The sequence below is a fragment of the Ciconia boyciana genome, chromosome 4, assembly GCF_034638445.1.
Source record: "Ciconia boyciana chromosome 4, ASM3463844v1, whole genome shotgun sequence".
NCBI lineage: Eukaryota > Metazoa > Chordata > Aves > Ciconiiformes > Ciconiidae > Ciconia > Ciconia boyciana.
The window spans coordinates 43935587-44079765 of NC_132937.1; the positions used below are offsets into that span (position 1 = coordinate 43935587).

Consider the following 144179-nt stretch of genomic DNA (forward strand, 5'->3'; position numbering starts at 1 on the left):
TTTCTTTTTCCTTCTAAACTATTGGTTTTAATCTATGTTTACAAATTTCCAAATAGAAGGTAATATTATCTACTGCTACTTTGAATCTGAATGACAATTTTCACTTTAAAATGTCTATTCATGATCACAATTAGAAGCTGTATGCTACAGTCTCACTCAGTGAGTATGTTTTCCTTTTGGAAAGACCACTACTTTCCAAAAGTACTATTACGTGAGCAGTGCTACCCTTTTATAGTCTCCTCCTCCCAAAGGTTTGACATAGACTAGTATTCAATTTATCAAGTCATAGAACACATGGGAAAACAATGAATTGCAGGCTGCTTGGCCTTGTTTGTTTGTTTGCTTGTTTGTTTTAAGCTTAGTTTAAGGTTGGCTTTCCTATAGCAAATATACATTATTAAGTCCTGTGGAAGGAATACGCCCTTTCTTCTGCTGTTTTCTTAGTTCTGTAGCATGTGTGCACATCCTCACCAGAGGAAGCACACTGGAAAGAGTGGGCATCCTGCAAAGAGGGAAGGTGAAACGTAGCAGATGCCAGAGCTTTTGGAGGAGCTCATTCCACCCTCCCCACTCTGTGTGCATGTGCTGCTATTTTCACCCTGGATTTGCTCAAATTATAGCTACAATTACTTTATACAGCACTAATTACTGTAGAAGATCTTTGTGGATGTTAATCATTAATTAAAAGACACCCTGGCAATGGCTCTGTTTCAGGCTGGTCAAAGATTGCTGATAAGAACAGCAGCAAACAATTGTTTAGCCGCATTACTAGAACAACAGCCACTATGTGTGCAGAAACAATGAAACCCATACAACACAGGAAGACACAGACATTTTCTCACACATTACACAGAAGTTAACATGTTGAGATCCACATGGAACATTCTGAAGGAATTCTAGTTGAATAAGACAAAATTTATAGCTTTTATGATTTTATGTATCTGAGAGTGCTGTGCCTCCTAGTCCCTGGAACATGACCAATGCCTTTGCACGATGTGCTGTTTTACTGTTTGGCACAGTGCAGCGGCGGGGGGGAAGGCTACAGCTAAGTCAGAGCTCATTTTTCAGACCATTTCAGGAGTTCCCTTCCAATGATTGAAAGCTAATGGTCAGCTAAGATGAATCTTGGCATCCGAACAATTTTGTGCATGAATAAGTAAAGCGTTCTGCACAAGGAACAGAGAAGGATGTTATATGTGTTCAAAGCATAACGTCTAATGCAGAAAGTAACACTTAGTGTCATCGCGAATGAGATGGGAATATGGTTTGTAAGTCTTACATCCACCTGTGTTATAGTGAGGTGTCTGTGTATATATGTGTGTATACTCACCCACAATTGTGTCTGTATATGTATTCACCTCTAACTGTGTAATACATCTTCTTTACAATATATAGTATTATATAGCTGCAGGCTAGGATTTAAGGAAAACAGCTGACAAAAATAAAAGTAATTGAACCCTAGGCCTTGAAATCTTACTCTTCATGGTTTGCATTTAATTTGATTCCATTTTATTTTTTTTTTCTCACCCTCTTCTTTTGAAGGATCACCTTTTAACTGGGTAAGACAGGCCTACATGAGATTCACAAATGACTTTTATCACATAGCCAGTGGGGGACAGGCACATATTTACAAGGCAGACATTAAGAGGACAGAAGACATGTATTATAGGTTAGAAAACATGCAGTATTATCAGAGAGAAATGCTAGGTGACAACTCTAGCTCTAGACAACAGATGAAACTGGAACAACACGTAAGACATTCGACTCTTGCAGAGCACTCTGCTTGTGATGAGTTATGAGTGCTGTCCATTAGCAGCAAGTAGCTTCAACTTGCTTGGTCAGGACTACTGGTGAAAGCTGAGTGGCAGGTGGTAGATGTCTGAAAGTAGAAAGTAGGAGGCTGAGCAAAAAAGCAGATCCTTAGGATCCAAGAGAAATGAGCTTAGGTGGCTAGCTGTGGAGAGAGTGATGAAAGCCAGCCTGCCAGCAATTTCTCTCTCTCACTTGCAGACTGATGGGTCTGGCTACAGCTCAGAAGTGTTGATGGCCAGAGCAGGGGCAAGATCTCTACAAACCTTCTCAGTTATGTGACATTAAAATATATATTCATGAATACCCTGGGTGGAAAGGACAATACTTTTGTGACCTGACATAAAATACTTTTGTTGTTAAGTAATCTCCTATCTTTGGTTATTGGACTGTGTACTGGTCAGAAGCGAGCAATATATTCTAGACCTTTGTCAAGCAGGGAAGATCGTTTACCCCAGAAAGCAATTACACCTGTATTTTTCCCCATTTTGGTCCTAGTAAATGCAGCTTGTGTGTATGTTGTGGGAGGAGACTGCCAATAATTACTGCTTTATTCATTTTTAGTTGGACAGGATGTACTCCAAGGGCTAGAAAGTATGGCTACATATTACAGGCCAGCATCTCTGGAGATAATTCAACCTACTATCAAATATGAAAAGCAAATAAATCAGGCCCATTTTGTCTTTTTCCAGTTTCTGGCATGCTAAGTCACTACATCAAAGAAAGGTCCTGAATGTGGATGAAGTTCTATATAATAATCTTACACATGTAGAGTAGGACTAAATCCTGAAAGATCCTTCCTTTGCAGGAAGAAGTAGAGTATTCACCACTGCAACAAAAATGAAGAATGCAGATAACGATAATGGATCAAAAAATATTTTGCATCACTTGGTTAAAATTATCAACATTAGAAGAAAGCAAATGAGGCCGATTTCAGCTTATGGACTGGTTGTAGACTGGATGAGGGTAAGTGAAAGTAAGGGACATCTGCAAGTAGCATTATAAATTGGTGCTTTCTATTTAATTCAGGTTCTGAACTGAGTTCCATATTTTCTGGCTAACTTGTCTCTGCTAATTCCACATCACTGCCTGATCCCTGTCTTGCCTCCAAACTGCAGGCAAAAGTCTGTCTTTTCATGCTGCGTTTCCTGAACTACCAGCATTGGAAAGTACTAATTCAGACAAATACCTAATATTTTACAGTGAGTTTAATGAACAAGAAGGCAGGAAATGCAGAGGAAAAGCAGTCTCTTAGATGTGTTTTCTTCTGGAATATGATTGCCAAACATGTGTTTTCTTTCAAGACTCCAGAGGAAGTGGAGCATTTCTGTTTTCACTTCTTGTGTCTTTGACCCCCTGAGTAGAAGGATTCATTTTTCAACATTGTGATTGAAATTTCAATTGCATTTCCAGGTTATTAAACAGGAAACATGGCTTGTAGGTTGTATTAGCATGATATCATCTTGTTTAGGTAAAGAGGCGTGGCTGGATGTAAACATCTTTCTCTGACTAATGAAGATCGTTTTAAAACTGACGATGGGGAAGAGAGCTAAAGCCCAGCACACAGAAGCTGTCCATATGAGGGCTGAGGACTACATTATATTGCTAAGTATTGAAATCAGCAGTTGTGCCTCAAGAGTAGTTACATGAAGATAAGGATCCATAGTGGTAGAAAAAGAAAACAAGAACAGAGAATATGGAGCTGAGCTAGATGCACAGACAAGAAAATTCCCCCATATCTGCACCCACAGCAGAAGGAGCCCAACAAGGGCCATTCTGAGAGGAGACCCTTCCTTGTATTAGTTCAGCCTTCTGGATATGTAGGGAAATGTGGAGTCTGGCTGCCTTAAAAGGGTGAGATGTCTGAAGGACTTTTGAGTTCACTTTCCATCTTGGTTTAAAAAGGGATGACCAAATTGCAAAAGATATGTGGCCAACTTTCTTACTGAATGTTACTATGAAGTCAGAAGCAAGTGAGCTTAACTTTCTTTAAGATTGGTTCTCTGGTAAGAAAAGCAATTTGGGATGGAATGAATGGAATGGCATGAAGAGAGCAGAGCTTCAGTTAGTAGTCTTACTTTGCTCCACTTTTCTAAGATGATGAACAAAGAGTATACTATTGGAGCCATCAGGAAAGGAGAGCTAACACTTTTTCACCTCTGTCGAAGTTTTGTAGTATACATCTCTGGAAGGGCATTGGCTACAATCAAGCATAGAAGAAGGCGGCTTCCCAATATATCATTCATCAGCAATCCCCTTCAGCACTCCAGAAACTATGAACACCTAGTCCTGGACCCCTTGCTATGAGTCCGTACTCATCAGTCAATGCAATGCATACCAGACGTTGTAGTGCATGCTTCCAACCAACATGGTGCTAACATTAATACAGCCAATCTGTTTAAAATGTACAAACACAATAAATAAGATGCTTTCAAGAAATAAGAGTCTGCTAAGTCAAGCTCTATTATCAGACAACCTATAAGGAGTAAAACTAATTAAAATAAAATTTCTTTGCCAAAAATGAAAACGTGGTCTTTTTGTGGACAGTTTTCAAATTTTAAAGTAGTTGACCATGATGGTTAATACTATTCTAAATGCTGTCAGTCTTCTCTGTCTTCAGGGGCCATTGTACTTTTTGTCATTGCTGCCATTGGGATGAGCCTTTCAGCTTTACAGGAGAAGAGCACTACTTCAATTTAGACTGAAAGGCGTTTCCAAGCAGCTGTCAGTCAGTTCAGTAACCAAAACAGACAAATAAGCAGTTTTGATTATATGTGTTTGATAACTCTGATACACAAATGTTATCAAGTTTGGTTCTCTGTGGTGTATCAGGGATCTAAACAGGCCGCTAAGTGATTCTTTGTGTGAGATATAAGTGAATAGACACAGAAAGGAAGTGCAATGCCTACTCTCCAATATTTATTACCTGAGATTGCTTTGGAAGCTGAAAAAAAGACAGATTCACTAAAGACTAGCCAAATCACTTTTGTTTATAACGTAAGTAAAGTTTGTGTCCAGATCTCCATAGATTAAGTATTTCTGTTCCAGCCTGTGGATTGTACCTATCTGACCAAGTATTTATACCTTGATATTGCATTCACTTCTTTTGTCTTTATGAGATAAATCTTTATTGCACTCAAGCCCCAGAAATTGATTGTTCAAACAGCTTTGATGCTGGCTTTTGCACTAGTCCAAATCTGTTGAGCAAACTGGCTCACCAGCCAGGGAGATCCTAGCCACTTAATATGTTGGAAATGTTCATGGGTTTCTTTCTTTGTTTGTCTCTTCCATTTACTTTTTCTCCCCTTTCCTACCCACTATTCTTCTTTTTTCATTTTTCTACCTTAGAACTTTCACTCTAATCTTGGACCATGCAAGGTCCATGTAGCTGGGAATTCTGTTTGTCTTTACTAATTCCTGTTGTTGCTATATTCCACTTCATCCAGACTTAATCACATACTTATGATATAGTGAGGATTTAGGATAAGAATCAGCATTGAAATCAGCATAATTTTACACGTAATGAGATTTTAGTGTGTTAGCCTTGAACTGTACCCCTCAAAAGTTGAACCTTATTTTTGTGTAGCCCATTTCCTCCACACTGGTCAGGTGGCATGAAGTGTTGGATCTGGATGTTCTTCGGAATTATGTACAGAGATGGACAGAATATACTACTTTTAAGTGGACAGTGCATAGCAAGGCAATGTAATATTTTACCATGGCTATTGATGTTTACTCCAAACATGTACAGAGGCTTCAGATTTCAAAATAAGGTGTGCAGTAAGTACAGGAGGTGAACACATGCTACTAATGAATGGCACAGAGAAATAGGGATCAAATATAATTCTCATCGGAGAAAACAGCCTTAAAATAATATTAAGACTATGACTAGTGGACAAAAGCCACAGATGCAAAACTAAGGCCAGCATTTTGTTCTTAACCTGGAACTTGGTGAAAAACAATTCTTCCTCCCTTTTTTTTAAACATAGTTTAGAAATTTAAAAGGCATATTTAAGTCAGATTTAATATAAAATATTTCATCTCAAATATCTTGACTGTTTATATGGCAAAATAAGCACACTTCCTAAACTTTGTTTCTTACTGTATCATACTTAAATTATCAACATCAAAAAAATGCCCACTAGTTTTCCATACTCATGCTTTTTTTAATTCAACCACTTTTCTCATTTGTTAATAGCAGAAAACTACATCTTGGGCTAACATTTTGGTGCTACAATGTGTAGCACCGGCATTTGTTAATAACGGAAAAAATGTAACTTCTAGAATCAGTAAATTAAACAGTGAACTTTCAATGTAATGAATTATCTTCTTGTGTGGACTTTTACTGATTCTTTCAATACAACTAAGACGATGACTGACACTGAATGAAGTGATAGATATTATTACCCAAGCTAAGTTCACATACATGAGCAAGAGAAAAATTAACGAAAACAAATCTATCCTACTACATGATGACCTTATCTGAAAGCCTAATTTCTTCAGCAATGATTCAACCACCTAATAAATGTTGTCAGACATAATTAGAAAAAATACTGATAAATTTTCCTTTATGTTTTATACCAAATTTGTTCTTCAGAACTTGAAACTGCAGATAGTTCATCAGCTGATACAAGTTATCTTAGCTCCGCTGAAAGCCATGCCAGTTTCTGTCATCAAAGGATCTGCCTTTTTGTCTGCTAACTTTATAGATGTATTTCTATTTAATTTTTAATGCTAACATTTTAAAGAGGTCCCATAGAGTTTTGCAGAGCAGTAGGACTGCTGAGGAACTCTTTACTGTAATCCAGAACAGTCCACAGCGTATGGCTTAGATGGAATATATTTACTACCATTTGCTCTCCATCATTGCATTTGGTCTAATAAAGACATTACCACTCCCTGTAGCCTTGCCATGGCTTCTTTCTTAATGGCCTTTCAGAGAGATATTTGAAAGTGTTAAATGGTGAGATATGTCTAGAACTATTAAAAATCAGCTGAGAAAATGGTTATATAAAGAAGTGTATAAACTGAAAATAATGAAGGTGGGTATTATTATTGCTTTTCTTTGTTTTGATTTTATTTTAAAAAAATATTTTGAGATGTTTTAATTACTTTATACTCTATATTGAAGTTATGACCTGACTAAATTTATTGAAGTTATAACCTGACTAAATTTACTAGGTGGCATTCTACAGCCACGTATTTTTATAACCATTCTGTGACAAAGAAAAATATATTAGAAATGTAAATACCAAACAAACTTTTCTGAAAGCGTCTTACTTTTCATATAGTTCACTGGCCTGGTTCTTCCTTTATTCATACTTACAACAACATAAATATTTGCATTGATTCACTCCTGGATTAAGACAAATTCACTGTTTTAAAATGGCAAAAATATTCCAGATGTCACAAGTGAGAAGAAAACAAAATTTTTCTGGAGGATCAGCAGCAAAGAGAGAAAGTGCTTATTTTGTTATTCTCTTTGCTGCTTACCCATATGGGCTTTTCATCTCCCTGCAGTAGCTGTTGCCTTCTCCTCAGCAAATATGGGGTGTAGTTGGTAATCTTTACTTTAGATTGAATCTGCCTAAAAAGGTTTCCCAAGAAAGAGGTATTGGCACAAGTTTTTGCCATCTAAGCACAGCCACAGAAGGTCAGCATTCTCAGTACTGATGCGGTCTGTAGAGTTTCCCGATTAATGCTGCATGCATTGATACATGTAATATTAACATTCTCTGCACCAATACTGCTAAGTAATTAACTTGCATGTCTGTACTGTTACAAAAGCTCACAATGCCATGGCCAAATTTAGCACGTATTTTTAAATAATATGACTACTTGCATTTTAAATATCTAATTATCAGTATGGTCTTTTACCTTCCTGGACATGTCACTGAAAGTGCTTTAAGAGGTAGCTTTGCAGTTTGAAGTTAAGTGGCTTTGAATAGCAATGTATGCAAGCAAACAAAAGTGAAATTTAAAACTTTCATACAGAGGTTTCTAAATCTCTGCCACTCCAAAGTATCTTTTGAGTTTGATTTCTGACATCTGAGCACTCTACTAAACGCTGAGAATCTGAAGCCTTTGCACCATCAGTCAGGAGAGTTGACATTTGTACGAAGAAGGAAATAAATAGTAAATGGCTTTTTCCAGTTACATCAACACCTGGGTTCTTGTATCAGGAAGCCGAAGTCCTACCAGACCTCCACATACTAGAACGGTAGAAGCAAGGAGAATAGGGATTGCTTTGGTGATACCAACAAGGGAACCGAATATTAAGTTTCCAAGTACAGCTGCTGCTTTGCATAGTGCATTCAAAAAGCCAAAGCCTGTTGCCCTAGAAGAGAAAACAGAAGAAAGTTAAAAATGGGTGAAGGAGTAAAGCTTTTGAGACAAATCCTCAGTGGGAAAAAATCAGTATAGCCCCGATATCTTAAAAATAATTTATGCCAACAAGGATTCTGTGCTTGTCTTTATAATACAAAATCAAAGCTCAGCTGCTACAGCATTTTATTGAGGCAAATTCATTCTGCTGCCTCAGGGACCTAAATGAATGACTGAATAGGTAACTTTACACCTCTACAGTAGAACAAAGGACTTGCAAATGGAAATTCAGTAACACTTAAAATGCTGGATTGGGAGACAGGAGGTGAGAAATCTTTTGAGAGCTACTTGGTGATTTAGGAAAGAAGTCACCAGAATAAAAGGATTATCATCTTGGGATACTGAATAGAAATGGATTTCTTACAGGTGGTATACATGTTCAACCAATGCTTTTTCAAAAGGCTAATGAGACCTCCAATAATAATGAATGTTTGTCTCTTAGAGCTAAAGAGAATAGGGAATAAAAAACCCCTGCTTGGTGCAGAAAAGATAACTGAGAAACTTAGAAAAAAAGGGAGAGGAAATAGAGTGTCAACAGAAAATATGACCTGGGCAACTCAGAAGGGCTTTTGCATTGCAGTGGTGTGATTTTAGTAGTCTGGATAAGTATTTTAGATGTTTGGTAACCCATGAATAGATGTATTGTGCAAACTGCCATCATTTTAATAAACTGTGTTTTGACATGATTGTATGATTCATAGTTGCAGGAATAACCTTGTCCTACCAAAAGTTTCCTAACAAAAATATCTGACTGTAGTGGAATCCCTAACATTTCTCAAATCTCTTAGAAGCGAAAGAGAGAAGGACTATGGGGAGCTCACACTGTGCTTACTGGGATAAAATAATAAGAATCAGGAGGATAGAATCTTCTTTTCAGAACAAAATGTTTCTTTTTTGTTAATATGAAATACTTCCATTAGAAGGAAAAAGCCCTCAGCCTAAACAGCAGCGATTAACAAAAATGCTAATGGTCTGAGTGACTAATAGGAACCCTAGTTATTGTACTGAGGTGCATGTGAAGGAAAGGAAGAAGTCTTGTGCTCAGATGTAGCCTGAATTCCTAGGAAGTAGGTTTGAGAAACTTGTACTGGAGCTCCTGAAGAGCAGCCCAGAGAATCAACTTGAAGTAAGCAGGCTTGATCCCAACTGAGAGCAAGGATATAAACTCTCAATGTTCTTCACAGAACTATTTTTTGATTTTGGTAACAGCATACCATGGTATCAAGGGAGAAGAGATCCTCTCCCTCAATCAACCAATGGACACGGCCACAGCCCAGAGTGTCACTAGTTCATCTTTTCTGCTCTTCTGCAAATCTGGCCCCTGGATCTCAATAGTGTTGATCAGTCAGGCCCTTTGGTGTCCTACATTCAATTCTTATACTGGGGGAGAGGTAAAAGTTTCTGTCTAGTATAGTTCACCAGGATATAGTGGGTTTCAGCACTGTCCATGCCCTAACTATCTGACATGCTGTGCTTCAGAATTATACTAGTCCTGGTAAATTTGAGGACCTGCACCAAAAGAATTATGAAGGTAGGTCTAGATCTTTCTGGGACATTTCTAAGTTGCTCTAGTTTTCTCTAAGAAGCAGAACTCTAGTTAGTGTTAGTGACCCACAGAGTCAACTCCAGAGTCTGAACAAGATTCAGAAATGTGCTAATCTGAAGTAAAAGTACTTTGACTGTCAAATTCTTAAATCAGTTAAAAGGATGTTTGCAGAACAGAATTAAGACATGGAAAAGACTCGTTAATATACCCTCAAAAAGGTTTTTCCAATTAATGTTAAATATTCATTTGTCCATGGTTGCAGACCAAAGTCAAACTTCTTTGCCTAAAACATTATGGAAGTAAAATCAGAAGAGTTGATACTTACTGTTCCAGTGTCAGCTCTGTGTATTGTATGCCTTTTCTGACCCCAGGACAAGACACAAATTAGTCTCTTTTGCTGGGTGATTATAATAACAATACTAAATTTATTATTAGTTTGGCTATATGTCCCTTGCAATTGACAGTAGAGTTTTGATCTCTTTAAAATACCTGAGATTGAGCAAAGTAATTATTATTTTGTCTGAAGTAACCATAATTCCTCTTTGTGCAAAACCTGGCACCCATCCAGATATTGCATGACAATAAGTATCAGCGATATCTAAGGGCGGAGAGACAGGTCATTCTGATGGCAGAGCAGAAACTACCCAGAAACACTGTGAAAAAACAAGCAGAAGAGACTCACACATGCCTCCTGAATGTTCAAAGCTCTTATGTGCTTTTTTTTCTAAATTTGATTAAACCTTCAGAACTTTTACATACTACTTAATGCCAAAAAAAGCTGAACATGCATATCGTGGAGATAACTGTCTCCAAAGTGACATACTCTGCTGTCCAACACTGCAGACCAGTGAGGGCTGCCTGAGAGCACAATGATGAGAGCAGATAAGGAAACTTTGGAAGTGTTGCTTGTGAAGCTTTCTGACAGAGAAACATTTGCAGAAGCTCCTTGAAAATGCCTTCCTCAGAGGAGAAATGAGAAAGTTAAAACTTGCCCATTTTAAGGGAGACTTTTGGAGGAATCAGTCCAAAGGAGGAATAGGAGATGATACACTGAAGGAAGCAGCAAAGACCCACCCTACTGGAGTAATCTTTGAAAGCCTATGAGAAGAAGATCAAATCTCTACCACAGAAACATCTGTACTACAAGGGCAGATAAAGTGGAGCATCAGAATAATATCTGGAGGAAGCTGACCAGAATAGGTAGAAGCTCCTGAGAGGGAAGGAGCTCCAGACTGATGCATCTTCTAAGGTGAAAAAGAGTGCAGATAGAAAGGAGGAGCATGAAGAGGAAAGACTATGGTAAAATAGACTTCATTGTGAACAGGTAGGAAGAGGTTAAAGACAACACAGCCAGCCTGGAAAACAGAGTTTATGTGATAGGATAATAACAGGCTGCAGCTATTTTGAACAAGTCAGGGGAAGACAGAGAGGAAAAGAGTCAGAACTATTCTAATTTCAGCCTCGTTTACGCACAGAAAGTATTTCTAAAGTTATGGTGGTGACTGGTTGTGATCATTGTCTGCACATGTAAATACAATTTCTTTGGCTGCCAGTACTGATGTAAAACCAAACTTGCCCCCAAATAACAGTAATAGGAAAAAAGCAGTGTTCACATAGAGAAAACAGACAGTTAGTCATCAACAGCCTCAGTATATTCAGAGAGATACCAGAACTCCCCAAAGAATACATAGATCTAACTAAAGCAAATTTTGATAGATACAGGCAGGAAATCTTTGGAAAGGCAATAGCACAAAACATATGGGGATGCTTTACTTAAATTCATTGCTGTTTTATACTGCTTTATAAAGATTAGGTGTTTCACAGATGCTATTTACTTACATTAACTAGTTATAACAGGGGTCTGAACATAATTTTCTGAGCAATTTGGACCATTTATTTCATGTGCTGGGCTCTACAGATAGTACCTTCAGGGCTGTCACTGTGATCTAGATCTGTTATAGATTATGTACCCAAGATTGCCTTATTAAGGTTTAAAGTAATTTTATAATACAATATCTCTCATAGCTGAGCAAAATTAAGGTAATTTGTTGGCATTGAAAAACCAGTTCTGCTTTGTAAAATGGACTTATTCAATTTTTCCAATTGTAAGGGGTTGTTATTAGACTAATCCCATTAATGTTATCAAATTATAAACAAAAAAGAGTAAGACAAAGTAAGCCCATTTTTATAGCCTTTGGCTGTCCTGATGATACAAAATTAACAACTCAGCAGAAGTTCAATCTTTTGATCTTTAACAGTTTTCAGGCATGTCCTTTTGCCTAAAATATGCACATCATTGGCAGGAACAGTAAGATTTTTACAAGCTTAAGTAAAGTGTTGTTGTGACCTGTACCTGAAAAGCATTGTCACTGTTCAACCTTCTGCCTTCATATCCTTCAATTTTAATACTATGTTTGAATGTGATTTTGTTGTGTACTAATAGTCAAAATAAAGTAATTGAGCAAACTGTTGAGCTCTAGAGATCACAAATTCAGACTTGTTGGTTTTTAAACATATTTCTTAGAGCAGAGTTTGTCATTCAAATTAGCTAAAATCTGTATTAATTCATCCCTTTATAATTAATTCTACTGAATCCAGGGGAGTAAAAATAGCAGGCAATAAATATGTTGCAATTCACATACATATACAAACATAGATTTCTCTTGCAGCACTAGGACAGTCTTTGCTACAGTGTTTCAGGAAAGTGCTAGAGAGTATGGAAAGTCTGCAAATGATCAAAGATATGTGATGTGTCATCTCAGCATCATGAATGAATTAAGTGAAAAATTCCAAAGGCATAAGGCCATTACTATATACACCAATTTCCGTTATGTTGATCAGTTACTGGGCAAAGCACTGGCACAAAAATATATTTTTGACTCCATAAGCAATCCTCATTACTGGTCAAGGGAGTTCAGTAGCAAGAATCTCTTGTCCAGCTAGAGAATGTCAAAAATCTTTCAGGCACATCAGTAAGATAATGCTGGTGAATCAATTTGGATTGCCTTAAAAAAAAGTTACAGATTTTAGTACTGATACAAGAAAAATGCGGAAGTCCTAAAAGTGTCAGGTCTGAAGAAAGCTGGATGTTAGAGAAAAGGAGTTTTCCCCAATGTATTTTACTTCTGTTGCCGGGAAAGCTGTGACAAAGAAAAACATTTAGCTTCCTTTCACCCAAGCCCCACATATAAATGGCAAGAGTCCAGACAGTTAAAAATAGAGGGATTATCCAAAAGTTTAGATTAAAAGAGCTTGTTTTCTGGTTGCCACATATACTCCTTCTTAGATCAGGGAAGGATTTTATATTCCTACATAAAACATTTCAGGCCTGCTTTTCCATTGCTGATAGTCAGAGCACCTAAAAACTTCATTGTCCTGCAGTGGAGTGCTACTAAATGCGTAACAGATATTTGATAACCTTCTTGCCAGAGCTAGTGCTGAGCCTGTCCAGCACTTTACAAAAAACTCTGAATATCACTTTTGTGGGTGTTGATAATAGGCAAAGGCCATGAAAACAGAGTTTTTGAATATCCTATGGACAATTTTCTAATGTCCAGACCTTTTAGGATCTTCTAAAAATGAGTACAAAGATGCATATCATAGCCTGGCCAATTACGGCACTTGGTGTGCAAGTAAAACTGTGGAACTTGCCTTCCTGCCTTGGACTACTGCCTAAGGCATTGCATAAGTTCAGCATGTAATTCCTTAAAAACATTAACATGAAATTTCGGCAAAATGCTGTTGAACCACATCCACAGGATGGCAGTAGAAAATAGCTGTCAGGAAGTCTACTGTAAGTTGATGACTGCTGTTATGACTCAAAAGAATAGAAAAGTTGTCTTCTGACAACAACAATAAAAAGTTGGACTTAAGATACCCTGTGAATAATGTTTATTACTCTGGGATAGATTCTTAGGGCTCAAGAAGAAGAGAAAAAGATAAATACAATGAACTGAAGATAGGTGACTTTCTTCTTAATTATGACCAAACCCTTATGAACTTATTTCTGAGGTATTAAAAAAAGGCAAAACAGGATGACTTCATTTTATAGCACACCTTGAATTCTAAATATTCCTGGCCAAGATTCAAACCCAGATGTCTGGCAGCTGTAGTAAAACTGATGAATTGTTGGTTATCTGATGCAATCTGACCTTGATTTATTCTGCGGGACATGACTTATTTCTATTCCACTTTCTGTATAGGTTTGGCTTATTTGTTGTGTCCTCTCCTTATTTGTGTCTTGGCTTATAAAGTTGGTGCATCCCAAGTTAGTTCACAAGAAGATATTTATCATTTATGTGAAGGTAATGATTGGATTTTAAAGTCATAAAAATCTCCTAAATGTTATTTCTTCAGAGAACTTTAACTCTCTTCCATTCATATTTATATTACAGGCAGAGCTAGGAAACTGTGCAATGTTATTGCAAGCCCCTTGGGCACACACATTACAACACAAGCCATAATTACCTCATCGCACAATATTTTTTTTCCACATCACTCTGCCAATGTACAGAACAAAGAGAGCTTGAGGGGTAAAACATAAATGTAGTGAAGAAAACTTGGTTTCCCTCATCTGCAGCAGAATTTGGAAGGTGTACTGTGAATAAGGCTGGGGGCTGCAAGATGAGAAAGAAAGCAATCTCATGGTTAAGGTAGTTGAGTGCTGTCAGGAGAAAGGGCACAATCCATGCCCCTCTTGCAGAACTCGTATAAGATGCAAGCAAGTCACTTCAAGCTAACTAAACAGTCATTAAGTATGCATTTCCACTTTCTGGATGCTCGGCTTAGCACCTTCAGGATTGTTTTGCTGAAGTGCTGAGCACTTGCAGCTGCAGTGGAAGTTGTAAGCCCATTCCTTCAGCCCATTCCTTCTTCTAAAAGGCTCAATGACTGGAATTGTTGGTACCGCACATGTCAAATTGGGCACCTAACGTCAGTTTTAACAATACCTTTTTCCTCTGTGCCTCAATTTCTACATCACCTGTTTTCAAAGCAGTGTTTGGAAAATATGGACAGTTTATGAAAGAGTAGGAAAGCACTCTAGGAGCACCCAAAAATGTTCACAAGACTTCTAATATCTCTCCTTCAGAGCAGAGCTTCCATGGCTATGGAATAGTTTGGTTTGGCCCTCAAGAGGGTCACAACCAACCAAAGACTTTTCAGAACCTGCTGACTGCTGAGCATTCCAGAATAGCACAGGCCATTAAGAAGATACGGCAAAAGACAAGAGAAAAGGTGAGACAAAAGATGAGTTAATACAAGTTCTTTACATTGTGGAGCTGGATTAATTAACTGGCTTATTGGAAATCAGCCAGTTAATAGCTAGTAATCATGAGTGTCCTTTAAAATTTGTGTATTGAAAAGTAAAATAAAAATAAATAATATTATCAAATGATTATTTGTTACCACCATGTCTGTCATCTGGAAGACAGAAAACTACCTATGACTAGCAGTAGTAACGTATCTTCACCTTTTAAGGCAACTTCGTCATCTGCCTGAGAACCATTTGAAATCTATACAGTCTCTAACATCTCTTATTTTGGCAGTTGTGCAAATCAACTGAGATTTTATAAAGAATATGCAGGCAAAAGCTATGCTACAATGGCATAAAATTCAAAAGTAGTCATCAAGAATTTAGGAAAAACTACTTAATTACCTCAAATCTAGGCATTATTAAATTAAAATGTAAATAGGTAGATGAATGTGAATGCATACTGAGTCCAAATCTGTTAAGATTTTAAAGCAACCTTAACTTTGTGCTGCGGGCAGCTGACAAAGAGGAAACTGAGATGTGTGCCATGTATCATGTACACTACACATTTTCAAATTGCTCACCACACCCCTACCTGGCAAAAAGCTAGTATGATCCCTAAATAACCTGGGGTATGATTTATGAAACACCTTTTGTACTACCCTGCATGACACTGCCAAAACCCCAGCAGTTTGGCAACTGGCTGGTCTCCAAGAGGAGTTGTGCAGGAGGAAAAGGAGGGGCTGCCCAGCTCGGTCTTTTGTGCATGGTAGCATGAACTGACCTCCTTCCACACACTTTTCTTCCAGCCCAACCTCCAGCTGCACTTTGCTGCTGATTTGTGGTCATTTCACTGGTTGGGAGTAGGAAAAAAGTACATATTGGAATAGTAAAACAGTGACAGAGTAAGCAAAGTCGTTGTGCCTAGATTGCCTTTTGAGGGGAAACTGGAAGCCAGTTCCAGGACCAGATTCACTCTGGATGCAGCTTTAAAGTGAAAGATGACATCATCTTAAGCATGTACTACCTCGTATGCAAAAACAGATCAAGCAGCTTTGTGTACCATATATGCCTGGAAAGGCAGTTCAGCCCTACAGCTACTTGCAGAACCTGTATACTCCTGGCAAACTGTGGCAAGTCATGCCAGGCTATGGAGATCAGAGAAGCCTTAGAAGGAAAGACAGGATCGTCAGAGGTCAGCAATGGTGTCTGTTAAACTGTAGCTGGTCTAGATAAAAGAATGTCGGGAAAAAGTGTGGGGAACAAGTTATTTGAGTACCTGCAGGTATTAGTTTTCAAATAGTTCTATGAAACATGAAGAAGCTTTGCCCCAGTCTAAAAAAAACATGTCTAGGAAGTGACTTCTAGAATTGCTCGCTTTCCTTATAACCCAGCTGGCAATAACTGCCAGTGATTGTTCCATTGGTTTTGGAAGTTTGGGGAAAAAATCTCATCTACAGTATGTATCAGCAATGTCTTTCCTGGCATAGGCAGATTCGGCCTATCAGCCTTTTTATATTGATAATATAAAGTGATAAGTTTTCTATCTGAGTTGTTGCAAAAAACCCCCAACAACCCAGTTGAAAGTAAATTTCTGAGGTGGAATTCCAGATAGCTATTATTGCACACATAAGCTCTTTAAAAAAGAAAAATGGAGAAGAATTTGCTACAATCCCAAAGCTAGAAGAAACTATTAAAAACATCTATTAGCTACAAATACAGATGCTCTAGAATAGATATCAGTTACATTCCTTTTATCATTCCTAGCAATGATGATTATTTTTGCTTCTGTTAACATCAATGGCTTTTCCAATTATTTTTCTTTACTTCATTTTAAGAAAATATTTGTGGCTGCTACATTCAGGAATACCAAAAGACAGTTATTTCTAAAGGATATTTATTAGAATTATATTATAGAGTTTGGATGATGGAATAATTCTTGCCAGAAGAGCAATTTCCTGAGGTGTAATAAAAACACTAGTGCTTAATATTAAAGCTTGGTTCTTTGGATTCATAAGTAGCCTAGTATGGTTATTAGATATAACCACAACAATGGACATCAATTTCTTGTGTGAAGAAGCATGTATTTTTAAAATGCCAATGAAAAGAAAACCGAGAAGCCAGTCTACAGTATTCCTCTTCTGATGGACAATACTAAAGCCAGTTGCACCTCTGCTCAAAAACTTAGACTTCTGAGCCAGGCATCACGCATTTATGAACTGGAAATATTTTTCACCATATTTTAAACTTTTAGTGAATGACATAATGAATAGTACTGTGGCAGGAGAAAGGACACACTATCCTTTGTCAGGAATCTGGGCAATTTTACATAAAATTTATTTAGGAAGGGGATGGGGGAGAAATATCCCAGTCTATTCAAGAAAATGCAGCTTTTGCATTTTTACACTCAACATACAACAGTGTATGACTCGACTGTTCTTCCTGCAGTCCATTAAGTGACATAAGATCAACATTAAAAAGTACCCTGTATCTGAAAAAACCCCCATGTCATCTAGCAGCAATGCTCACAGGACATGAAAATTGTCCTGAGCTTTCCTGCAAGAGCCATGAAGAGTCAGGAGCAGTGCCCGAGCCATTTTTGTATCCCCTTAATGATGAGTATGTACACTCCTAGCAACCCTGCATACAAATTTGTAGCAGACTGATTAACAGCTTAGCATGGTTCAAGCCCACAGTGTCTTCCAGAAGGTGCTGTTCAGCTCCAGACAGTGATTTTTGTTATCATTCTCACCTTTTCACAGCCAACAGATAAATGCACCTATATTGCTATTTTGGACCAACTACTGTCTTCATAGCCAGTGGCACTAGGGGAAACCCAGAAATATTCCATTACTGTTTTCAGAAATACTACTCATTAGCTCTGTTTTAAATGAGAGTAGCAGCTAGACCTTCTTTTTTCATATGAAACTACCCTTGTGGTATTTTCCTGATTAGGTGATATTTGATGCAAGATACATAACAAATAGCTCAAAAAATCTCTTTTCCCCTTGCTATTCATAAGACAAATTATTTGTTCAGTCCACTGGAAATGCCAGTACTGCTGTAAAGCTCATATGTAACCATTTCTATTTACCTTTTCTGCTGGTACATAGACATAGTGTCAGTGAGGTTAGGCGAGGTGTATCTGCACATACCTTCTGTCTGTAGGATACAGCTCCACAGTAATGACATCTAGAGAGTTCCATGCTGAGATGGTGAGGCCATTGTAGAGGCACAGCATACCTATCATCATGGATCCACTGGTCCCAGACCATAAGAAAAAACAGCTGATGCCAGAGAGAACCATGGAACCACCTATGTACGAGACAGGCAAAACAAACACGAAGTGGAGCTATATTTAAAGAATTATCTTTGTTGGTTTTGTCTAAAGTTTCTATTCACACAGTGTAGCTAAATAACTGACCCATATATTTCAGTTAAAAACTAAAGAGACCTCCTCTGCTGGTAAGATCAGTCAGGCAGACAAATGTTGTAAGGGGCTCATAGAAAAAAAAAAAACCAAACAATTCCTCAAATTCTAGAGTATATCATAAAGTATTAAGCTGGAACCATCTCTGAACTCCCAAGCAAGCTGCCTGGGGAAAACTAGCCCCATTCTTCCTTGTTCATCATATTCTGCAATTACATGAAACTCGTTCATATATTGTAGTGATAAAAACACTGAGTGAGAATTGCATTAATATAGAGATACTCTCCTAGAAAATTAACACAATGAACTACCACATAGTTATTTAAGTAAATTGAAAACAGATTTGTCATTGCACATAATCCTCAGGAGGTATCTTTCAACTGTGTTACTTTGCAAAATCGATAACAGGCAATGGACTGCTGACTCTTCCGAGGAGCTGCTCCACTAGCTGGGGGGCACCTGTGCACATCCTGCTTTCCTTTCAGCTGGAGCAAGGACAAGCCAATGGTCAGCACTCTCCACAATCTCATCCCAAATGCCTAAGTAACAGTCTTGTAATATCAGTGTGGAAGAGCAATGACTGATAACGTGGCCTAGCAGAACTGGTTACAGAACCCTTTGTTCCTAGAGTTTCTAAATTGGGGGCTTTTTAAAATGGCACTTATGATGCCACATAGAAGAAATGTCTGCAGAAGGAATGTTTTGCATCTCTCTGAACCATATCCTGAAAAAGAGAACATGTTACTTTATCGGGAGAGCTTTAGGTTTTGGTGTTGTTCCCCATTTTAAAGTGAAGCCCCTACCTAGCATTGTTAACCGTCCAATTCTATCCATCAGAAGAGCGGACACAATATTCCCTGGTAACACTGCCAAAGTTCCCAGGAAATTAACAAAGTAAATCCAGTAGGCACTGTAGTCGTCATCAAAAGAAATCTGGCATCCTGTCCTGATGTGGAAAAATGTGCAATTTATCAATTCACTGTTAACAAATTTATATTGCTCGAGATCTGTGGAAAGAAGAAAAAGAAACATTTCAGGTAACAGCCAACTCCACATGCAGCTTTTGATTAAAAACATTTCAAGTTTAGGCAACTTTAATGACAACTCAGGGCTTTCACTGCTTCGTATAGTGGGACTAGTTATTGCTGTTAATTTTGATACCTTTTTATCTTAATAGAAAAATATGCAAAGCTCATGAAAAAGAGCAACTAAGGCCTGGAATTAGGCAAGTTATATTAATGTATTTCAGCTCTGCTTGGACTGTATTTGGTTAAGGCCTTTCAGCACCAGCTGGTCTTGCATAAAAAGCACTGAGTATCTGCAAACTTCTATTGCTTGGTCTTGCTCAGTATCAGACCTTCTATTTCCACACCAGACAGCCTTTCAGACGAGATTGCCAATCATGCTCAGTTTGGTTCGGCTTTCTTTAAAACAAAACATTCCTACAGAATTCAGATTAAACTAATTTTCATTTCTGAGAAGACCTTGTGGTCTTCAGTTTGAACACAGATGGGTTACTACATGCAACCGTTCAGGCCATTCTTCTTCCAATACCATTTCGGAGATCTCTCCCTATACTTCCACTTTCTTTCTGTTCCTCCTGTCAGCCTTATAACCCGGAATCAAGAATACCTTCCTTCCATGCAAAGCAAGCTGGGTGTTGCTTGCTCTGAAATCTGACTCTATTACTATTATGATTGTTGGAGTTACAGGAAAGCAGTAAGAAATGCCCGATCTTTCCAACAAGCTTAGTTGGCCATGTTCTACTTTCAGTTATGTTTTATTAAACTGAAAAAAAAGAGTCCTTTGTTTAAACATATGAAAATATGCATTCCTATTTTTGTTAGAATACTTAGGAGAGTTAATTATTATAGATTAGATAGTTTGAATCCTGAACTCAGATTCCCATGCCACAGCAAACACGATGAACAAAGTATTTCATCAGTCCCATTTAGTCTAAATAAAAATACACTAGTTAAAGCTACCAGTAAAGCAGTAAACATATTTTCTCCTCTACAGACTGACTCTCTTTAGAGATGATTAAAATTGAAGCGATGTTTATTATCTGAGTCAATATTAGGCCTGCAGTGTCTCCAGTGTGGGAGTGATCCTTTCACTTTTCTGTTATAACATTACGGAGGCCTGTTGCTTTTTATGTTTTTTTATTCCCTACAAGAGGGCTTCTTGTATGCCTTATTAGAAATCCAGAAATTATAAACATAAGATAAGAACATGCAGCTGAACAATGGATGTTCAGGGATTTTTCTCGTAATACCTGTGTTGTAGAAGGTGGTATTCACGAAAGTACAGTTCCTGAAGTATGTGTTCAGTGAAGTAATGTCTTCAAACACACAGTTCTTAAAAAGTGAGTCTTCAAAGGTTACTGATTTAAACTTCATCATAATAAACCTGCCCAATACAAATAATTTCTGTCGGTCTACTTCATAGTTTAGAAAGAGCAACAGATGAAGCTGATGTAGCTATACAGGTCTAAAAACAGAACCCCAGAAACAGTGATTCCTTAAAGGCATGCTGGAGACGTAATTAATGACTAGCTGATTCTAGAACACTATTGTTCAGAAAAAGCATTAATAAGACAAATAGCTCTACATAGCTACCGGCCACACCTGGTAATACCATTTCTGTGATAATATTTCTGTTATTACTTGTCCTTAATCATCAACCAAAACTGATGTCATGACATTCATGGAATAGCCTTGTAAAATCCCTATTACTTGTAATTTGACATTACAGTCAGAAATTGGGAGGTCATGCTCCAGAAAGTCAGTCTCTTGGAATAAACAAGCATCTATTGGTACCAACAAAGTGGAAAGCATGAATTTTTTAAAGAATCTTTATTTCACCAGATGAGCATACTGGGCACTGTGTCAGGCTCAAATGCAAAACATACTGGTCCAAGTGTTAAAAAATGGTTTTGCAAAATGGTTTAACAGGAACATAACAATTACATTGCCAGTTACACAGCTAGATATCTAACTGGACATATGTGTTTGTTACTCCTGTGTCTGTGGATGCAATTGCAATTACTGTGTACATAAAACAAGTATGAACAAATTGTCAGTAGCTTTTCTTATTTCTGCAACGTCCTCCTTCCTACTGACCCTCATTTAACTCCTAGGTCTTTGATCATGACTGTCAATCAAGTCATTCATTGAAAAAGTCAATGATGAAGTGTATTACTAGCAGTAACTTTCTACCTCAATGTTACTAGACCAAAACAATGCTGTAAGCTTTTTTTAGTATAATTCTACAAAATAACATCATTATGCTAACAAAAAAAGACAGATGTAGCAATACATCATTATTTTTGTGATGTCTTTTATTTCACATGAAGGTGTGGAAAAAGCTACAACTAAAAAGGGCAGTTTTGCTGGCAGACTTCACCCAAAGTGGCAACAGTTTGAAAAGCAGTGCTTTAATTGTTATATGGCAGTAAGAACTGTTAAAATGGCAAAGTCTTCCAGACACAGACCTGGCTCTGCTCTAATTAAAGCTGGTGTGACCAGCTAAGTATTTTTCTTATTACAAGACTAATAGTAGCCATAGAAACACACAAAATAAGCTACCTACGAAACAGTAGGAATTACACTCTGTCGCCAACGAAGTCGTTTGAATCACATCTTTATGAGAAAGGAGAGAAAAAGCTAATTGTGGTTACACAGGAAAAGACTTACTAGCTAATGAATTCTTTTTGTGTATTGGCCAGAAGAATGGTGTTTTCAGCCCATTAGTTTTAGTTACTATATCATTTATCATTTGTGACAGACTCTGATTAAAATCAGGCTGGTGTTCACTGTCAACTCATTATCATTTTTCGTATAGCACTTTCCATTTTAAAATGTAGCCTAATTCCAGAGGAGAACAAAGAAAGTTTAGCAATTAGATTAGTCAGTTGGAACAGAAATGACAGACTACGTGTCCTACATTCTTCTGATGCACTTTTTACCTTTGGACAGGAAACATGTTGTGACTATATTAAAATTGGTGTTGTGATGATTTGAATTAAAACCCAACAGAAATGTGATGAAGTAAAAAATTAAGTATTGATGGATCTTCTAGTTAAGAAAGAACATGAAGGAAACACTGAGATTGAGAGTGAGTGCAGTATTGAAACGTTTCTGGAGGAAGAATATAAAATTAGTTCATACTTCTGTGGAAAATGTTTTGTGAATCTCAAATAACTGTCAGAGGCCTATTAGATTTGTTTTAGAGTAGATTAATGTTAGATTTCGTGTTTTATGAGAATTTTCAGTTCAAATTGATAAGACCTCAGTTAACAGAGTACTGTCAGTTACTAACAGGAAATGTTTTTTTGCGTTTAGGAAAACATCTACCTCCTGGAAAGGAGTGGAACTGGAAAGCTATGGCTAGTTTAAAAATGAGATAACTGCTATTTTTTGTCTGCAATGCATAAACCTTTAACAACTGTGTCAAAAATCGAGTTCTTACAACAATAATTTTAAAAGCCCTGTATTACCAAGATCATTAATTTTATTAACTTAGATATAGATTTTCCTATGGAAATAGTAATTACTTAGCACCATGATATCCAGGAGACCATTCACATGGTTCTGTACATTTCTTAAGAGAAACCAGATACCTAAACCAGCTGTGTTTAATTTTCCCCTACGTTATCTAGTTATCTGTAAAGTCCAGATAGAGCCTTAATATATTTATATTCTGTTAAAAAACACGAAAGGCATTGCCAATGTGTTGTTTCCCATTTCAGAGCTGTTCGTACTTTTTATTGATTTACAGTAACATTTAGCTTTTATTTTTCTGTGATAAGATTCTAACCTCTCAAAGTTCAGCATTTTCACAGAAACATTTTTCATAGATATAAGAAAAGAACTGGCAACAGAGATGAAAGTACGTCCTTCCCCAGCCCCCTACAATATGCTGCATGTGTTGGGTCTGAAAACCTTTGAATCCCACTGTGAACGGAAGTATCGTTAACTTAGGCTTTTTGGTCTGTTTTTCAGGATAACAAGGAAGCTGGGTTTGCATGGGGGATCCTTATACAGGAACCACCAGGGCATGTACAGGTCCACTTTTTCACATGCTCCATGAGTCATAAGAAATCAAGAACAGAAATAAACTCCCATTAAAAAGTAACAAAACCATCTATCATTAGCTAATGAAGAAAAATATTAGATTGTTAGGACATGCTTTAAAAGATGCATTTGTTTATTCCAGCCAAGTCAGGATACTAGGAAATATCTAAACCTGTCATTGATGTATTCTCCATTGCTGTGAATCTGATTTTCCAGTGTGAAGTTGAAGACGAAATGTGAAACCTCCTCATTGCGGAAATGTTTCACTCGCGACGCGTACTCATCTGACTGCAGATGTTTAATGACATCGGGAAACCAGACAGATAAGCCGTAGTAGCTGTGAAAAACAGAAAAAGGTCAGTTGCCAATCTCACTTGTGCAGAAATCCATGTGAGGTGAGGATGAGCAGCTCCCTCAGCCGCTTACATGATGGAGCAGTTGCTCCATCATAATAAAATTCTCCATAAAATAAAAATATTGAAAGATGCTGACCCCAGAAGATGCCAGTTTTCTGAAGTAGATATTCTTGATGAGTCAGGCTTGCAACAAAGAACAGACTAACCAATAAATATAATATTTTGTGGAAAGATACTGAGTAAAACCTTTCCGAATAAAAAGGATAATCATAGTGACAGAGATTTGCATGCAGATGATTCTTCTGTCTGTCAAGTCTATAAAAAATGGTTTAAGATCTCAACCACTCTTACCCAAAAGACAGGGTGAACCATACAGCTGTAAGTTTGATGGTATTATCCTTCACTGGGTAGTTGAAGCATCTCATAAACGTCAACCAAATCTGTAAATCATTAGGAAATACATTTATTTTAAATCATATTTTGAACAATTTTGTTAAATGATAGAAGCTTTTTGATTCTGATTTTTTTGCTTCTTCAGGACATCAGCTGAGAGAGCAGATCAGCTCTTTGATACTGGTCACAGCTGTACTTCTGATACAAGTATGTTAATCTCCAGTTATAGCCAGTGTGTGTTCTGTGACTTTCCAGCTTCTTTTCATAGAATCATAGAATGGTTTGGGTTGGAAAAAACCTTTACAGATTGTCTAGTCCAATCCCCTTGTGATGGGTAGGGACATCTTCCACTAGATCAGGTTGGTCAAAGCCCCATCCAACCTGACCTTGAACACTTCCAGGGATAGGGCATCCAGAACCTCTCTGGGCAACCTGTTCCAGTGTCTCACCACCCTCATTGTAAAATATTTCTTCCTAATGTTCAATCTAAATCTATCTTCTTTCAGTTTAAAATTGTTATCCCTTCTTCCTGTCACTACAGGCCTTGGTAAAAAGTCTGTCCCCATCTTTCTCACAAGCCCCCTTTATATATTGAAAGACCACAATAAGGTCTTCCTGGAGCCTTCTCTTCTCCAGGCTGAACAACCCCAACTCGCTCAGCCTATCCTTATAGGAGAGGTGTTCCATCCCCCTGATCATTTTCGTGGCCCTCCTCTGGACCCGCTCCAACAGCTCCATGTCTTTCCTGTAGTGAGGACCCCAGAGCTGGACACAGGACTCCAGGTGGGCTCTCACCAGAGCACAGTAGAGGGGCAGAGTCACCTCCTTGCTGGCCACGCTTCTTTTTATGGAGCCCAGGATATGATTGGCTTTCTGGGCTGCAAACACATGTTGCCAGCTCATATCAAATTTTTTATCCAGCAGTGTGGATTGTGTCCATTAATTTCCCCCTGCTCTGATCACTTAAAACTTTCCTCATCTCTGGGCAGCTTCATGTCACTATCTCAAATAAACCAGACATCTTGTCAGAAATGTTTTCTTCTCACTTCCCAGTATTACACTGCTTTAAGTTTAGACAAACTATATTCCATAATTCAACAGGGACACAGTCAGAGTTTGATCTATCATAACCTATCACAGATAGAAATTGATACTTTAACTATATCAGGAAGAGCTGGGACTACACCCAGGTCAGAGGTGCTACAGCAGAGCTGACCGAGAACAGGGTTTTCCTCTGTCTCTCTCTCTCATCTTAAGATGATCTCCTCCTTTTGAAGAGAAGAGGCAGTTTGTCCTAGGAGGTTTCAGCACACATCAACAACAAGGAAGGTGCTCTGATGCAGGGGCTAGTCCAGTGAGAAAACAAGGGTGTGAGAAAACCAAGTTACAACTCCTTTAAAGCTAGTTTAGTAACAAGGTCAAACCACAACATTTCAATATTCAACTACTCTATTTTTGGACAAATAACTGTAAAAGTAGACTTTCTGGATTTTTTTTTTTTTAATAGGAAAAGTGCCATTTTTCTAAGCAAAGCAATTTTTTGACAAACCTTGGTTTACGACACTTCATCATAGCTCTGGAGAGCTTTTAGATGTCAGATTTTTAACAGCTGTGAAAAGCTATTTTTGACATTCTTGGGGTGTTTTTTTATATTAATAAGACTTTTCTCAGTTTTCATTACAAGGCTTAAAGATCCTGCATAATTTTCGTTTAGCAAAAAAGTAAAAAAGGATATGGAGCACAGTCGCAGTGAGCTTGTATTAAACTCTCTGAAACACCTCTAACGTAGTTTTCTGGTAAAACATTTGACATGCCTAAAAATACATGCAAATACGATGCCTTGTAAAGGTTTTATTAACTTTCATTTACACAATTTGTTCACTACTTTACCATTCGTAAGTCATGTGGCCACCTCAAGCTCCTGCTAATGATTTTTCATCTCATCATGTGTCACCATATGCATCATGCATATCAAATGATATGCATTCCCAGTTGTGCTGGTTTTGGCTGGGGTAGGGTTAATTTTCTTCATAGGAGCTAGTATGGGGCTACGTTTTGGATTTGTGCTGGAAACAGTGTTGATAATACAGGGATGTTTTCGCTATTGCTGAGCAGTGCTTACACAGAGTCAAGGCCTTTTCTGCTTCTCACCCCACCCCACCAGCGAGTAGGCTGGGGGTGCACAAGGAGTTGGGAGGGGGCACAGCTGGGACAGCTGACCCCAGCTGACCAAAGGGCTATTCCATACCATATGGCGTCATGCTCAGCATATAAAGCTGGGGGAAGAAGAGGGAAGGGGGGATGTTCAGAGTGATGGCGTTTGTCTTCCCAAGTAACCGTTATGTGTGATGGAGCCCTGCTTTCCTGGAGATGGCTGAACACCTGCCTGCCCATGGGAAGGAGTGAATGAATTCCTTGTTTTGCTTTGCTTGTGTGCGTGGCTTTTGCTTTCCCTATTAAACTGTCTTTATCTCAGCCCATGAGTTTTCTCACTTTTACCCTTCTGATTCTCTCCCACTGTGGGGGAGTGAGCGAGCGGCTGTGTGGGGGCTTAGTTGCCGGCTGGGGTTAAATCACACCACCAGTACATATTTTATTGTGCTGCTTGGGAATATGGCTTTGTAATTATTAGCCACCACTTGTGTGAAGACCAATGCAGCGTTTTCCTCCTCAGAAGTTGGGACCAACCTCTGTGATTCACCTGTGTCTCTTCTGGGTCAGGAACCTTACACTGGTTCCTGAATCTCCCAGTTGCACGGAAAATGTAGCATTGCAGATATCACCAGCATGAGTTCTATCAATCCCATTTCTGAAGGCTAATTAAAAAGAAGAAAGCTGATTATAGAATAAACCGAGATGTTGTTACTTACACCATATAGCTCTGTGCGAATTCTAACAAAACACCTCCTGTACCAAGTTCCTGTATTGCTCTCTATTTCTATGAGCTCATCTATCTGCTTTGGAGTTTTGATTCTGTTAACCTAGAAATAAAAACAAACAGCAAATATTTGCATTTTCTTGAATCATTAACCTCCAGTCGAGGAGTATTGAAAGGTTTTAATAAATCCTATAAACTAAAAATTAGCAGATGTTAAACCTGTGTCTACACCAGAAATGCTTTAGAAATATAAGGGACTAGTAGCACAAAATAAAGCCAAAGTTCATTACAGATGCAACTGTATTGAAAAAGCTCAAAGCATGCAGGAAATCCATTTCCTCTGACTGAAACAAGCTTTTACTGTCGGGTTCTGCTAGAGTGTTGCTGTGCATACCACTAATGCCACAAAGGATAAAACATTATTTAAACCCTCAGTTACCCATGTCCACAGTTTGCCATCAAGTTGTTTCTGACTTGCTATCACAACATTGTTGAAAGTCTATTGATTAAAGATACGGTAATGAAAATAGAAATATTTGAAATTAATTATTAATTATTTGAAAAATTAATAGTTTAATAACATTTTTCTTTTGTACTTATTTCCTGTAGTGTTAGACGGGGAACTCTCTTTTTCTTTTGGATGCTGACTGTAACTATCCTTTTTAATGAAGAGAGGAGGAGTTAGGTGAAATGATGTGGAACCACACATGTTATTGCTGTTATGAGCAATCATCTACTTCATCTAAAGTGAAATGATATAAACAGACATCAGGGAAAAATACAGAATTACCAGTGACAGAGAATGTGATGTTGCCTACAATGCTAATTTTCACTTGCACTCTCCTGCGTAGCAGAACAAGAATGTGTTATATGGTCTTTCCAGACACTGGACCTCAGAAATTTATACCATTGTATGGTTTTGGTTTTGGCTTCTGCTCTGGTCCCAGGTTCATAGTGATATCACAAAAGGCAGTGTATTCATCCACAGTTTATTTAAAAAGAAGACAAACAGAGAATGGAAAGAAAATAAATAAAATGGGGAAAGGGACTGACACATAAGGAGGAAGAGAGCAACAGACTGAGTGTTCAATGTTTGGCTGTAGTTTCTGAAGGTAGCAATAGCTTGTGTGTCATCTTAACAGAATGACAAGACCATCACTCACAGATGTATCATAGTGGATAACAGGACACCAGGGAATAGTAGTATTGATGGTAAAACTCTAGTTTTCAGCCCACTGCTTTTACAGATGTACACTGTTTAAGATGCACCAGCAGCCTCATCCCATGAACAAAACCAAAAGCCTACTAAGTGGTTTTAGCTATAACCACCCTAATTTCTGAAATACTGCAGTTCACTGTCTTGCCAAACCATGACTATATCAAAAGCCTATACCCTTCTTGTCATGCCTCTTGCAATAGCAATAATCCTGTCTGCATCATTCAATTGATTTTAAGCTTTTCTTAAACTGCTTTTATGAAACATGTTATACAAAAGACTGAGTTGAGTAGTCCAAGATTATTTAAGAGCTTGTACATACAGACATTCTCACATGCCACACCTCCGGGCAGAAAGGGCATGTGTTTTGAATCACGCTGTATAAACCAGTACCACTCTTGTAGGCTCAGGGACAGCCTTTTCACTATCCTGGCCACCTGGCTCATTTGGAGCTGTGGAGATTGGGGGACACATGTATATATCCTAGGACCAGTGTATGTGACTGGGGACAAAAAGCCCCTGGCCTTGATGGTTCTTTAACATAAGAAAAGTCCTATTGAATCAGGACAATGGTCCATCTGGACCATGCAAATTCAGCTGTCAGTATATGAAGAATGAAAGAAAAAACAATAAAGAATACCTATTTTAATGAAAATGGAACTTCTGTTCAAAAGAAATATGCAATGTTTTAAATTTTACAAAATCAAGGCGTGCTGCAAAGCAAAATGTTTACAGAAAAAAAGATTAATACACAGCAATGAAAGAGTTTAGAGAATTTTGGTTTTATGGATACAAAGATTTTTTTTTTACTTAAACATTTAAACCAATAGATCTAATGAATGTATATTTTCAGGACCCAGGAAGGTAATTAAGCATGTACATAAAAGTTTAACTTGGGTAGTCCCGTAATAGAAGATACTATGAACTTACTGCCATCTCTGTTAGTGTCACTGCTCTCAGGAGAGATTTTCAAAAGTATTAAGAGCTACCACCTCCACAGTCAGCAACTAGAATACATCCATTTTGGAGTTTCTAAGTCTAAAACCAACTGTTCATCAGTTGATGCCTTCTCTGTTCTAAAGGTTTGAAGATAAAATCCTCAATAATATGAGTAACAAGAATAAACATGACTTGTGATAAAAGCTTCTAGGAAAAGATGACATCAATATAATTAGGAAAACGTATAAAAGGAAACCACACTAAAACTATAGCACTAATGGAGAAAAAGTTACATCAGCTGTAGAGTTAGAAAACATACTATCGAAGTGTATCTGATGTAACTAGTGACATGAAGTGGAGGAAAATACTAACACATAAATCATAGAATGGTACTGGATGAAGTAATGGGGTTTTGGAGAGCTATGTGAATAAATTACTGAGACAAAATGTCACAATATCCAGGACTAACTTATATTAAAAAAAAGAAACTCTAAAAGGATGTCTCAAACAAATTATACGTAAGTTCTTTGCTTTCTGGGTTTTATAAGATCAAGTGCTGATATTGTCCAGTGAGGAAACAATGATGCATTTTTTAATCATATTAATGCAAGCTAAAAATAGGGACTTCTACACATGTATAACCTTGACGTACAGTACAGTATTTCCAATCCTTCAAGTCCTCAGTATCTGGACTTGAGTTTTCCCAATGTTCATGGCAGAAAGTGGCAAAAATCCCAAGAAAGTGGTGATTTTTCCTTTTTCATGCCTTATTCATGGCTGACCAACTAACAAAAATAGCTATAAATAAAGTGCTGAGTTCAACATGGTTCAGTGTCACATCTTAACAACCGTAGAGAGAAAGACTTGTTAGATCACAAGAAGTGGGACAACAAGCATGTGCTTTGTTTTCTTCTCCATGGCTGCTTTAGGATGTGATTACGATTACATCAAACAGATGTGAGACTGTGGCTGATCCTTCCTCCCACCTTTTGTCCCAGCACATTTCTGTCTTCTTCCTTGTGCCTAAACCAACACCGCAGGGGGACAGGGTCTGTGCTATGGCTGACTGCGTAATCAATCAATGAATATCAATGCTAGGAGAAGAAAAACAAAAAGTGACCAGGGGCAGGCATACTCTGTCTGAAAGCAGCTCAGATCAGCAAGAGCCAATTGTGAAATTACACCCTAGCTGTACAGTGTTAGTCAAATCCCTTTACTCGTAAATGAAATCAGAAAATAAAATATTAGCTTAAATGGCATTAGGGGTAGGTCACTGGTGTATCAATAAATGTGGATTTAACATGATAGATGTGCTAACCAGCCTTCTTTCAGGCTAAATACAGGATTTCTTGAGCTTCTTCGGGGAAAAAAAAAGTGGAGGCAATGGAAACTACACCCAAGGCAATAAACTGCAATGGAATAAAGTTATATGGTCAGATGGTCATTCCTCAAGACTGCCTGCAAATGCAGAACCTTTAAGAGGATTTCTTAATTGAGTTATATGTGCATTAAAGTAAGAAGAAGGATTCTGGAAGAGGAAAAACATCCCACACATGGCTCTGAGAGGGAACAGAGTGCCAGCACTCCCACCGCACCACACAAGCTGGAAAAGCAGACTGGATTTCAAAGCAAAAAAATGCCTTCTGGTGTTTGGTCCTAGTGTATCCAGGAAGAAAATTTTTTTTTGTATATTCTTCATAAATAGATGCTGTAAAGAAGTCCCACATCTGAATTGCCCATTTCTCCTCCAAATAGAAACAACCCATCAATACTTTGAATATGGCCTTGTTAGACCTGCAAGTCAACAAGATGCAGTTGAGCTTCCAAGATATTTTGAGAAAATTAAATGTATGAAATTACTATTTCACAGAAGTAAAAAAGACTTTTTTAGAATTATTATTTTAGCTGATAAAAATGAAAAAAAATTCAAAAGCTTTAAAGACACAACAGCCAACTAATTTGTACTTCTATGTGCCTACTGTTATTATTAAGGGTGAAGTAAACTTAATAAGTAAAACACAGATGGAGTCTATTAACTATCTTCGTACACCACAGAAAATTATCACACTGTGGGTTCATACACTCAAGAATACGTTGGCCAAAGGCTGATATCTTAACATCTGCTGTATATATAATAATTTCAGTAGGAATGCAGTTCTTAGATTTAGGTATTTAGGGTGCAAATGATTGGCTTTGTCGTGCAGAGTATTAATATTGATTGCTTAAGCCCTCCAGACCTTGCCAGTCAGCAAGCTCGCTGATGTGCTAAGTGATTAGCTTTAAAAGCAGTACTCACTGTGAAGACTTTCTCAGGCTGACCACGAGCTCGCATGTTTGTGTCATGAATTTGCTTGAGTATCATCCAAGCTTCATCATGTTTTCCAACCTAAACATTTGATCAAAACATTTAAACAAAACATACATACAGATTAAGATATTCACTACAGTCACTGAACAATCTTAATGCTTGTTATTTAGAGGTCATGACGTAAACACAGAAATAATTTTGACTGGAATCTAAAAAACATTTGGAAAATTATACCTCCAGCAAGAACCGTGGGCTTTCTGGCATAAAGGTGAGGGCTACCACAGAAGAGACACAGGGCAGTGCGCAGACGATCACGAATACTCGCCAGCTGTGGAACTGGTAGGCAGAGCCCATGCTGAAACTCCATCCTATGAAAGTAGAAATTCACAAAATGTAGAGAAATAAGGAGCATTGTATGCGGGAGTCTGCACTTTCTTGGAGATGCAGAATGATACCTGTATTTAAATGAAGCCTGCTTGATCTCCTCTATTTCCACACATATTGATGATTTCACAAATAATCTTACACTGTGAATTTCAGCCTCTTGCATGTGACTAGTCATGCTGGAAAACGGCCATATTATGCAGGCTGGGAGACTTCCTTACGCACGGATTAAGAAGCCTCTTTCAAGCCTCTTAGCAAAATCCTCATGAAGGTAGTTACACGAACCAAACAGGGACACCATCACCATACATAAGAATACATATACAAAGAAATAGTTTTCTATGAATACTGGAAGAAGGGAGAATTAAAAATCTACACTCAGATGATATGTTTTATGGAATTTTACAGCCTTCCTTATTATTATTAACTTTTTCTACAAAGAGTTAATTTCAAGTCTCCTAATGTAATACAGTGCAACACATAAAGCATTTACAGTGCCTAACTTCTGTTTCCACCTTTTTCCAGAGCACCATACCACTCCTCAAATTCTGTTAAAAGTAAACTGACACTTGTCCCCCCCTGCCCTCTAACTAGATGTACAGGAAAAAATACTCAGCATTTAAAGTTCTATCATCTGAGATGAGCTACCTTAACACTGAAGTAGAGAGAGAATTTGTGATTACGTGATAAAGAGATTGAGAAAAAAGAACAACAACTCTACTCATCTGAAAAATAGATCTTGAGATACATCTGAGTGCTGACTAAGCATGCCGTAGAAGCCATTGTTAAAATATACTGAGAAGAATCCAAAAGGAAATACTGGAAAACCTGTATATGAAATTGCAGGACTGGTAGTTCAGCTTTTTAATAAAATATCTGATTATTTAGTATATTATGACTAGACTATTGAAATGCTAGAATTGAAAAAACCATAAGAATTTATCTTAAGGAAGAGAAAAATATTATTTGGGTAACTACCTGGCCTTTTAGTCTGGCTTCAATACAGCAGAAATTTTCGAGTAAAATTTTCAAGGATAACTTGTTAAAAGATGAGTGGAAGCTAAGAATAATGATAAAGGACAGAACAGGTTACTGGAAGAAAATGTAATGCTGGCTAATGAAAGAGCTGACGCTGGATTAATCTGATATATTTCTTTGCTAACTGATTTTTCTAGACAAAAGACATGGTTAATGAAGTCTGTCTGGATGTCGGTAAACAACTGGTACAACATGGTACCAAATGGCCTATTAAATAGTTCTTCAAAGGAGGTACTTATCTGTTAAATGTATAGTGTTTTTTGGAATTTAAAGATCTCATGCTGTGTATCATAAATACATTCTTGGAAAAAAAATCCCTTCTCATATTAAAGCACTTACATGTTAGCATATGAAAAATACAGTCAACCCATGATTTATTTTTGCTCTTTATCAACAGCTCAGTGAAATATTTTGATCTGCAGATTTGGGAAACTGTTTTTTCTCGTCTCCTACAAACTTTCTGTGTTTCTGAAATGACACCAGCTTGCTCTACAGCCTCATTTAGCCCTGCCATCTTTACCCCAGGAAGACAGAGGTAAAATCAATGACAGTGTTGGCAATGATCTTGGAATGCCATGTTACTTTTTTTTAAGTAAGGCTCCAGATAAACATACCTTCCCCCTCCAAAGTTCCCTCCAACAAAAAGAGACTGTCTAAAATTTAATGTTAAATTTTATTCCAAAATAAAACTTGGAATGAAAATTTAAGATTAAAAAATACAAACAAAAAAGCATGTAAAAGCGTATTAAAATTTACTTTTTACTGATTTTTGGAAAACGCCAACTTTTGATCTTATCAAATTTCAAATCTTAAATAATATGGGCATACTTTACATCTAAATTGGGAAGGGAAGGAAACAAAGCAGGAAAGGTTTACAGTGAGTTAATGAGGCAATTAGAAACCATAACTGTGTTTTGGGTATTGTGTACACACTCTATTGTAGTCATTAGAATAATACTTTTAATTATGTATTCTAAACTATAGTACAAAATCACCTGATACAGAACTCGCAAAATTATTTCCTTTTGGTTAAGTTAATTTTCAGTCAGAGCAGCAAGCTGATCTGACTCGCTGGGCAGCCGTGCAACTGCTAGTGCCACAGGGAAGGTGGCACAGGGTGGGGGTTTTCGTCTCTCAGAACAGCACAGTCAAGGTACTGGCTCTTCTTGTCATTAGAATCTGTCCCAGAAATACACAGAGCCACTGGTATATTTAGACAATCTGCCTTTCACCGCTCTGGTTTATGTTTTACGAGATTGAGCTGCAAAAGGGCACTTCTGCAGTAAATGAAATCAACCTGGCTTTACACCTGTTATAAAACGACAGCAACGTCTTGTGCTCTGTAGCCAGTCCTGGAAAACTCTGGCGATAATTTATTTTAAGGTGTCCTTTATTAATGTAAGGGAACCATACTATGCTTAATTAAAAGCAATGACTGCACTGTTCATCCTGCTGTCATCCTGACAACCTGCTAAACATCTTTTTTACTCCTCAAAATATCTGAGGGGCATGTCAAATGAAATGTTCATTATGGTTTTTATTGCTCTTATTCTATCTTTTTCTCAATGTGTTGTATTAGCCACTGCAATTGATCTTGTGATTTAACATATCTGCTGAATTAATGATAACAGTGAATGTCAGGATTATAACAAGCAATTGCTAGAAAAAAAGCCAGCTGCAACACAGCTTTCTTGAGGCTGCTTTCCTGCCTATTCCAGCACCAGCACTAGATCAGCAAAAAACTATATTTTAAATGCAGAGCAAGTTTAGATTTATTCTTACTTTTAACACATCCCATTTTCCTAGGTCATGAGTTAATCTGGAAAATGGAGTCATTAGAGTAACTCTGAATTTGGCTCACGAAGTGGCTTTCATTCTTATTGTACTTAAGTCTTGAAACCAAATGGAAGTGTGTTCTTGGCTGTAACTCAATTTGCTTCTCCCTTCCCTGATTTATGACACAATAGCAAAGACAGAGCAGCTCTACATGGTTGTGTTCAGAGCACTGCACAGCAGCCTAGAGCTAAACTTCACGCTTGCTCCCTGGCTATGCTGTATTCAAGAGTCATTTATCTTGAAAACAGTGGCAAGTCCCAATGTTTTATGAATTGTTAAAACACCTGGCCCAAATGCATCTTGGGAATGATGTGCTGTAGGGCAACGTAAAACCCGCAATGACTGAATCTGAAGATGCTGCAGCAACCTTTGTGCTGCATACCACCCTCTCACTTTACTGACTGCTAGAAAAGGCCAAGTGAATCACAAACACGGCAATTACTGATTATAGTGGCAATTACTGATTACAGAAACACAATAGCACACAGCAGAGCAAAACAAAAATGTACAAGATGCTAATACATATCTAATCACCAATTTATATATTGAATTCAATGTCAACAAAATCTTCCCTCCCAACACAGCATTTCACCTGCTCCATAATATTAATAAATTAAAAGGACAGTATAAACAAGTTCTTGCTCCAAAGGAGGGCAAAGAGCATTTCTGCCATAGACTTTCTGAATAAATATAGAGGTAAACCTGTCCATATTGTGCTGAATTTTATAAATGTGTATTACCTGATAAGCAGTGGGACACTTCAAGGACAAGGATCATCTTTTACAGTGGGTAGGTTACTAGAGAGCAGACTAATGGGGATGATTTGCTTAACTTTCCAAAATGAGGGCTGAAGGGGAACACAATAGCTCTCTAGAAATCCATAAGGGTTACACTAAAGTGCAATGTGGGCAATGAAAAATATGGATGCCTACAGGCTCTGTATAAATACTGGCTGGCAAGGGGAAGGTTTCTAAATAAACCAGAGGAATAAAGTTGTGAAACACCTTTCTAAGAGACTAATGTGGGCAAAGAAAGCCTAACCAAATATAGGGATTTTTATGGCATGGTTAGCTAAAGACTGAGCATTCTTGATAACAATTTTTGTTAGTCATTCAGTAGGAATCAGAGGAACCAGATTAATGGCACTCAGAAATTGTCAAAAGCCAAGTTTGCATAAAGTTCTGTCTTTTGGTAGATCAAAGGAGGGAGTAGATGCAAGAATATCCCTAAAATTAGGGGCGGAGGAGAAAGATAGCCAAGGAATTTATAGGAATTCATAGACTCGATATATTGTTCTGCAGAATCCTTTATATGATTTTATAACTTTTCCTATTTCTGTTTTAACACACAATCTTTAGTCAGAACTCAGCTTTCTAGCATCCATTTTTAATGTTTTACATTTGAAAAATTTCCAGTAAGATGTGTGATTACTGTAAATTGCCACGTGGTGGCACTGTTACGGCACGTAATACAAACAAGTTTAAAAAATTTCTGCAGAAAGACGTCTACTATTAAATGTTATTGTTTTGTTGAGTATTTCCTAAATCTAAGCTACATCAAAATTATAAGGAGGACTGGAAATAATTTGCAGCTGGCAGAACTGAAATACATTATTATTGTACTCATATTTAGTCTGCCCTGGCATTGCCAAGTTTAACTGTGAGTGACATCTAGAATTTGAGCCCATATATTTCAGTGGTACTGATTAGAATAACGGTAAAACATCACTGAAACTGAAAAAAAAAATAGTTCAGGTAAGTTATATAGCTGAGGAAGCCCAGTTAGACATTTTTACAAGAATGAATGAAGTACATGATTTCTAACAAATGCAGAAATAATGTTTTCAGAGTTATTCTGTAATTGTATTAATGTGAAATTCCAGTAACACAAAGTAGAATGCTTGTCTTCCCTGTGATTAGATTATTAATATCACATGGGAAAGTCAGTGTTATTTTTAGCCCATACAGATCATTAGATACTCTACAAACCCACTGGCTCAGCAGGTCAGCTGCTGGTAATTTCTGCAGAAGGAATCTGGAAATAAAATAGCTGGAGTGTGTCAGGCCATGATGGAGGTACCTTAACAAAAGTGCCTGTAGAAGGCTTTCTAACTCTCATCTGCATCTGCCTGGCTCTCTAGCTGATACTATTAGTCCCTAGGAGCCATGAGGATAAACAGTTCAATGAAAGAAGAAAGTAATAGTGTTAAACAGATACATTTTACAAATACATTAAACTCAGACTTGGTCTGCTGACACTTAAAACTATGATTAAAAGGAACAAGGTGTTTTCTAAAGACACATTTCCTCTCCCACAGAGGAGGGGGTTGTCGACCACTGACACTCATCACTTCCCTGTGCTGGCCATGATCTTATTCTGAAAACCTGAGATTATCAGGTCTCCGATCACTCTGGTAACATTATCTGCCATTCAGACAAGGCCCAGGACAGTTGCAAGCAGGGCTGACCTCCCATAGAAAATAATTTGCACTCTAATAACATCAGACACAATTTCTCTATTCAGTACATGACACTGTAGTCTGGGTGAGGTGTCCAGCTGCAGTACCTCTGAACAATGACATCAATAATCCACTTTTTAAATGTTTCTAATACCTGCTGTAGTCCTGCCCAATTTTACTTTTCATTGAGGAGGAAGTTTGTATATCCCCATACTTCAGACAATGATATGGTATGATACGTGCCCAAAATTCAAGGTTTAGTAATGGTCTGTCAGCCTTTCACTTAACCTTATACATACTCTGTGCAGAATACAGACCTGTTAGGTTTGTTTCCTTGCTATGCAAATGTTAATGTATCTGTGACAGGCCTGATAGAAAAAACATCAAAAATAGTTTCAAATCAGAATACCTAGCAATGCTGGGGGGAAAAAAGACAAGGGAAGCTTGTAAGTCATTGCATGAGTGGATTACAATGGTATGGTCCATTGCATGGTCCATTGCATGGTATGGATTACAATGGATTACAATGGTCTGAAATCTGACTTCCATTTGGCCCTAAAATATGGCTGTATCACGACGCTGTGACTCACAGTAGCCAATACAGGCAAGAAGTTAATCTCTGAAATGGCAGAAGAGATGAACAGGTGTAATCATGTAAGAGAATTAAAGCAGCAATTCCTAATACGAGAACTGCAGGTACCCAAAAGCCTGGTCATGTCAGCTGTCTAAACTTGGCAGATGCTAGAGGTGGCAAAGGATGTTTAATTTGGTCTATTTATAATTAGGAAATCAGGATCTCACTTGCCTTCCTAGCTAGATAAACATGAATACACGTAGGGACTTGAAGTAGGCTGTTGTCAGTACTGAGTATAATGGGAATGGCATGTCTGTATCTTGACTTCAACAAAGCTATTCCTGCACTTCGATTTTTTTTTACTGGGAAGGATATTGGGCCAACTAAATAAAACAGAGATATGAATAAGGCAAAATCACCCATTAGCATTCACATTTTTTGAAGTCTTATGGGGCAGAAGGGAAGTTGTACAGAACCAGGGAGAAAGGATTTGCAAACTAAATTGACCATTATAAATTTTCTACGTATTCGCCTCATATTCTCCCCTTCAGTGGACTATTCCAAAGACACAATAGTTATAACAAACAGCAGCAAAAGAGTAGAAGAGCTTTCACAAGAGGCAGCTTATGGGATTTTTAGAATTGGTTTTGCCTCTTCTGCACTTACTATATGACTGAGAAAGGTATGATAACAAGAGGATTCCTGTACACTTCACAGAGCTGGACAAACAACCTTTTTACTCACGTAAAGCAGCTCTGAAACAAATAAATTTTAATGATTACCAGAATATACAAAAAACATGTTAAAAAGAAAAACAAAAAAAAAGATCTTGGGTAAATGCACTTTGCAGGGAACATCCTGGTTTGAACAAAAACTGTAGGAGTCAGCTGACAGCAAACCAGCTGACAGGAGATGAAGATCCCTCTCTCTCTTATTTATCTTACATAGAGGTATACATGTTTGTTTATTCACTTTAGTTAGTCTCCAAGCCATCAGTCTCCCTAACATCATCCAATTACCTGGCAAGTTATTGGCAATCTGCAGTGTTTTATTGTGCTTTTCTGTGTATTCTGTGTATCTATAAAACAGGAACAGTAATACTTACATAGGTTAAGTCTTAACTCAGTGCTGGAAGATCCCAGTAACACTGAAGAGGCAGGAAAATAAAAGAAAAATCAGAGCCAAAATATACAGAGTTTGGGAGAAGACGGTATTGTCCAAATCCATGGAGAAAGACATTGACATGAAATGCAGAGCTATCACCCCATAAGGGAAGAGGGAAAGGATGAACATCAAATTTGTACAAAACCCTCTACATGGTTTCTTGATATACTTGCACCTCATTCCTGAGAGAGTTAGGGTTGTTCTCCAATACCTGCTTGGTTCTGGGGAGGTGCTCAGCTGATGTGGGATCATGACACAGAGCTTTGTGAGCCTTTCTTAGATCAATATCCTGATTTAAACTATTCCTTGCACCCATTGATATGACATTGCATGAAAATAAGGACTAAGAGCAAAGTGTTCCATTTACAGGAAAGGAACAAAGGATGTCACTGCTGAGGAGTGGAGACAAGCTTGCAGTCCTCTACTTCTGTTTGTTTAACTTTGGCCACTTAGAATTTTCCATTCTCAAAACAGGGAGAAATAACAGACATGCACTTTGCTAAAATGTCATGCTGATGTAAATGTCTCCACCTGGCCACCACCACCTATTTTGCACCTTAGCAATTCTGAACAAACACAATGCAACTATCCTATAGGGCTGGAAACCTATCAAATCTCAAAGCACTTCAACACAGAATTGTAATTCTTGACTTTGGTCACCATTAAGAGTTTCATCTCTGTCCTGAGTCATTTTGCCTGACTTCAGACACCTATTACCAGGAATGAAGCCTGAATAACTGCTACATGGCTTCATTCTGAATGCAAGTATCGTTATACTCCTTGGGAAGTGGGTATATCCTCACTGATTACAGTCCCTGGATAATGAGCAAAGATTCTGAAAATTTTCCAGGGCAAATCTGTAATTTTCTGCTTAAGTCTTAAATCAGTGTTTCTAAAACATTCTACTTTGTGTGTCTTCAAAACAGCTTTCTTCCTCTCTACCTCATACTTTATAAAATACAAATAATTGCAAAAACTCTCTTAAAACTTATGTTAATTGGTGTATTTCTGAAATTTAAAATGAGAAACACCATATTGCAATTGAAATTATTAAGTAAGTAAATATGCATATTCCAGCCCAGAATGTTCTGCACTTCCCTTATGTGTACTCATGACTTTTATTCAGAGAAAAATGCCCAAGACTACTGGAAATTAATGTAGATGGACACAGGTCAAATTTTGTCCAGGGTTCAGATGCAAAACTTGAAAAGAGTTGTGATTTGTAATCAAAAGCTCAAATGTTTAATTTCCCTATAAATGGCTGCTTTTGTCACATTTCTGCACCTAAACTGGATTTGGAAAATTTTCTCCTTTCAGTTAAAGATCTGATATAGATCGACATCTACTTGTAAGTAGAGATACTAGGACTCATATGGCACCCTCCTCAGTCTTGTGGAAACCAACGCTTGCTGTAAGTGCCTGGAAGTAAGATTCTTTTATACATACATTTGCAATCTTCCCAATGCCTTTGTGCATTGGGAAGTTTGCAAATCCCAATGCCTGTGGAGTCAGAAAAAATCAAAAGTAGTGCTGGGATGCAATGGGTCAGTGGCTTGCGACCTTTCTGAATTTAATGACCACTAGACATTTTTGAAATGGATGTGTAGAGTCCTACATGGCTAACTAAGGTCTATGGATGAAAGATTTGTTTGTCTTAATGATTTTCATGGGCATATAGCCTAGAAGCATTTTATGAAATCCCCGCTATTGAAAACCACAGCAGTAGCTGGCAGCATCTGGAAAGAAAACTGAATCAAAGGATGGTCTAAGAATTTTCTTAGCTTAACAACCAGATAAAAAGTAAGCATAAAAATTAAAATGTGTTTTTTCCAATAAGAGCAAGATCTATTTAATAATTACACTGAGTTTACATTATAGTCCAAAGTGGAATGGAGACTGAAGAACTGGAAAGACAATGTTCTGATTACTCACATATAAAAAAAAACCAACCCAGAATAGGCCACCAAGGGTTAATATTTAGCTGATACCATCAAAAATCTCATTACAAGCACTGTGGCACATAATTGATCTGACTGTTTGGCTGACTGAGTCAGTGGCCCCAGAGATTTATGTACTCATGCAGTTCTGCAGAGTCCTTGCTTGAGTCTGGCTCTGTGCAGCTGTTCAGTGAAGGTACTTCACAATCTGCAAAACAAAGAGGTAAAATCTCCTGGCCACGACTCTGACGACATCATAACTTACAGGCTTATCAGTCTAAGAAGAAAAGCCCATGTCATACTTTCCCAGAAATGACAGATCAAGCAGATACAACTAATGTCAAAAAAAGTGGGGGAGAGCACATGTTAAAAATCGCTACTGTCAGAGCTTAAAAATAACATGGTCAGTGTTGACATTGAGACTGTGCAATCAGATGTCACTAAAATGTGCTTCAAATTTTGTTTGTAGGACTTTATTTTTGATTTCTTCTTAAGATTTCTACCTCTGGTCTCCTACATGTACTTAGTGGTTTCCACTACTTTATTTTACTACACCTAATTAAGAATTGAAAAATGGTTTGCGTAAGAAGTTTGAAACATCTGTTTGGACAGTGCTAAGGAGTACACTAAGAGTAAATCATCAACAGCAGCCAAAATCCGCTTTTATAAGTAGACAATGTAAAATTGCCAAATGCCCTGTGCAGTAGTCATTATGAACCAAGTCTGAAAGAAAACACTTGTCTGCAACAAAATCTGATTATATTGTTGTCCTACCAATATGCAAAACACAGACACAAAGATCTCTACGCATTTTTGTGTGGTGCCCTCCGTGGCCTACCCATAGCTCTGAGCTCACAAATTGCATTGTATTTGTCGTGACAAGTTGTTGTAGACAACACTAACAGCAGCTGTTAAATGTGGAAGCTAATTGAAAATGTAAGTGTTCTTGTCCTAGTCCAGGACTTCCAGTGATTTATGTGCATCTGGACTAAGGATATTTAAATGATGGGCTCACAGTGAAGAATAAAAGAGAAGCAATTAATCAAAAAAGACAATCAGAAAAAGGCACAATAAAACACTGCAGTTTATGAAAAGAAAATGGGGCCTATTTATCTAGCTTAACTTTTACAAACGAGACAATCACTGAAATGCTAGAACATTTTCTGAAGAATACAGAGGACGTGTCTTTTACCAGTGATCTGCATTTTACCTTTTACATGCTGCTGCAGTGTAACAACAGAATATCTATGCAATTCAAGAAATTCTTTCAAAATTTAACTTTATTATCTTTTATTTGTTTGAAAATTGTTGCAAGAAAAATCTTTTTTAATGAGCATTTCAGTGCTGTGATTTAAGTCTCATTTCCTTTTTTGCTATTTAGTTTACCTCTTATTATGTTATTTTTTATTTTTAAAAAAAGAACAATATCCTATCACTAAGAGAGACAGATAGACTAAACAGACAGTTTATGTGATCTAATAATTAGACCAGATGTGCATTCTAAAAATTATCTTCTAATCTAACAGCAGTCAATTAAACAAAACTGGTGAGCTGAATGAGCTTTTATGTACATATTGTGAACCATGGGTCAGAAGTCCTGAATTCAAACTTTGGTCAAACAATTGCAACACAAATATTACTTGCACTCACAAATCAAGTACTAATGATTCTCAGTTATAATCTATCATAGCTATCCAAGTGGTGGCAGTGGGGGGAGGTGGATTTTGCCTACGGTGAAGCAGTCGCAGTGTTTGAAATGTAATTATCAAAGGGAACAAGGAAAACACAATATATTAAATAAACAGAGAATTATATTTTTCCTTTTATAAAGCTTCATGACTTCCTTACAGAGTCTAGAATATCCACATAGAAGTAATCAGATGCTTATATCAGTTTGAAATACATAAGGTTCCTGTGGGAAAATGAAACAATCTAAAAGCCTTACCTTGATCTCTTTAGCTGTGATTCCTCACTTTTTTATTATACGGCAATGCTGCCTTCAGGAAACAATTAAGAGGGCAGCCAAAACTTTCAGTGCCCCAAAACAAATAGCCCCCATACTAGAAAGGAAACAAGATAATACAGACTCAAACAGCAAGGGAGGAACAGAAAGTGGTAGAAAGCAGCATCTCCTCACCTCAGCCAGCGCCAAAGCTGAGGAGATCAGGAACTGAAGCCTCAGCCCAGAGCTCTTACTACCAAATCTTGCTGTTTCTCTTTGCTCATTTTATACTGTTTTCTACTGGCATATTTGGAAACTGTAAAAATACAGCTGTGTTGGGAATATTAAGCACACAAACGCTATAGGGGAAGTAGAACAGTTTTTTCGCATATATTTGTAACAGGTCCCTCCCCTATAAATATGAGCAGAAGAATATAGTCAGATGCTGTATTCAGATATTCAGATATGCAAGGATAATCGAATATACCTTGATGGAATTACTTTCACTGAAGTAGGCATGATTTTCAAAAGTAACTTTTAATATTTTTTTGGAGGAAAAGTATAAACAAACTTCCTGAAAAAGAAATCCAATGCCATTCTGCAATTGATTGTGTTAATTCTATTTTAAAGGCAACTGCACTGCAAATTGAAACATAATATTCCAGTTGTATATCCAATCCACAGACAGAATATGTTACTGAAGTGAAGAGAAACTGTTACTAAAAAGACAATGACTAACTCCTTCAGAGCAGACAGTTTTATAAGCCAGACAAACAATATGGAAGTATGGTTGACAAATTTGTACTGTCATACTGTGTTCAAGAGAAAATTAATATATTTATGTATCTGCATGATCATAGAGTAAGACCAGTAACCTCTTCTTTTGTCCATCTGTACAAATCACCTGAATTTTTCATCTGTTATAGACCAATCACAAAGCCAAAAGCTTTTTTGTCTTTTTAACATTAAAAATTTGAACAAAGAAGTAATATCATCAGATTAGCATCTTATTTGTTTCTGGAAGTGAAAAGCAATGGTTATGCCTGACACTGCAGACATTTCTGATGGCCACTGGCCAGACTTCTAAGGCAGCTTCATTAACTTGGATGTGATTTTTCTTAATTTATACTCAAGGCCAGTTCATTGTGTGAAACTGTTTTCTTAAAACTAAGGCTGAGGAGTTGCCATTGTTTTACTGCTGTAAGAATGATTGACTATTCCTATAGTTTCTGTGGAAAATTGTGTTTATGGCATTAGACAGTGATGATTATGGCAACAGTCTGTTCACCTGTCTGTCAGTTCCTCCACCAGCATTGTTTAAAGCCGTTCAGTCAAATCTGACAGGAAGAAATGGTCTCAAAGATAATCACATTCCCCAAAGCATTGTGGAATACACTGCCCAGGCAGAAGGCAGAGACCCCATCAGAGGACGGAGGAAAAGGCAGGAGAAGTCAGTGGTCCCTCAGGGATGCTGCAGCCAGCCTGGGGGCTGGGATCGTGCCGTGGCCATGCCATCCATTGGCTCTGGCACTGGTCCGACCCAAGCCAAAACGTGCTGCCTCCTCCCTGAGAGCAGCTAGACCAGGGCAGGGCTGTAATGCAGCAGGGAGCACGGTGAGGGTGTGGGAAGCTGAGTGGTTTTCATTGCACTGTGCTGGGGACAAGAAAGGGCAACTGTAGAGACTATAGCAGAAAGGGATCTGGAAAAAGCAAGGAAAAGCTTAAAGTACTGCTGTGGTGCCTTGTAAGCGATACAGGGAAAGACCAGAGAGAAAGGGGTTAGCCAGGATCACAGGGACATTGACAGAAACCCCTAGGAAAGTGGGCCTAACTTCTGTGCTCACAAAACAACTTGCTAGTTTTTTACTGAACCTCTCAATAAACAAATCTTCTCTTTCGCACTCAACCTAAAGAGCCCAGGAGAAGGTTATATTTGAAGCTCACTAATGAGCATCTTTAGTGCTCATTAAGTAGATGTGCTAAAAGCTACTTAAGCTCCTAACACTTGCAAATATAAACATTTAAATGACCATATCAAACCCTGCATTAGGGCACAGAAAATCGCAAACTGATAAACAAAGTGATTTGTTTTGCTTTCCTAGCTGGATTTGCATAAGCAGCTGTTCTAAATTCTGCTGTGTTCTGTCATTCTTGTTGTTCCTAAAGATGAAGATTTTTTTAAAGTATACAAATTCAGTATAATCTAATTTCATAGGGTTATTTCAAATGAAGAGCAATTCATGAGTAGGAGTTGATAACTCAAGTTAACATTAAAACTGCCTCGTACCCACTTTAATTAACTTGGATTTTAAAAGTATAGATACAGCTTCAGCCTGCAGAATACCAGATTAATGGAAGTGCACTAAGTATGGGGGGAAGCACAGCACATTGGGGATCATTTTGCCTCTTAGTGGAATGCAAAACAGATCAACAGATGTTGCATTATGTTGTAGATGCCTTTATATCTGATCTATTCCATTTGTTCAACATGACACAGTCTCATAGCAAATGCAGATTCAACCTTAACAAAGCTCCAACTTCTTCTTTTAAATCTCAAACAGTATTTTTCTTTGGTTAAGGTATCCATAGATTCATGGATTCTGAAAACAGAAGATGTATCAGAAGGGTAATTGTGTGGAGAAGGCAGAATTAAAGAGCCACTCTTGGTTTTAAAATTTGGATCAAATGTTTCCTCCAAGTTTAAAAAAAAAAAAAAAAAATTATTTAAAATTCTGCAGATTTATTAGTGCATTCATGGGCTTTTTACAACTGAGAAAAGACACATGCAGCTCTTCCCCAGGCCATCTTCTTTGGTACCTCTCTTTGTTCTGGACAACTAACAAAATTCAGAGATCTTCTGCAGAGAACAGAAGCTTTGAACTTCTGTGTAATAGAACATAACTGTGTAATAGAAAATGGAGCCTTAGGCTCAGCGTTTTCCAAAACAGCTGCTGTCACAGCTTGGATTTGTTCTGAACCACCATGAAAAGGCAGACTACTAGGGAAAGGTTTGAGAAAAATAAGAAAAAGAATATATTTTAAATTGAGAGTCCAGAATTTTCAAGATTGGAGAAGGATAGACTTTTTCATTTATCTTTCTACCAGTGCAGGGTTATTCAGCAGAGAAACCTTCTGTCTTCCTTTTGGAGCTACCAGCTAGAGTAGTTTGAAAGACAGGCATTTCCTACATGTGCTGGGAATGTCCAGTACTGGTCGGTTTTCTTTGTTTTTTTTCTTTTTTCCTTTTTTTCTAATTTCTCAAGATCTCTCCTCCTTTTGTCTTTGTTTTCTTCATTTGCTTTTTTCTGGCCTACCCCAGCACTCTCTGGAGCAACAGTACCTGTTTAATAGTTGCCTGAGAACAGGGGTGGATGGGATCTTGAGGGGGCATCCAGCGCATCCACTTTCTCCCAATCAGACTCAATGATGGCCCCTACAATATTTTCAAAATATGTTCACCTAACACTTTCTTAAAGACTTACAGTGATGGAGATTTCACTACTTTCATAGCAGTTTTATTCAGATGTTTAACTAACACACCATTAGAAAGTCTTTTTCATTATCTATACTATCTCTCCTTGAGAGAAATTTCAGCTCATTACTTTTGTCTTAACATCAGTAAGCAGTTTATTCCTTCTCCCTTTGCAGCTAATCATGCTTTTCTCCAATTTGCCTTCTGCAAGATTAAAGAAGACATCACTGATGCACCTCATGCATGTCTAAATCATTGATGGCATCCTATTTCAGCATGTTCCAACTTCGAACAAGGAAACCAAACAGCCATCACATAACTGTTTTTCCTATTTCCAACTCACGTTAATCAGGCGTTGATGTATGAGGAACTGCAGTAATTCATCTCTTTAGATATGACTACTGAATATAGTTTCTTTCCCTGGTTGTTTTGGGTACAGGCACTGCAGTGATGCAGCAATATGAAATCAGTCAAGTGTGGCTCTTTTTATTATAAATCATGTAAGCACATCCCGGTCTTTTGATTGGATGGGTGCACTGCATCAGAGATAGTCGAATTCCTCTCTGGGGACTACATTAAAGGAAGGGTGGAAGAAGGAACTTGGTGATCCTTTCCCTAAGATGAAACCATGATTTATAATACATTTATAAGCTGCTGGGCATCCCACTGCTGCGGAAATGCTGGGAGCAGCTGATGAAATAGCCACAAGTGGAATCAAGCTGTTCCTCTGATGCTCAGACCGACCTCTAACACACATTTCAGAATTTAGAAGCACTACAAGAAACATTTGAAATGCAGTGATATCTGTAAAAGTAACAGCCACTTATTTACAGCATCTCCGTCAACTTTGACACTTTGAACCTTATAGATTTGAGCAGACAAATTTTGTCTAAAGATGCTTTACAGATATTAATCTGTGCAATCTCAACAAAGTAATTAATAGTGTTTTTTTCTACACATGAGTAATAATGAGCTAAAGACCCTAATTTTTGAAGTAGTCAAGAATTTTCTATACTCATCCAGATACAATCCTGACCTAGACCTTGAGATACCCAAGTTCATGGCTTACTGTTGAAAAAAATGTAGCCTCATGAAAAAAAATCCAAGCTACTGGCAAAAAAACTGGTTTCTAGTCCTTCATCTTAGTAATGAAGTCATTCATTAACCTTTTAATTTCTACAAAAATAAATGCTGACAAACAGAAAAAGCTTTACTTCTTCCTTGTGTTGTCTAAACCATATACCATGTAACATTAATGTACTGGGGAACAATTGTTTCACAGCATTCATCTTGGAATAATCATCACCACAGAAAAGTGCAACTTTTGACTCCACTTTGGTAATGCAATAAACTCTTGTCTTCTTGTCATGGGAGGAGACCAGCAGGCTACACTGAAATCTCTGTACGCCCACACTTGCAGCTCCCACCACTGACAAGGATCCAGTTCTGCTCATCAGAAGTACTTCAAGATGGATGGCTTCTAAGATCCTTCTGCTTTTATTGCTAATAGTACTTGCCATGCCCTATAACCCCACTGATAATACATAGCATTGGCATAGGATTTTTTATCCCAATACTGCTGCTGCTGTGTGCCACTGAGAAACCCTTTAGCCCAACAAAAAAAGATAGAGCGAGGGAGTTAAATTTATTCTAACTAAATTGCCACTGAACAGTTTTAGTCCTTTATGTTCTCAGTTTAGTCTGCGTGCTGGTTTAGGCTGGGATAGAGTTAATTTTCTTCATAGGAGCTAGTATGGGGCTCTGTTTTGGATTTCTGCTGAAAACAGTGTTGAGAACACAGGGATGTTTTTGTTATTGCTGAGCAGCGCTTACACAGAGTCAAGGCCTTTTCCACTTCTCACCCCACCCCACCAGCGAGTAGGCTGGGGGTGCACAAGGAGTTGGGAGGGGACACAGCCGGGACAGCTGACCCCAGCTGAGCAAAGGGCTATTCCATACCATATGGCGTCATGCTCAGTATATAAAGCTGGGGGAAGAAGAAGGAAGGGGGGACGCTCGGAGTGATGGCGTTTGTCTTCCCAAGTAACCATTACGCGTGAGGGAGCCCTGCTTTCCCGGAGATGGCTGAACACCTGCCTGCCCATGGGAAGGAGTGAATGAATTCCTTGTTTTGCTTTGCTTGCGTGTGTGGCTTTTGCTTTCCCTATTAAACTGTCTTTATCTCAACCCACGAGTTTTCTCACTTTTACCCTTCTGATTCTCTCCCACTGTGGGGGAGTGAGCGAGCGGCTGTGTGGGGCTCAGTTGCCAGCTGGGGTCAAAGCACGACAGTCCGTCACAGGCTGAGAGATTAACACCTCCATTAACACTGCCTGGTGGTGTACATGCTCTGAGTGAGCCAGTAGCTCTCCATCTCCTCATCTGCATAGCTGCTGCATGCAGCTCTGCTTACCTCCTTGCCTATTTTACTACAGTATAATTCACGATGGTTTCATACAGAAGAGGAGTTTATCGCAGCTTTGAAGAGATGTTTATCTCTTTTATCTCCAACTGGATGACACAAGAACAAAGCAAACATGACAATAGAAAATACTACAGAAACTACTCTTGAGCCACCTACCAAAAAGGTGATAAAAAGATCTTTTTGATTGCCAGTAAAGTTAATTTCTTCAGGTGAATTGATCTGCTTCACCTCAACAATTTTCTGCTACAAACTGAGAAATGTTTTTCAGGCCACTTTGCAAACCACTTATTCAAAGAAAAACAGATTGCTCCACTCTAATCACAATTACACTCCATTAGAAACACAAGCCATTTATGGACTCCTATGCCTATGAAAAGATTTATCTACTTACAGAAAGTAGAATTAAGAACAGGCAACAGGTCTCCAGTAGCAGCTTTGGTGAATTTAGCATGCTCCTGAACTATTGAGGACAGGCAGTGGTTTGATGTGCCCTTAAAAACCTCTAGTGATGGAAATTCTGTAACTTCATTTAGCAGTTCACGTCAGTACTTTATTACTGACTTTATTATCTGTATTTAAAACTTAACTTCTTTCCTATCTAAACTAAATCCCAGTTTCTGCCATTTAAACTAATTTAAGGATATTGGCATGAGAAAAGTAAAAGGTGAAGATCTTCAGAGATAATATTTTACAAAATTTAAAACATATTTAATACATATTTAAATATTTAGCATATTTAAAACATATTTTACAAACCAGGAAAAGAATATGAAATTTCCAGTAGGAGACATAATTAAACATTTTAAAAATAGAAATTACCATTAATCTTTTAAACACAATGTTTTGCAAGTCAAGTGTGAGTCCATCGTTTGGACACTTCTATGTCTGCATTTTTAAGTTCTGTGTCACTGTAAAAAAGTTATTCTCTTAAAAAAAAATTAAATATTCAGAAAAAAATGGCTTTCTTTAATTTAGTAAAATTCTAGTGACTAGAGTAGAAACATAATTTGTAACTTGTCCTCTTTCAGTCACAGGACAAAATAGCAGTTTTTTGCAGATGCAATGGACAAATCTGCTTAAATAGCGAGCAAGTTAACACTTTCCTACTTACACCTAGAGAGACACATTACAGCTAGGCAAGAAATCTTCTAGTCTGAAATGGAATGCTTTTTCCTTAGATTTCTCATTCCACTTCTTTCTCCTCCAAATTTGTGTTCCCTGAATGGTGCTAAATACCTCTCTTATGAACACAAGTAGCTGGTCCTCAATTAAGTGGAAAAAAGACTCTACTGATGAAAAATGAATAGTTTAGATGAAGATCTGTTATGCAATGTGATTACACTGGTCTGAATAAAATGTTTGGACTAAAGACTTAAATCTGCTTTTTACATTGAGTGTGTTAGAAAGTAGTATATTTCCTATTTCCTTGATTCTGTATTATTAATTTTGTAGTCTTTTAGTCAATAATCTAGCCTAATTTAATTGGAATTTGATGGATATATATGGAAGTAATGTCTCTGCCTCTGATCATACCATGGAGATTTGTTCACTAAAGCTGTTTGACATGGTTGTGTCCTCTCTCCCCTGGTAAATACCAGAAGTGGGGGGCTAGAGTGTGGGGAAAGCTTCAGATTTCAAGTGCAGCTTATGCTGTAGCAGCCTGGACACCTGCATCATCCTGGTCATACTCCCCATCACTTCCAGTCCTCTGCCTTGCAATCCAATATCTTTTCAGCCATGTATTCCCCTTCTTGTTCAGGAAGAAGATTTAGAAATCAATGAGGTCAATATTTGTTTGTCACTAAGCAAAATACTTTAGGGAATATTTCAAATTCTGAAAGGTTTTTCTGTAGTTTATGAAGTCAGAAAAGGCTTGTATACATCATACATGCAAAACGTAAAACCACATGGAATACCAAAGCTGATAGGTTAAATACATTGAAATCCTTATCCAGCTTCCCCTGATTTTTAGTTTGGAGATATGGCACAATAAAAATAGAGACTGATTTTTAAAATACATATGTGTGTGGCAGGCAACATATTTTTGTTTGTAGAACTGATAATTTTATAACTTTATTTTGGTTTTGGGTTTGTTTTTTTTTTTTGTTTAAAGGGGTAAAATGGCTAGAACAACTTGCATAATTCTTTTTTATTCCTATCCTCAGGCTAACACATAAACTTGGTTTAACAAAATGTTAATATATCACTATCTGGATTTTAAACTGAAATGTAATTTCTCACTCTTAAGATTCTTCCTTATTTGAAAAATGAACATTTTAAAGAATATTGTAATACACATTTCATATATTTGACAGTCTTTGAACCTTGAAACATGATGCTAAATTTAAAGTTGCACTTGCAAAATGATTTATAAAACAGTAATTATCATTCCTATCCAGCCTGACCTAAGTAGTGCATAAAGCAATTTCTCTGTAGCAGCCTAATCTGGGACTTTCTTAATTGGCAGCAATTAGAAGCATTTCTCTGCAGATGTTTCTTCTAATACCTTCTCCATGACCTGAACTCTTCTTTTGGAAACCCTGAACAAGTCTACATCCATTTTCAATTTTTAAACAAAACCCAACAGCTATAGACTTCAAGAAGCCCTGAGACAGAGATGCTTGTCTTCCAGATGATATTAGCCTTTCCGTATGTGGTCACTGCAGCACTACATCGCGCTGATCCCTCTCATAACAACACGCTGATGCCAAGGCAACTGTTAGCTTCCCTTTATTTTATGTTTCAGAGCGCTACTCAGGTTTCAGACACTCCTGTGCTGCTTGAACAGAAACAGAGATAAACTGTTACATATAGAGAATGTAATCTTTGTTTCCTCACAGAAAGATAGAGCTAAATGTTCAACTGTTAAACTTGTATAGCTTCATTGGCTGCCTTGGGCTAGATAATGTACACCGGCTGTGAGTCTAGGACTTTCTAAAGTGGCTTATATAAGAGGCAGTGCAAATGAAAGGAATACATTCGTAAAAGAGGGAAGAAAAAAAATCTACGAAATTATTCTACTCTGTTGGCCTGGTATTTTTCTATTCATTTAAGAATAATTCCACTATGCTCAATGGCAGTTTATTGCTTTTCAACAGATGCAAATTCATTCACTGCCATTGAGTAACTTCTGAGTTCAGCTGGGAAAAAACAACTCTGTTTACTCCTCATGTGAGAAGCAGAGAGCTCAGAAATTCCTATGCACTATATAAATGAATGTTAGAAGTGGGTGGGCTGCTTTGTTTATAATTATGTTTTGCTTCCTGATCAGTGGAGATGTGAATGATGAGAAGGACTGGAAGCGATTTGGATAAAAATCTGTATCTTTCCTTAATTCTGTCAAAATAATTCCATGGTTTCCTGGAGTGTTTCCAGGAGGGTACAGCAATGTGGGACCACGCTCTCCTGAGTGCCAGAGCAGGGTTTGCCCTGGGAGGCCTTGGCAATGCCTGAGAGCTCAGCACAGCATTGTGACAATGAAGCAGTTTGACCCTGGTCCTGAGCTGGGGTGATTCCATGTTTGTACTAGGAACTAAGACACAAGTTTTAAACTTCACAGCATAATAAAAAAGTCTGATTTAAAGTGAAGGCAATTTTAAGACCTTATCAAAACCCCTAAATACATTCTGTTTAATTTTGCCAAAATGATGTGTAAACCCACTTCTGTTCCTGTGAGAAAGGATTGTTTCCGTTGTTTATAGCTTGCTTTTTAGCCCTCCTTTTGGCAGTTACAAATTTCCTTAATATACTGCAAGGAAAGTGATTTATATCTGAACAATACTGTCTTTTAAAATTGGTTTTAACATTCGTTTGTCTTAAGTGATTTCATAAAAATTTTTGCAGAAGGACACAAAAAAAAATCAGTGTGGCATGGCTTTTTGTTGCTGATATTCTTCCACTGCTAAAGAAAGAAGAAAATTATTCCCTCTAGTGACACTGCTTTGGTATAAGGAAGTGTATTATTATTCATTGAGATATACTGCCATGTGACATTTTAAAAGCACCTCAGTAAAGGTTATTAAGTTATTTATACCTACAATGAAATTAGACGACCTATATAAATCAGTCTGTCATAATGTTTACATTTTCCACTGGAAGATAAAGAAAATAAAAATCCATAGGAAAGCAAAAAGTACTTGGCATCCAGAGCAATTTACTAATTGGAAAAAAAATAAATTATCCACATTGTGCCTTGTCAGCAAAAATTCCTCTCTTTGATTCCAGCTATTCAAAGCCAAAAGGCAAGGTTGAAGACATAGATTCAGGTTACGTTTGCTGGACTCCAAAATTAATTTTAATGCAACAGCCTAGATATTTGATTAGTCTGCATGATTATAATTTATTTCTGGACGTTACTGCTTGCTAAATGTTCCAATCACTTTGGGCAAACCTTATGAAGTTGTCCTCCTTTTCACAATCCAACTGCAATAAACCTCATTGCTTGGCTAAAGAAAACTGCTTTGGATGCCAGCTAACTCACAATGCTGCTTTACTTGTCTTGAGGAGTGCCAGGGAGAAGTGCTTGCAGAGGCTGATTTTTAAGAACCCCTGAGCAGTCTCAGCAACCCTGGAGACGCGTGAGCACTTAACTCTTCCAAAAGGCAAACCCAAGAGACTACGAACTGAAGCTGTACCTCCACATAATGTTTAACCATGTCAAGGCAGTAAAGAGCTCTTTCACAAAGTGGCTTATGCTGTATGTGTGTATAACTTCAGCCATTGCAAGCTTTCTGTCTTATTTGCCCTCATTCACCCCCACAGCATTTAAGTGCACTCTGTACAATTTCTCTATTTCTACACCACTGAAAAGATCTACTAAGAATGAAACATTCAGCACAGCTTTATATTCAGAACTAGCACTGCAAACATTAAGAGTCCTTACTCTTCTATCTCAAGAATCTATAACTGACATTTTCTCTCTGTATCAAACAAACAAACAAAGAAAGCACAAATTTGATATCCAGCAATTTAAAATTTTTCTCTGATGCAAGTCTCCACTTTACTTATTTTCTCCAGATTCAACAATAACACCAATTATATTTTCATGTGTCCAGGTTTTCAGTGATTTAAAGAATCTGACTAAACGTGGGTATTGTCTAATTTTTGTGCCTTTTAATATATTGTTTGTTATTTAGGGTACAACCTATTCTCATTTCCATCAAAGGGAATCAATTTTTTCTTAACAGCAGGATCAGTATTTTGAGAACAGACATGAAGTCCCCTCCTCAAACTACAGTTCAAGAGCTTTACTTTCATACTAGAAGAGCTACAAAGCACAAGGAGATGTTTTTCTTACCATAATGAGGAATTATTGCCCAAGCCATTGCAGAAGCGTAGATGCCGCCAATCATCCAAAACATACAGAGCCAACTCAGGTGTTCACCTCGTTTCTCCCGAGCAAGCACTTCCGAAAAATACGAGAAGACAGTTGGCACAGCTCCACCGATCCTAAAAGGAGATATAGATGATGGATTAAGTGAGACAGTAACAGCTAGTTGAAGTTTGAACAAGCCCATAGCTGCAGTCATTGAAAACCCAAACTACAAGCAACTTTTCTGGCCAGAGTGTTTTTTCTCAAATTGCACTATGTATTGGGGAACTCTTGAAGAAGCTTTCACCAGTTTGGACACGATTTTTGTCAAATATTTCCTTGAAAACTCTGTGTACAATTCATTGCATTCAGTGATTCAAGGGGATTGTCAATGTGACAGCTGCTGTAACAGAAACCAGCACAAAGCATTGACTTTCGCCATTATGAAGATCCTGAAATCATGGCAGTCTACTAACAAGTGTTAAAATATGTTGCTTTTAACTGAAAATATTAGTCATTTTCCCAAAGAATAATAGATATTTCTCTAAGTCTTACCTCCAATGCTTTAGGTAATTCAAGAAGTGACTAAATGCCAACTATGTTACTAATACATTTTATTTCATGTATATTTAAAAAGATGTTCTATTCAGTTGCACTATGTGATTTGCTAAGCCCATGCTGATTTTTTACTTCAGTTTTGTATGAAAAGCCTATGTATTTGTATAATATTCAGTTTTTTACATGGTAAAAATAAACACTGTCTGAAGGTTAGTTGGAGAAAAAAAAAGAGTTCAACTTGGTTTTACAAAAATTAGAGTAACTCAAATTATGTATCATTTTCAGTACCAGCTTCAGGATCATCTTTTACTGTCTTTACCTCTTCACTACCAATGCAAGCTGTCAAATGCTCCACAACAGGGCAAGTCCTTGTGGATTTTATTTTTCCTGCTGAAGAAAATACCTGTGAAGCTTGAAGAGATACTCTCACATACCAGATTACATACTTTAAAGCACTATCTTGCATGGTTTGAATTTTTAACTGAATTTTAAAGATAAATGCATATTTAATGCTGTCATCTGGGAGTTGCTACACTGGGAGCAAAAAGAAGGAAGCTTGAAACAGATTTAAAAGTATATTAAAAAGGAAAACATGAATACAGAAATGGTATTTCACTCCTAAGAAAATTCACTGCCATAGCAATACAGTTTATTTTAAGATGCCTTCAGGTACAGCGATGAAATACTGGATTGAGCTGTTACATTTGGTTAGGGGCCTGCTGTTTTGTCAATTCCTTCTAGATAGCTCTTCATGAAGTACTGCTGGTCAACTCTTAGCTTTATAATGAATATTTCCCATGGTTGAGCCTGCTAGGTGTCATACTCCCTGCCAGTTCCGCAAAGGATTATACCTCCATGAATTCTTGTTAGACGTACAGCTAACAAGGGCTGTATCTCATTTCTTCTCATGGATAAAAACACCAGAAGACTTAACTAGTGAACTGCCCTATTACAGGTAATGGGAGACATTGTCCTCGGAGGTTCTCCTGGAAACACCCATGGGGTGAGGAACAGTGGTAGGAGCATGGCCAAGTGTGGAATTACAGCTCATTTTGCTGTGATGGGGAAGCCCTGCTACCTTAGAGGTGCTCTCCAGTTCCCAAAGTGTAAGTGGATTACAGCTATGATTTTTTACCCTCCAGGGCTCAGGTACAGCTTTGAATTGCACTCCCACAATATTGCCCAAATACAGGACTCATCCATCTAATTAGAGTTCTTTTTCTAATGTTGAAAATTCACTAGCAGAACTAGAAACAAGGTCTCCCTCTTTCCTGCCTAAGCTCGAAAGTGCTGGTGAGGAGTTACAGGTGCCCACTTTCAAGAAGCCCTAATTTAATAGATTGCTTATGGCATGTAGGACAGTATCATTCATGCAATAACACCCTACCTAAAGAGTATAATTTTTGGTAAGTGCTTTTTTCTCTGATTGTTGCTGCTCATTAAGAAAAGTATAGACAGTGGTAAATAAATATATAGTTGGTAATTTTCTTGTTCTATTATCCAATCTGTTCTTCTAAATTTATAATTTTTTTCATTTCATATGTCTTTTCATAAAGTACCGAATCTTCTCTTTATTTTATAATGCAGTCACTATGGTAGTAAATATAGCCTGAAACCATCTGTGCTATATAGCACAATTAATAATAAATCACATTTAACACTTCAATAGTTTTTCTATTGCAAAGTGCTTGAAAACTTTCTCTATAAAGGGTTTGTTTCAGGCAAATACAGTCCTTATGCTTATGAAATTCGAGACTCAACATATAATCTTATTGAAATCTCCCTTAAATCTCCTAGGCTGGAATTCCGGTGAAGTGGGTCTTGTGGAGAGTTTCCAATGGGTGGAGTAAGTCATACATCCATAGGTCATACAAATGTTTGTGGGATGATGCTTTAGGAAATGGGTGTATGCTTCAAGTGGAAAGAACATACCCTATCTTAATGTCATAAAACGTACAGAGATCCTGACCAAGGGCAGCAAAAAAGGCATCTCCTACCTGCCAGTATGAACCAACTATACCATGGAGGATGGGGGGTTGATGCTGCTTTAGTGTTTAAAACTAATCCAGGTGGATTGACTTATACACTATGCCCTAAAGGTCCTCCAAGGCTACAGAAGAAACATTGTCTGTACTGACCAATTTAATAGGGCAACTTTTCTACAAATAGACCTTTTAGTTATGTAAGAAGAATTTTGGAGCCAGCAAACCAAAATGTTTATTTAGGATATGCAAAGAAACAGAAAAATTTAATCAGCTTTGAAAAAAAAGTTTTTCTGTCATCTGATAGATTAAGTTGACATTTCCAGTAAGCGCACCAACAGGCTAAGAAAAGCTTAAAAGTCCAGATACTATGTTGATATTGATTAAACAGTGAAAATAACTTGTCTACTGGCTAAAGGAGAAAAAAGGATGTATTTTCATCATACAGACAACAGCTGCTATTTAGAGTTGTAGGTCTCTGTTTCATAGCAACTGCGTAGTAAAGCGTGTTGTGCACTTCTTTGCACCTAAATGTGTGAATGAAAAACTTACTTCTCAGCTGGTTAGATTCTTCCTTCTGGCCTCATGTAAGTGTGGAGTGATACTGCTAGAAGCTTTTAGGATACCGGTACCTAAAAAGCTCTTCCTATGTCACTAATGCAAAGCTATTACAATAACTGAAAAACTATTACAAAAGTCTTAGAGAGGCTAATCAACAGCTGAACTGGAGGAAAGAGAAGGGAGATGGAGAGGAAGCATCCTGCTGCAGAAGACAGTTCTTTTGCTCTTATGCTGGACAATCTCAGGGTGGCAGTAGCCATGCCTCCACTCCCTGAAACTTGGTCCTAAAAGCAGAGCAAGTGACAGCAGAAAAGGAGAGCAGGAAGAGCTATAGCTGTTATCACACCAAACAACAATGAGGAAATTCCTTAAAAACTGTGTGGACCTAGAGAACATTTTTAAGCAATAAAGAAAATTCTGTCTGACTCTTGCAAAAGTTTTAATGTGTGCTTGGTACCACAGCCATTTACTACTATAGAACTAATGTGGTATCTGGTATAATGAACATTGCTAGCAGAAGCATGAACTACCTCTCAAAGACTTGGGCAAGAGAAGATCAGAGCACCTCTGTCTTCTTCTATCACTCTCTTGTGAAGGTCTTTCACATACTTCAGCAGCTATTGCACATTATGAATTAAATCATCAATTGTTCATATTTAACCCCCCCCACCATATCACCCAACAGCTGCAAGGAAGAATGCACTTTCTATAGTAAAAAAAATCCTAGGCTAGATCCCACCTTCACTTACAGTCATATAAGCCCTTAATAATTCAGTGGCTCCAGTTGAGCTCTTCCATATTTACATGGAAGGAACAGAATTTGATCCTTAACATTTTTGTTTTACAAGTTTGAAAGCAGACTGCCTCTTTGGTATCCCACCAACATTGCATGGAATGGAGGGTGGCATGCACAGGAGGGAATTCCAAATAAAATCAAAGGCAGAGTTGCCACTGATTTTAAAGTAGGAAGACTTCATCTTTTGTTTTATGGGAAATGCAAACACTATTTTCCCACAGGATACGGTATTAAGTCTGCTTCTGGCAATTAATTGGTTTGATACAGTGGGATGTTTGCTCTTATTGTGTTTATAAATCATATGACTCATCCTCATTTGTAGAAAAGAATTTGATACATGAAACTACATTCTTCCCTTCACATATCTGCATGTGCAGATGAAAAGCCTGTGAAAACCGTGCTAACTTGAGAAGAATGTTTAATCTAAAAGATGGGAAGGATTTTAACTTTCTTAAATACAAATGTTTCAAGTACTCTGACATTTTTACATCTTATCTGTTATTCATGTGTGTTATTTCTTCAGTCATCATAGCCAAAGCAGCAGACATAAACTTGTTATCCACAGATCACGGAGGGGAGTCCATGCATTACTTCCTAAAGGGTCACAAAATGAATCTACGAGGTACAAATATGTTGTGAGTATGTACAAATTAACTAAACAGGGTTTTTATACCTCCACTGGAAGACTGTGTAGAGTCTGAACATTTTTTTAAAAGATTAAAAAACCACCGGTCTAAACCTCTGGGGCTGATGATCATGAGTGATAACGGTCTCTGGAATAACAGATTCTGCAATGAGGCATAGTCTAATAGCAGCAAGAGGTAAAACTTTGTTGAGCTTGGCTCAAGACCATAAAATAAAATCTCTCACTCTGTAAGGATCAGTCTCTGCAGCTAAAACAACAGGATGCATTCCTTCAGCCTTGTCTTTTTTAATAAATATGTAGGAATATATGCAAAAACAACACTTAATAAACAGCAGGAGCCTTTTCCTACTGCACATATTGCTCCATATGTGGAGAGAATGGCATAAATGTCAGTCAAAAGAATGACAAATGTCAGTCATGATTTTTTTCAGTTATTTTTTGTCTTCTGCAATAAACCCTGTCAGAAGTAGGCAGAGAAGGAGCAGAATGCATAATTTTTTGGTATTTTTGCAGAAACATGCAATTCAATTGGAAGGAAATACCAACTAATCAGCATATTGTAACCCTTTTTGATGCAAAAGATGAGCTAGTTTTGGAGCCTTATGAGTTACTTCTGTATGGAGAAAAAATTAATGACTGAACTTGTTATTTGATGCCCCAAAATTCTTATTTTACTCTTACTTCTTACTCTGTTTTTTTCAGGATAATGTTCTTAATGTCTTTCTAGCTACATTTTTAGGTTTTGGCTACTTCTTTCTGTCTGCTTTTGCTCATATACAGGCTCATGGAGTCCTCCACTGCCTGGTACCTATGCCTTGCAGCTGCATTTAGTCTCTAGTGAAAGCCATCTCCTACACAGGTCATCTTCCACTCAGCATGCATACGGCATGTGTTTTGGGTGGTAGGTCATATTTGCTCAGTTCTGTTACTTCTAAAAAAGAGTTGTACTGTTTCTTCTATTTATTCACGAAGAAGAGTGGCTCCTTATCCAACATTTTGATGCCTTTTTTTTTTTAAATTTTAGATTCAAAAAGAACAATGGTTATTAAGGAGGAAATGGCAATACAGAAATAAGCAATTTATCTAATCCCACTTTTCAGCAATAGGAGGTTCAATTTCTGACCTGAGAAAATAATCCAAACGGAAAGCTATGCTTTTATTATTTCTGTACACTCTCTGTTCATGTTTGTTCTGTGAAATTATGGGGAGGGGGAAACCAAAAGGAGATTTAGATGATGCACCCTAGGAGAGTAGGATTCAGTGAAACAAACAATAAGCTAAGGTACATTTGCTTTTTCTGTGTTGCAGACAAAGATGATAAATGTCTGCTAATCTACCTTCAGAGCTGCACAACAGATTTTGGCAACTGCACAGTGTGACAGCTGGGATGAAAACACTTGGGCAAGGCATTCAGGAACCTCTGGCTTCAGATAGAAGCCTTTGTTTATTTGCAGATTCACTAGCCAAAGGGGCTTGAAAAGCAAAAGCATACAAGGAATAGAGACAATTAGGAAAAAACCCCTTACAGAATACTAAATGCACAAGGCAGAATGGTGTTCTGAAATACCTTGTCTTCTTCTCTTTCAGACTTGGACAACCTCCAGATGAAAAATAAGGACAGTGTTTGTGTGAGATGGCATTTGCAATTGTCACCTTGTTATTTGCAATTTGTTAAAAAGTGATAGAGCTCAAAACACAGATTGAGTGTTACCTCCCTGAGCTTTGGAAACAGCCCACCACCCTTTGTCCTTTTGTCCAATTGCGCCTACTCTTCCCTCTTCTTATTAACAGTTTTCTACCCCCACTACCACAGGTCTCATTTAAAAACTTCTCTGTTGTTTTCCTTTCAGAACTGCCATTAGAGTGGCAAAGTATCAAAGACTGAGCATCCAGAGTGACCGGTTCTCCTTGAGAACTGCTGGATGAAGTCCTACAAAACTGCAGCACGCTACAGACTAAGCTTTGCTGATCATGCTACCCATGTTTAAATACAAGTGCCTCTTTGGACTCTGCATACTAGAGAAGTTGTCTTTCAGGTGTTGTCACATGTCTTTCATGTGTTGTCACACATACAGTGGCCTGTACGCTATTAATAGCAAGAGAGTCCTTGTGATAAAGATTCACATGATTATTTACTGAACTCTACAGTACTGTCAGTTCTGATGGAAGCTGAACTGATGAGTAAATAATTCATTCCCCAAATTTACACAACACTATTTAAAAAAATGTCGAATTTGATGTCAAATTCAAGCAATAATTGCAAAGAATTTTCCTGCAGTACCTGCTCAACTAGGTATGTCAGTTAAATTGCTTTCAGATCTGCCAGTACTAATCACAAAATCACTTTTTATGAACAGTTTCTTTTGCAGATTTTCTTCTTCTTCTTCTTCTTTTTCATTGCTCTTTTCAAGTTTTTACTTTTTCTTTTGACTGTTTTCTGTCATGTAGGCTCTCTACCTTATTTACTTGTTTCCCTTATCTAGTCTTTCTCTCCCTTTTATATAATCTTCCTTTCCTCATAAGAATACTGTCCTGTTCTCCTAACAGTCTTAGGAAAGACCACTTCTCTCCCAGCTATCCCAGGTTTACATTAGCCAACCTTTACCCACAGCTGAAGCTGCACGGGCTGGATCAAAGCTATTTGGAAAGTTCAGACCTTGCCAACTGCTTCCTTGGCTTGACTGAGAAGCATATCTACACTTTTGGCACATGCTATCAGCTTTGAAGCCAGTTACCTGCAGAGCTATTCATTAGCTTGCAGTGTAAAAACACTGATAGCTACGGGTGGTAGACAGCTGGGAGCTGAGGAGTAATCAGAGATGATAGGATTACAGCCTTTTGAGGGTGAGAGAATACAAGGTGTTTCACAAGAAAGAAGTGGAGCAAGTGGGTATGAAGAGGTAAAAGATAAATATAACATGATGCTAAGTACCAATGACATACAATTATAAAAGCAGCCTGTTGGTGTAGATCTGAAGTTCCTGAAGGCAACTGCTTGTGTAGGCCAACCATCCTGTGCTGTGTCCACATGGTCCATATCTCTGCTGGAACATTTTTACAGTTGTTATGTATGTGGACCGCTTGCATACCCTTCCTGTTTTGGCCATTAAGAGAAGGGGTATATACAACACTTCATATAATGTACAAAAGTGGTGCTAAAAGTCAGCGCAGGTGGATTTGCAGAGGCAGTCACCTCAAAACTCCTAGTTGCAAGAAACTTCATCCACAGTTTTGGATTTTTGCTAACTGTTGAATCTCCACAAGAGTGTGAAGAATTTGAGAAAAGATCTACATAATGAGTTTAGTGCTACTATGTTGACACCAGCACTCTTTGGTAGATCCCAGCAATGTGGGAGGAGTACTGCAGGTAGCTTTAGAGATATTTTCTGAAGAAGGGTTAAGAAAGCTGTCTGAAGGTGAGTCTCAGATTTAATGAAGTATAGTCTGAAGTCTTCTGGAAAAGAAACACTATGTGATGGTACATCTTAAGAGATACTCTTATTCACAAGGGGCAACAGGCAGGGAAAAGGCTTCATAATAGCTTTTAGTTACAGAAGTTAACCACATCTAAGCTGTATTTCCTAATATTTCTGTGGGTTTGAAGAAGAAATTTGGCCAAACTGGCAATTTTGGCAAATTAAAAGAAATCTCTGTAGTCTGGACATAATGTCTGGTTTGTAAAATAGAACACATTTATTTAGCATTTTTTAATTTGCTCATGAAAAAGAATCAGTTTCATCTGGGAAGAAACATATCATGTTGTCTGATGAATTTTTAAACTGTAGTTCATCTCAGGGTATTTATTTCAGCTAGCTTTTTACTACATGAAAACTTTGATTACTTTTAGAAGTAACATTTGGGCTGGATAAGCATGATACCTTTTCCCAAATTGTATCATCTTTGGTTATTTCAAAGCAATCAAAATGAAATTTGCTGGGATAATACAAGTATTAAGTGCACTTTTAAGCACTTTATTCTACATTGAGTTGTTGTACTTAGAAAAACTGCATCTAAAATTACCTAAAATTATAAAAAATAGTAAACTAATAGCTTAGATTAAATAAATACATTTTTTTTGTAGTAGAGGTTAGATAAAATTCTCTAGCTGAGAATAACACTTCACAGTGGCAATATTGAATAGCCAACATCTCTAGTTCCATTCAAGTTAGCAGCGATGTTATGAGTCATGTTCTGGTATTAGAGAAACCTTCCTTCGACAATTTCAAAGACAGATCTAACAAGGTGCTTTTGATGATAAATCTTTGCACATTCCACCAATGGCTAATGACAAATACAGCTCACAGTCTCTTGTCTAGGTCTTCTCACTTTGTAGGAATCCATGTCTAAAGCCCTCCTAGACCTTTATCAGGCTTTTGGATTAGATTTCCTTTTGAGTTTTGATTTTGGATCACAGTTATTTTTTTCTGTAAAAGAAAATGATTTTGCAGACTGTCCAGCATTTCTTTATTCTTTTCACTAGCTTAAGTTCACCTTTCAGACTTTCATATCCCTCAATGCCCTTTACCCAGCAATATCTTAATATTATTTGTACTGTTTTGTATTGCAAATCACTTTTTTGCATGCAAAATTTTTACTATAGTTTTTTCAGATGAAAAAAAAATTATTAGAAGGAATTTTTTTTCCCTGAGCAGTTTACTTCTGTAAACACATTTTGACTGCAGAAGAATCTGAAAAGAATCTATTTTATAGTATTTTTTATAAGTAAAATCTTTTATCAGACACTGGTTTTATTTTTCACGCTTCTTAATCTATTTTTATATTATGTAGAAGATAACAGACCAGTTTAAACTCTGCACACCTAAATTATTTTATATATTTTGAATACTTCTTAATATTTTATTGACTTCTAATTATATGAAATTGTCCAGATAACTCTATGCCCCTTCAGAAAGCTCTTCTCCAATCTGAGTAACAATATTATTTTGCCTTTAAAACATGCCATTCAGTTCTTTGTTTAAAATTATTCCTATTTCATATTTGGGCTCTTTGATTCACACAAAATTACTGGAACAAAGCCTCCTCCCATGGTAACAGAGATATATATTCAGCGTCTTTGAGTAAGAAAGGGGAACTGACATCTACTGTCCAAAGACAGGACCTCTAAAATGAGGAGAACTTATAAAGAGAAATTAAGTTGAATTTCTATTCCCATCTAACTGACACAACTTTTTGATTTAAACAAGACATGGGATGTAGTAAAGAATGCAATAAATGTTCAACATTAAATTCAAACCCTTTAAGCAACTTTCCTGTCATACTGCAAGAAGATATGGCTTCAAAGGTGGCGCAAATATCTGGGAGTTCTTCAGTGAGCGATACCAAAAAGAGTTTGCCTTCTTGCACAGCAGCTGATGCAAAGTATCTGGAAACAGACACCTGTAAGATGTATGCTCTAACAGTGGGTATATTTGTGCCTAGCTGTTTAAGAGTGAAAAGATTTTACTTTGCTGCCTCTGCAGCTGGAACGTTCTAGACTCTCCCTTCTTTCTTGGTCCTTGGTATATGATGTGTCTGTTGTTGTTATAGCTGCTCTCAACATAAGATCATATCCAAAATGGGATCAAAAAACTGAGGAAAGGCAGATGCGACACAAATACCATCTTGAATATCTCTTTTAAGTGAAAAGTAAGCCTTCTTTGAGAGCAAGTGAGCAGATGAAAAAGAAGGGCTCCAAACATGCAAAGTCTTCTGGAAAAACTGCATCATCACAGGCAAACAGTGAGAACAGAAAAAGGAAGAGCTTTCCCTCATCTTGAGAGTATGAAGCATAGACACAGTTCTAGAAACCTTATGGCTTTTACGATGCAACTCTGATACCAGCTGAAGGAAGTTATTCTGGGGAGAAATCCAGTCTTTGAAGAAAGCAGCAAATGTGAGCCAGTCATGAATTGTTCTCTGCAGTAATTGGCATGAGGAACAACTCTGCAGCTCATGCTGTCTTGGTTTTTGTTGTTGTTGTTGTTGTTGTTTGTTTGTTTGGGGGGTTAAAATGTAGTACATGATGGCAAATTATCTATCATCTATTCATGCAGCTCTCAAAGATGAGGTAGGAGGACTTTAGACACAGCAGGGACACACACAGAGGTATAAGATACAGATATGAAGGGCCTACTCCTTCAAAGACCGTTAATCATAAGCTGGGTACACAATGGAAGATGCTTCCCAATCCAGGACATACATCTATTATGAGTAAAGCTACAGGCACTACATGTTACTGGAAAAGCTACTGCTACAGGTGAGGAGGAGACCCTTCAGGCAAGTTTGGCATGAGGCATGACAAATATATATTTTGCAGCATGCCCCAAGAGGGACAATCTGTGTGAAAGCCAACAGTCTCACAAACCTGTCCACCAAAAACCAAACCTTTGTGGCACAAGGGTCCAGTACTGCCCTCATGAATTGGGCAGGCTACGCAGGAATACAACAAGCTTCTGAACTTTGACGGGATCATGGAAGAGTGAAAGTGTCATGCAACTTGATCAATGTTTCTCTATGGAGAGACAAAACATATCACCTGGAACTGATAGTGACGTATGGTATGAAAAACATGTAAAGAAGCTGGATGGGATTTTTTGGTTTGTTTTTCTAAGTTTTTATTAAGATTTAGAACAGTTGCCATTTTCTTTTAAAGTAGTATCTGACAATTTGGTCACAGACTAAGGAGATTCTTCTAGCAAAAGGACTCCTCACATCTCCTTCCTCTCTCCCCTTGCCCTTCCATCGCCCTTCCTAAATCAGTTTAATAGTGCTATGGCAATTTCTTTTTGGTATGGGTGTCTAGCCCTACCCTACTTCAGACCAGTTCAAGGGGTTTCTAAAACTGCAAACATCACTCAACAGTGTTAGTGCACTAAGGCTACATAAACTACAGGCCACAAACCATACAAGCAGTGGACTTCACATGCATGGCTTTACGACACAGCATACTGTGCTATCCCCAGTTCCTGCCTGTTCAGCATCCTAAAGATTGATAGTGGCCTGAAATGGAATTGTAATTGGGAGTTTTTATCTGAAGCAAGCAATTTCCAGAAGTCTAAACTAACTGCCCTGCAGAACAGAGCTCTTGATTATCCAAGGGTAGAGTAAAGGTAGAAGCTTTCTCATGGTAATTTACTTGTGTAACTCAATCTCTGCTCATGTAAATTTAAAATGATAAACTTAATCGACCACTACCAATATCTTAAACTTTTCCAACAACAAAGAAGTTATTTAAATTAAAAGAAAATTAAAGCAAAAACAGGGCTACATACACCATTCTTCTGGAGAGAGCAATAACATTTGGCACACTCTAGGGCCTCATTTTAAATTTGACAGTCTTGACTGTAGTGGTATTATAAACAATATTATGCACACAAAGACATTAGAAACTTTACAAATATAGAAATCACAGTACACCTGTGAGGACAATACGATTTGGCTGACTGAACAAGCAATGCATAGAGAAGCTGAGGCATAGAAGAGTTAAGCAAGTTGATCAAGTTCACAAAGCAAGTCTGTTGCAAAATAAGAACAGAACTCAATCTCACAATTTGCAGTCTGTGTCTTTCCCCTAAAATCATTATTCTTCCCCTTCAGGTTGTTATTTAGGAGTGTAGTAGCTACCTTGTTTAATTCTCTTGCCCCTGACACAGACTATAATTCTACATTAAATAATGTGCTTTTGCAAACAGGAAAGTTTTATTAACAGACAGAATTGGAAATTAACAAAACCAGAAGAGCTTACCCAAATCCAGAAAACAAGCGACAGAAGAGGAAGAAGCCATAGCCCTGGACAAATGATGAAAGGAAGGCAAAGAATCCATTGACAGACATGCATATCAGGAGTGACTGTCTCCTTCCCACCTTGTCTGCCAAGCCTCCCCAGAAGAAAGCCCCCACCATCATCCCAAGGTACACTATGCTACCTGTAATACACAAAAAAAAAGATGTTTTGTGAGCTACATAACTGACCACAATTGACCACACCAAAAATAATTGATCTTCTATATTTACAAAACAAACAGTACAGAGATTAATTTCTCCTTTCTCAGTGAATAGAAATTATATACATAGCTTTGCAAATGTATCTAGGGAGAACAGATTTCCTACTGTGTCTTTGTCAGCTGTTACCAGACAGACTGAAGCTTAATACGATTATTAAACAAGATGCCTCTAGCTAAAACAATTAAAATACAGGCAAATAAGAGTGAATGAGAGAAAGAATGCCACTATTTCCTCAGTAATAAACTGAATTCATGTTAAATACTGCAAAAATGGTAACTTCCCCTGCAGAAACAAATTGTCTGAACATTTCTAGAACATAAACAGTCCTGTAGGGGATTAATCACTGGCAGTAAGATGTGCTAAGTCTAAAGGAAGCTAGTTATAAAACAGACACTTTCCATTTGAGATCTATAGAATCAAAGATGTCCAGTTTGATTGTTTTTTTCTCCCTCCTACTACAGGGTACTGCTTTATTTAAAAAGGCACTGTCCTGTATACAGAAAAACATTGGAATGTTTTGTTTTGTTTTGTTTTTTTCAAAGAATTTTGAACAGATACAATACCGTTTAGCCACATATATTAAAGTGAGATAGGGAAAAATTATTTTGGGGTGATTTTATTTTAAATGTTAATGATGTTTTCAACGTGAAGGACTTTCCACAGAAACCTACATCGACATATTTAACACTCTGACCATTCACATCTTAGCATATTGTACATTATTTCCTTTCCACGGACAAACCTTCTGTGGGACATTTGGCAAAGATGCACAACACATTGAGCAGACTTTCAGAAGAGAAAGTAGTTCCCAAGCTTTGGACAGAACCAACCAGATTTGTATTTTGTTTGATACATGTATTTTTCTTTTTCCACCTACTTTCTTATTGAACTTCCCAGATTGGGTTTTATCTTCCTAGCAGTTGCTACCATCTTATACATCTACTACAGAGCAGGTCTTAAATATGAAGTAGCTGGAAGCAGCTAAAGTACTAGCAATCCCTCTTTTCGATCAGCCACAAGAAAGGACAAATTCCCCAGCAACTCTGCTGGGCTTTAATTGCTGTTGTGCAAAATTCTGGCTTCCAAAAGAATTACCTCTGTCCTGCAGAAGGTAGTTGGAATGGAAAGAAAGCTGAAAGAAATACTCAAATGCCTGGACTTGGTTAACTGCATATTATTGTAGAGGTCACTCATCAGTATTTCTATGCTTGGAATTCCAGACCTTAACATCTGAAGTGTTGACATCTGCAGGGTCTCATGCCCCCCAAAATGTCCCTTTTCCCCCCTCACGTTTTGTACAAGTAGTTTCCGCTGCTGCTTCCTTATGAGACGTAGTTTTAAAACATTTGATAAAACACGCATCGTGTTAAATGTATATTAGCAAGAGAGTTATATTTTGGTTAGGTGAGTATGCTGTTTTTATCAATGCCCTTTGCCATTGATTGTGACCAATACTAGCAAATCAGTCTTTTCTGCAGCTGCCTTTTTAGCCAACATCAAATAAGAACAAAGTATTTCTAGACTGACTGTCTTCTCCATGAGTCCCTCAGGACAGGATGACAGATCCATCGCTGCTCATCACAGGAACATTAACTATCTCTTTACCTAAGAAAGACCAACAAGCTCCTTAAGAACAACAGTTAAATGTCTTCTCAAAACAACTTTTGTCAATGGATATTTTCTAGCTATTACTGGGATCTTAGTCTTTCATCAAAAGATATTGATGAGAATGTAGGTAAATCCAGAATTTGCAGAATTCCTAAGATATCTTTGTTCTCTTTCCTCTTAGTCCAGGAAGAACACAGACACTACAATACTCTTTTTGGTTTAGAGGTGTTTAGAAACCGACCTTTGTCAGATAGCTCCTTCATTCTGATCAGAAATTTTTATTCCAATAATTGAGATTTTCCTGAGAATGCACATACAGCTTGCACATTTTCTGGTCCTAAAGAGACCAAACTGGGCGAGTGGCTTGGCATATTTGCCCAACTGCTTTAATATCTCTCCTGTGGGCAGGGTTACTGTACCACGCTGCAGGTAGACCAGTACTTACAAGCAGTTTGGAAACTCCATCCAGCAGAGCTGGTGCTTACTTGTCAATATTAGTTGAAAGAACTTAGCAAAAATAGTTAGATAGCTGCATTGCCAGCAGGCTGATTTCAAAAAGGCAAATAAAATGGCTAATTTTTACTCTTAAAGCGAAATTCCTTACATTCTTTCATACATAAACATTGTTGGGCTTTCCCAGTCAACACTAATATTAGAAATACTTAGAGTAGGCCAATCAAATAGTTTTGTATTTCTTTATATAGATAATTTTGAAATATTTTGTGCAAATAATCTTAATTTTACCAAGCAACTACTTTCCTTGTGATGCACATAAATATCAAAACACTATGAACAATGAAAGAAAAAAGTTTCCAAGTCTTCAAGTTTAGAAACATCAACCTTTCTTTTTGGTGACAAGTCCTTTGGTTATTGTACTGGGCTTTGGCCTTTCTTATACCATGTAATTCTCCTGAAAAGCATTTAAAAGATTCTGCTAAAAACAGTATTCTCCTCCTATCCATAAACTGCTATAAATTAGCTTCTCTCTGAGCTGCACCATTAGCTCATTCTTTCCCATTATATTAACTTTGAATTTTTTCCTAGTTGCCTTGCAGACCCTCCACGATCCCTCTCCCCAACCAAAGATCTGTATCCCTTCCATCCTGAACCTACTGCAGCTACCAATAATACCTGTTTCAGTGCATTTTCCTGTCTGTCTTCTTTTTCATATTTTCTGTCTCTCTTTATACAGAACATAACCCTGCCGGCAGACCATAAAGGAAGTCCCCTTCCTCTCAACTTTCAAATAATTCCTTAAGACCTTCCCTTCCCCCACAGCAATATTCACAATAAGCCATAAAAGTGACAAATGGCAAAGAAGAACTCTAACTATGAACAGTTACAATAGCTGAAAACCCACCTAACAAATGAAAGAAACCAATGACATCAGATTATCATTTTACCCTTCATCATCCTGTCCTTTCCAGCCTCTGTAGCTCTTGTTTATTATGTCATGCCACTGGTCAGAATATAAATCTCGTGGCGAAAACACTATAATTTTTTGTATACCTTTCACAAATCACATATTACATTTTGCATAAATTTATATATGTAAAAATTAAATATCCTGTTGTTGGTCAGACCTTGCTCCCTTTTCTCATTACTTTTAAACACTGGTCATCAAAACAATAATTGTATGGGTGTACATATACATATGTAGATTTTAATCTAGCGTGTCATCCTGAGGGTGGTGCTCGCTTTTTGAGCGGCTACTACTGATCACAAAACTGGCTGCTTTTCTTCTTCTTTTTGCTACAGCACATTTGTGCCTCTAAAGAAGTTATCTCATATAGCACAAGGCACAGACTGATTTGACATCCAGCACGGTCCTAGAAACATATTTTTAAAAATTAAAATTTATTTTAAAATACAAAGACTACTAATGATATCTGTAACACAAATCTTTGATTTTCCCCACAAAGTAACATGTAATCTCAAATGCTGTCATTTGGTGGAAAGGCACTGAGAAGAGGCAAGTGGCAGCTGAAAAGAAACTCACACCATGCTAAAGTGATTATTCTCTTTTGTTGTTCTTTTACCGAGTTTTAACCACCTGTATTTTCTTTCCACAGCAGAAATTCTACATACTTTAATGATTTTCCCCATTATACAAATGTACAAAATACACGCTTGCATCCCCTTCAGATGAGGGCACCCGAGTCTGGAATTGGTTTACACCATGCACACACTTTGGCGACCAGGTGGCTAGATCTTTTTTAAACGGATGTGCACACAGCATCTTTCTGGTTGCTAGCAGCAGCTTAACTTTACGAAGCAGCTGACCAAGAACTTCCTCAGTATCCAAATCCAAATTGCCCACTAGTTATGGGCAATTTAAGCAAGGGGATAAGAATACATGCATGATCAGTCACTGAGGTTCAGTTAAACAGTATTTTATTCCTTGTGCTGCCAAAACTTCATTATTTGCCACTGCCTGTTGCAATTCATAGTCTGGTATCTAAATGATAGCCAAACTCTGCTGAGAAATCAGTCTGTAAGTATACACTTCACTGGGAGAAAATAAAGCGATGAAAGTAAAGTCAGTAAAGTCAGACTTCCTTGCAACAGAGACAGCCTATGGGACTCACTGATGGTCATCTTTTGCTTTAACACACCTATTATAAAGTAGATATAAAATCAGCCTGAAGCTGTTTTTTTCCTGTTGTGTTGTTTAGGTAATTTGTCTGAGTGTGGAACGCATTTCATACAGCTGGAAAAAGTACTCCCATTAAAAAAAGACTCTAAAAATAAGACTAAAATATTAATTATATTTTGGAAAACAAGATTATAAATATGGTCCTAAGACAGCTCCAAGAGGAGAAAAACTCCTTTCTAAGAAATATACTGTACTTTAATCAGTGTTTTATTTACTTGTACTAGAATCTTCCCATATGCTATTGCTTAGAATATAACAATTCATAGTGAAGAACTTCAATGCCTGTAAGTAGCATAATGAGTAAGAATATCCAGATTTTTCTTTGTTTTAACCCTGATAAGCAGCATATTCAGAGTTTAAAGATGATACTCTTTCAGAGCTATACTTAATTATAAAGTGTTATTAGTTTCTTTGATCAGAAAAGACTTTGAAAGAATTGCAATTCATGCAGCAACCAACTTCAGTCAAACATAACGTCTAATTAACTGTTTATAATAGGAGGTAATTAAAGCAAACACTTTTCCATTAAGACAACACATATAAGAAAACTGTAATAACTCCAGAACTGGCAGAAGAAATCAATTTTCTAAAGCCACTGGCTTTGGATGTCTAAAACCGTCTGTGTAGTCAGAATATTGGATCTTCAGTTCTTATTTGTTACATTATGCCATTCACCTCCTCAGAGGTACGAACACTCCAACATTCCACATAAAGAACTACCACAAACTAATATTCCTCTGTAACAACTATTTCTTCTTTCCTCTAATCAGTGCTTGAAGTGGTGGAACAACAAGCTCTATATTTATGGAATGGTAAATTTTTAAGGTGTAGATCTAAGTGGGTAAAGGAGTAGAACATTAATTGTTCAGCCATCTGAAAAAGTTGATGGGTACTGTTTTCCAACAAATGTGTGAGCCAGCCACCATATTAACTAAAATTAAAACTTTGTGTGAGCCTTTGCAAGTTCAAGACTTCTCAAGCCATGGATTTCCTTTATCTAAGTGCTAGCTGTTTCCCACAGCAATCATTTTGTGTCTTAACTTCGGATGCTAAATGATTGCTCTTACCTAATAATATGCGACATATGCAAATCCCCAAATGCTACAGCATATCAGGCTCTTTTTCTACTACTACTCTTCAGACTAATCCACTCTTTCTGCATTCCCTTTCAGGACAGCTGCAGACAGGCTTCACTCTGCAATTTCATACTCTCTAGTGCAGATGCTTAATTACACATCTGTTTTGAAGCTTTTTGCTCTTCTGCTTGATAGATATATTTACAAACAGTCAAGTTTTACTTACTATTACGTTGCTAGAATTGTTTTTAGCAATCATGGTAACAGGGTTTATCTGTTTAAACACACGAAAGGTGTAAAGCTATTTTAAAATTAATGCTGAATCTTCAGTCTCAGTATAGAAGTACAGTGTCTATCAGTGTCTGTCACACTGCAGTGATTCTTGGACCTTTGAGTGTGACTTGCAGCTGTGTAACCTGTATGCTTAGTTCTCTAATAGTAATAATTCCAATGTGACAAGTCTTTGCATGAGAGACCATTTAGCTTTTGTATATTTTTTAGCTGCTTAGTGCACAAGACATTCTGGATATCCTTCACAGTCAGTAAAAAAGAACAACTTTATCTCCATAATAACTAAAGAAAGATATAAATTCACACTCATTGAGATGAAGAAAGATACTGAATCCCAGTGAGATCAGTGAAAAAAAAGACAACCTCATCTCCTCTTCTGAAACATGCTGAGCAATATAGAAACATTAATGTTTTCATGAAGGGGAGAAAACTAAGAAATATTGCTTCAATCCAAAACAAGTTTTAATAAATGTTTATTAATTTCTAAAAGTCTGTTTCTCTAGTATTTACATAGGAAAACAACTCAGGTAAATGGTCTGATGTAAAGGCTACCAAAAATACATAGCATATAATTCATAGCTCAAATCAATCAAATAAAACAATACAATAAATACTCCCTCTGCTCCATCAACACAAAAAAGAAAACAAGCACTTCCTTATACCACTTTCAAACATACCTACAAAACATCTGATGACATTCAATCTGATATGAATCCAGAAACCTCACATAAATAGAAATCAAGTGAACTGTATCTGATTCTTAGACAAAATGATCCTGTTCTCAGACAATACTGATGAACTGCAATATTTGGTAGAGGAACTCAACCATGAAAGTCAGGAAAATGGAACTGAAAGCAAAGCTGAGCAAAAGCAAGATCATACTCAGTTGACCAGTGTAGAAAGAAAAATGAAAGAGCAAGTAACTCGACAGTTCTATGTGCATACCTATTTACGATCTTTAAGATAATAAGGGAAAAAACATCATCAGCAACACAAGCAACTCAAACAATACAGTTTTGTAACAGTATGACAGGCATAATTCCATGAGTGATTTAATCAAAGGAAAACTGTCATGAGGTAGCCAAGTACTGTACTTCTAAAGAGAAGCCTCACAAATACAAAACAAAGATAAAGCCTAGAAAAAGCACAAAATATTAAATGGAAGTTAAAAAGAAAAAACCTACATTTCTTTCTATACTTTTTCCCTTTCAAAATGATCAAGTCCAAATTTTCCAGAGAACTGAAGTCAAAAAAGGAAGTAGATGTAGAAGCCCACTATGGAACCTCCAAGATAGTTGGAAGACAATTGAAACTGAGTGAATGGTACTTATGGCATACTCAAAAAGCAGAAAGCATCTAATGTAAGACAAAATTTGACAACACAAAATTTTAGGTCAACAAAATTTTAGACCAACAAATACCTACAATATATTTGTCTTGATTTAACATAGAGACTTAAGTGAAAACGGTCTCGCAGTGTGGCTACCCAAACGCATCACCCAGTGTGCTCTTACAAAGGTCAAAGATGAGCCAGGAAGACAATTTTTTTTCTTGGGAGGAAAGGAGAAGTGAGAACGATTCTGTCCTCTCCATGAAATAAAAAAATACCACAGTTTTTTCCAGGAAAACCACTTGCATCTATTTCCAAATCATGAATCTACTCCATTGTGTTCACCCTGAGGGAAATCCCAGAGATGAAAACCCATAGCTGGAAAGGTTTGACCAAACCTTTTCCAGTGCTATAACAGAAATACCATCCGCGTGAAAGTTAAAGGGTTCCAAATACAATCCACGTGACAAAGGGTTCCACAACAATCATTCGCACAAATTTCATTCAGGTATTAGTTAATTTTTTTGTTTCCTCTGGCATGCCTGTATTAAATTTATGTACCTAATATGTCTACTTTTAATCTGTTTCCTGTATCTCAGGTGTGAGATTTACAACCTGAATTGTTTGTGGTGTAAGGCTCAATTTACTTCCAACAGGAAAAAAATTGGCATTTTGCCTCCCTCTTTCCTCTCATTGGGCTAAGGAGACTACTTCTGGTTTATGTATTAAGTGCTGAACAAGGTGATTTAGCTCTGGACCTTTACATTATCTGTTAACTTGAAAAACAAAATATTTTCTTGCTTTAAGAGTCTGTATGCTATTAACTCTCCTTACAGTTCTAAGGATGTTCACCTTATAATATATCTAAAATTTACACAAGCAGGTGTGCTGATACATTTTTTTTACTAATGAAATAATACTTTGTCTTAATAGATGAGTTTCCTGTGTACTCAGATATTATTTTAATTGAAACACTGTAATAACAAAAGGAATAACTGCTCCTGCTTTTCCTCAGATCTAAATTAGATAAATTAATAAATGCATAGAAGAAGCTCAGTAACTGCAGAGATTGTGGCAGGTAATAGATTACTCGGTAGGATGGGGAATTTTCTTCACAGCTGTATTTTCTGATAAGGCAGCAAAATAGAGAATATGGTAAACCAGTACCTTTGCAGTACATTGTCATAATCACTTCTGCTTTAAGAACGTTATGCCAATAACTAAGTCTTTTAAAAAAGTGCCATCTACTACCAGATGCTAGCATCATTTTTATTTATTCCATAACAGATTTCTTGGGATAAAAAATTGATCAGAGTTATTTCATCTTCTTCATTAGAATCATTTACAAACTGTACACTGGCAGTGCACACTACCAGTTTCAGTGTGCCAGTGAAACAGCAGCACACTGCTATTTCATACTGCTATTGCTTGGCTAGCTAAATCAACAATGCATTATAGAAAAAAAGACCAAAGCATGGCTTCCTTGATACTCACAACAGAAATAATCAATTAGCATTCAAATTTAGCAACATGGGGCTGTAAGAACCAGCCAATATGTGGTCTTTTTCTACCCATATAAACAATATTTTTACATGATGGTTGTTACCAATACGCAATATATAGAGCACAGACTTTATCAAAAACTCAGGTAATCCCAGGTGATGACGTGAAGCTGTTGACAGATTCCCTAGGTGTTATCACTGAACATACTATTTTCACATTATCTTCTCATTTGATCCAACAGTTCCCTCTGGCACTAGCGAGAAAATCCTAACAGACAAGCTTTGGATAAAACACACCTAGTTAAGCTGTCCTAATACCCCTAATTCCTGTTTTCTTCCACTGCAACTGCAGAAGTTCCTCTGGATTTTTGTACTCTCAGATTTAGATGTGAAATTCAATGCACTCTTTGCCCAGCTCTGAATTGACCCTGTCATGCTAGAAATTGCTGTGACTTTGCAATTTGAAATGCACTTCCATGGCAATCCTGAGAATCAGAATGATTATAAATGCTGAATATGATTGAACAGTGCATAGCACTGTGCAATGTGCTCGGATTAATTAAATTTCAAAGCAAAAAAATATATTTCACTAAAGCTTTAAATTGCCCATGCAGTCATCTACATTAATCGTCTCATTTCATATCAAAACTGTTCATTTTGGCTACATGTTTTATTGCCTGAATGTTAATTTCTTATTTGCCTAGTCTTGCTTCTGACTCAAAATAGAGCACAGTCCCTGAATATCACTAACTTCTATTTAGTGCTGAATTAAAACAAAAAGCCCACAGTATATACACCTGCATTAATAACAGATGCATCCAAATCAGCAAATCAAAGCACGTGATACTAAGAACTAATTAATAAAACTATGCTCCTAGTGAAGGTACCTACAATATTAAAGCTAACAGTTGATTATTTATTCAGTGTTTAATCTGCCATTAACTCTCCTTAGTGTAACTATATTCCAGTATTGTGTAAACTTATTTCCTTGTAAATAGGAGAAATAACTTTTTTAAATTTTGCTTCATCTGTGGCTGTTACCACCTTTGTTCCAATGAAATGAAAGGGTGGGAGAAGAGAAACGATGCTAAAAAAAAAAAAAAAAAAAAAAAAACCCAAAAAACAAAACCAAAGACCTTCCACTGGTTTCAGAAGAAGACATTGAATTAGGCCTAACATCATTAGGAACAGGTTACCAAAAGTAATAAGGGTCTGAAACTCACACATCTCCCAAAGTGCCTGACAAAAGACCTGGTCTACCTCACCTAGCACACAACAGCATAGGAGTGAAAAAGGAAAGTTCCGTTGCTAATGGTCCCACATCTTCTTTCTGCTTTCCCATTTAGAGTCCATGAAACACATTAACTAATCCAATGTCAGAATGAAGAATAACAGATCAGAATAATCCTCTGTGTGGTGCCAATACACCTGCAGGTGCTGGTGATACTAAACAGGCTTTTTGATTACGTATTTACAATAGTGCCAGGAGGCACTGTTGTAATGTCTAAATGGAAAATTGGTTAGATGACTGTATCTATCAGTTCATGATCTCTGTTTAACAAGACTTGCTAGTGGCAGCTTCAGAACAAACCTTGAAAATTGCCCTGAATTCTAGCGGATTAGGAAAATACTTGTGCTCTGTGAAAATGAGGAGGTCTGACAAATGCTAGACAAAAGCAATACGCAGCACAATAGACCGTTATGCATCACATGGGTTATATTTATCCATACTCCCTTAACTTCATATGAGGCTCTCCACTGCTAACCAGTATACAGCAAATAATTTAAATCCAGCTAACATGACATGAAGAAATTTGCAAATGGCCCCCCTTTGCCGATCCTTGAGAATGTAGACCTTTTTTAATGCTATGGATGTAAAGCCAGTGTCACTTTACACCATTTTCTTAATTTCCCTACTTTATATTACTCTCCCAGCTTTCTACTATCCCCCCAAAAAAGTCAGATAAAACCTTCTGTCTGCCTGATAAACGGGTTTCTGTGAGTCTCTGAAGACACTGTCCATCACATGTGTATCCTGAGAAAAGCTTACTTGTTAAGAAAAGCTAGAATAACTTGACATATGTAATGTGTCATCAAAAACTCTTGGCTTTGTTTCCACTAGCTGGAACAACGACTAGTAGATGTTGGGTAAAAAGGTCATTGGTTTAAGAGAGCCAGGGAACAACATTTGAAAGTTAGTGGTAGGGAAGAGAATAGTTTATTCTTTTGCCCATCTAGAAGTCTGAGTAGTAAGTAGAGTTGGCCTGGGTAGAGTGGGTGTAAAATCTGAGATTCTCCAATGAAAATAAAATTGTGGACAGAACTTCCCTAAGTCACCCACAGTTCTAGTCACATAACAAATCTGTGAGTAATTCCTTCTGGACTCCTGTGGCCTGTTAGTTTGTTGTAGTACAGGAAATTGCAAAACCTTACTTTTATATCATCCCCTCCTATCAAGCCTTCCCATTCTGTATAGAGCTGACAAAGTATTGAAAAATGGGTAAGAATAAATGAAAAAATAAACTTTTTTATTATTATAAATGTCAGTAAATAACAGTGTCCTGGACAAATTGTTAACTATCACTTTAGCTGTTGTTAAACAAGTTTTTGCATGAATAGTTTAAAAAATTTACATACGTCATATTCATGGATCTATTCTAGCAATAACTCAGTATCATTCTTTCATTTAAGTATTTATACTTGCATAGTACAGTGACTTTGATTCTGCATCAGCTCTGAAAGTAGTGATATTCCATATATTTGAAACAATACCAAACTGGTACTTCAAACAAGGGAATCAGGTGTATACAGTGAGAATAGATGTACCCATCGCAAGGAAAGCATTACATCTGCCATAAAATGTGGTCAGAGTAGATTAAAAAATTAATTGTGTTCCATACTTTTCAGCACTGACATTCCCTTAAGCAAGCCAAAGGTCTGGAATAAATAACTATTTCAAACCATATCTATCACAATATATGATTTGCTTTAAATTCTTCAAAATACTGATAGTATAAGATAAAATGACAAGTCAAACTTCAAAAGGTTCTAAAATCCTTGATTGATTAAATCCATGGAAAAAATGCATAGGAAGAAATTTACTCAGCTATGACAAAGAGCCATTAAATTATGTTTGTTACATGTCTTAATGAAGTTCATTAACACTTTATCTGTGAAAATATTTCTTCTTCTTGCTGAGGACCTCATACGTCCTCTCTTTCATTTTACAGCTCAACATTTGACACAAGATGCAAAATTAGAGCTACAAATACACAAATAATGAAGATCAACATTTCTATAAATGAAAGCTTGCAGATCATAACTTAATTGCGTTGAAGAATTAACCGAACAGGGACTTGGAAGAGAGTGCCACCATCATATTTAAAATGGTCAGTTTGGTTAAAAAACTCCATTTGACACATTGATTTAAGAAATGATATACCATCAGCCAGAGATCCCATGGCAGTTGAGAGAGGGAGGAAAAAGTGGAGGTGACAGCCAAATTAAATGTGTGAAATCACCCTGGCCCTCAGGCTTTTCCTTCGGGAGGCATTTCCTTCTTTTGGCCACTTTTGTAAGATTATAAATTTGTGTGACATAAATGGTAAAATCACTGATCTGTGATGGGACAGGCAGAGCCAGAAAATAACCTGCAGTGCATAAAAAATCAGCCCAGTGATTTTTAACTATTTTAGACATAATCAGTCTCCGAGACAGAGATTTGAAGATAACTACAAGCACATAATTATTTAGCTTTATTTTTGTGTGCAAATAAACAGTACAGGCATATATAGGTAACGTATGTTTGTAAGTGGTTAAATGTACAAGTATCTTACCCGCTACTCATACAATCTTCACAAGTACATACGTTATCCCAATTGCAGGCTGTATTTTTCATAATTTAAATAAAAGCAGTTTTCCCAATATCCATGCACTCATTGAATTCAGCTGAAGCAAGCATAGCTTAAACCTTGAAGAAATGTTATATTCTGGCAACAAATGTCTTGCTCAAAAAGTGACCTAGTACTTCACTAGCTGTACATACACTGATTGATCTCTGACATTATTCCAAGGTATACAAATGCAGTTAGGTCCATTTAACAAAAAAAAGGTAATAAGTAAGTATTACATCACTTACAGAGCTCTCAAAAGATAAGTTGGTTAAAATGGCATTTGGCTGTGCTGAAAGTGCATACAAACACCAAGGCTCTCAGCAATGAACTGCAATGCAGTCATTTCATGTTGGTTTGTATTGAGTGAGTTACTCAGGTTAAAACTGCATGACTGAAACTGCGTATTGAACCAGGGAAACATTATATTTAACCCCAGGCTAAATGGTGAAACTCTTTAAGAGCAAAGAGGGAACATGTACGTTAACAGTGTCCAATAGCTTGTATTCCTCAGTAAAGCTGCATGCAGGAAATCTGTGTAAGAGGAAAAACATTTGACATGGTGGTATTGTTCCCCCTGTTAGCACTGGCTTCAATAAGGTGGTTTGGGAACAACGTCATCCTCAGAAAAAGAGGGCAGCTGTGACCCACCTTAAATACTGGCTTATAATGGGAGCCTGCAACAGCGCAGAGGACTGAATACACTGCATTTCATTAATTGTTCAAATCTGTGCACACAGTTCCTGTCTTGTGACAAGCCCATGATACTCCATGTGATACAGATTTAGTCCAGTTCATAACAGAAAAAAATTACATTGCATACTCTCTCCACTGTCCCTTTTTTCCCCTCAGAAAAGAAAAACAAACTTAACCACCCTCTCCACCAATCCACATAATGTAGCTGCTTAGAATGGATAAGGATGTGCCTCGTAATTTTTCTCCCTCAAATAATTGTGTTTGGAAGGCAAGCAGAAAAAACACTGCAGGAGGAGTGCTTTAATAAGGTCATGGTAAGGGAACTGGACTGTACCAAAGGTGAACAGCATGCATGATGGCATTTGTATTTCTGGGTTCTCCTCCTGAAGAAATAAGACATTAATCCTACCACCCAGTTTTCACCTTGCTCCGGAATATTTAGTGCACATTTCAATGACTGCAGCTCTATTTCTAAATCTTTCTATCGCTGCTAAAGATTTATTACTACTATTAACTGTAAGTACAATGGATTCTCACTGTTACATCAATGAGATTCCTCACACTCAAAGGTCTGCTATGGTTTCATTAAGTATCCTTAACCTAGATGCATTTCTCGTGAATGCAGTAATTCTCAGACCCATATATAAGTACCTAACATTTTGACATCTGTGCTCTCTTCAATAAAAATTATACCACAGCCAAGAGTGCACATTAAAAAATTAGTATTTAATATCTTGAGTACTGAATATCAGTAACTGAGTATCTATCCCCTGAAGTCTAAAATAATTAAAAAAAAAAACTTCAACATGCTTTCCATAATAAAAATACAGATCTTCCCTGGAACTCTACAGGAGCACATCTACTAGCTGCACGTAACAGTAAAATACAGAGTAGCAGAGCCTGGTTTTCCTTTATTTTACATCACTTGTGGTCTCTTATGTCATGACACATCTGGTACCATGCTAACAGCTGGAATATAACAAGAAGACACTCACTCACTTTCTCCTACTGTATTCTATGCAGGAACACACAATAAATCTCACCTGTATCTAACGACCTATAATAGTATTTAACAATAAAAGAGAACAGTGCTATACATAGATGCTTACTTACAGCAGCAGGAAGGAGTTTTACTCATTGCTGTGTAAGGACAGGTTTGTGACAATCTATTAAAGTTCAGACCTTCTAATAAGTAAAGATGTGTCAAATATATGGTTAACTGTTCCTGTCTCCTGCATGGTAGTATATGGAGGAAGCATGCTGTCAAAACTAAGTATCATTGGAATTGAATAGATAAGAGACAACCATAATGCCTGAAGTAGATTTTGTTTTGAAATAAGGTCTTAAATGTCTGAATTTTAAGAAGAAAAGGAAAACAGAAAATCAGCTGCTCAGTATTATACTTCCTTAGTTTTCAGTCATTGAATTCTGGACTTGGCCCTGAAGATAGAATTTCAGTTAACCCACAACTGTAACATCAGCTAACATAAACGAGACTGGTTAAAAACAGCATTAATGAATTCACAAATAGGAGTAATCTTAATAGATCATTAAGATCAATATATTGAGTTTTCATGGCCTTTTTTTGAGCTTTAAGCAAACTTTTATTTACAATTGGCAAAAAGAAAAACCTTGTGATAAAATTTTTACTTAACCATCAATTAACAAAGACAAAATCTTTAGCTTCCATATTAAATCATAGTCCTCAAAAGAGATTAGCAATCCCAAGAAAGCTCCTCCTCCCCTGCAAATCACAACATCTGTAGGTATCTGGCCTACACAGAGAATTTATAGCTCCTTAATAGGTGGGAAAACAAAGGAATATCACAAGCACTGAATGTCCAAGAAAACTCAACATAAAATTTTGCTTAAGATCATTTTAGTTTGAACAACCACAACAAGAGAAATCTCTCTAAAAGGGAATTTTATTGCTTCAGCAACAAGTTACGTGAAGGAAACCTATCCAAGCATGAAAATGGGAAACCACAGTCTGAGAATAACAATTTAATTCCGGATTTGTCCATATATTTATGTCTGTAAGGATGTGTGCAAGGTATTTAGTGATGTAGTGAGGTGCCTAAGCACGTTGGAGAATTCCTCTAGGCATGTAGATGCCTGAATATTTACAAAATGGTCTTCTCAGACTCAGGTCCTGCAGTCCTTTATACCCTGACATTTTGTCGCATGCTCCCAGATTTCTGCCAGATCCAGAGAAAATCCATACAGGCTCAGGAGGAGAACAAATAACTCGAGCTATATGATCTCACCCAAACGAATTTAGACTCTAGTCTGTGTTTAAGCCAGCAAGCCTGTGTACAAGCCATGAGTTCAGAACACTCTTTCCTTTAAAGGTTTAGTCAAGTGTAACAACTGCAATATCTCTTTTAGTTATAGGAAGCTGGAAGTGTTGTACATTTACAGACAGTTATTTTTTAATTTATGGAATCAGAAAAACTTGAGTTGGGAGGAACCTTTGGAGACCTCTAGTCTGAACTCCTGCTAAAAGCAGGTTTACCTTCAGAGCTAGAGCACATTCCTCTGGGCCTTATTCAGTCAACTTTTTAAAATCTCTGAAAGATTCCACAGCTTCTCTATGCAATTTCTTCCAGTGGTTGACCACCTCACTGTGAACTTTCTTCTTTATACCAGAAGTTCCCTGGTTGCAACTTCCAACATCCTGTGTTCTTCTGAGAAAAATTTGATTCCACCTTCTCTATAGCCCTCCTCAATTACGTCACCAAATAGTACAGACAGATCCACTCTTAGACCTCTTTTCTTCAAGCTAAACAAGCCCAGTTCCTTTTGCTTCTTTTTGTATGCCATGTATTCCAGCCCTCTAACCACCTTGCTGGTCCTTTACTGGATTCGCCCTAATTTGTTAATCTCTTCTTTCAGGTGGCTCCACAACAGGACAGAGAATTCCACATGGGGCCTCACTAGTGTCGAGAAAGGAAAATAATCACTTCCCTCTACTTACTGGACACTCTTGCCAATGCAGCCCAGAATGCGGTTAGCCTTCATTGCTGCAATGCATTGCTGACCCATGTTCAACTTGTTTCCTACTAGGAGCCCTAGATCCTCTTCTGCAGAGCTGTTTTCTACCTAGCAGGTCAGTACCTAGCCTGTACCAGTGATTTGGGTCATTCCGTCCCAGGTGAAGTACTTGTATTTGTCATTGATAAATTTCATGGAAGGTATTTGTTGTTGAATAGAATGTTGTTGCAAAAGATCAGTGCAAAACCAGAATAAAATTAAGCAGAAAAGATCTGGCAAGCTAGTACTTTTTTAAACTGGGGGGGAGTGTGGTGTTTGGAATTCAGTATTCATCATCTGGTATTCTTAGCAGAGTTTATAAGCACTTCACACCAAACTATTGAGCCTCTGGGGAGCACTTTGTCACATGTAAGAGGAAGGACCATAACTGGGGAAGGTTATGGAGCAGATCATCTTGAGTGCCATCACATGGCACCTACAGGACAACCAGGGGATCAGGGCCAGTCATGGGCTTATGAAAGGCAGGTCCTGCTTGACTAACCTGTTCTCCTTCTATGACAAGATGTCCTGCTTAGTGGACAACGGAAAGGCTGTGGATGTTGTCTACCTAGACTTTAGTAAAGCCTTTGACACCATTTCCCACAGCATTCTCCTGGAGAAACTGGCTGCTCATGGCTTGGACAGGTGCACACTTTGCTGGGTAAAGAACTGGCTGGATGGCCGGGCCCAAAGAGTGGTGGTGAATGGAGTTTACTCCAGTTGGCGGCCGGTCACAAGTGGTGTCCCCCAGGGCTCAATACTGGGGCCAGTTCTGTTTAAAATCTTTATCAATGATGCAGATGAGGGGATTGAGTGCACCCTCAGTAAGTTTGCAGACAACACCAAAGTTGGGTGGGAGCGTTGATCTGCTTGAGGGGAGAAAGGGTCTACAGAAGTACAGACTGGATCGAAGGGCTGGGGCCAATTGTATGAGGTTCAACAAGGCTACGTGCCGGGTCCTGCACTTGGATCACAACAAATCCCTGCAACGCTACAGGCTTGGGGAAGAGTGGCTGGAAAGCTGCCTAGTGGAAAAGGATCTGGGGGTGTTGTTCAATAGCTAGCTGAACATGAGCCAGCAGTGTGCCCAGGTGGCCAAAAAGGCCAATAGCATCCTGGCTTCTATCAGAAATAGTGTGGCCAGCAGGACTAGGGAAGTGATCATCCCTTTGTACTCGGCACTGGTGAGGCTGCACCTCAAATACTGTGTTCAGTTTTGGGCCCCTCACTACGAGAAAGACATTGCAGTGCTGGAGTATGTGCAAAGAGGAGCAATGAAGCTGGTGAAGGGTCTGGAGAACAAGTCTTATGAGGAGCGGCTGAGGGAAATGGGGTTGTTTAGCCTGGAGAAAAGGAGGCTGAGGGGAGACCTTATCGCTCTCTGCAACTACCTGAAAGGAGGTTGTAGAGAGGTGGGGGTCGGTCTCTTCTCCCAGGTAACAAGTGATAGGACAAAGGGATATGGCCTGAATTTGCACCAGGGCAGGTTTAGATTGGACATTAGGAAAAATTTCTTCACCAAAAATTGACAACTGAAAGGGTTGTCAAGCATTGGAACAGGCTTCCCAGGGAAGTGGTTGAGTCACCATCCCTGGAGGTATTTAAAAGCCGTTTGGATGAGGTGCTTAGGGACATGGTTTAGTGGTGAACTGGCAGTGCTAGGTTAACAGTTGGATTTGATGATCTTAAAGGTCTTTTCCAACCTAAATGATTCTATGATTCTATTCTATGATTCTGTGACTGTCTGGATTAGAATTATGCTGGGTTTTGTTTAGTAGGTTTTAAGACAGAGTAGATGTAGGAAGCATTACATTAAACCAGCTAATATGCAAATTCGCAATCAATGCAGAATTGGTAGACACATGCCTGTTGTCCCAGTCTGAAAACTACTTCAGCCCAAAAGACCTAGTTAACGCCTCTGATACTATTCCTACAAATATTATACAAAATGTGACTATGATATTCTGATAATAGAGAAAACTATTACATCAAGGCATTATTTGACACTAAACATGGCGTTTCAGAAAGTTCTTTGATTTCCAAAGCAAGCTATTTGTTGCTATTAATATTCACAATACCTGTATTATCAGCCCAGTGATTTACCATGACACCTGAGTGTTTTAGACAGAAGAAACTGTCTGTATGGCTAATCAACTAAGAATATCTTTTACATATAAAGATTATTTCTGGTTTTGTTACTGTACTATCTATGAGCCCTTATCAAGGACTTGGGTAACACATTGCTTCACACAATGGTAAGTAACACAGGACAAAAAAAGGCTATTTATGCTCAAAAGATCATTCAGTCTAAACTTCATACACAGGATGATATATGGATTCGAAACAGACCAGGGACACTGTCAGGAAGCAATAAGGAACCATTGGCCTCTGGAAAGGATGGCAGTCAGAGCATATGAGTGGCTAACCAGTTGTCAGGTTTTGTTGGCATGAACCAAAAAAAAAGGTTTAAAGAAGATAATCACTTAATCCTGAGACCTTTATATGATTTTTTTTTCCTGGTGCTGAGGTGATAAAGTACAAAAAAGGGATGGAGGTTTCTGTCTGAAAAATGTGCCAACTGAGTTTACGAAGACTGGGCCAGTCAAACAGCAGTCAGCCTGTATCCACTGCTAGCAATGGTGACAACACTGCATCTGTCAAGAGTCTTGCACGTGAAAGTGAGCACTTACAGGTCCCATGGGGGAACCAGTGAGGAGATGGTCAGCAGTGGCATGGCATCCTGAACAGATATAGCTAGGAAAGGCTAGGTTTGCCTAGCTTAGGGTAAAGAATATTTCATTATTTCAGATGCAGAGATGCTGAGGAAAGAAAAGACCATAATTTAAATTTTATAGAAAAAAAAAATCTATGAAATTTAAGAACCATCTGCATGAGAAGACATAGAAACAAAGTTACGTAGAAAAGTACACCCAAATCAGAGCCCAGAGAATTAACTTAAATCAGTCCAGTTCTGAGCTGCATGTAAAACCAAAGGGATAAGATGCACGCAGGAAAAAAGTTAAAACAACATCTTCAGGACTCAGCCTACAACCTGTCTCATGAAGGTACAGCCCTGCCTCATTGGTGCCAGAACCCAAGAGGTCAGCGTGGATCCACATAGGTGCAGGAGTTCACAAGTACAGCCAAGTTATAGAGCAGGGTGAGAGGCCTTTCCCTTGTGCTTAGTGACACATCAATACAATCTTGGAAGAGTTTAAGCAAGTCAGCTTCCCTATTTTTAATAAAACAACTGCTTGGAGGTGAAAAAATATATTATTTTATTATTTAACTCAAAGGCATCGAGAAACCAGTTCATGATTTTGATCAGCGCTTTCATCATGTAACTTTATGGGCTCTGAAACGCTGCTGCTGATTAATTAAAAGTGACCTCAAGCTCATACAAGGGTCAACAGGGAGGGAATTTGGGAAATTTTCCTGGTGCAAGTAAATAAAACAAAAGCAACAGGGAGGCTCTATGAATATTGTCACATGCTTTTAGTTAGCTTATGTTCCCTAATAAGTTATCATGGCATGACGTATGAGAAATCAGTTTTTACACCTCAGTCAATGAGTGTTTTTTCAATGAAAAATTAACATGTTCTTAGTGTGCTTCTTAACAGCATAGAAAATTGCCTGGAAAATAAATATTGTATATGTGTACCAATTCCACCTCATAACTTCTAGCAGTGGTCCCATGACTTTAGCATTCTAACAACATTAAAGCCCTCTGGATTTCGGAATTATAATAATGAAAACAAATTATGCCTGTCTGGAAGACCCCAGTTAGGATGTAATTATGATGTGAAATCACAACAGCAAAGTAATAAAAATGCATGGCTGTGAGGGCCTAGTTATCATCATATAAAAATGCTTTCACTAAGCATTCACTGCCTGATGAATATTTTGTATCACTGGAATTATGGTTATGCTGTCTGCAAAGGCTGTATATCTGCACTGGCTATAAGCAATGTGTTCATCAGTGTACTGATGGATTGCAGTCTACAATATATTTCTATTAGCAATGGACAAGTAATACCATTTATGTGAACTTATTGATAAAACCACCATGTGTTGCCATGCCTTCGATACACAGTTGGAAAGAAACTGCTTTATCTCTGTTCTTTCCTGCTTTTGTATGTTAATCTTTTAGCATAGAATTATTTGTTCATTAATACCCCAACGCATAGGCTAGTGTTATAGTATTACAAAAGGAAGATACAGGGATACCCATTACAACCTCTGTATTTTAGGCATGAGAATACATTGCTTGTACACCTAAGCCTTCCAGAGCTGTTTCCTTAATTTTATCAGCAAGCGCCTTTTATATATGAACACACATATATATATATATCTATGAGGTATTTAACACCTTCTGTACTGAATTTTAATTAAACATTGACAGAGTCATTCCAATATATCTCAAGACCGCATCGTAAGTCTAGTGACATGGAAGTCCTCAACCCTCTTTTTGACATGTGTCACACCCTAACATGTGGCTGTAAATCCTCATGGCCACCTGCTACTGCAGGGACAATACTCCCCACTCCCAATTCCAGACACCTCCATAATGCTTACTGCAACTGTTTAAATTAAACACTATTTTTAGAAAATATAATGTATTTGCCCCCAAGTTTCAATTCTATATAGCAGGTGTAACAAAGAAAAAGCATTACAGCCATGTTCTCCACACTCATAACTTGACAATCAGAGAAGTCAGGAGTACTAAAGTGTTCAGAATGTCTTAATTATTAAAAGATCCATTTCCCAGTTTAACATTTAATGTAAATGGAAGGAACTGCACATGCGGATCGGTAAGCTACTGCATGTGTAAGCATCATGAAGCTCCCTCTTAATGTTGCATAACCTTGTTCTTTTCTTTAACCCCATACAAACTAATTGCAGAGAGATTTGGTGTCTACACTTATACTGTTATCGTCGTGGAGAACAAAGACAACTTTGACCATTCAATGTGTTGGGAGGGTGTGTGTGTGTTAAAAAAACCAAGGTTATCAGTAATTAAAAACTGGGGTTGAGATCCACTGTTTTCGTTCCAGCAATAGAAAGGATTTATAAAAATTGATTAGTAGAGTTTAAAGATGTCCTCAACTGCCAAGTACTGGGTAACAAAATCACATTGAAAGCAAGTTGGGCGTACACTGCTTTTATAAAATGTATTCTGTGTTATTATCTGCACTGACACAGTAACGTTTATCTAGAGATACCTTTTGGGGTTGTTTTCGTTTCTCTTCTTCCTCTCCACTTTTTGAATTACTTCTAGAGCTCCAAAATGGCTATAAATAGACATGTTTATGCACCTTTTTTCTGGAAGAAGTAGATCTGAAAACTCACAAGTCCAAGCATGACAAATATGATGTTTGTAAATTTGTGTAAACAAGCAGTACCAAACAGATTATATGCATGCAGCCTCTTTAACCATAAAAACTTAGATAATTTAATTTCTTTTATTAGAAATTTAATCAATGCATTGTAGAAACAGGCAGAGTAGTTAATTTCTAACAACAAAGGATCAAATGGCAAGGGATGCCTCAAAGGACCCAGCCATCTGAGAACTCAGCTCCTGTTTCCACTCATGATCCTCTGACACTGAGGGAGGCTTAGAGATGTAAATGAGGGTGAATACAGTCCACTTTACTGAAACCTATAGAGCCAAACTACTAATATCAATATGTCAGGAATCCACCTGTCATGGGCTTAATGGTCTACCAAGAAAGCTTCTATGTTATTTAAATAGCACAAATAGCCTTGTGCAATTTAGAATTCTGAATCTAATTTTAATGCAGTTAGTATCTTAGGGTCCTTCTAATTGATAGTGAGCAAAGGAATAAAATCAGGAAACTGAGCTAAGTTAAAATGAGACTGTTGCAACAGAATCATGCACTGTAAAGAGGCAGGGAACAGTACATCTGCTAGAAGACAAAGGTTCCTAAATATTTTATAAGAAGCCTTCCTTTTCTGTAATAGCCTGGGTCCTTCAGGCCCAAGCCCCTTATCTACACACATATATTCCATTTTCTGCCACGTCTCAAGCCCCCATGCTCCTTTCTTCCTTGGGGAACCATTTCTACACCCTTTCTCCATGGCCCTGCCCCATGAGAGTCTTGCTTTATCTGCTGTGCACGGGCATGCCCAGGGAGGGCACGCACAGACCTGCTTGCAGCGCTACTGCTCTCACCGAGTCACGCAAGGCTGGCTCAGCCTGCCTATTTGCTGCACCACGGGAGGGAAGAGGCAAAAGGATGAGACACAGCCCATTCCCATCAACTGAACAGACACAAAAAGCATACCCCAGGCTCATCTTCAGCCATTTGTCCTGCTGCCTTCTGTCCCCCCGACTCAAAATAAACATTATACTTTTTGGATGGCTAGAGAACAGTCATTGGGATAAAAGGAGTAACAGACGAAAGGAGGGAAAAGGCTAGACAGCATTTTCCGTGGATTTCCTGCATTTCCCAGATTGCATTCCACCTCACCCTTGGGAAGGCTCCCATGCAGTATGACAACGTTGCTGGACAATTGTATCATCTACTCTTTATTACACCTGTATAAATCCAGCAAAGCCCCCATATTCTGACTGTGGTTGGTTTTTTTTTAAAATTAGTTCATCTGGATGTCCACTCTTGTATACGAGAACAAAATGTATCCCTCTCAAGTTTTACTGTGCAGTCTTCCACCTTAGCGATTTCTTTATGCTTACTGACTGAAAAAGAAAACAATTATCTAAAAAATAAAATTATAATCTTCATTAAATCCATATTAGCTGTTAATGCACTTTGTGGCTTGCTTATTTATATTCAATACAAACATATTTTTATATAAGCTTTGGTGTTGACAAATACATATTTAGGTGTACTGTAAGCAACACTTGTAATAGGACAAAAACAGAGCAAAGACTTTACTCACCAAGCCATCCTGATCCAGAATTGGGTATACACATATCTGTTTCAGCACTGGGCAACACAAATCCAACTACAAAAACTTCAACCCCGTCAGCCATTAGGGCCATTCCCAACACAAAGAAGAGGGCCCACTGGAAACGACCATGGCCACATTCTTGTATTATCAGTTCGTACTGCTGTGCTAGCTCTTCTTCATCAGCTTTTCTCTCTGTTTCCAGTTCATGACGATCCTTATATTCATCACGCATAGGCTGACCTAAGGCCATCATGCCATCCTTGCCCTGCCCCATGTTGGGGATTCCCTGATACTCCCCTTCATAAATTTCATCATCTTCATCATGCCCTTCAGTTGCTTCACTTGATCCTTCATCATCATTAGCTTCTACACCATAATTTCCTCCTTGGACATAGTAATCATCGTCATCTTCCTCATCCTGGAATCGGTTGTAGGACCTCTGTGTGTAGCCATCCTGAGCTTTGTCAACAGCTTTATTCACTTTTTTCACCGCTTGCCTCTTCACCTCTTTGGCAATATCTTTTGCCCCTTTCACTAATGAAGTCCTATCTTTGTATGTTTCCTCCATCTTGTATCAAAGAAGGATTGCCGTTATGCTGCAGAGGGACCTGCTGAATACTGCTTAGAATATCTATTGCGTGTTGGACATCAGTAGAAAAAGCCCAGGTACATGTGAAGCTGTAATATTCAACCTGCAAAACATGAGAGAAAAAAGTTTATACTTTGCTCCTTTTTAGTTGCTTCTTCACACTGATATCGTACCAATCTTCATTTAAGGACTGGACACCACAGTTCAGGGCTTCAAATATACAAACCTGGATTTTCTTCAGAGATGCAAATATCCCAGGTTATGTGGAAAATACCCTGAAGAGAAACTTAATATTGACAGCAGTTTTCAGAATGACATTTCTTACACTCTAGTCTTTCAATGGATACCAGGTTTTATTCTGAAAGAAAACAAGCAATTCCATGCACCATACATCATATTGACTCTGTCTGCAGTGTCCTTCCCCATTTGAATGCCCCGCTATGTAATAAAAGGCTACAAATGTTAGCTTTTCTCTCAATGAGTTACCATGAAATATCTGTCCTCTGTCCAGCCTCCCACTTACACAAATCTTGTAGGGAGTCAATATTCCTGAGACCTGTACCAGTCTCTCAAAACTGACTGAACTTGGCCAATGCATTCACAGTGCATCCACGCTGACTCTTAGCAATATGTAGTCCCACCCCAAAAAAATCAGCGCAAGGAGCTGAGTGGACGGGAGTGATGGCACTTTCACACTTTGGAGATTTCCAATACCTAAATCATAGAGAGACACATCCCTCTCTCTCCTGTCCATAGTGACAGTAGAGGTAGCCTGGAGCAACTGTGTAGCATCAGCTAATTCGCCCCACAGTGTGTTAGTCTGGCATGAGCTCACGCCAATCTAGCTGCATGAAAGCACCAAGACATTTTGTCCCAGTCCCCCTCCCTGGTCCCCTGCTGTACCTTTCCATCTCTTCCTTTATGCAGCCCCAGGATCATAAATGCAGACACAATGAGTCAAGAGCAGCTTGCTTATTTGACTGGAGACTAACCATTCCCTTCTTTTCTGGGAAGTTTTCAGGCATATCATCAAGGCAATTTGCTCATCACACATCTGCATGATCTCTAGGGGTAGTAGAAAGAAACAGCAGCAGCGTGCAAGCAGAGGGAGGGAGGAAATGCAGGATCCTTCTTTGGCAACATTCCATAGTTAGAGCAGCTGAAATAAATTGCAGAACTGTACCATTATTCATGTGTCTAAAACTAAGGCAGGGTGAATCTGGGCACTGCAACTGGATTGCAGAAGCCTCACCTCTGGGAGAGAGCAAGCTAAAATTTCTGTAGCGGTGGTTCTGAGAATACACCACCTGCTTCCAGCTTGGGGAAAATGTTATTTTTAACCACAATAATTTTAATGATCTATTTTCCAGCATAACCTCAGAAAAAGCTGCAGAAGCACAACTAAGGAGGCAGTGAGATGCAACGTAGGAGTGAGAATAAACAGCTGGAAATTTCTGAAGCAAATCCTGTTCCCCTTGCTAAAGTAGTGTGAACTGTCCCCCAAGCTTCATGGGAGATGATCACGGTAGTGCTTTGAGAAGCTGTCCTCTACTTATTCGGTTGTAAACACTGTCCCCAGAAGTACATTCCAGACATCAATTTTAAGACTGATACTATTTTGAAGGATAGGAAGAATTACAGGCTGCATTAGATAAACTAAGGACATGATGTACCTCTGATAAAAGAAAACCAACTGTAAAAATCACACAGATATGCAAGTAATAAGACATAAGAAACTAAAAGAGATTTCCCTAGCTTTTTTTATAATTACTATAGAAATTGACCTATAGTGGAAACCATCTTTCAATCCCTCCCTCTAGATTAATTTCATATACTCTGAATGTTTCTCAAAGAAATCAGATGTGATGGCACTATTCAACTATTCAATGCAAACTGAAGCATTTACTGGAAGAGAAATGCAGCCTTAAAAAGCCAGTATGTAATATATATGACAGAAAACTGTAGCCTGATTTTAGGTACATGATGATCCTTCATCACTTAGGTCATCCTGGTGAATCTTTTATGCTAAGGCAGTTTCTCTAATTACAGCTTTTCAGTTTTCAAGGCACTCCTTAGAAGTTATTTGTGTACTGAATTAGGCATCTGATCCTTACTGTTACCTGAGTGTGACTACAGTATCTACTAGCTGTTATTGAACATGCAATGCATAAAAATATTCACTGCGTCTGCTGCAGACTTCTACAAATACTTTCAAGAACTTCATGAACTCCTAACAGGCACTCTTCTGAGGGCTAATGATTATAAAGTGTTCCTAGATTTTGACAATTTTAGATTATTTTAGGGTGTGTGTGCACCCTATTTAACCTAAACTCTGAATTCCTCTGATTCTTAGATTACTGTTTGGTTTGGTTTGGTTCCCCCCCCCCCCGCCCCCACTGAGTACAGTCTTCTTTTAAGGATTTTTAGTTGTCAAATTACATTTTACTGCAGGGTATGTCTATGGAGGGGAGACAGCAGGAGTTTAGGAGTACTGAATGAACATAAAGTCTAAATGCCAACACTGTCAAAACTGTGCTTTGCACTCCTATAGTACGCCTACCACATGAATTCAGCAGACTCTAAAACCACAAATTTGCAAAAGCAACTGAGCTTACACTATAGTTTATGATAGGCCAGGTAGGTCAATAAGGAATTACACTTGTTCAAACACATTAACAGCATAACTCTGCCAGCAAAAACCTGCACATAGACAAAGTCAAATTTCTGAAAGATGTACTGAGTATGAAATCAGAAATTTCTCTTTATCTTGCCTAAGTTTCCAAGCAGCACACCTAATTTGAACACCAGTCTTTTAAAAAACTTTGCTTTCTCAATGAACTGAAATCCCTGCCTTAAGGGTGATAAGTACAAAGAGGAATTATTTACAGCCTATGCATGATAGGTCCCCACCCTTTTAATTATGTTGGACTGATTGACTACAAGTAAGCAATCTGAAAGTCTAAAAGTGGGGATTAATGACTACCTGAGTAGCATAAAGCAGCAAAAGCACAGATGAGAGTCTAGCCATATATGCGTGTTTGTGCGAGCTGTCTTACCCAACGAGACTGCTCACTTTCACTAAACTAAACACCACATTCCTATTCACTTCCTTTAATTAAAAAAAAAATTCCCAGGAAAACAGTGATTTCACCTGAAATAAAAATACTATTTCAAGAAATACCTACAAAATTTTTTTCCAAAACACTCAAAGATGCATGCACAAAAAAATCCAAATTATTTGTTTGCTCTAATGTTTATTATTTTCCATTCTATTATATTCACAAATTTCAGTATCGTTACCACTTTGTACATACTGTGTTACATCTCAAGTAAAGGTCAGACATTACAAACTAAATCAGTGAGGTCCCATGAAGATGTAGATCTATGAGATGTCAGAAAACCCATTCCCACAAAGACTTACATCTTTGCTTAACATAAGCCATGAGAAGAATCACTGAGGACTAATGACACATCATATTAACTATATGCATATCTTCAGATAATAAATTTTTCAGAATAGACCTAGAAGTCACACTCAAATGGAGCTACGGCATTTCAGATACACTTGAGGACCTAGTATAGCATCTTTCCTGCTTTTCTTTTGAATCTGTAATTCCTTTCCAAAGAAAAATAAAATACTGAAAAACATTTCTTATTTAAGTTGAGGCTTTTTTAAATGCACATTTTACCCAACATTTTGATTCTGGTTTGATTTCTGTTTTTCTACCTTAATTTTTTATTATCAATGACCTTTGCATGGATACAAGTGTTTTGTTTCTTCTATCTGTTGCTCCAAATTAGTCTCCATCTGAAGATACAATCTTCTGTTAGATCCTAACTACTTCCAATTATACTACTTCGATGTGTCAAATGATTTTATTTCCAGGTGATATATAGGCATCTGAACTATGTAAACTCACAAACAGAAGATGCTTTTTTCTTGCATGTGCTCTCAGTTATAAAAAAAAGGATAAGAAAAAATAGAAAAGTATTATGCATTGCTGTGTCATGACAAAGAACAATGGTATTCAAATCTTACTAAAGTTCTCCAACAATTTTTACATGGTACAGTTCAAATAACATAAAGGATGCAATCCTACAAGTTGCCACAGACCTGAGCCACATGCAGAGGTACAACCCATCCTCAAATTTACTGGGATACCAGTAAACTTCTTCCCCATCTCTTCATGCACAGAACTGTTCTAGAAGATCTGTTCTTTTACTGTTCCATGGTAGTACTTACTTCAGTATGCCCTGATAAAAAATAGATACTTTAATAAGAGGTATTTATTTATAGTGGTATTATATATATTTATTTATAGAAGTATTTATTTATTTGTAATAAATAAGAGCTGGCACAAGGCTGGTGAGAGTGCGATTTTTTGGGGGTAATGTTAGTAGATTAAAAGATAAGCTTCTATAGTCTAAGCAAATTTTCTTTCTCTCATGTTGAGAGTCACACACCCAGGCTGCAACTCTTCTCTCTCGGGCTGCAGTTGCCAAAGCTGTATAAATCACTGGAAGGGTGCAGTGCCACCAACAGTGGCAGTCCCCAACCCTCTCCCAGCTTGTGTGGCATTCTCACCACTTGTCCTGTATCAGCACTTCCCACTATTCATCCTCAGTGCAGCCACAAAAGACGTACCCAAGATGAGCCTGGGAATTCGCTACTCTAGTACGCATCAACGATCACGAGCTCAGCAGAGACAGGGGTTTCATGGTACACTGCAATCTCTCCCTTCCCATTTTATTCCTTTCCTTCCTCATTAAACCAGCAGAGATAACTGTTTCTCTCTCTGCACTGTATGCTTTACCTACCCAGCTTCTCTTAAACTATTTAACTAATTTACCCATTAGAATAAAACCAGAGGAATTGCTTTTAACTTGTTTTAGCTTGAAATTTGATAAACTTTATCAGAAAAAAAAGGGGGGGGGACGACACATTTCTGCCTGAAAGCATGTTCATTTTTTCTGTGTACATCAGCCATTAACAAAAAATACTATTTTTAACTGCCTCTTAGGGCCTTAAAGTAGCACCAAACCCAAATAACTCTACTAATTATTTTCTCACAGTGCTTTTGATCACAGGCCTAATTCTTCCTCACTTACAGCTGGATATATAAGCACAGAAACAGGATCTGCAAAAGCTTTGCTTAAAGTAGTACAAATCCAAAAAGCCAATGGCACAATGAATCAGACCAAACACATATGTAAGACCAAAAATGAAATCTCTGTCCAGTGAAAATCAGGAAATCTCTACCAAATCATCTGTGATAAAAATTCAGTAATATTGTAAAAATGAATTCTCCTTTAACCAAGGGAGCCGGAGTAGAAAATGATACGTGTAAAGTTAGGAGGTGGGCCATTCTTCACTTTACACTTGCACTACATTACTCCTCCCTGCATTACTTCTATACTTTAAATAGCTTTCAAAGAATATCCTGAAGGAGGGTGCCACAATGCTGATAGGTTTTATGAGCACCACCATTTTTTGAACAGTGACATAGATATGTCTAATTCAGCTGGCCATCATTAAATACACTCAGGCTTCTAAACCCCTCTGATCCACAGTTCCACCTAAGGTCACAGTCACAATTGAGGATTCATCTGTGGTCCACTCTCTCTTATTAAGGTCTTTTCATGCTTTCTTTTGACCTACAATTTATTACTGACAGCAAAGGAAGATGCTATCTACTCTCTGGTTGTAATACTTACAAACCCATCCAATTCCTTAGAAATAGATTCAGCTCAATGCCCCCCCAACAGTAGGACTACACAGTGTTACGAAACTGAAATAGTTGTATCTATTAATTAAATTATAGCAGCAAAACTGTAAAGACTCTACAGTGGAGTGATCCTTTCCTTTGAATCTTTTTAATCAAAAGCTTACTTTTCTAGGAAAAGGTGATTGAACAAAAAATAGGACATACTTAGAAATTTCTTCTTATCTTTTACACAGTAAACTAATAACAGCCAATATCAGATACAAAGAAAATAACTTTACTAGTAAGTTTCTTTAAAATCTATTGCTAATTTCTTGCTTTGCCTTATTGTACTTGAATAGCAGAGTTTTAATTGCTTATGTTGGTTTTGCAATCAGTCTGATCACTATCTTACTACTCGAAGATGCTACTTGTTTTTACATGGCAAACACTGAAAAATTCATTCTCATTAAAGGCAAGGCAGGACCATTGGAATGCTCTTCCAACCTCGTGGTTTTAATTTGCACTTTGAACACTCTTCCCTGCTTCCTGTGGACCTCTTAAATGAGCATTTCCAGGATCTGTGTTGAGTAGTGGTTACTAAAACGCATCAACTTGTTCAATAAGTATTGACAAGAACCAAGCAAGGAGAAATTTCAGCCAGACTGGGTGACATAAACTAAGCCTTTTCAGTGAAAGTTAATGAGATTGCATACTGTACCCACACTACGTGCAATGACTACCCAAATCTTGGGGAAGTTGAAAGGTCATTATTTTCAAAACTTTCATTTTAACCAAATGTATTTAAACATATTTCTGCACTTTTCAGACTGCCATAGTAAAAGAAAACTGTATTTCCCATTGGAGCCAAGAGCTATCCCCCTTCTCATACCTACTTCTCCTGAAAATTCACTTTCTTCATCAGGGTGTGTGCATCCAATATGTTTTTTACTTTTCAGTTGTCAGAATCACAGTGAAAACAATTGTCCTGCATTTCAATAGTGAGGGAATATCACAAAGCTGGTGGACAAGCAAGTTTTCATTGCTCAACACTGCCAATCAAAAAAAGCCCTACCAAAATCACACCAACCAGCACTTTCTTCCTTGTACCTGCCATGGTCATGTTTGCTGCTGCACAGAAAGCAGACAAGAGTCTCCTCTGAAAGTAAAGGCCCACCAGCTGTCAAGAATAGCTCAAGGTTGAAAGAAGACAGAAAAATAATTCCCCTTACAATGGAGAAGACAGACAGAAAACCTGGGGATAGATATCTAGAAAGATGTATTTTAAAAGTACTGAGACTGAACTGAAATTCTAAGAACAACAGCCAAGGAGTCCTACCCTGGAAGAAAAATAATAAAATAACGCAATGTAGAAAGTCTCCAGGGAATAAAATCTGCAAATGCAACAGGACGAGCCTCAACCACTCAAGTAGCCATTTCTGGAATTACTCTGCACAAATCTGTGATGCGCAGGGGCTATGGAACAGGAACCGTACAAATACTAGACTGACAGATGCCACAGAACAGCACCGGAGCTTAGGGAAAACACAGGAAGGTTGAAGGGCATCTTGTAGGCCAAGCTGTATTACAAGCTGGAATTAAGCGCTTTTCCTTTCTTCCTGCAATAAAATAGGCAAGCATTCTTTACATTTCAGGAGGAAATACAGGGTCACAGTCTCAGCTCCCACTGGGAAAAACTTTCTGAAAAGAATCAGCTTTCCGTGCTGCTGGCTTTCTGCTGGGGCACATCATCCCTGCGCCTGAGAATTAGAGTCCCAAGACTCTTCTCAGTTCTGAGCTAATATGGTCTGCCAACTCCCTCCTTCTCTGCTGCTGGTTTATATTGGCCTCCTCATGGGGATTCAGCTGTTGCGGACAATAAACCTTGGTAAGAGAGTAGTGGTTTCTTGGAATAATGTTAAAAGATACTTTAACATCGTGGTTTTTAACCCACGCTGCTTTCCAGGCATTTTGCTATTCCCTCAAAGCATATATTCTTCCTTTTTTATCTTTAACACTTGTTACTTCTTATTGTTTGTAACAGGATATGAAAAGTTGGAAAACAAAATCCTTTTTTAGAATTCCATAGGTCTCATTTCCTAAATATTTTATTTTGCTACATTTTCAACACGGCAACAGCTGAACTTGCTACTTCAATTTTATTTCTCTCTTTCACAAGTTCGACATCAGACCGATGCCAGTTTTGAGAATGCCAAGCACTTATGTTAACCTGTTCCTCTTTCAGTGAAAGATGTTTGCATTGTCTCTCCCGACCAAAAAAAGTGACAAACTATATATAGTGCTTTCCATGACTGAAAGACCACTTCCTCTTTGGCATTCAACCAGCATCCTTGCCAAAATATCTTGTGAAAATAGATAAATAATAAAAACAAGAATGACCTCCTAAGCTTTTCTGGTGAGGGACTGCTTCAGCTCTGGGAATCTGAGAAGAAACTGAGCATTCATCAATTTGACCTAAATAATGAGGGGAAAAAAGGAATAATTCCAGGTTTATAGGAAAATGAAATGATCCTGGTGGAGAACATGAAATACATCAGTGAGTCTAGCTAAAAAAAAAAAAGAAAAAAAATTTTACATATATATGTATAGATATGTATATCTCTATTTATATATACTTATAACTAATATATACTACTATATATAATTAAATGCTTCACTATAAACAAATCATTAGTAACAACTAACTTTGGATGGGAAGAATTCACAAGTTCAATCAAAACAGAAACACCTGTGCTTGGTGGCTGTATTGGGTTTGCATGGCGAAGTTCTGGTAGTGGGGGACTGCAGGGATGGCTTCTGTGAGAAGCTCCTAGAAGCTTCCTCCATGTCTGATAGAGCCAATGCCAGCCGGCTCCAAGATGGTCCCGCTGCTGGCCACCTGCAGATACCCACCTGCAGCCCACAGAGGACCCCGTGCCAGGGCAGGTGGATGCGCCTGAAGGAGGCTGTGACCCCAGGGAGATCCCACACTGGAGGAGGCTCCTGGCAGGACCTGGGACCCTGTGAAGAGAGGAGCCCACGCTGGAGCAGGTTTGCTGGCAGGACTTGTGACCCCACAGGGGACCCACACTGGCCAGTCAAGGGAGGATGGGGATGACAGTCCATCTACACCAGAGGTGTCACCCAGGTCAGAAGAATGCACCTCTTGTATTAACACCACCTCCACAAGGAAGAGAAGACGGGTTATAGTTGTGGGTGACTCCCTTCTGAGGGGAACCGAGGGTCCAATATGCCGGATGGACCCTCCTCTTAGGGAAGTCTGCTGCCTTCCTGGGGCCCAAGTGAAGGATATCACTAGGATACTCCCTAGCCTGGTACAGCCCTCGGACTATTACCCCCTACTGCTCTTCCATGTGGGGGGCAATGAAGCTGCAACACGAAGTCCTAGGACAATCAAAAGAGACTTCAGGGCCTTGGGACGGCTAGTAAGGGACTCCAGAGCACAGGTTATTTTCTCCTCTCTCCTTCCAGTTGTGGGCAGCGACACTAGAAGGAACAGAGGTACCCGATCTATCAACTCATGGCTCCGTGGCTGGTGTCATTGCTACAATTTTGTTTTTTTTGATAACGGGATGGCCTACACAGCACCAGGTTTGCTGGCGTTAGATGGGATTCATCTTTCTCAAAGGGGAAAGAGAATCTTTGCTCAGGAGCTTGCAGGGCTCGTCAACAGAGCTTTAAACCAGACTCGAATGGGGAGGGGAGTAATATCAGGCTTGCCCATGAGAAGCTGAGGGACAACGTGCCACTGTTAGAGGGAGCGGGTGCCATTGAGGGCACTCAGCCTGTGTCTCTGAGATGTGCAGGGTACACTGGTGCACAGCTGAAGTCAAACAGAGTTGAGCTAGGGGATACTGAGGCAATAGGAGCCAAGAGGGAAACGCCAGTGAAACACCTCAAAGCACAAAAGGGGTGTTCCTCTATGAAGGAGACACGGACGACAGCCCAGCTGAAGTGCCTCTACACCAACGGAGGCAGCATGGGCAACAAGCAGGAGGAGTTGGAAGCCATTGTACATCAGGAAAACTATGGTATGGTTGCCATTACAGAAACATAGTGGGATGACTCGCACAACTGGAGTGCGGCGATGGATGGCTATAAACTCTTCAGGAGGGATAGGCAAGGCAGGAGAAGCAGTGGGGTAGCCCTCTATGTTAGGGAGTGTCTGCATAGTTTAGAGCTTAATGATGGTGATGATAGGGTGGAGTGTCTATGGGTAAGAATCAGGGGGAAGGCCAATAAGGCAGATATTGTGGTGGGAGTCTGTTACAGACCACCCAACCAGGATGAGGAGGCAGATGAACTATTCTATAAGCAGCTGGGAGAAGCCTCACGATCACTAGCCCTTGTTCTTGTGTGGGACTTCAATCTACCAGGTGTCTGCTGGAAATACAATATAGCAGAGAGGAAACAGTCTAGGAGGTTCCTGGAGTGTGTGGCAGATAACTTCCTGACACAGCTGGTGAGTGAGCCAACGAGGGAAGGTGCCCCATTGGACCTCTTGTTCATGAACAGAGAAGGACTTGTGAGCCATGTGATGGTTGGAGGCCATCTTGGGCAGAGTGATCATGAAATGATAGAGTTTTTGATTCTTGGAGAAGCGGGGAGGGGAGTCAGCAAAACTGCCACCTTAGACTTCCAGAGGGCAGACTTTGGCCTGTTTAGGAGACTGGTCAACAGAGTCCCCTGGGAGGCAGCCCTAAAGGGCAAAGGAGTCCAGGAAGGCTGGACATTCTTTCAGGAGGAAGTCCTAAAGGCACAAGAGCAGGCTGTCCCCAGGTGCCGAAAGACGAGCTGGCAGGGAAGAAGACCGCCCTGGCTGAATAGAGAGCTTTGGCTAGAACTCAGGAAAAAGAGGAGAGTCTACGACGTATGGAAGAAGGGGCAGGCAACTCAGGAGGACTACAAAGGTGTAGTGAGGTTGTGCAGGGAGAAAATTAGAAGGGCTAAAGCCGAGCTAGAACTCAATCTGGCTACTGCCATAAAAGACAACAAAAAATACTTCTTCAAATACATTAGCAGCAAAAGGAGAGGTAAGGAGAATCTCCAGCCCCTCGTAGATGGGGGAGGGAACACAGTGACCAAGGATGAGGAAAAGGCTGAGGTACTTAATGCCTTCTTTGCCTCAGTCTTTAATAGCAGGGACAATTGTTCTCAGGGCACCCAGCCCCCAGAGTTGGAAGATAGGGATGGGGACCAGAATGGAGCCCCCATAATCCACGGGGAAATGGTTAGTGACCTGCTGCACCACTTAGACACTCACAGGTCTATGGGGCCTGATGAGATCCACCCGAGAGTACTGAAGGAACTGGCAGAAGTGCTCACCAAGCCCCTTTCCATCATTTATCAGCAGTCCTGGCTAACTGGGGAGGTCCCAGTTGACTGGAAATTAGCAAATGTGACGCCCATCTTCAAGAAGGGCCGGAAGGAGGACCCAGGGAACTACAGGCCTGTCAGCCTGACCTCGGTGCTGGGGAAGCTGATGGAGCAGATCATCCTGAGTGCCATCACACGGCATGTAGAGGGTAACCAAGGGATCAAGCCCAGCCAGCATGGGTTTAGGAAAGGCAGGTCCTGCTTCACCAACCTGACCTCCTTCTACAACAAGGTGACTCGCCTAAAGGATGAGGGGAAGGCTGTGGATGTTGTCTATCTAGACTTCAGTAAAGCCTTTGACATGGTTTCCCACAGCATTCTCCTGGAGAAACTGGCTGCTCATGGCTTGGACGGGTGTACTCTTTGCTGGGTAAAGAACTGGCTGGATGGCCGGGCCCAAAGAGTGGTGGTGAATGGAGTTTACTCCAGTTGGCAGCTGGTCACAAGCAGTGTTCCCCAGGGCTCTGTGTTGGGGCCAGTTCTGTTTAATATTTTTATCAGTGATCTGGATGAAGGGATCGAGTGCACCCTCAGTAAGTTCGCAGACGACATGAAGTTGTGCAGGAGTGTTGATCTGCTTGAGGGGAGAAAGGCTCTACAGAGGGATCTGGACAGGCTGGATGGATGGGCTGGGGCCAGCTGTATGAGGTTCAACAAGGCCAAGTGCCGGGTCCTGCACTTGGGCCACAACAACCCCATGCAACGCTACAGGCTTGGGGAAGAGTGGCTGGAAAGCTGCCAGGCAGAAAAGGACCTGGGGGTGTTGGTTGACAGCTGCCTGAATATGAGCCAGCAGTGCCCAGGGGGTCAAGAAAGCCAATGGCATCCTGGCTTGTATCAAAAATAGCATGGACAGCAGGACTAGGGAAGTGACCGTCCCCCTGTACTCGGCACTGGTGAGGCCGCACCTCAAATACTGTGTTCGGTTTTGGGCCCTTCACTACAAGAGAGACATTGAGGTGCTGGAGTGTGTCCAGAGAAGGGCAATGAAGCTGGTGAAGGGTCTGGAGCACAAGTCTTACAAGGAGCGGCTGAGGGAACTGGGGTTGTTTAGCCTGGAGAAAAGGAGGCTGAGGGGAGACCTTATCGCTCTCTACAACTACCTGAAAGGAGGTTGTAGAGAGGTGGGGGTCGGTCTCTTCTCGCAGGTAACAAGTGATAGGACAAGAGGAAATGGCCTCAAGTTGTGCCAGGGGAGGTTTAGACTGGATATTAGGAAATTTTACTTCACTGAAAGGGTTGTGAAGCATTGGAACAGGCTGCCCAGGGAAGTGGTTGAGTGGCCATCCCTGGAAGTATTTAAGAGACATTTGGATGAGGTGCTTATGGACATGGTGTAGTGGTGGTCTTGGTAGTGTTAGGTTTACGGTTGGACTTGATGATCCTAAAGGTCTTTTCCAACCTATACGATTCTGTGATTCTGTGATTGTGTGTTCCTGAATGACTGCATCCCATGGGAAAGGACCCATGCTGTAGCAGTTCATGAAGAACTGCAGCCCATGGGAAGGACTCATGTTGGAGCAGTTCATGGAGGACTGTCTCCCATGGGAGTGACCCCACGCTGGAGCTGGGGAAGAGTGTGATTAGTCCTCCCCCTGAGGAGGAAGGACTGGCAGAGATAGCGTGTGATGAACTGGCCGCAGCCCCCATTCCGCATCCTCCGGCACTGCTTGGGGTAGGGGAGGAGATAGAGAAATTGGGAGTGAAGTTGAGCCCAGAAAGAAGGGAGGAGTGGGCGGAAGGTGTTTTAAGATTTAGTTTTTATTTCTCATTATCCTACTGTGATTTGATTGGTAATAAATTAAATTAATTTCCCTGAGCTGAGTCTGTTTTGCCTGTGACAGCAATTGGTGAGTGATCTCCCTGTCCTTATGTCGACCTGTGAGGCTTTTGTTATATTTTCTCTCCCCTGTCCAGCTGAGGAGGGGAGTGATAGAGCAGCTTGGCGTGCATCTGGTGTTCAGCCAGGGTCAACCCACCACCATGGCATACACTGGTTTGTTTGGAGTTTGTTATCCCATTAGTGCTGGAAAGCAATGACAGAAATGAACAAACAAAGCATTCTCTGATAACTATTTTAATATAGAGGCATATTATTGCTCTATATCATTAAGCTGGTTACACCAAAATGCAAATTTAAAATGGGTAATGTATTATCTGAATTAAATCAATATTTACATAGGTTAGATTTAATTCACTGCATTATGTCTGCAGAAATGGACCTGAGGGTCTAAATGAATACCAAGCGGAACACAAACCAGCAGAGTGCCCGTGCCCCTGTGACAGGAGGGTCACGTCGGGGTTGCATTAGCAGGCGTGCTGCCTGCTGGCTGAAGGGAGCTTTTCCCCTCTGCCTGTCTAGCCACACCTAGACTACCATGTCCTATTTCGCCCCCCTCACCACCACCACAATCTGAAAAAGACAATGACAAACTGGAGAGGGAGAGGATCACCAAGGTGGTTAGAGGCCTGGGATGCATGATATTCAAGGAGAGGGAGCTGTGTTTGCTCAGCCTCCCGAGGAGAAGGCTTAAGGAGGAATCTAATCACCATGTTCCATTATCTAATGAGGGATTATAAAGACAATGGGGTCACACTCTTTTCAGAGGTAAAGAACAAAAGAAAAGAGGAAACAGCTGCACACTGCAGCAAGGGAAATTCCAGCCAGTTCCAAAGAAGAAATTCTTCACCGTGAGGCTGGAATGGCTGCACAGAGGAGCTCTGGGGTCCCCAGCGTTGGAGGTATTCAAAACTCAACTGGACAAGACTCTGAGCTACCTAAGTCCAGGTTTGAGACTAGATGACCTCCAGAGGTCCTTCCCCATTCAAATTATTCTATCATTCTAACACATATTTTTTAAAAAAATTCGATTGTCCTGTATTAAATGAAGAGCTCATTTTTATAAATGAAAATTAAGTGTCAAGTGCTGAATATGACAGTGTACAAATATATCTTTCACAGAATAACTGAAAAGGTTCAGAATCCAGTCTGGAAAACTAGAGAGAGAGTAAGGGACACCTCAATGGACTCTGGAGGACAGGTGGCATATACACACCCAAAGGTCACAAAGCCTAAATGGTTAGCTAAAACTGGTTAAACAACCATTGCCCATATGAGAAAAAGAAAACAGTCTTCTGTTTTCATAGAAATTTGATCTTGGAGAAGCATTTGGCAAAGATATCAGATCTGAACAGTAATTAAATATGGATCAGGTATTTGTCATGTCCCTGTCACATGCCACAAAAATGTCAACACTTTTATGATTTTGCTCTAGTTCAAAAAGTCTGATCTCTAGTGATTTTGAAACGCAAAAAAAGTCAATTTGGTGAATATGCCTGCTATTTTTGCTCTGTTTTGAAAAGCAAAATTAGGTGGCATATAGCCTTTATGTTTCTTGTTGCAAATTAATTAGGATATACAGAAAATGTTTAACAAATGCTTTAGACTATAAATGTTAAAAAGTACAATAATTTCCTTTAAGACGAGTACCATAGATAAACTACGCAGACAGGCTATTTAATAATTTTCTCTTTCCTGCTTTGAAATAGTGGCAATTGAAGCACAGAAAAGTTAGGTCACTTGCCCAGCTTGACATGGGCAGGTATCAAAGTAGGTCTTAAAATTAATATTAATTTCAACGCATTGCTCTGAATTGTAGATAATGTCTTCCTTGTGTTTTTCCATAGACTTGATACCTCTGAGAGAAAACAAAAAAAAACCTAACTCAAAATAGAAAGCTGCCTACCTGCTACCTACAGAAGTAAAAGCTGTACATGTCAGGCACAAAACATTACACAGAGTAAGGCAATAACAGAATTGATAAGTGTACTTGCACATAAAAAGTAACAATGACTTTGAGAGTCTGTGACACAGAAGTTCATCAATATGGGAACTCAGCTATAATCAAGAATGACAGGAAGAACATTCATAGAGAGCTGTAATAAAAACAGTCTGATAATATGCAGATAACAGGTACCTTGGCAAAATGTATTTTCAGTGTTTTCAAAATAGATTTATAAACAGCAAAAACATTTTCCTGCATATTCAGGTAGGAATTATATTTAAAAGCTTTATATAGTTTTACTTTATTTTCCATTCTGAAATAATTAAAAGTTGATGATCTGTCTTAAAACATCTTGGCATCTCATACAAAAGAGGAAGGAGGTTAATGAACAGATTACTGTATTTTAAAAGTAGCCTGCAAACCTAAATTCTTCTCAAACATTTTTGTATAAGTACAACCAAGACTGCTAGGTTCCTTCTTGCAAACAAAGTGATTTGGGTTTACATCCACGTTAGCTTTTCTTTGTTATTCTTAAAGAACAAGGTACTTTCTAAATTATTTGGCTGAAAAAACTGTACTGCGTTTATTCCATATGATGTACACCAATCTTTTCTATTTCATCCTCTTCCTTTATGGTTTTCCTAAGACTTTTTTCTGCACTGTGCCAGATATAGTGTTTTTATTGGAAGCCTGTGATCACAGTAATTTATCCCTCTGCTTCAGACATACTTTGGCTATTAAAGATCATGGAACATGATATCCAAATAGAGTGCTAGTTCTGCTGCATTAAAAAAAGTGATTCTGCACACTCATGAAGTCTTACCTCTCTCTGGGGGAAAATGTAACAGTTTAAGGTGGAAGTTACTTTTTTCAGAATTAAGGCTGACTCATTGTCTTCCAGGCCTTAACTGGGTAAGAAAGGAAATCACGAGTGCTCTAACCTCCCCAAATACAAATGTGGCTGCTAAAAATACAATTGCATTTTTTTAAGGCTGCACTAACTTACAGTTGTACAAATTGTTTACATAATTTTACTCCACAGTGGAAAACAAAGACTTCTTAAAGATTCCCATAAACTCAGGTTTTAGCCATATTCAAACCATATTCAAACGTTGCTGACAACACCTTTAATTAGCTCTCTTCAGTTTGTTAACCTGAATTGCACTATTATTGCAAGTTACACAGTGCACAGGTGCCTTAGCACATGCAGTTTTTCAGCAAGAGTAAGAAAACTTCAGCCCTAAAGTAAATAAATCCAAGTGGCTGCAGGTGCATGGCTTCCATTAAGTCACAAATTTAATATTTTAGCAGCTTATATTTTATATCCCTACCTGGTTCACTAAACTTCATAAGCCTTTATTTTGTAGATTTGATAACATAGGTGAGAATGGAGCACAGAAAGAGACTAAAATAATGGACTGATAAACAGAATCTGTACTGAAAATGCAGCAGTCCCTTGCTTTTCTGATTCTGCAACTTAGACTTCTGACAAAATGGGATTTATCTGTATCTCAGAGTGCATTATGCAATCTGAGCACTACCTCAGTGTGGCTTTCTTCCCTTGGGTAGAATATGTAGAGGTGGATAGCACAACTGAACAAACACAGAGCTCTGTCATTGAAAACACAGAACAGGCAGGAAAATGAAGATAGAAGAGATGGTGAACATTTTTTTTCAATTTCAGTATGCTTCCTGCAGCTTATTTTGAAAACAACCTACTTGCCAATCTGAAAAAATGTTCTGTTCCCTGTGGTTGACTCCACACAGCAACAAGGTGTGGTGAGCTGAAACATCTCAGAAATAAATTCTGCCATATGAAACCATTTCTACTTTATTTTAAAGCAGAATGACACAACAGACTTTTTTCTCAGTGTGTGCTTTATGGGCATGGGCAATTCTCCAACTCACTGAGATTCTCAGTCTTCCCCCTTATTCTTAGCCTAATTTTAGCCTGGTTCTTAAAACACTTGACACGCAACACTGAAGTTGACCACCTTCCTGCAGTTGTCTACTTTGAAATTGGTTTTCCTTCTTCTTTTGGCAAGTTTTAATTGACTGTCAGGGCCTCAGGTGCCTCAATAGACCTTAATCACCCTAACCAGCCTCACCTGGGACCCCTCCCAGGCACTCACATCCTCTGCCATGGACTGGAGCTCCCTTTAAGTGCAGAGCTGGGCACCCCAGCTCTGCCCAAGCTACACTGTAGGATACCTTTCTCCTGTCCCCTCCTGTTCCTGAATCTCAGACTGGGTTGCCCTGACTGATCTTGGACATAACACTGCCTCACTGTGTCTGATGAGCACCAGACTGTTGATGGAAAGCTGTTGCTCTCACCATCTCTGCACACCCTGCCTGGGGGCTGGGCTCCATCAGCAAAGGCGCTGCCCTGCCTGCACTGTGGTCCCCTTCAACTCCTGTCTCCTCCTCCCTCCTGGAGCAGTCTCGTGGTTGCTGCTCCCTGGAAACTCTCACAAAGGCTGAAGCCTGAGCTTAAACAGAGCTCCTGGACCAGCAGGCAGAAGGTGTTTGTGTGAGGGGTCCAGGTGAGGCTCATCAAGCCAAACAAGGTCTGTTGGGACACTCAGCATCCTCACAGAGACTGAGGGTATGTGCCTGACTTTCAGACTACCCTTAGGATGGTGAAAGCTCACTAAAAACAGAGAGTGAGACCACTGCCAGCAGGCTGAAATTCTCTACACATGGCTCCTTACTTTCACTGGAAAATCTGAAGGCACCTCTAAACTCCAAAAGATTGAAAACTGCTTTATGCATACAGAACAGTGTACACAAAACTATGAAGCTTGTTGTGACCAAAATTACCATCTAGAAGAGCTCCGGTGACAGCCAGAGAAAAACACACATTGGAAAATGTAGCAATATTTTTCATTAGCAATCACTGATTATAGCTGTTATCAGAATGGCTAGTAGAAAGCTCAGTTTTGGCATATGTAGCAAGTCTGGTCTACAAACAGACGTTGGCTTAGTTCTCCTTTCTGGCGGGACGTGGGGAACACGCACTGCATTTCAGCCACCGAACTGCCAGTTTTAGCATCAAGCCTCTGTTATCTGTCTGTGATCTCGTTTTTCTGTTCTGCTGCACGAAACAGCAACACACTCTTCAAGTCTGAAGAGGCTGTTTGCAAGGGACATTAAGGATGAACATTTGGGACTGGATTAGAATTAATTAAAAAGCTCACACTGAAGCCAGTGGGATTTGGAATGAACACGTACCACCTTTTATGGAGTGATTATCTTCAGCAGTTTACTAGGAGTGCATGCTAAAAACATGTAAGAAACAACCCAAAATTCTGCACAACTTTTAACATTAACCAGGATTATGAATTTATAGCAATTCATATTTTTTTACATCATGAGTGAATATGCAAGGAGAAAAATGTAATTGAAAGAAAGCTCTGAGAGGACAGAAGACTGAAAGAACAAGATCTTTATGATGCTGCTGTGCTTGGGGGCCATGGGTTTGATTTCCTGTGCTACCACTCAAATAGCATATTAGAAATATTATCAAAGCAGGATCTATTATGTCATATATAAAGACAGGAGTAGGAGCAATTAGACATTTTCTTTCTTTTAAAAGTCTTAAGTTGGTTGAGTCTTCGGTTTGGAGCACACTAAGAAAAATTGTTAACCTCACAGTTCTGAAGGGAGGGTCACATACTACTGCTGCCGGTTGCTGAGACTGAATGTATGAATTCCTCTCCTTTCTTAATTCACCTTAAAAGGGTTTTCATGAAAAGGAACTTGAATAAAAACATGTTTCTTTACAGATTGAAAAATGAGCAATAGTTGCTTAATAATGAAAAAATCCCTGCTTCTTATTGTATGTCTTCCTGCTAAAAGCAGCACTTGTTTTTAACAGCAATGTGGACTGTAGCACGTAGGAGTTACACAGTCATATTAATGGTTTTCTTCTAACCCCCAAGGTTCAATATAATATGATAAATCAAACCATTAAGAGAGAGAGTGTACACAGCAACCTTATTTAATTTTTCATGTTACCTCCATCTTTTAAAAGACAGACTATCGGCCATGTTTAGAGCACTTAATGTGACAGTCAGGAAAGCAAAAAACATGTCAAGAATACATGTTACAAAATAAAAAGTATCTGGTAATTTCTGAAGTCTAACCCCAGACTGGCTCAATCCCTAGAAACCGTATATTCCCCAAGAGGTAAGAACTACTCTAAGTTTTTCATCAACTTAGTTTTACCTTTGCTAGACTTACAGCAACAATGTTATCGCTCTCTGACACGGCAAAGGTCAATAAGGTACCACGCCAGCCCGGCCGTGTTGTGAAGTAATTTCCCTTGAATTGCTGTCTTCAACTTGATTAATCATTATCCCTATTTTGCACTTTGCCTCTTTACTGATACTGCCCTTGAAAAAAACCAACGCTGGCCCCAGCAGGCAATCGAGTACAAAAGCCTGCATAGTGGTACCACGTTCACATGTGCTTTTTGTGTAACTAACAACACTGCTAGTATTAATGAATCAGGGAAGCAATGCCACATCAATAACATCCCCTGAATGCCACAGATAAGGTGGTCCATCCCCTTCTCGGCACCTCAATTACACACACTCACAACGCACATTGAAGGACTACTATTCACACTTGGCAGTATCCTCCAGTGGGTTGTCATTTAGCCTCATGTAGCAAACTATTTAAATGTTCCACATTACTAATGGGCATTTATATGCATTTCCATTTTTTTCTCTTCAGGCTTGGCCTATTACTATCACATTTCTTATTCAAAAGCAACATTAAGACTCCCCTTACCCACCCACAGCGGAGGTCCTGGATGACTCATATCAGATAATATTTTTGATTCAATCACAGAAAATGATCTGTATGCCACCAGTGCCAGCTGACTAACGAGGAAAATCGGTGTTATGCTCCAAGCAGGTCTCTTGCCTATTCTGTGACTGGGGGAGGCTGAAGAGAATATAAGAAGAAACAACTCATTGTGTGTGTATAGAGGCATAGCTCCAAAGTAGGCAAAATAAACAACAAATTACGTCCCAGTAAAACACAGCAGCCAAGCTCTAAAAGTAATTTTCCTTTTCTAGGAAAAAAAAAAAAAAAGAGAAAAACAATCAGATGTCATAAATGTTTAAATTTAATAAGAAATGCAATTTTAGAAAAGAAATTCTTGCTTCATCAGCCAATTACTTCTCACTTATAGCTTACAATTAGCTTTTTAAAAGCATCACATTGTGGTGGCCTCAGGATATACATCACATTGATTAAGAGCTTAGTTCCTTGAAGGTGTATGTATCAGCTTTCATTGAAAATAGTTTTACAGATTGTATAGCTGATGCAATGTTCAGCACTTGCACCCCTAGAGCAAGGGACATTCCTGTTAAAGAACAGCAGTTTTTAATTTAATCCAAAATTTCACAAGAATTTGAATCAGCATATCTTTTCTGTCCACTGCATGTGCTCCTCCTCTCCTGACCCCTCCACAGCTTTCAGTGGTACAGTTCACACGCACAGTATGCAACCCTTGCATTCTATGCTGTTATAGTACTGTTAAACCAGCAGGTAACAGGTTTTCTTATTGTACTTTTAACACTTACTTGTATCTTTTTAAAAACCTCTACATGTTTACAGAGCCCTTATGAAGTACAGCAACAGTTTCCTTTATATCAACCCTATTCCAGTTATGCCATATATTTTGTCAGAAAGTTTTATTGAATTAAAATAGCTTCCTAATTAAAAATGCACATTTCTAGAATGTTAAAGACCAAAGGCATCACAGAATTATTACTTCCACTGTTTTAAAATATTAAATAAAATTGAATTTAATATTTTAACAAAAGCCATAGTTTAAAGAAAATTGCTGGCATAGAGTTCAGCCAATGACAGGATACTTCTGCTCACAGAAATTAGTTTTCCCAGTCACAGGAGTGGAGGAAGGCAGCGTACTGGAACCTGTAGCTCACTCCTGTTACTAGATATTGAAATACAGACATACACAATAGCTTCCATTTATTTAATGTATAAGAGGTACAATATAAAACAATTTCTCCCAACTAGGAAAAAATACATTTTTACCCAATAACCAGAAATAAAATGGACTCAAAAGCACATTACACATTTAATAAAGAATCATCACCATTTGACTGAAAAAGTTTTAACTGGTAATTCATTTCTATTTCCTACCTGTCTCCTGGTAGGGACTTACACTGTCAAAACTTATTTGCCACATGGTTTCCACTTTATCAGCCAAGCGGTCTCATTCTGCAAGAATTTATGCCCTTGAGTAAAATAATTCATATAAACAAACCTATTGCAATAAATTAAATTTTATATACATATATATATAAATACTTGTAAGAACAGCAATGTATTCCTCTACCCTCCTCTGGGATAGGAGCTAACTGCAGAAACTACAAGAAAGCACTCCTGTAAATCACCCAGCCTCAGGGGAGGGCAATGTGGGGGAACAACCTCCACTAGGTGTTTTTTAGGAATGACATTTCTGTGTTTTGAATTCTCACAATCTGCTTCTGTACAACATTAGTCAGAGAGCTAGTAAAAGTGAATATTGGTGAAAATGAAATAGTGCAACTGACTCTGTTATTTTTAAGATAAACCGTATGAGAAAATCTCAAGGAAAATATGCCAAAGCTCTTGTGTCCCTACAAGTCAGGAAAAATTCAGCAGCCCAGCATGCAAAAACCCTTCCGCATTTTCCTAGAAAAGGAAAGAATTAACTATGCCTGTCAGATGTGAACTTGGATACTGCAGGTAAACTTTGTATCTCATGAGCAAGCACTAGCACAAAGCAACTCAGGTTAAAAAAGCCCTACAGTCTCCATGTTTTCTGATCCCATGCGAGGAGATTTATTCAACATATTTTATTATTTCAACCTTCAAATAACTGTATTTAACTATAAAGTGCAGTAACTTTTACTCAAATCCTCTCTGTGTACTCCAAAGTACAGTTCCCTAGGAAAGAAAAGTGGCTGGAAAGTCAAATCATGGCCAGCTATGAGCTGACACTGAACTACTGCATCTCCATAAATAAACAGAGAATGAAATGATTCAGCAGTTCTACAATTTGGTCCTTTAAGAATAGAACAAATAACCTCATTTATCAGCTAAACCAATTTTTTGATCAAGGTAATTATCTTGATTTTGCCTCTCAGTCTGTGCCAGTACAAGAATTTCTAGCCAAATACAAGACATTTTACAGAATACAGTTTAACAGGATGGAGTATTTTGCTGTTAGTAATCAAATTCCCTCTCAGATTGCAAATTCTTCACTGCTAGGTGTACATCTTCTGAGTTTGTAAGCAATTGTAAAAAGAGGCCCTGATCTTGACCAGATACTCTGCTGACATGAGTAGAAGGGCTCACAGGAGAGGGAGCCTGCATTCCATGATTTATTAACTTTCAGTAGTGCATGGTCTTTATACCAGCAGTCCCTCATATCAATAGAATTATAAAAATAATGAAGGTGTGAAGTGACTTCTGGAGGTCTTCTACTCCAGTCTCCTGCTGAAAGCCAGGCTAGCCTCAAAATTAGATCAGGTTGCCCAGGGCCATGTCTAGGCAAGTTCTGAGCATCTCCAAGGACAGAGATGCCACAGCATTCCTGTGCACCTACCCTAGTACTTCACCACCCACACAGTGAAGAATTGCTTCCTTCTATCTTGTTCAAATTTCCATGCCCTCTCCTGACTCCATCTTCTTTCTAATCACTCACTAGATGATGGAAGACAGCAATTAGATTCCACATCTTCCTTTGGCCTTCTCTTCCCAGCTGAGCAAACCCACAGCCTCTCCTGATGCATCGTGTGCCCCAACCACCTGCTAGACTGTCAGTCTGTCAGTGTCTTCTTTCACTGGGTGGAGACTGTAGTTGTTCTATTCTGAAACACTGTACGTGGACCAAGTACTAGGGAAGCCTAGAACATTTAGCAAACATTTTCTTCCTATCCCTACCAGAATGACACACATCCCTTAAAACGCCAAGTGGGATGTTACACACATTTCAGGTCATACCCTTGAGTCACTCATATTTCAGCAAATATACACAATAAAATGACTCTTTGATGATTTCTATGAGCAACATTTACTTAAGAAAGCACTTATACCACCAAAAGATTGAAAGAAGTTGGCTTGCAATAGTTTCCCAAATTCTGGAAAATAGATTTTCTTCCTTTGGACTATGGAGCAGGGAGTCACTGTACTAATTTGTTACTATAATATCGAAATTAGCAAGCAATTTCTCCAGTGAAAATTTGTTCTTCTCAGAGATACCTAATTTCCCAGGAAGAAACAGTTTTCCCATCTACTAAATGATTAAGTAGAATCACAGCAGAGTGCCGTACTACTTAATTATTTTGTACAGTTGGTCATAGCAAGTAATCTTCTATATTGTGCTCCAAAACCACATGAATGATAAACATTCACTAAATACTGAAAAAAAAAAGAACTGAAATTAATTCTGTGAGTTTTGGTTGTTTTCTGCCATGAAACTGTAGCTGGAATGAAACAGAAACTTTAAAATTGAGAAGGAAGATGATACTTAACATTTTTAAGTTATTATGAAGTCATAGAAAGTTTGTCATGCTATGTGGGAGAGTGAACATCACACAGGAGGCAATTCAGTCATCTTCCTAGGCAAGAGGGTGAGCCAGATATGAGAAACAACTGTTACACACAGGTTTTATGAACTTCAATCCCAGACAGGGATTTGAGAAACATTTCCTGAATTTTCACATATCAAAGTACACGAACATTTTCTGAAGTGATTGACAAGCCAAAGAATGGCTTTGATACAATAGAGGAAAGCACCCTGAATGGGTTACTCTTGACTTGGTCCTTAGTCACTTCGGTCAAAAGATGTCTCAGTATTTTTCTTTTTAATGCTTTATTTTCATTGGTTGTTCCAGTTTTGTAATCAAAACCCTAATGCTATTTTACCACAGAAAAAAAGCTCATTGTTTTAACCATTAAACAAACGTGAACTGAAAGAGAATTTCCAGGGGTCTCTCTATTTCTACAGAAGCAGCTAGTCCAAAACAAGGAGCATTCCAGACAAAACTGCCTTGAGGAGGTAAGGTGTCCAGTACCAAAGCATTAGGGTTGCTTCTAGATTGCTAATGAGTAGTGCCACATCTTGGATGGCTACTTTCTCCATGGACAGACATAGTCATGGACAGAGCGTGGAGAGACAAGCCATAACTCCAGCAAATACCATATGAGATGTTTATGTTTTGTTCATTTTGATTTTAGCTGTTGAAGTTCTAAAGGTAAGAGCAAGTTTTGCTCTGTTCCATATAGTACCTACCGAATAATGGTCTTTGACAAGAACTCATTTTAGCCAATTAACACCTATTTTCTAAACATCCATTTGCTAAAATGTATTTGGACAATTGGTTAGCATTTTTTTTCCCCTGCCTTGTAGTTTTTCTGGGCAAATACACAGAACCACCCTGATGGCATTACCTGTTAATCTCTGTGAGCTTGCTATTGTTTGGTTGTCCAAGGTGTACAAGGACTGATAATTTTTTTTTAAATACAGCTATCTACTGCATTCTACTGGAATTTGTCTTCCAGTGAGAGAATTTCCAGGGTCTCTGAAAGTCAGGCCATGATATTTATGATTATAAATATGGGCCTAAATATTTCTGTTTAAATAGTCAAAGTTTAAGGAATGTGTCTATGGAGTAGAAGATGGCTCAGATCCTTAGCACCATGTACTAAGCAAAACTTTTAAGAGCTTTATAATTAATAAGTGCGTGGATTCTCCCAAGTTCAGATGTGAACTGAACATGGAATTTTATTTGAAGAAAAAAAATTAAACAAAACTGAATTCATTTTAGCAGACAACTACTAGATGTTCCTATATGGTGTCTAACACTTATACTACCTTTTTGTGTTTTCTAGGGAAAGCATCCTCACTTCTCCGTGTCCAAGTTGTTTCTTTTTTTTTCTTTTCAGGACTTCATTTGAAGGCAAGAAGAGGACTGAAAAGGAATTAGCATTCCAGCTAAATGGACCAAAGATATTATCAAAGACTAACATATAAGGCTTTTCCAGTTTTCCCAGTAAGTGGGCTGAATTTTTGCTGCATCAGTCTTGGCCTACTCAACTTGGACAGCCCTATGAAATATATTACACTTAGGAATCTATTTGATAATTTAGAACACCAAAGAATGCACTTTAAGTGTACCCTTGCTGTTGCCCATAGGGACTATCCTCTCAATAGGCAAATGTAGTGACCTAAACTCATTTAGAAATCTGAAAGTACACTTACAGGAGATGTATATTTTTTAAGTCAGAGTGTGATTTGGATTGATATTTTTCTGGTTTTTACACAGTAAGTACATATATACATTTACAAAACCAAGTAACATTCCTCATTTATATTATGTATACTCACATTTAAAAACTGGTATACTACAAAACATTTATTGTTCTGACTACTCACTCCATATAGAGGTTATGCTATAAGGAAAAGCTTTGTTCTGAATTTAACATGTAAATAGTTTAATTATGCAACTGATAGGAGCAACACTTCATAAATTCTTATGAGGCTAGATGAGAACATGATGATAAATGGAACTAAAGGGATGCCATCAACTAGAACAACACTGTTTTAAAAAACATTTGAAAGTGATTGCAGATATACCACTGATTTTCCTACCAGTTTTTGTGACATTACTGCCACCGTATATGTAGCTTTGGTTTTTCATGCTCTTCTCTCTCTTGTTTTTACTTCAGATCCATGCGAGTGCACAACGTTCTAAGTTACAAGATGTGGGGGGGAAATCTATGAGAGCAGCTGTATATGAAAGAGTGTACAATGCATAAAATATATGGGAAAAGGCTTTTAATTCCTTTAAAAGGTCACTTTTCCTGTGGTCATTTCCAACTTTAGTCCTTTTAGGCGTAATAAACAACTACAAAAGGATTAAAAGGTACATACAGAAAATATAGCTTTTTCTCTTTAAAGCCTTGATAACCTTTATAGGGTTTTATGGGGTAGGTATACACCCACAAAGAAGACATGAGATTTCTTTATTTATTGTGCTGACAAACACACCCATCTGAATTTTTCCATGCTAATTAACATGACAATAGCTGCCAAGGCTAACCATGTATGTTCTATTTAAATACAAGTTTTAGATATCTCCAGATACATGGAATCTTAGAAGGATACACATTTTCTGGTCAAGTGCTTATTTATTTGTCGATGTAGTTAAGACTATTTAAAAATCAAAGAGAAAATAATTATCAGAGAAAAAAGATCGATGATTCATATAGCTCTTTTTCTGCAACAAAACTTCTAGACTGACAGATTTTGAGACAAATTCCCATTGAATGCAATTCCATTCACCTCATTTGAATTACAGTGGGGTGTACTGGGACCTAAACTAGTCAATATATGTATGTATGCAGATCTGTAATAATCTGTGGTGTCCCTCCTCTCATAACTGAGGTGAAGCCACCTGTGAAGGACATCTTTGTTAGCTGACACTTGAGCCCCAACATAATGCCTGATAGTTCAGTGGGACACTTATCTTCATGCTGTTTATAGGCAGTCATGTCTCAAAATATTTTTCATGGACTACCACACTTCAGAAATCATGCACAGTAACATCTTTCTGAGAGATAATGGGAGATAATGTTTTCTACAAGAAAAATCAGGGCCTCTGTACCAATGTCAGTATTACGGCAAAGGGACCCCATTTTAACTTATGCTGCTATACACCACAGTGTACCCTGTGGTAATGAAGGATAACCATATCCTGGGATGCATTAGCAAGAATTTTACCTGCAGTAATTATTATCCTCTGCTTGTGAAGCTACATCTAGATTAGTAAGTCAAATTTTGCCCCCCTTACCAACACCTAGTTATAAGGAAGAAATTCTTCATGATGAGGCTGGTGCAGCACAGGAATGGTTGCACAGAGAAGCTTTGGGGTCCCCATCCCTGGAGGTATTCAGACTTTGACTGGGCAAGGCCCTGAGCAACCTGATCTAACTATAAAAGTCAGCCCTGCTTTTAGAAGGGGACTGGATGAAATTACTTCAAGGAGTCCCTTCAAACGCAAATTATTCCATTAGTCTTTTGCATTGCAGCAGTGTTGCGCAGAAACCTTCTTGCAAGTTTTAAACTAGTTAGCTTTGAATGGAGGGCAATCTATCTGCATCACAGTCCACACTGCAGGATAACTTAAAGCATGTCTGTGGTTCATTCAGAGCATCATACTGGTGTACTAGACTGCAACAGAAACTAGCTATTTTAAACATCTTCATTATGACTACAGTATACTGCAGCCAGTGATGAGATGGCATATCAAGGGAAAGACAGACTCCATCTCCATAGCAGAGACTCCCACAAGCATTAATATTCCTTTTTTTTTTTTCTTTTTTTTTTCCCTGAACAGATCACCCTCACAAGATTTCCGGGCACAGTAATGAGTTTGTTAGTTACATGTCTTACATCACTTGTGCATTTTTCTCTGATACTCTCCCTATTGCCGGAACTTGATTTGTTTAACAAATCTGAGAAGAAATAACAGTTGAGTTATTTGAGAATAAGGTGCTGCTTGTCGGCTGAGAAAGAATGTTAAAAAGATAAGTGAATCCGGTGTCAGTGGCAGTCTGTGCACCAGTTACGCATGACGAGAGGCAGTGAGTCCAGCTCACAAGAGGTGATGTCTAGATACCAAGAAGAATACTGTCCAAAAGCAAAAGCCACCACCAACTGCACAGCTATATGCCAATATGAAAACTAGGAGGCCAAGACACATGAAATGTTAACATTTGGTATCTTCACCTACTTGCATTTAGAATTATCTTCTTTTAAGTTGTTGATTAAAACCAGCTCAAATGCAGCTCAGTAAAAACCTGAGGAGGACTTTGCTCTGTAAAATCAAGAATATGCATTTTCTAGACTCACAGGAGATCATGGTAACACTTGGTCTTACCTTTCCTTTCAGCCTTGTATGACTTATGAAGAAGCACCCCAATCATTCACAGATCCATAAATCCTCTCAAAAAGTGCTAAAAAGCCATCACTATAGGATCTTCCATAGTCTGTACCAAGCAATTTACTTTGTTGGCTTGTGAGTTAAAAAGGAAAATGCCAAATAGTATCTGGTGCCTTCATATCTGTACAAGAAAGGTATCACAAGTGCACTGCAGAGAGCATTCAAGATGATCAGGAAATGGAAAAATACCCTGTTGATCTTATCTTTATTGTTTGGTGCTTGGATATATTTTGTGACGGAATTTTCAAGTGCCTTCCTTTTTAATTAAAATAAATAGGTATTTTGTCCCATTTTTATAGACAGCAAGGATGTGAGACATACCATCAGCTGTCCAAGAGGCAGGATTTCAAGAATCCACACAGATAAAAGAGAAACAACAAAAAGCTATGTGTTAGAGAGCAGTGACTTCCAGCTGGAAGTGCTGCTCCAAGGAATCACTCATTTCTCAGCCTTAGGAGCAGTTCAGAGGACCACTTCATTTGTAAGGCTGTGGCAATGGCTGGGATTCCCTGTTAAAAGCAAAACCTGCCATGGTCAGGGCAGGGGAGCGGGGGGAAAGGGTGGAATCCAGTTTGCAAAAACAGCTTCTTGGGATTAGGGAAGCTTATCCTCCAGCTCCACGTGGCATGAAAATGGTACCACTTAAAGACCCAGAGGCCCTGTGAGATGCTATGAGCAGTCACCGCTCAGTTCCATGGTTACCTGTATTTCTAAATAATTAGTTTTCATGATTTATTTCATGAAGCTTTTCCCTATACAAAAACTCATATGATCATTAAAGGGAAAAAAATCCTGCAGGATGCTTTAATGCTGCTACCAACTGTATCCATTGCAACATGGATTTTCCATCAAAAATCTAGACATGCTTGTGAGACACAGACTACCATCCTAGAACAAAGCACGTAACTAGACCCACACAGCCATGACCACAAAAATAACCTGCTGAGAAGGAGCCAGCCAGCTACAGGGATGCTGCTTTATCTTAAAAAAAATCTTGCTGCTGGCAAGGAAACATGAAGCTGCAGCAACACCATATTTTTCATGACTCTCAGATCAATATAAAGCTATATGCCTTGTGCGCTGAAACAGCTACATTACGTGGTAGGTGTCGTTCGTGTTTTCAATATGGTGCATTTTTAGTTCAATTAGAAATATTTGGATGGAATGCCCACTTAATCATGAAACTCTCTGACGTTTTGTTGATGCATGGCAAGTCATTACTATAAGCAGCCAGTCAGTGGAAATGCAGACAGAGGTAAGAATTCAGTCTTAAAAATGAAAGGACATTATGATATCTTAATTGTATTACACTGTATTATTCCTTAAGCAATTTCATTGTTGTGTCTGCAACATTTAAACTTTTATTAGCCTTTTATTTCCCTCTGGGTGGGAAAGTGACTGAGAGTTTGAACCACAGAGAAGGAAAGGACGCGCTCGGTATTGCTTTACCCCCTCTGTTTGTTTTTTTTAATAAGAGGACAACAGCTTCAATAATAATCATGCTAAAGAAATTTGCATTTGATTATATTTAATGCACAATATTTATCTTTCACTGACATAAAAATGGTAATTTGAAACCAAACCTGACTACCATATCACAGACCAGCAACCTATATATTACAGGAGAATAGGTACTCTGCATGTTTAGAATGTCTCTAGATGAACCATGTAGCAATACAGAAAATCAAAGATAAATTAAAAACCTGTGAGGCTATCAACCAGTGTTTTATGGGAAAAAGGCCTACCATGTTTTGTAACATAGTTACTAGAGAATATATCACATTTAACTTAAAACTGAAACAGTTTGCTAATGTAAAAGAAAAATTTAACTGCCTTTTTCTTCCCAGCGTCAATACTTTGAGCATACTTTCAATTAATTTCTCCATTTTACTGCTTACAAACACTTAAAAAAAGACAAGCTCTAAATCCAGTCCTCTGAATCATTTTAGAAAGGACTGCATTCTGTTTTAAGAGGAAAATATTATGCACTACATAATACAAAGGAGGTGGCAGCAGCTGTGTATTCCCTATCACAGGTTTGCAAACACATTTAATGTAATTGATGAGCTTTTGTTTAAACAAGCATTGATATGCATCCTGTGATGCATATGGGTTGCAAAGATTCACAGCAACATACCGCTCAAGTGATCTGCCTGTGATGCTGAAACAACTTTTATATGACTGAAAATGTGAAATATCTTCATTAATACTATTTTCATACCAAAACCCCTAGGTAATTATATAGCTGGATTCATTCTGGTTCTGCTGAAAGCTACTATACAATTCACAGTGATTTTAATGGGACGATCAGGACCACTGTGGATAAACATTTGTCCTCTGCACTTTGGAACGTATAATTTAAAAAATTAATTTGAAATCCGCCATTACTGTGAGCAACTTATACCAGCTTATACATTCAAGTCCATATAAACTCAATTATAGGTTTCCCATTGTCATCTGAGGTAACGCTATCTTTTGCAAACATAACTGAACGCTTCATGTGCTTTTCCTTTGTTGTAAACATCTTTCTTGCATGTTGCTCAGAACTGAGAAAAAACCTAACACCTTTGCTTTACTATTATTAAAAATTAATTGGATTTCTCAAATATATAATCAGAAAACACTTGGTTTGATCTCATTTGGCCAAATACAAATCTATTTTTCCAGAATGCAATACCATGTGATTTTACATCAAGTTGCCATCAGAGAAAGTCTATGTCTAGTCTGTACCACTGATATTCAGGGTCATCATTATTGAATAAGCAGTAGTAGCTTCAGAAAGATAGGCATTAAAGGATTGTTTCTTCTTTTTCTTCAGGTATCATTGGAAGATGTTTGGAGGCTCAGTGTGTGTCAATAATCTTAATTGACAGACTGTCTTTTTGTCAATATTTGGCCTATGCAAAGCTTTCCTCCAAATATAAATAAAAGTCCACTTGGAACTTACTGTGCCTATATTTTAGCGAATTCTGCATTTATTTGCAATACAGAAAAGCAATGCTTCTCTCTCACACATTATGGAAACAGATTAAAAAAACAAAATAAGTACCAAAACAGTAAGATTTAATGCATGTTATCATTCAGTAAAATTGCAGAAAATGGCTAGGTGAGAGGGAAGGAATGGGGTCTCTGGTTTACCACGGTGCCTTGTTTTCTATGAAAATGCTGAATAAATGCTTAATTACAGGGAAAACTATGAGTATTGCGCAATGGTAGTTTTCATTCTCACAGGGACCTCAATCCATGAAAAGAAGATCCATTGTAAAACTTCAACAATTCAGGAGGACATATGGCATAGTTAAAACAGGGCTCTTTCCCATAGGGAACTCAGAGGAAAACCACTTCCAACAGAAGTATATCATTTACAATTATTCTAATTGGAGAACTTTATTTGGTTTGGGAGTTGTTTTTTTTCATAAAATCCTTTGTGGTTAATTGTAAACCCATCAGGAAGTTCCTTCCAAAATCTCCTTACAGCTCTACTTCCAGTTCTACCTGCAATTCCCTCGCAAAGCAGTGATTTTTGGCATAGTTTGTGCCACCTCTATAGATCAATTCAGCACCTGCCTCTCTCTCCTAAGGCAGAAGTTGCTCTGAGCTCCCTGCACTGCAGTGCAATGCAGCCCAAGTACCAGCAGTACCAATTGTGTTTGTCTGAGTAGGTTTCCCTTGTGTTGTACTAACCTCTGAAACCCACCCCCCCCTCCATCAGAGATACACTCATCAGCCTCCTAACCCTTTACAGGAAGGAGAGCAGGATACTATTGATCACAGAGGAGCCTCTGGATGATCTCAGCATCTTTCGATGAGACAATCTCCCTCCTCCCCACCTATCTTTATATGCTTATCTTCCTTATCTCTTCCTTCTCTGCTCGGCCCCCCCTTTCTGTACAGATGTGCCATGGCCGCCCCAGCCAGCATGACTCAGCTCCCACCCTCGCCCCCCACTCCCACTGCGCCCACAGTGCTTTGCAGGATTAGGCTCCCAAGACTCATCAGTGACCTCCATGCTCAATTACCCCCGTGTCACCCAGCCCTCAGGTCCCTGGGATGTCCTTTCTTCATTCAGGACTGCCAGACTCCTCTGCCTGTTTGCATCCCTCAGGCTCTTCCGTCCTGCAATCCTCTTTAAATTAGGTGGGGGTCCCCTCAAAAAACCTCACCATCCCTTGACTCTTCCTAATCCCGGGACTGTAACTATGATTTTCCCCACTGTGACTTCTCCACGGTCTCCTCCCCATATACTGCCAGAGGCGTCTCAGAACCTAAATCCTCAAAGCACCCAGAAAGCAGTAACAGCGTGTTTTGAAAAATTCCTTTCCCGAAGCTGTAAGGAAGGGAGTCCCCCCTCCGCCTTATGGATCATGAAAACTAAACTATTCTCCCAACAGTCAATATGAGTTGCGGTCCTTGAAGGCAACCTCCAGTGAGAAAAAGCAACATAGTTTTCAGAAGCACTTAAATTGTTTATTTTATTTCTTTCTTCTTTTTTTTTCTTTTCTCTTGCAGGGTCTGAAACCCTGCCTGTTCCCTTCTAAACACATCTTAGAAAGTGTCGGTTCCCTAAGGAGCTGGAATCTCAACACCCTTCCTGCATCTTTGATTTTCCTCACCGGCCTTACCGCTAGAACATCTGCAAGCTTGTTTTCTTCAAACGTCTACGAACATCAACACCCTGGGTTTTGCTCCCCTAATGTGCAAAAGTTCTGCCAGCCTTAATATGCCAGTCAGCTTCAAAAGCAGAGATTAGACGCTCACACCGCCTCGGATCTGTGCAACCTGCTCTCTCTGTGCAAAAGAGCGAGAGAGCTCTGGATAGAGCCGGAGTGAGCAGCAGCGGAGCAAATACTGCTCCCGCTCACCGCCGAGAAAACCCCGAGGAAACCCCGCGCTCCCTGTAACGCTCGACCTGCCCCGAAGAGAGCTCTCCCCCCTCCCCGGCGAGCAAACCCTCTGCGAGTCCCGTGGAAAAGTTGAAGTCCTCCTCCGCCGTAAACATGCAAAAAAAACCAAAAGGGAAAAGTTGCCCGGGAGCAGCAGCGGCCGCCTGACTGCCCGGAGCATCACTTACCGGCGGGGCAGGCGGCGGAGAGCCGCGGCGGCCGAGAGCCGCGGCGGCCGGGCTGCGGGGCGTTCCCGGCTCCTCCGCTCCCGCTGCCGCCTGCCTCCTGCTCGCGGCGGGAGGCTGCGGAGGGAGCGAGGAGCCTCCCGGAGGAGCCGCCGGGCGTGACAGACCAGAGGAGGGGCGGACCGGAGCGGCTGTGTGGGCTTCGCGCTGCGGTGAAGCCTCTGCTGCAGTGCCGGGGAGAGAGAGGGGGAGCGGGCGGGCGAGGCGCGGAGGCGCGGCGCGGCGCGGAGGCACGGCGCGGGCGGCGGCCGCCACCGTCAATAACTGAGGGCGTGGGAGTGAGTGAGTGAGTGAGTGAGTGTGGGGAGGGCGATCCCCGCCGCAGGCAGCGGCCAGAGCCGGCGAGGGGGAGGCACAGAGCCTCCCCTCCGCGGGCAAGGCTGGGAAGCCTCTGCAAAAAAACAAGCCTCTTTTTCGCGGTAGAAGGGAAAAATAAAAATAGTGACACCCACGCACGCACGTCTCAGAAAGACAGTGTTTTATGAGAGGTGGTGACAAGGGAGAGAGTATGAAATGTCTTGCTTCAGAAGGGGCTGCAACAGGCCCTACGGCCACCCAAAGGCCACTGCATCCTTCCTCCTTACTGTCCCCCCGGAGCGCAGGCCACGAGCACTTCGCAGCAACGCTGTGAAGCTGCCTGCACTCCACATGCAAAGACTGCACGTGAAGATCAGGGTGAGAAGAAGTGAAGTTGGCATAGGAAGTCCCACAAGTGAGGTTTGCTTTCCTGAGTGGAAAAAATCCTGTCTAGGAGAAGAGTGAAGCATTAGAATGGATTGCCTTGCGTGATGGTGGAATCCCCATCATCCATGGCTTTTAAGAAAACATCAGAAAAACATATGTTTAAAGATGATTGATTTGTCTTGGGACAAATGGATAAACTAGATTATCTTGTGAAGTCTTTTTTTTTGGACTCAGGTTCTATGACCAGTAGTAGGTTACTATGTTTATTACCATTATCACCAATAATTTTAATGTAGTGGCATGAAGGACTGAAAGCGATATCATAATTTTGTTACACTAGGTGTTAGTAGCCACTGTAGAACAAAGAACATGAAGACAGTTCTGCCTTTATGATTTTGTACATTTACATGCAACTGCACTGGCAAAGTGTGTAATGTGACAAACAGAGTGGTATCGCGAAAGTGAAGACATGAGAGAAAGTGAAGAGAGCAGGGAAGACTCCATATTAAAACTACTTTTAAGAATCAGCAAATATTCCACCAGTTTTATCCAGTTTTATTAACAAACACGGGACTTGGGTTCAAGTCTCCAAAATGTGTTAAACCATGAATTACAACTGTAGTAGGAAGGTAGGGTAATGGGCAGATACCGCCGCCCCCGCCTTGTACTCCGCACATGCCTAGTGTGTAGCTTCTACAGAGTTGTAATTTCTGATAGCTCATCTGCCTTTGAGTCTTCCTGTCAATATTTGTGAGCTTATATGCATGTTTTCCTACACTCTGAAATGCTTTTCTTTTCCTCTGTTGTTGCACGAAAGACTCAAACAGCAAAGAAAACTGGCTTATTGATTGGCTACCCAGGGGAAAAGCTGAATGAGCTATGCATGGAGTGCTGTCAAGTGTGAAACACAAGCAGAGGAACAGAAAAGAAATACCTATTACTTTTCTGTCCCTTTCAGTAATCCTAGCCTTAGAAAATTGCACCTGGTGTTAGAAAACAGCACCTCCTTGTTAATAAAATAAACTTGCTGCATACAATATACAAGAAAAACAGATTCCAAAATTTTCCTGTGGCAACAAAAGAAAAGGTTATTAGTGTTACACAAACAAGAATGATGGTAAAATGTTGTTTCCATCCATCTACTGTTGACTATTTAATAGGAACATTTCTGTATACAAAATAGATGTTAAAGTAACCCCACTGTATTTTACTGAAATAAATTGATAAGGACAGAAGACATGCTCCTTGTGAGTTCTTGAGCAAATATAGCAACTATCTCTGAAAGAAAAACCACCACCACATTTAGGTTTTGAATATATAGGACTAAAATGCTAAGGAAAATAAATTAGTGTGATAAAAGCACAATGGACAGACTCAAGACTTTTTTGTAACCTTGCCTTCAGACTCCACAGAGAAAGGACCACTACAGCAGCCACCTTCCACCTCACCCACCACATTAGAGAGAGGGAGGTTCACATAATAGTTTTGTAGGCATTTTGTAGAAAACAGGCAGATAGGGTAAAGTATAAAACCAAGAATTTTATCCACAGAAGTAAAAAGTGTGCAGGTGCATGGTCAGGTTAAACTGAAGTAACACTGTGTTGCTGCTGCAGAGAACGGTTCTTCCGCTTGGCTGCAGGCCCTGATGCTTTCTTAGTATCAGCTTTATTGTTTGTGTGGTTTCAGGGCAAAATGGATTGGTGAGTAGTTCTGACTGCAGAATAAGCCTGGAAACCAAAGGAAAGTATGCCAAAACCTGATGGGTCATACCAGTGACTGGCTCAGTTGTCTCAGTTAGGCTGACTTAAGCCGATTCTGAAGCTGCAGCACGCGTATAGGACCAATTGTGCCAGCTCAGAAAGGTTGTTGTGGGAACGTGGAGCATCATTAAAATAAAACTGCATAGTGTCTCCTTCCTTTGTTTTCCATCCATGAGGAGTATTTGTATGATGGGAGAAAATTCCTTCCCCCAAAACGTCCCCACTGCAGGTGGGCAGGAAGCAGGTCTCATTCCTACCACCAAGAAACACATCCTGAGGTGAATTGCCTGCACCCAGGCAACTCTGATGGAAATAATTCCTCTCAAGTTTGAGAATTTTACACAGACCACATCTGTTTTCCCTGCTCCTGGGTCTGATGGCTTAGAGCTTCCTGAAGTTTACCCTCAAGAGTACTCTTTCGTATCAGATGTAAAATTTAATCTTTATATGCATTCAGTTAAGTTCATGACACCTCCTGCTCTGTCAGTTTTCTGTAGAAACTATATGACGCATCTGGACATATTCATTTACAGCTATCACAGACCCAATAACACAAGGCTTTTTGCTAGCGAATGATCCCAGAATATGACCACGTACACATTGCATTCCTCTATCAAACAAACCCAAAGGACAAACCCAAAGACATTGTTTCTAGGTGGATGGAAAACCAACAAAACCTTAGCATCATTACTTTGTAAAGGAATTGAAAAATGTAGACCCTGTGATCCTTCCAAATTATTCACTCCATACTGGTTTTAAAAGTACATGGCAAATAAATGTCTGTGATAAAATACTGTAGGATTTTGTCGGGGGTTGTTGTTGTTGTTGTTATTGTTATCTATTTTAACTTGCACCATAAATATTTGTCTGTGAACCATTAGCTTTGTTTCTCCGCTATTTCCTTTTCAGGATGTCCATACAGTAATATCTGGCTATAGAACCATGACTGAAAATAGCAACCAGCAAAGATTTGTAGCATTTGCCTTGAAACCAAAGCTAAGTGCTTCATAGAACCAGGGTCTTACACTATACTGTATGTTCCTTTTGTACAAGTTCCAACTTTATCATGGATTCAATCCTGCAAATACTTTCCTTGACTTAAACGGGGCAATGGGAATGAATAGAATATAGATGTAAAGTGCACAGAAACATTTAGGGTTAATCCTCAGCAAAGGGTCAGCAATCCACAGGGATCCTCTGAGCTGCTGTGGTAAACAGCCTACCTCAGACACTGAAGCACTTCAGCATTTTGTTGTACGCAGTGTATAAACATTTCAGACTACATCCATGCACAGTGACCTAACAGAACAAGACCCAGTCCTGAATGAGACATTTGGACACCTCTTTATTTCAAATAAGTAACAGCAGGAAAAGGACACTTAAATGTACCAAAGGAATTCATTATGGTTTCAGGTGACAGAGAAAAAAATTTCTACAGTTTGTCTAAAAGAAAAAGAATTAAGTTTTCTTTAGTTTTTCTTAAAGTTGTCTCTAGTTATACATGGGATACTTGTCTGAATTTAACCCTAAAGATTGTGTATCATAATGTTTAGCCATAACTAATTGGAAATATTAGACAAATACAAAGAGTGCTTCAGCGAAAGGAAAAAATGTGATACTTCTTTGCTGTCAAATGAAAATCACTTTTTAAATCAGCCTATATGGTACTGATTCGTACACATAATATACATCAGACCATGTTTTCCTGTGGCCTCATAAAACAAACAAACAAAAAGCCATGACAGGTAAAGGTTGCCAATAATCAAAAGATCTTCTACCTCTCCTAAAATTAAAGGTAAAGAATTACTAAATAAATCTTCACATAGTGTAAGCAGGAGCAACATTATCAGCTAATTGATAATTAACATTATCAGCTAATTCTGAGCAACATTATCAGCTAATCAGCATTATCAGCTATCTACCAACAGGAGTACTATTAATACCTGAATCATTTTTGTCATGATACAGGTATGAAAAAACAAATCTCCTTCCTTGACATAGCATTTCTTTTCTTTTGTCTCACTGCTGTCTAAATTTCAAAATCTGATTGTCAGGAATGAGTGGCTTCCTGGACAAGAAGAAATATTAAGTGCGTATCTCCTAAATCCTAGTTTAGGGTCTTCTGCTGACCTGCTGCACTGACCGTCTCCTCAAGCCACTGCTTCCTTTCTGATTCTTTGCTGTTCTTGTTTATTTAAGACGTTTTACCGTTAGACGTAAGGAATACAATGGTAGCACTGCACGTAGAACTGTTCTCATAATTAGTATCGTAATTCGTTCGTAATTCATACATCGCTGTCTCTAAGTATAATAAAAGACTTAGGCCTTATTTCCACAAGGACCACTGCATGATCTCAACTAAGTGCTCCGCATGATCTTAACTAAGCACTATGTTCAGCTGAACTCCTGGGGAATACTCCTTGTACAAAACAGTCCTACTCAGTGCTGTAAATCTTTGCTGCATGGAGGCCTAAATTTGCAACAAGATAAATCCCGGTTTTCTTCATGGCAATGATAGCTTAACTGAAGCAATTTTTTACTAACTGTTTAGATTTTTTATATATATTAATGTACATATACTAGTACACTGAACTTGAGATAAGTTCTGAATCATATTAAGTATGTAAGTTGAAATTTGCTTCTCTTTCAAACATCATATTTCTTCTGTGTTTGATCATTCTTGTTAAAGTGATTTCTGATACTGTCATGTATCATTTGGAGAAGCTTATTCTTATAGGTTTACACTGTGCTAGAGCATATATCATGCTAGAGCACAGTCCATACTGGTATGTAGTGTCCCCAATACTGGGGACGGCGTGTAGATGCTACGTGGAAAAGTTACTGACCAAAGAACTCAGACATGAACTTAACCCAGAGAAGGGTGTGTTACTCAAAAAAAGTGAAAGAGGGCTGCACAAATACACAATATCTCATGATTTTTAGTTATTGATTGATAAAATGGCAGATTAATTTAAAAGTTGATAAAACAATTCAACGTGTATTGTAAAAACAATCTCTTCTCATGTGCACATGATCAGTGATATGATCCAGAATAGCAAAACCTGCTATAAAGTAACTTGCCTTGTTAGTAGGTTACATTCAGTATCTCATACCAAATCTCTTCAGTTTTGTTTCTCAAACATACCTGGTTTAAAACAAAACAAAACAAAACAAAACAAAACAAAACAAACCCCAAACTAAACTGTTTCTCTTGTGGCATGACTGACGGGTGCAAGCCAGTTTTAAAGCTCTTTTACTTATAACATAGCATATAGATTATGCCATGTTTCCATCTAAAGAAAAATTGTAACATGCTTTTTCATATTTCTGAGAGCCAGTGCTGAATGATCTAGAGGCTGTGCAATGAACCCGTATTTTCATAGCTACGTATTTGCACCTGCATTCTCTGAGGTATATTCTCTAGGACTAGACAAATGGCATGAAGATACAATGAAATTATGCCAGGATTACCTTTTAAATGAAGAATATCCTCAAGAGCATCTTTTATAATTTAAAATGTGTAAACAAATAATGTAAATAATCTGATCATTCAATCATGAATCCACAGTCTTCCTGCAGGTATCTCAATCATGCATATGATGCCCCAGAGTGTTGAATCTTGCATATATATTTAAGGAATAATGAAAAGCTATGTGAATCACAACTTGACTGAAGCTTCCCTATGGCCTGTGTGAGCATCTGTAGAGACTTGCAAGCATTGTTCGTAGTATGAAGCTGGAACATATCACGCAGCTGAAATGTGAGTTGATATGCTAGTTCCATGACAAATGTGGAAAAATAACAAGTTTAATGGCTACATTTGAACAGTGTTATTTATTCATTGATTCCTTTCTGAGTTTTTTCCAAATAGGCAAGTGAAACAAGTGTATTTGTCCTACTGAATTTCTAAGAAAAAAGGAATTAATCCTGAGATCAATAGAAAGTCCACAGAAAACTTTGTGATTCTTTCCATTGCATATATCGCTCCATTTTTCAAAGGCATGTATAATCAGAGACCAGAATCAACTTCTGATGATAAACTCAAATTCTGAAGATAAAACAGTAACATGAGTTAAGAAGTAGGTCTATACAAAATACACAGCAGTGCAAATGGATGATTCACTGTGGACTACAATGTTTTGTAAGAATTGGAAGAAAATAAACATCATTAAACACATCAGTTGTGCTTTGCACAGGCATTGCTCATTCTGGATTAAGTTAATGGAAAGAATCTATTTTCCTGGAATTGTTGTAATCAGCTCAGCAGCTCTAGGAATCTTTTATTAATTTTTTAACGCTCTGAGCATAAAGGACTTCAAAACCTGGACCAGCTTCTTTTTTATTATATCTTCTAAGCCATCTTGAAAAATTTTGAACTTTTAATAAATTTATATCTAAAAGGCTTTTTTGGGTTAGCATTGCTGGAAGTATTTTCATTTGGGCAGCCTAATCTGTACCAGAAGGCAAATTATTTGATGATTATTTGGTGCTTCAGGAACTCATCAGTTCCTCTCCTCTCCTCTCCTCTCCTCTCCTCTCCTCTCCTCTCCTCTCCTCTCCTCTCCTCTCCTCTCCTCTCCTCTCCTCTCCTCTCCTCTCCTCTCCTCTCCTCTGCTCTCCTCTCCTCTCCTCTCCTCTCCTCTCCTCTCCTCTCCTCTCCTCTCCTCTCCTCTCCTCTCCTCTCCTCTCCTTTGCATCTTGCATTTTGCATTTTGCATTTTGCATTTTGGCAGGAGTAGAGTTGAGCTGCAAATCTGCTAATGAGTATGCGTGGCTGTGTGCAAATAACATCTTCCAAGAGACTGTCGCATTTCAAATATAATCTTATTAAACATTTCAAAAATAGAGTGAAGTTAGGAGTGCCTGTAGTGTCCATCCATTAAGCTACTTTTGATTCAAAGAATAAGGAGGCTTCTAATGGTTTATCTAAAATTCTAGCTGAGTCACCAACCTAAATCCAAAACATTCAGATATCCTCTGGTATGAAGCAAAAGTTGCCACAGCTGGAGAAGGGGTAAGTCTAAAATCTGACTTCCCCCCCCCATCCTAGAATTATCTGAATCAGCTATATCAAACACCTACACACAAAGAGGTACCATTTTGGTGATTCATAAACATTCACAAGCCCACAATTATCATGTAATCTTTGAAAGCCAGGCTTGAAACACCCTGTTTCTCCCAGTGATCAGTTATTCACATAAGCAGGGTCTAAGTAAACATTCGTGTGACTAACAACTCATCAACATGACTAGATATTTCACACTGGGGTTTCTGAAGGACGTTTCTTTTTCACTCTTCCTCTCCTAATGATGTCCTGTCATATCTAAATTATAAAACTATCCCCAGTCAACTAATTTGCAAAACAAATCTAAAAATGTTCACTAAGCCTTTTCCAATGTCAGATAATTAACTTTATCATAATGTTCACAATAAAAGTGTTAAGATTATTATATTTCTGGGCAATATAATTTATTTAACATTTTCCTTGAATAATTTTTCAAATTGTCCTTTGCAGCTCTTCAGTTAGTTTTCCTTCTCTGATGTTATTTTTAACACTAAGAATACTTAGTTCCCAGAATGGGAAAACCTGTGTAAAAAGCCCATCTGAAGTAAAATTTATTTTACCTTTAGGGTGACATAGCTTTTATAACCAAAACTGATGAAGTTGTAATGGAGCATTAGAATTTTACATAGGTCTCCACTTTTAAAAAGAACACCAAAATGCTAATGCAAAATAATAAAAATTTGGACAAAAAGCACCATATAGGAAATATTCTCCTGAAAGATTTCTGACTTGTGCTGTTTCATAAACAAGTCAAAGATTTGATTAAATTAACCACTGTTTTCACAGAGATATGCAGCTGCAGTTGATCTTATCTCATCAATTTATAAATTATTGAGCTAATTTCATTTTTGCCTTAGATCACATACGTAAAATACTGTAGTATGTAAGGAAGGAGATGACAGGAAGAGAGGATTCAGTTTTCTTCTTCTAATGATATTTTTCTGAATACACATAATGACCACAACATCCAAATTGAGAATTTTGTTGCTAGGAGCAACACCATACAAAGTATTCTCCCAGCTGCCTCAGTTGTTACAGCTCCATCTATTTATCATCACATGTATTCTCTACAGGTAATGTACCCACTACTAATATTGTTCTCATAACCTTCCAAGTCAACCATTTCTCCCAGAAAGCCCACAGAGACAATCATCCAAATGGTTGTTTTGTTCCAGTAAGAGATCTGAAATTGGGATGATGTTAAAGAAGAGAGAGGTAGAAAATACCAGAGTTTAGTTAATGCCAAATGTTGTTTCCCAGGACACTAAAAATAGCACCTCTATGCTTCCATTTGAAATTCTCTGACTAAGGTGGAGGAGATTTTGACCAACACTGAGTATGTTGGCAGACATGTGATGAATGAGTACACATTCAAGAGCTCGTTGCCTGAGTACGTAGAGACAACCACTGTAAGAAAATGGGAATCACTGAACCTTCTGGGGATGAAGTCACCGATAGGTAAAATGATGTTCAACTACATCTTTTGTACTTGTAAAATGGGTGTTAATCTGCTAACTTCTGCCTCTAGCTACCTGATTTATGCCCTGCCATGAATTTATTAGAAAAGTTTAGGTACATAAGGAGCTTCAGATATGTTAAGGGCTAGAACTTGGTCTAAATGTGATTTGCCATGTTTAGATGCTCAACTTGAAATGCTTCTAGGAATCTGATAATCCAGTTCAGCACCCACAAATCCAAATGAAGGTAAATTATGTCTGTGATTAGGTCTGGATTTAAAAAAAAATATTATATGCCTAATGTCAGGGAGTACCAGAAGCAGGCTGCTCAGCAAGGGAGACTGGGAGCTAAACGCGACAGTAAGGCAGGGGCAGGGACAAGGAGTACAGGCTCACAGCACCCGAACAAGGTGAGCAGGAGAGTTCCAGTGGCAGCAACAAGGTTCAGCTAAGAATTCCAACCCTCAGACAAGCCCACAGCCATGGGGCAGGTCCAAGGTCAAGCCAGGAAGTTGAGTCAGCAAGTCAGTGACAGGATCAGGTCTGGGGACAGTAAACAAGACCAGCCGCGGTCCAGTGACAGACAGACAAATCCACAGAGATAAGGCAGGTCGGGGATGAAGGCAGGTCAGCAGGTCAGGGCTGGGGTCAGGGAAGTACACGGCCAGGCATGGGCACAGCTGCAGGGTAGCTATGGTGGAGACAGAGGGCAGTGGCCTGGGCTTAAAAGCAGTTCCCAAGCAAAGGGAGACAAGCTCTCACTTCTCACAGCTTTTTCTCACACAGGTTTCCAGACAGCTCCCTGATCCAAGGCCAGGCAGCTGCACTACCAAGGCTGGCCCTGAGCCCAAGCAGCCAACTCACCCAGAAGGGAGTGTGCGTTCAGGTCCCTGGCACCTAATTCCCATCCCTACCAGGAAAGTGGGTTTCTGCTGACTTACTGCACACTATGCATGCCCTTATCTTTGTGATGTAATGCTTACTTATGATCTACTTTGTCAGTTTAGGATACGTGTTTGAGTGAAAAAAGATCTGCACAGTAACAGACACAGAGCATTTGGGGAGAAATTTCGAAAACATGCTTCCCTCTAATAACAGATACTATTAATATATTTGCAGTTTTTATATATGTGATACACATCACCTTTATATTCATTGTATTATATACGCATGCATACAAATACATACATAGATATATTTATATATATTAGACATACAAACATGTACACACACACACACAGGTGTCAATACATAACCTGACATATATCCTATTTGTGTTAAGGCTTATTCTCAGTATTTCAAGTTGTTTGTACAACATGAAAGACAACCCTTTGTTATACACAGAATCCAAAGCAGTATACTTAAGGAGGAGAAAAGGTCAAAGCAAGGTTAATTGCATTTCTTGACATTTCACAGAAAATATAAGTTCTTTGCATAGTAAAAGTTTAAAGGAACAGCTGGCAGTACTGGCAGAAAACTACAGAGTTGTGAAGAAACAATCAATATACCAACACAAAAGGGAAAAGCTATACTTTAAGTGTAATTAGTAAGGCATTGTAAAGCAGTGGGAATGATATAATTGTAAGTACAACATTAGCTCAATAATGACGAAAATAACCCAACTGTTTCTTTTGTGAAAGTGATCTTTTTTTTCTAAACATACCCTGTTTAGAAACTGGAGACGAGAAACAAAAACAGAAAAAAGGATCACTAATGGCTTTCAAAATACTATAGAATTAAAAAACTTAATAGATAGAAATACATGTAATTAAAATGAATAAGCATATTTAAAAGAATCTTGCCTATTAAAAATCTAATTTTGGTTGCACTTTTTCTGCACTTTCCAGAGTAAAGCTGAATTCAAAGAAAAGGAGCCAAAGGGGAAGAATTGGAAACAGCCATGAAATATCTTTTTCATAACAAAAAGCATCAGGCATGTTTTCTGGACTAAAAATGAAAAAAAAAGTGTATCTTGAAGAACTGAGAAAAAATCACAGCCAACTAGACTTCTGCTCAGAACACTGATTGCTAACACATCCAGTTTCATAGATAGCTGTCACTGCAGTCTTATGTGTGTAAACTATATTCATCTCTGATGTTTCTAGATGCCTTTTATATGGTGTTTCCTCAGTCTTGGTGGCAGCTGTCTCTCTGCTGCTTATTGCTTGTCAAATGGGCAATAGTTATGACAGCCAAGGGAGACTTCTTTCCACTAACTCAGATTTTAATATTAGCAGCCCTTAAAGTGACCATTGCAGTTTAGTGGAAAGGATATACTCAAGCCCCTGAGAATCCCAAACACCAAGAGTGGGGTAATACCTCTTTGAGTGGTATTTCTGCACAAGGAAAAGGGGAGCTCATGTTACTTGGGCAGAGTAGGTTGCAAGACACTTGATTACAGAACTGAAGTCTGTAATCCAGTTACAGAAGCACATTGCAAATTACCCTGGCCACAAATTCGCCTGTGACACCTGACAAGTAAATCTTCATCTGCTTCATCATCTGCTTTATATATCTGAAATGGAGACTACAGCACTTCCCTCCTTGAGTGGGTTAGGAAGCACAGGTACAGTAATGGCTGAGACATCCAGATACCATAAAGAATGGGCTGTATAAGACAGAAGATCTGAGGCCAAATTCTGATTGTTTTGCACAGCCCTAACAAGCTCTACTAGCCTTGGACATAACTACTACATTCCTTCATCACAGATTGCTGATGATCTAGCACCATGATAATGTTTGATAGGTTACGAAAGGCCACTGTTCTCACTTCGGGACATTTAGAGACACCATACTATACACATATCTAGTGAAAATTCAGTCTTACTCTTTATACTATTGTCAGCTTTGGTATTTGTTTTTATGTAATTCTGAAGACTGTCTTTCTCATATGACTTGCATTTATCAACAAACAATATCCCAAAGAATTTGGGAAAAAATTAAAACTAAATGTAAATCATAGATCTTGCTTACTTTTCCTCTTTTTTTTAAGATCATGCACAGTTCACAGCAGCGTAATGAACCCAGCTCCCAGTTTACACTTTTGCTGGCATAATGAACAGATTTTTTTTAATTCTACTCAGTTTTAATATTTACAGAATATCATCCACAGGCACTCTTAAAACAAACATTAATGCCACAGTACAGGGTTAATTGCTGAATGGGATTACAAAGAAGTTTACACAGTTGTAGAAAATATCCATTGCAATAAAAGCAATTTAGTAAAATCCTTAAAGCAAAGCTGCAGTTTGTGGATATGGAATAAGTGGTCTAAGGAAGAATGGGCAGACCAATACCTATATGAATGGAAAATACTATAAGTCAAATATATTTAAGTCTGGATAGCAGAGTATTTGTGATTCTATTCAAAAACCAGGATAGAAAGTGAATTTAATTCTACCATAAACCAGCAAGTTTATCTATGACCAGGCACATGGTATATTAAAATATCTGTTGTGAGGCTATTCACACAGGATTACCCACACAGCCTAGGCATCATTGGATATTCAAGGTGTATGGTGTCTCCATTTTGCCTAACTGTAGCTAAAATGTTGTTGTGTCACCAGCTAATTAGGTCAAAACAGTTGTGTTCATTAGGAATCAGTCAGGTCTTGGGTGACATGACTCTATTTACAAGCATAAGAGCTGTTCATAATTTATTAAGCTCATCCTAAGGGCTTTTTTTTTCCCCTAAAGGCATGAACAACTTATTAGGCAGGTCAGTCTAAGAAATTGACAGATATCTGAGATGACGCTGAGAATGAATTAATAAATATACTCCTATTTAATACTATGGTATTCCTTCCATGATCAATACCTATCTTTTGCATAGCATTTTTCATATCAAAGCTCTTTCACACTTCATTAACTTTTAAAGCCCATGCCCTATAGAAACTCAGCTAGCCTAATGTGCCATGCTGAGGTGAAGAATTTGGGCCCCAAAATATTAGAAACATTCAGTCTCAGAAAAAAAAAAGAGTGGGCTAAGATGTAGCACTGTGGTTTGCAAGACACCATCCAAAGGACATCTGTAGAGTAAGCAGTGACACTTCATACTCTTGAAAATCAGAAATGGCTTAACTAACTTCACCCAACTTGAACTTCACCTAAAGAGTTTTGAATAGTATAAATTTGTAAACAGCACAGTAGTTAAAAATAATGCCATACAATTTAAATGTCAATATATAATCTGCAGACTATCGGGATAATAATAATTCTATGAAAATTAAAAACATAGATCATATTTTCAAATTGGCTTAGCAGCAAACCAGCATATTTCTGTCTCAACTTTCCCAACTCATTAATATAGTCCTCCTCAGCCTATCAAAATTAGCCTCTGGAAGCACTGAGCACACATATAACAGGTGTGTGTTTCCTCAGTCCTCACTAAATGTAATCTGCTTATGTTTACATGACTATATATAACCACAGACTTTCTGTCCAGTCATAAAACATCTTTAATAATCACAACAGCATTCAAAAAAGAATCACCATGTATTACATATAAATATTGGTATAAATATTCAATAAATATTGAAATATCACAAAGAGGGCCAGTGTTCAGAAAGTGCCAAATGCTAAAATATTGACAACACCAAATCATTAAACACTTGACCTTGACGTACGTGCTTAGAAATAGAAGTAGCTTTAGTAGGAACTTTGGTAAGTATGCTCATTTCAAGGCAAGCACTGAACAGCAGAAAGACACCAACATAATATCATTACTTAATGTGAATCTAAAAATAAAACATGATCTTTTTTTAATTTCACAATGGGCAGAGTCATGGGAAGTATTTTGAGAGCTTAAATACAGAGACAAGCAAGGTCACACTCTTTTCATTTGGTTAACAGACAGAACAGCTAGGGCAGACTGAGAATGAAGTAAACATCATGTTCTCCCACATCCCAGATTCACTGGTACTTTCTTTGATACGGAGTTACTGTACACTGAGGAACATTATAAGGTTAAATTTTCATCACACTTTATTTTGTTCTCCATAAAAGTTGTATAAATTGGATACTGTTTCACAGAAGGCAGCAGTCAAGGTTGCTCATGATGAACTAATTATAAAAACTTTATTTTTTTCTGCAATAAAGCAGATTTTCTGAATCTAAAAGCTCCCATTTTTGCAATTTATTAATACTATTTGTTTATTGAATGACCCCAAATAAAGGTCTTCCTCAGAGATAACACTGATGAGTTGCTTACTCGAGTAGTACTTTGGAATCCTAGAAAAACAGGTCTGGAAGCCACCTCAAGAGGACATCTGATCTTGCCTACCACAAATCAGGATCAATTATATCTATCTCATTAGTGAAATATGCATATGAATCTAACACCAACAGTGACTAAGACTCCATGCCCTCCACGCAAGCTACTGGAGGGCTTCACTATCCTACCATTAAACTATAAATCATGCTACAAAGAAGAAACAAGAAGATAAGGTAAATGTAATTTAAAGGAAGACTGAGAACAAATGAGGCAACAGGTACAGAATTACATCTTTTCATGTAACTACAACTATGTCAGTTTTAATTATATATAATTTGTTGATGTTGTATGTGTCTTGTATTGCTTGAGATTTTTCACAACTATTTTTCCATTGCGGATATTTAAAATGCAAGTTAAAGTGCATGAAGGAACCATCTCAACCACTTTCTGTTTCCTTACTGACTGGAGATACTCAGGGTCATATTTCTGTGAAGGTTATTTGAGTTCACACAATCAGAATTTACTTTTTGCCAGTAATCTCCAATATTTACTTAATATCTGCTGCTTTCGTGAACATTTCAGCCAGCAAACTTACTTGCTCTAACACTTGCAGAAGCAAATACAAAAAGAGTTTAAACTTATTATCACTTAATTCAGCTTTAAAAATATTTGATGAAATTGTGAAAAGGTACTCACCTCTAACAACATGCCAGACTGCAAATACTGGAAGAACAACTAATCCTAAAGTAAAATAAAAATATTGTATTGTAATATATAAGCATCTGCATGATAATTATGTAAATGAGATAGAATTTAGAAAAGAAAATTTAGCCTGATCTTTTTAAACTTCCATATAATGAAGTCTAATATACTGTGAAACACTCCAGGGAAATCACTAGATGTCACTGACACTGGACTTTTAAAACTAGAGTATAAACAACATTGCTGGGTCCTATGTTTAAACTGCAATAATACCCCAGTCTACTCGAAATCTGCCAGGCCTTCAAAAGCAGTGCAAACTTCAAGAATTGAATGGGTCATTCTTGTGCCCCTCTAATAACCTTTAAGAAAGATTCTTTGAATTAAACAAGACCTATGATAACACATAAGCAAAGTCAGATATTGAAAAATTGAAAATCTGAAGGAGATTGTAGTCTTCCCACCAGTGCTATCAGCAGCAGAAATATTCAAGGCCACATAATACAGTTGCTCTCCTTTTGCCCTTTATTCACGCTCTGGATAGACCTAAGCCCATGCAAAACACAACAACATTATTTATATTCTTTTCAATAGGTTAAAAAAAGGAAAGAAAACACAACCTAGTATATAAAGCCAGAAGTTGTAACCCAGAATATACAGAAGAGGCAGATTAAATGAGCTAAGAAGCTGCCAACTCTAGATAGTCACTCTTCAATTGGATTTTATGCTTTCAAGTGTTAGGTAACAGCAGTAGAGTCACAATGCATTAACCCAAAGTATTACAAGAGCACTGATTAAATAAGGCTGCTATCCATCACAGAGTGCTGCATCTGGTTACTATTAAACATTAAGTAGTGATTAGAGTAATGAAAAACCAAATTTTGATGGGTTTCTACACAGACAAAAGCTGAAAAAGTTGTTGCTTGCTAACGGTCTTTTACTGCCAAAAGGGGGAGGGTTGGTGCTGAACATACAAGGAGGAAAAGCTGGTTTCTGAACTCTAAAATGTAGGTCAAATGTAGATCTGCCAAACTTGCTGCATGCTTACAGTAAAACTATTATTTGTGTCACTGGAAGACTATTAGAACAGTAATTTACTGAAGTATTATACTGAACTTGTATTTATGCATTTCAGGGTTTTGTTTGCAGTGATGATAATTTATGAAAAAAAGATTCTAGGAGTCTAAAGAAGTTGTAGTCTCTTTTATCAGTTTTAACTGGTGAAATCGTATTACATAGTTATCAAAGGTACAGTAACTCAATATTCAATATAACTGTATGTACAGTTTATGCATGGAAGTTTCAGTGTACTAGTCTAGACCATTTTTTCCTCAGTATCTGATTATTGCAGTATTAAACACAGTTTGGTATTGCTCCAAAAAGCTGCTCTAAAATGTGATTCCTGATAAGCTAATAGTGAGCTTGAAAAAACCAAAAGCTAAAGATAAACAGCTCTGTGTTTGATCTGCAAATCAGATGCAAGAGAGAAAAGGCTGACATTGTAAATTACTGAGACATTCAAGGTTAGGGGGCAGCTTGATGGATGAGAAATGGAGGATGAATTCTAGAGTTCTGGAATGCTTTGATTGGAAGACTCTATAGAGGAGATCTCTTGTGTTGGTAAAAAAACTTGCATTTTCTTTACCTTGCAAAGAAAACCACTGCAACAAAACGTAAGAAGGCACATTACATAGCTGTCAGACCAAAGGTCCATCTAGGCCACTAATTTGGGCAGTGCTCAGAAGTGGATGCTTAGGAACTTTAAAAAGTTTTTTGAAGTTTTTTAAAGTAAAAATGGTGAGAGTAACTGAGCACTGGCACAGGTTGCTCAGAGAGTTTGTGGAGTCTCCATCCATGGAGATATTCAAAAGCTGTCTGGACATGGTCCTGGGCTCTACGTGACCCAGCTTGAGCAGGGTGTTTGGACTAGATGACCTCCAGAGATCCATTCCAACCACAACTATTCTGCAATTCTGCAAGGATGGATACAACAACAGTCAAATGTGCAGTGATATTTCACTGATACTTTGAATACATTTTTCCTACTCCAAGCAATCTGTGGTTAGGAGTCTTTGGAATTACAGGTTGCCTCTTTGTGAATGGTTACTTGGATGGACATTTCTTAAATCTGTCCAAAGGCTTTTGGAAAAAAAAGGGTCATTCCAAGGACACAGTCCTGTGGTGGCCGGGTAAAGAAGCACTGATGTGTGTCTTGTGTAGGGGTCTATGTAGAAGGACTGTCACCCATATTCTGAAGAGCACTGGAAAACATCATTACTTTCTTTCTCATATTTTGACTCTTTCCTTCCTTGTAATGTCATCATACCTGTCTTTGCACAAAATTTCACTGCAACATAATATTCCCTTTAAGACTTCTCATGCTCCTGAGAACAAGGAAGCACACCCCTTCCTCCATTATTCACTGTAACCTCTATTTGTATTTATTAATTTGTTTAAGATGTTTTACCTATTCAGCTTTTTTCCTGTGTCAGATTAGTCTGGACTTCCAAACAAAGCGAGTCTACACTTTACATATCAAGCTCTATATCCCCCACATCTAAGAAAGATACTCAAAATACTTACTAATATATGCTAAATCCTTGACTAAACTTGCCAGGCGATATAAGTATTTAATAATAAGGATGATAGAAAAGGTGTCCACCTGTCTGCCACATCAGTTATTGCTAATGAAACAGTACAGCACTAAAGATGAGTGTAAATTGTAAGGCAACTATGTTTAGCATTGTTGGTCCCCAGGTAGACCATGAAGGTACTGTCAGAGCACAGAATAGTTCTTTGTCTGCCGGCTTTCTATGGAAAACATCATGCATCATGGCATACTTCCCAGACAGATCCCATCCCAGCATTCCCTCAGGAGGCAGCTGGGTGTAGACCTGGAAGTTGGAAATTGCTCCCAAGGTCATCCCAATTACATACTAAAGTATGTCATTATGATTTACCTCTGCACCATGGCTTTGGAGGTATTATTCCTAATATCAGAACAGCAGAGTTGGAGAAAAGCTGTAAAGCCACAATGAAGGACACCTTATACTTTACTAATGTTGCCCTACCATTGGATTGTTTAGGAAAAGTATAATAAAATATCTAAATGGAATTTTTCAGTGTGCTTTTCTGAAAAAGTATGCACAAAGCACAGTTGAAATTAACTCCATTATGTCTTTGCTGGGTTGCTCCTTTATATAGATGTTTGGTAATGAAAAAAACAATCATATATGTAAATAGATAGAGTTTACTTGCAGGAAACATTTAATCTTCTCAGAGCTATTTCACAAGGTATTCAAGTGCTGTAAAAATGCAAAAGGAATTAATTCTAAATTCTCTTCCTGCCAACAGTTTAGAGTATATACTGCATAGTGTCTAACTATGAATACTCAAATTGGTTCAATAATTCCTTGAAATAAAAGGCATTTTTTAACTAACCTTCTAGTTATCATCAGTATTTTATCTTTTTTATTGGATAATACATTTATAGATATAACTAAAACCCAACATTTTGCATTCTATTCACTTTTTAAAATTGGCAGTACCTGTTATATAAACACTAATCCTTTCACAACTCTCTCCTAAACACATTCAGAAAGCTTAGATTTTTGCATGGATTTGGTTTAATCTTCATATATATATGATAAATATGCTAATCTAACAAAAAAATCCATGTTCTTTCCATATATTGGAGACTAGAAGAAATGTAACAATTTCAGAAATCTTCCTGTTTATCACTATTTTGCTAAGGCTTTTTTTGGCTTTTACTGTGGCATATCCCCATGGAAACAGAGTTCATAGGTCATCTAAGACCAAAAGTCCTCTCAGAATTAGAGGACCGTAATCAGCAACATGTTGAGAAATAAGTGACTGCAGCAAATCTTAAGTGAAATCTGAAGTGTACCACTTCAGAAACTTAATTTTATGCCTATTGTGATTATAAAAGTTTGACATTAAATCTGCTAAAACTCTCTGAAAACATAATAAGTTAGCACAATGAAACATGAGGAGATGGCCTATGCCTGTGTTACCTCCTTTCTCCCAGTGGACTAAGTTAAATTTCATGGAACTCATATATACAGATACATATATGTATTTAACAAAATCAACAGTCAAGGGAAGAAACAATTTATAGGGCCGTTTTCCTTCTTCTTTTCCATCGTCAGGTTCTTTTTGTGCTTTTTCTGCCTGTTTATGAAAATCAACCTTTATAATTGCCTCACCTTAGTCTGAAAATGTAGCATGGAAGCAGAAATTATTGACTTAGTTTCATAAACATTATGCAAAATAAAGCAGACAGGGATTATAATTGCTATATTTGTCACTGAACTGCTATTGCCGATCAGAGATCTGTACCTTGCTTTCAATCTTCCTACAGCACATTCTGCTGTTATCCTGCAGTTGTCTCAGATAACATACATTAAAATTGTTGCATACACTAGGACAATTTCGACTGGCCATGGACACAGCACAAATCAGGCCCCTCAGAATTACACAAGGAATGGAACATGAATAATCTCAATGTAAACTGTCTCCAGTTTTTCAAAGGCTCTAGGTCTTTTGAAGTGGTGGCTTCCTGGACTTCACCTGTGTATGTCCAATAATCAAATAACACCTCACTAGTATTTCTTTAGGGTGAAAGACCACCACATTATTCATATCCCATTTTGATATTATCTGCATGTGGAGCAGATATCTGAAAGATTTTCAGATTACTGCCAGCTGACAAACCCAAGAATAATAGCTACTCCATGGCATATAGAAGGGTTCTTCCTGCTGTTACAGTGCATCATGAGGATAAGATAGCATCAGGGGTATAAGAAACTTTCTGATACTGAACATTTACAGTTTCCTTTGCTTGCCCCACAACTTCCTAACAGTTTATACTCTGAGCAAGAGCAAGCAAAACTTTGTAGTCATTCCTACACTCTCACTGAGGAAGTTCCAATTTCTGCATGCAGGGACATTATCTCTGCTGATGCCCATCCCATTATTTCTAAGGAGAACAATTTCTGTCACTTCACATCCCTAGTAATCTGGCTATCAAAAAGGATAGATAAAGAGTGTCTTAAAGGTAAGGATAAGGTTTTACTTAACATTCAAGTGATTTCTGAGTATGCTGTGGAGAATCAGCATGGAGAACATAGGTCGGGCATGATGTGCTGCAGCTGTTAAAACGACATGTTGTCCTGTGTGTCACATGCTCTGACAGCTTCATACTATGTTGGTAAAATTTAGCTGGGAAATAGCAAAGTTAGATGTACCGTTGAACTAGACATTTTTTTTCAAGACAGGATGCAGTCTACTCACCATTGACAGGTCATGCTACGCTAAGGTCAGTAGAAGAATGTCTACCAGTAAGCAAGAAACCAAGGAGTTAATTATGTCTCTTCCATCAAAAGGGAGAATCCTGTGGCCGAAACAAACTCTGAGCCCTTTCTTCTGACAACCAGCATAGTCTATCCTTTGTGGCTTCTGTTTTAACCAGTTGATCTGTATCCTCCTATATTTCTTGCGAAGTATTGGGCTATATTGGTGGTGTGGTATTCTGTGTTATACAAGATAGAAAGAAGCATGCAACTTCACACTCAATCTAGAGTGCTGAATCAGTAATTTCTGTGTTTATGAATGTTTAATAGGGCCAGACAGCAAACTAATCTTTATGGGGCTCCAGAGGTAAGGGAGATACACTTTCTCAGCACATCTAGTACATCTCTTCTCCACTAAGAACATTAGGTAGTCTGTTTCCCTGGAATTCCTCCATCGCCCTCAGACATGTTATTAATAGCTCAGGAATTACTAACTGACTCAAAAAGGTTTGTGTACTGTTTACCAATGGCAGGAGACCATCCAACAGTGAGATAATGTTGTTCCTGTTCTCTTTCTTGACCAATATCCAGATTGTGTCAGGTCTAGGATATTTCATGTAATTAGAAGTGTTTGAAAACAACTTCAGACCCCATTCCATAACCTTGCTTG

General features: G+C 38.4%; 1 protein-coding gene across 1 annotated transcript; it reads right to left on the reverse strand.

The window, feature by feature from the left end:
• Window positions 1-7862: 7862 nt before the first annotated feature.
• On the reverse strand, window positions 7863-90256 carry SV2C (synaptic vesicle glycoprotein 2C). Its single transcript, XM_072859405.1, has 12 exons — window positions 89677-90256; window positions 66414-66594; window positions 54112-54263; window positions 31820-31953; window positions 31574-31663; window positions 27115-27225; window positions 24203-24291; window positions 23668-23832; window positions 20696-20829; window positions 19224-19427; window positions 18146-18305; window positions 7863-8146 (listed from the first exon to the last, which is right to left on the reverse strand). The coding sequence occupies exons 1-12, from the start codon at window positions 90254-90256 to the stop codon at window positions 7963-7965; spliced, it is 2184 nt and encodes a 727-aa protein (XP_072715506.1). The 3' UTR covers window positions 7863-7962.
• Between the last annotated feature and the right edge of the window lie 53923 nt (window positions 90257-144179).

Bases quoted from the DNA above. Each gene is read 5' to 3' on its own strand.
- SV2C (XM_072859405.1), bottom strand. From the start codon at position 90,256: ATGGAGGAAACATACAAAGATAGGACTTCATTAGTGAAAGGGGCAAAA. The intron at 31,954-54,111 runs GTAAGAAAAACA...CTACTTTCATAG, and splicing joins GGCAATAATTCCTCATTATG to GATGGAGTTTCAGCATGGGC. The intron at 27,226-31,573 runs GTGAGTACTGCT...TTTTATTTCTAG, and splicing joins AGCCTGAGAAAGTCTTCACA to GTTAACAGAATCAAAACTCC.